This window comes from Lolium perenne, chromosome 7 (genome assembly GCF_019359855.2).
Source record: "Lolium perenne isolate Kyuss_39 chromosome 7, Kyuss_2.0, whole genome shotgun sequence".
Lineage (NCBI taxonomy): Eukaryota > Viridiplantae > Streptophyta > Magnoliopsida > Poales > Poaceae > Lolium > Lolium perenne.
The window spans coordinates 144,978,562-145,122,740 of record NC_067250.2 but is presented as its reverse complement, the minus strand read 5'-3'; the positions used below and the strand labels follow the sequence as shown (position 1 = coordinate 145,122,740).

The 144,179-nt window shown below is 42.8% G+C and overlaps 3 long non-coding RNA genes across 3 annotated transcripts; 1 reads left to right on the top strand and 2 right to left on the bottom strand.

Annotated features, from left to right (window-relative positions):
• Nucleotides 1-50,872: 50,872 nt before the first annotated feature.
• LOC139834205 (uncharacterized) lies at nucleotides 50,873-120,804 on the top strand. Its single transcript, XR_011749730.1, has 3 exons — nucleotides 50,873-51,021; nucleotides 51,107-51,278; nucleotides 120,722-120,804. It is a non-coding gene; the product is annotated as an uncharacterized lncRNA (long non-coding RNA).
• On the bottom strand, nucleotides 74,425-75,914 carry LOC127318683 (uncharacterized). The gene is made up of 3 exons (XR_011748651.1): nucleotides 75,686-75,914; nucleotides 75,399-75,584; nucleotides 74,425-74,734 (listed from the first exon to the last, which is right to left on the bottom strand). It is a non-coding gene; the product is annotated as an uncharacterized lncRNA (long non-coding RNA).
• LOC139834152 (uncharacterized) lies at nucleotides 86,386-88,612 on the bottom strand. The gene is made up of 3 exons (XR_011749572.1): nucleotides 88,384-88,612; nucleotides 88,097-88,282; nucleotides 86,386-87,433 (listed from the first exon to the last, which is right to left on the bottom strand). It is a non-coding gene; the product is annotated as an uncharacterized lncRNA (long non-coding RNA).
• Nucleotides 120,805-144,179: the final 23,375 nt, after the last annotated feature.

Below are 144,179 nucleotides of genomic sequence, written 5' to 3'. Positions count from 1 at the left end.
TAGAGTACCGGAGCAAAGCATTAACACTCCGTGAACACATGTGATCCTCACATCACTACCATCCCCTCCGGTTGTCCCGATTTCTGTCACTTCGGGGCCATTGGTTCCGGACAGCGACAAGTGTATACAACTTGCAGGTAAGATCATAAAACAATGAATATCATGATGAAACAATAACATGTTCAGATCTGAGATCATGGCACTTGGGCCCTAGTGACAAGCATTAAGCATAACAAGTTGCAACAATATCATCAAAGTACCAATTACGGACACTAGGCACTATGCCCTAACAATCTTATGTTATTACATGACCAATCTCATCCAATCCCTACCATCCCCTTCAGCCTACACCGGGGGAATTACTCACATATGGATGGGGGAAACATTGCTGGTCGATGGAGAGGCGTCGGTGGTGATGATGGCGATGATCTCCTCCAATTCCCCGTCCCGGCGGAGTGCCAGAACAGAGACTTCTGGCCCCCGCGACGGAGTTTCGCGATGTGGCGGCGTTCTGGAGGGTTTCTGGCGACTTCGACTTCTTGGTCGCGATTTTTAGATCGAACCCCTTTAAGTAGTCCAGAGAAGGGCGTCGGAGGCCGGCCGAGGGGGCCACACGCTAGGGCTGTGCGCCCCCCTCCTGGGCCGCGCCGCCCTAGGGTGTGGGGCCCTCGGGCCTCCACCTGGCTTGCCCTTCTGGCTCCGTAAGTCTTCTGGAAAAATAGGACCTTTCGCATAAATTCCAAGGATTTTCCTGAAAGTTAGATTTCTGCACAAAAACGAGACACCAGAACAGTTCTGCTGAAAACAGCGTTAGTCCGTGTTAGTTGCATCCAAAATACACAAATTAGAGGCAAAACAATAGCAAAAGTGTTCGGGAAAGTAGATACGTTTTGGACGTATCAACTCCCCCAAGCTTAGCTTATTGCTTGTCCTCAAGCAATTCAGTTAACAACTGACGCGATAAAAGAACTTTCACGAACACATTTGTTCATATGATGTAAATATTCTCATGCTATGGCTAACACTTAGGCAGTTCATAATAAGGTACATGCAAATAAGATCATCTAACAGCTATGTCAATCATGGAAAGGTACCAACAATTAATAATAAGCATCATGAATCATGTCTATAAGCAGGATTGCAATGTTCATAAAAGAGTATGATAAAGTGGTATCTCGCTTGCCCATATTTGATCAGCAAAACATAAATGCTCAGGCACCTCTGAAGTTCACAGAAAGACTAGAAATAGTGATTGTCAAAGATAAAAGCATCAAAGTTATACCACAATCAATCTTATTTTGAGACAAGCATATTATACTAAGAATGACAGTTGTGCTCTCAAGATAGTGCTCAAAGAAAGGATGGAGACACAACATAAAAGTAAAAGATTGACCCTTCGCGGAGGGAAGCAGGGATTAACATGCGCTAGAGCTTTTCATTTTTAAAACAGGAGTAAAATTATTTTGAGAGGTGTTTGTTGTTGTCAATGAATGGTAATGGGTACACCAACTACCTCGCCAACCGGACTTTCAAGAGCGGCTCCCATGAAGGACGTTATCTCTACCAGCAAGGTAGATCACCCCTCTTCTCTTTTGTTTACACACGTATTTTAGTTTTATTATGAGTGACACTCCCCCCAACCTTTGCTTACACAAGCCATGGCTAACCGAATCCTCGGGTGCCTTCCATCAATCACATACCATGGAGGAGTGTCTATTTGCAAAATTAAGTTGCTTACTGACGAATCAGAGCAAAACATGTGAAGAGAATTATTAATGAAGTTTGATTAATCGGGGCTGGGAACCCCATTGCCAGCTCTTTTTGCAAAATTATTGGATAAGCGGATGTGCCACTAGTCCATAATGAAAGTCCGTCAAGAGTAAATGACAAGGTTGAAAGTTAAACACCACATACTTCCTCATGAGCTATGAAACATTAACACAAATTGAGAAGCATTTTGAAGGTTTAAAGGTAGCGCATGAGAATTTACTTGGAATGGTTTGAAATGCCATGCATAGGTATTTATGGTGGACACTTTGGAACAACTTGGTTTTCAGGAATTTGGAAGCACGAGCAGCGTTCCCGCTCAATACAAGTGAAGGCTAGCAATAGACTAGGGAGCGACAAATCAAGAGAGCAGTAACTGTCATAATCATGCTTGCGGCAAAATAAATTAACTGAGGCATAAAAGTGATACAAGAACTCTGAAGCAATGTAAATCATCGAGGCTTAATTGACTTTTGTTCAGTCATATGCATGCGTGAGCATGTGCCAAGTTAATTCAAATGAATTATTCAGAGGAGGATACCACAATGTCATACCTACTTATGAATAAAACAATGCAAGCAAACATCCATGACATGCTACTCATATTAATAAATTGGAGCAAAACATGAGAGATCATGAACTACTAGACTTTCTTAAATGACATATACCTCACATGAACCAACTAAGCATGCTCACATGGATGAGTATATGTAAAAAAATGAAAACAAATAGAGTTCATACCAGCCTCTCACCACAATCCAATTGTCGTAGATCATCATTATTGCCTTTCACTTGTGTAGCTTGGATAATATGAAATGAAAACCACGCTTCAGCCACCGAAGACCATTGAACTCATAATGAACTTTACAAACCAAAGAAGAACAGCAAATATTTTTGGTGTTTTCGAATTGGAGACGAGAACAAAGGAAAACAAACAAACAAAGCAAAATCTTTTTGGGTTTTCTTATAACGAACCAACAATAGCAAATAAAGCAAAATAAATGCAAGAAACCAAAATAAGCAAATGATGAAGAGAAACAACAGAAATATTTTTGGTCTTTTTGTGTTTTAGGAAAGAAACAAAGCAAAAACAAGAAATGGCAAACTAGAAAAGTCACATAAACACAAAGCAGCAGAAATTCGTCAAACTTGACAGCAGTACAGTACTTGATTTTTAAGAAATTCTTCCACTGCTCAAATCGAAAAGTGTTCAACTAATGAAAGTTAGATAACAACCTGGGGAACATGCACAAACATTGGCTCCGCAAAATATCTTTCTGGCTATTTTTGAGAATTTTTTCGGTAACAGTCCAGAATCTATTTTCAGGCAGCACTTCCCCAAATATCATCTCCCTCTCATTAGAAAAACACTCAAAGAAACTAAACAAGTATATACAAGTATCCAGCAACCATAATATGCAAAGAATGAGTGATGCTGGTATACCTCCCCCCAAGCTTAGGCTTTTGGCCTAAGTGGAGTTCAACCCCAGTGAGGGCCGCTGTTCCACGCCGGTGGATCATGCATGGCGTAGTCATAGTGAGGTCCCTGTGCAGAAGAAAAGCGTGGAGGCTCCACATGTCCAAAATGTTGATGCGAAGAACTTGCTGCATCGGATGACGAGTCAAGGTGTTCCTCGGCCTCCGTGTTGTCTCTTGCATGATGGCCTCCTCCCTCTATGTGTGCATTCAGTGCACCTTCTGTGACTGACCAATCCTCCCTGGAATCAAGGTTAAATAGAACAGGCGCAGGCAATCTTACTAGTTTTTCAGTTTTCTTAGTTGTTCTCCAAGTCTTCTTGTAAAATGTTATCTTATAAGATAGGTTTCCAAATTAGATGAATCAGAAACAAATTCATGTTTAATCATGGAGACTATGTCAAGTTTTTCTATGGAAAGTTGAATATCAAGATGGTGAGGTTCTACACCATGCAAAGCTAGTAAACAAGAGGCGATGAGACCTCCACAAATTCCGCCCTTCTCACGGTTAGTAGAAAGTCTATAAGCTATCAATGCCCCCAAATTATAAGCCCTATTGCTTTGCAGTGCAGCAGCTAGGAAAGCTAAATCCTGGATAGATAATTTACTACCATTCTTCCTAGCGAGAACACATTTAGTAATGAAATAAGCAAAGTAGCGGATAGCTGGGAGTTGAATGCTAGTGATTTTACCACCATCCTCAGAGAAACTCCTTCCATGACAAATCATCTCGAAGAGGCTTAGGAGCTCTCGCGGCGATCCCCTTATCTTCTCGCATGATCCCCATTGCGGTACTCTAATTGCTGTACAAAAATCATTGAATGGCAAGTTGACAGTTTTATTATAAATCTTGTACTGAACCATGGGGTTAGATTGTGACCAATTGAACTTAAAATCCTGCACAACAGACATAGTCAATTTTGCATATTGGCATGGTTCTCCGTCAACAAAATCATTCAACCCTGCACGAGAAATTAGATTCTGAACATCTTCCAAGATTCCTGCACTTCTCATGAAATCTGTGCACGGGTAGTAAGAGGAGTACACTCCCTCTTCGCGGTTCACTTTCATGACTTGTTGCACCTCCAATTCTTGTTGGTTTAGTTGATGTCTATTCCACTCCATTTTCTGAAATTTTCAACAAACAATATAAAATTTGATTTGGTGACATATAATTGAGGGAAACTACTATAGGAACTTGCTAGAGTACTAATCATGCATCAAAACTAGTTTATACATCTTAGAACAAGCATGCAAGCTCACTAAACATGTTACCTACAGCAGCAAAATATTCAAGATATACTCAACCAAACAAAATTCTACTTGGATAATCGGAGGAGTCACATACCGGAGAGCAAATGTGCCAAATTTCAGACAGAGATCTGGGCTGAGCAAAGAGATCGAGAAATCCTGAGCTCTTGAGCAAAAACGCGAATGAGAGAAAGCTGGTGTCAATTTTTTCAGGAGAGGGAAGAGTGTGGGAGGAAGAGATGTTGAAGTGGGGCAAAGGGGGACCCACACACCAGGGTGGCACGCCCCCCTTGCTGGCCGCGCCGGCCTGTGGGGTGCCACCCTGGGGTGCCCCACTGGTCATCCCCAGGTGCTCCCAGGTGCATTTTCGAAAAATAGGACCAACGATGTAATTTTTATGAATTTTTGAAAACTTTGAAAAATGCACATTTCTGGGCATTAAGTTTATTATTACTGGACAGGAAATTTTTTGAAATCTCTAATTAACTAAGGAACTTTGCAAATCAAAAGTGCTACAGCAAGTAAAGCAAGTGGAGGAAGAAAGAGATGTTGTTTACCTCCTCTATGCATATAAAAAGTATTTGTTAACAAGGTTGATCAAGTCTTGCCACCAAATAAATTTTACATAGCATAAGAAGAAATAAACCTCAAATCAATCATGTTACCTTGAATTGTATTGATATGGATCCAATCATAAGACTTTGATATCCTTCTTTAGGTTCATATATAGGACAATCAATAGTCCCCACTTTGACAGTTCTCACATTAGAAATAGTATTGACTCCACATACTTTATCAATCCTCTTGGGGAAATAGACGGTATGCTCCTTATCATCAACATTAAAAGTAACCTTTCCTTTATTGTAATCAATAACAGCCCCTGCGGTGTTAAGAAAATGTCTCCCAAGAATAATAGACATATTATCATCTTCCGGCATTTCCAACACAACAAAATCAGTTAATATCAAGCAGTTATTAGTAACTTGAACAGGAACATCCTCACATATACCAACAGGAATAGCAGTAGATTTATCAGCCATTTGCAAAGATATATCAGTAGGTATCAACTTATCTAAATAAAGTCTCTTATAAAGAGAAAAAGGCATGACACTAACACCGGCTCCCAAGTCACATAGAGCAGTTTTAACATAATTATTCTTAATAGAACAAGGAATAGTAGGTATACCTGGGTCGCCCAACTTCTTTGGAACTTTTCCATTGAAAGAGTAATTAGCAAGCATAGTGGAAATTTCCTCATTGGGGATTTTCCTTTTGTTAGTAACAATATCTTTCATATACTTTGAATAAGGAGGCAATTTAATAGCATCAGTCAAAGGGATTTGTAAGAATAAAGGTTTTATCCAATCACAAAATTTATTATAGTGTTCTTCTTCCTTTGATTTTAGTTTCTTAGCAGGAAAAGGCATTTGCTTTTGCACCCAAGGTTCCCTTTCATTACCATGTTTCTTAGCTATAAAATCTTCTTTTGTATACTTTTTATTTTTAGCATGCTTTTCAGGTTCATCTTCAACTTCTTCTTTATCAGAAGCATCTTTCTTATCATTATCATTATCATTATCATGTTCATTACCACTTTCGGTTTCAGCATCAGAAATAGAAATACTATTAGGATCATTAACGGGTTCAGAGGATTCTACAACATTTTTATGTTTCTTCTTCTTTTTCTTAGAAGGAGCACTAGGTTCAATGCGTTGAGAATCTTGTTCAATTCTTTTGGGATGCCCTTCAGGATATAGAGGATCCTGGGTAGAGACACCACCTCTAGTTGTTACTTCGTAAGCATGTTTCACTTTAGTATTATTTTTTTAATAAGTCATTTTGCACTTTAGTGAGTTGATCAATTTGAGTTTGAACCATTTGAAAATGTTTAACAAGCATCTTAACATCATTGGAGGTTCTCTCCACTATATCATGCAAATTGCTAATAGCTTGAGAATTTTCCATTAGATGATTCTCTACTCTCATATTAAAATTTTCTTGCTTAACAATATAATTATCAAACTCATCTAAGCATTGAGCAGGAGGTTTTGAATACGGAATATCTTCCCTAGTAAAGCGTTGAAGGGAGTTTACCTCGATCATGGATGAAGTGGGAATTATCTCACATATATCTTCTATGGGAGGTAGATTCTTCACATCTTCGGATTTAATACCTTTCTCCTTGAGAGACTTCTTGGCTTCCCTCATATCTTCATCATTCAATTTAATTAAACCCCTCTTCTTCAATATTGGCGTTGGAGTTGGTTCAGGTGTAGTCCAATCATCATGATTCCGGCCTATTTTAGCCAATAATTCTTCAGCTTCGTCTGGAGTTCTTTTCCTGAAAACACAACCAGCACAACTATCCAAATATGCTCTAGACTCAATGGTTAGTCCACTATAAAATATATCAAGTAGATCATTCTTTTCTAAATCATGTCCAGGTCGAGCTCTGATAAGAGAACAAAATCTTGCCCAAGCCTCAGGCAATTTCTCTTCATCTCCCTGGTCAAATCTATAAATTTTCTGTAAAGCAATATGTTGAGCACTAGCAGGAAAGTATTTTCGAAAGAAAACATCACGTAAATCAGTTGGACTTTTAATAGAACCAGGAGGAAAATTATTATACCAAGTTTTAGCATCATCCTTTAATGAGAAAGGAAAAAATTTAGCGACAAAGTAAGTACGCATCTTGACATCATCAGAAAACAAGCTACTCATAGAAGAAAGTTCAATCATGTGTTCTACAGCACTTTCTTTTTCAGTACCACAAAAGGGTGTTTTCTCTACAATAGCTATATGAGATAGATCAAGAGAAAAATCATAATCTTTATCCTTAATGCATATAGGAGATGTGGCAAATTTAGGATCAGGAGATAGCTTATGTCTAACAGTATATTGTGCGAGAAACTTTTTAATTTTTCTTGCATCGGCAGTAGCATTGCATCTATTAATAAAATCATCATTAAGCTCCACATAATCTTCATCAGGATCATCACTAGAATAATCAAGTTCAGGTGAATTAACAGGTGTAGTAGCATTAGGAGTTTCAGTATTTTCAATTTGTCTAGACCTAGCAATTGTAGCATCTAGAAAAGATCCCAATGAACCACTATCATCAAGCACAGCAGAAACATTATCAATATTATGAGAGTTTTCAGATTCAGCAGAAGTACCAGCAAGTGAAGCTTGCGGCGGTGAAACAAGTTGACTTATCACAGATGGTGAATCAAGAGTAGCGAGAGGTACTCGTAGTTGTACCTTTTCTTGTAGTGGATGGTAATATGGCGACTTTAGGATCGCGAGGTTTACCCATGATGGAGAATTTGCAGCGAACAATATCAATCCAAGTGAACTTCCAAATAAAGCTATGCTCCCCGGCAACGGCGCCAGAAAACGGTCTTGATAACCCACAAGTATAGGGGATCGCAGCAGTCTTCGCGGGTAGTAAAACCCAATTTATTGATTCGACACAAGGGGAGACAAAGAGTACTTGAAAGCCTTAACAGCGGAGTTGTCAATTCAGCTGCACCTGGAAACAAACTTGCTCGCAAGAGTTTATCAGTAGTAACAGTTTTATAGCAGTAGCAGTAGTGAAATAACAGCAGCAGGGTAACAGAGACAGCAGTAGTAATTATAGTAAACAGCAGGATTAAAATACTGTAGGCACGGGGACAGATAACGGGCGTTGCATGGATGAGAGAAACTCATGTAACAATCAAAGCAGGGCATTTGCAGATAATAATAAAACGGTGTCCAAGTACAAAGCAATCAATAGGCATGAGTTCCATATATAGTCGTACGTGCTCACAATGAGAAACTTGCACAACATCTTTTGTCCTACCAGCCGATGGCAGCCGGGCCTCAAGGGAATCTACTGGATATTAAGGTACTCCTTTTAATAGAGTACCGGAGCAAAGCATTAACACTCCGTGAACACATGTGATCCTCATATCACTACCATCCCCTCCGGTTGTCCCGATTTCTGTCACTTCGGGGCCATTGGTTCCGGACAGCGACATGTGTATACAACTTGCAGGTAAGATCATAAAACAATGAATATCATGATGAAACAATAACATGTTCAGATCTGAGATCATGGCACTCGGGCCCTAGTGACAAGCATTAAGCATAACAAGTTGCAACAATATCATCAAAGTACCAATTACGGACACTAGGCACTATGCCCTAACAATCTTATGCTATTACATGACCAATCTCATCCAATCCCTACCATCCCCTTCAGCCTACAGCGGGGGAATTACTCACACATGGATGGGGGAAACATTGCTGGTCGATGGAGAGGCGTCGGTGGTGATGATGGCGATGATCTCCTCCAATTCCCCGTCCCGGCGGAGTGCCAGAACAGAGACTTCTGGCCCCCGCGACGGAGTTTCGCGATGTGGCGGCGTTCTGGAGGGTTTCTGGCGACTTCGACTTCTTGGTCGCGATTTTTAGATCGAACCCCTTTAAGTAGTCCAGAGGAGGGCGTTGGAGGCCGGCCGAGGGGGCCACACGCTAGGGCCGCGCGCCCCCCTCCTGGGCCGCGCCGCCCTAGGGTGTGGGGCCCTCGGGCCTCCACATGGCTTGCCCTTCTGGCTCCGTAAGTCTTCTGGAAAATAGGACCTTTCGCATAAATTCCAAGGATTTTCCTGAAAGTTGGATTTCTGCACAAAAAACGAGACACCAGAACAGTTCTGCTGAAAATAGCGTTAGTCCGTGTTAGTTGCATCCAAAATACACAAATTAGAGGCAAAACAATAGCAAAAGTGTTCGGGAAAGTAGATACGTTTTGGACGTATCAACCACAAATGCGCTCTGGACACCAACATGGCGTCCAGGAGCATCAGCACGGCGAACATCACCGCGGATCCCGTAACCCTAGCCGTAGAAGGTGGGGTCGGGGATGAACGGTGGCGATGCAAGCTCCAGATCGAAGCGGATGGAAACGAGCGGCAACGAGAGACGGTCCGATTTCCACCCATCTCGCCGCTAGGGATCGACGGAGACGGCCAGGAGACGCCGGTGACGGCGGCGGCGACATAGAGTCGCGGGAGCGATAAGGGAATTAGGGTTAGGACACGGTGAGGACGACGCGAGCGTGTGAGTCGGTTGGGCCGAGCCCAACGGGCTGGTCCAACCTAACCGACTCGGTCGGTATGACCAGTGGGCCCAGGAGGGGCAAAATGGTCTTTTGACCACGGGATTTTATAAAAAAAATGAAATTAAAATCTGAAAACCTTAAATTAACTCTAAAAAAATAAATAAAAATATGTAGCCCCTTTAAAATTTTGAGGGCTATTCAAAATAAATACTTTCATCACAAATTAAACAAATGTTAAAAATGAATGTGATGAAATCTATACCTAATAATAAAGAAAATAAGGCTCTTGTTCGTCCGTCTATTTCTATCCTTAAAATTAAAAATATTTACCCACACTGCCACCGGTAAGTTACTTACCGATTCGTTTGTCGGTTTCGGAAAAAAAAAATCCCCGACTCATCCTCTACATCCGCTAGATTAGATAAGCCACTACGGTCGCTTGATGCCCGGCTTGGTGGCTGCTCTGCCCCGTCCCTGCTGAAAACTAGGTCGCCGCCGTCCGGCTAGGCTTCTCCCCACGCAGTCTCCCAGGCTTCGCCAGGCGGGCCGCCACTGCCACTGCGTTCCTCTGCGCGGCCGCCGGCGCTACATTCCCATCTGCAGATCAGGCCGGCGGCGCCCCTCCGTTCGGTATGGCATTTTGAATCACTTTGGTCGACGGCGCTCCGTTCCCCTGCACAGACTAGGCCGGCGGCGCCCGGAATTTCTGATGGTCAACGAGTTATTTTCCCATGCCCCCTCCCGGCTGATCCGACCTCCATTCACCTTGCGCGGCGCCAAGCAGAACCACATACACCTTTCGTTTTGGGAGGCCCCCGGCCTGCTGAGGGAGGTTGTCTCCATGGCCAGATGATTTCCGCTTATCACCCTGCGGTTCTATTTCGAGGCCACGTGAATAGGCTATTCTGAAGAACGCTATTGCTTCTGGTCTGCCAAATTCTGAAAAAAGCACCGCCTCCAAGTTCAACCACATGTGAAAAATTGTGATGCAGACCCTGCAAACTTCTACGTTCGTTTAAACACCCTACTAATACATTCATAAAAAATAAAACCGTACTACTAGAATCAGACGAAGTGGCTTACAACCGCGGAAACATTTCATTTGGCTGTCATGATTGCTCACGGCGAAAATTGTTTACCTCATTGTGTGTTTTATTTTCTTAGTTGGTGGATGTGATATGTTGATTGTAAGCCTGAGTTTTCTATTATTCAGAATTCCATGGTCTAAGAACTACAGCTCATGGTATTGACAAGCCTGAGTTTTTCAGTTAACATGAAGAAATATAGTAAGTCAGAAGTTTACTGCTAATCTATACCTAATAATAAAGAAAATAAGATTTCCGTGGTTTGGTCCGTTTTGGTCCGGTTGATTTCGTCCGTTTTTGTCCGCCACTAATTCTCGTTTCGTCCGTCGAGTTAGAATCCGTTTAAGATACGACCGATCTCATCTGCCACGTACGATCCGTATACCATACGGTAGCCTCAACGCGTACCCGTCTTGCATGGCCCAATTTAGCAACCCACGCCACCCGATCACAAGCGCACCGAGAGCCCGGCCAAGGCACGTGTGCCGTAACCATCGTCAACACAAATTGGTCTTAGCCATCTCTCCTTTATATACCCACCCGGCTGTAGATCTATCTCCTTTGTTCTACTTCTTCCTTCCTTTGTCAGGATTGTGATCGGAATTCGTCCTGGGTGATTTGATCGGAATTCGATCGTCCTGCGCGATATGATCGAAATCGAAATTTGTCCTCAGCAAGACGGGCCGGCTGGACCTGCTGAGGGACCCACCCATCTCCATCACATAGATCCTACACGGACGGGCGGCGCCCAGGGATTCAGCTCGGAGGCGTACACGAGCGGCGACGTGGAGGTACCATCGTATTCAACTTCCGAGCCAGTTTCCACCGTATTCAACTTCGAGCCAGTTCAGAGACGCGGTGCTGATGTTCCTGATCGACGGCACGCTAATCTGCATGATCGCCAGCGCACTTAGGACCGCACTGGCTGGGTATAGCATCCGGCGAGCGTTGATTTAGGCGACTATTTTTCGGGCAATTGATGGATCCGTGCGGGTGGGTGCAGCTATGACGCAAAGACAGATGGGAAGCCACGGGTTTATGAGGAACACGCCACTGAAGATTCTGAACACCATGTCGGCTCCGATTGATGTAGCACTATAGCCTACCTTGGCATATGTAGATTCGTTTGCATATCAGCATTGGCCATGCGCCCCAGTAAATCTATCCTCAATTTCAAGTAATCATATCGTCTAATGAAGTGGGCCTTATCTCTTCAAATTAAGAGTTAGTCATATATATCAGAAGGGTGCCAACATCCGCGAGACTCCAAATTCTTCTCGCTGGACACAACTCGAGCCTTGAATTAGTTTTCTCTACATATTGCTCTAAGATCTCCAGGGTTGTTCAGCCCAGCAGGACCCCAAAGCTCAACGATACTTTGTACGGCGGTCATGGCTAAGTCGGAGAAGCAGCCGGAAAAGCAGACAGAGGAACACATCAGTGAAATAGTGAGAGCAGTCTGACCTTGAAATCCTGTTTGAATTTAATTCAACCCAAATTCCTCCTCAGGATTTTTATTTTTGTTGGTGCCATATATATATTTGTTGGTTTATTTTTGATGTATAATTGACCCCATATTTTTTCTTTTTCAATTAGCCATCGAGTACAGTGTCTTAGAGGTAATATGGAGTACAGATTCAGTTACTTATTTAGCCATGCAGTTTTCATAACAACAGTATGCTGCTGGAGAGTTTCGATGGCCAGCACTGCTGACGGGTTTCGATGAGCTAGCGCGGAAACGGAAGAGATAGGACAAGAAAATGCTGATTCCCGTTTTGAAAAGAAGGCGGATTCAATGTAGAATATTGCATTGATGATGGCAGAGGCATGATGACCCATACAAGGCAATGAAAATACCAACAATATGAGCAATTTCTCGGAGCATGGTTAATGTAAGAGTTCAGATAAAATGATAGTAGCTAGCACATTGATGTTAGTGAGCTCATCTTGGATAAAGTGGTTGAATTCGTCAAGTTGGTAGTGACAAGTTTGACAAACTATGCAAAAACATTAATATGAAACAAATTATAGAGGGGCCCCAATACAAGTGGAAGAACCTCCCCATCTAGAAGCTCGGTGTAAATCAGTATACAAATCAAGAGGCGATCTCCGACAAAACAACACAACAAAAGAACAGCGTAACCTAGAATGTTTTGAGAAGGTAAAATTAGGCATAATCATTTCATGTTTTCTTATTTGCATCTTTTTGAAAATATTTTTAAAACGTATCCCGGTGCAACGCACGGGCAATTTTCCTAGTTTGAATAAAATTGAAAAGAAATTTCTTCATGAGAAAAATGCAAAATGGATTTGAAGAGAAATGTTGTTATCTTGAACAAAACCAGTCCATTCACCCCACGTCTCAAACCTTTTTCGCTTCGTATGTCAACCCAATCAAAAGAAAAGAAAAAGAAATTGGCCGGGAAGAAACGTGAATAACATGGGCTTTTGGCACAATTCTACCTTTTTATCACTTGTGTTTATTCATATGTTTTTGTCTTTACGATGTAAATATTTATTTACCGTTGCAACGCACGGGTATATTTCCTAGTCTATACCTAATAATAAAGAAAATAAGATTTCCGTGGTTTGGTCCGTTTTGGTCCGGTTGATTTCGTCCGTTTTTGTCCGCCACTAATTCTCGTTTCGTCCGTCGAGTTAGAATCCGTTTAAGATACGACCGATCTCATCTGCCACGTACGATCCGTATACCATACGGTAGCCTCAACGCGTACCCGTCTTGCATGGCCCAATTTAGCAACCCACGCCACCCGATCACAAGCGCACCGAGAGCCCGGCCAAGGCACGTGTGCCGTAACCATCGTCAACACAAATTGGTCTTAGCCATCTCTCCTTTATATACCCACCCGGCTGTAGATCTATCTCCTTTGTTCTACTTCTTCCTTCCTTTGTCAGGTTTGTGATCGGAATTCGTCCTGGGTGATTTGATCGGAATTCGATCGTCCTGCGCGATATGATCGAAATCGAAATTTGTCCTCAGCAAGACGGGCCGGCTGGACCCGCTGAGGGACCCACCCATCTCCATCACATAGATCCTACACGGACGGGCGGCGCCCAGGGATTCAGCTCGGAGGCGTACACGAGCGGCGACGTGGAGGTACCATCGTATTCAACTTCCGAGCCAGTTTCCACCGTATTCAACTTCGAGCCAGTTCAGAGACGCGGTGCTGATGTTCCTGATCGACGGCACGCTAATCTGCATGATCGCCAGCGCACTTAGGACCGCACTCGCTGGGTATAGCATCCGGCGAGCGTTGATTTAGGCGACTATTTTTCGGGCAATTGATGGATCCGTGCGGGTAGGTGCAGCTATGACGCAAAGACAGATGGGAAGCCACGGGTTTATGAGGAACACGCCACTGAAGATTCTGAACACCATGTCGGCTCCGATTGATGTAGCACTATAGCCTACCTTGGCATATGTAGATTCGTTTGCATATCAGCATTGGCCATGCGCCCCAGTAAATCTATCCTCAATTTCAAGTAATCATATCGTCTAATGAAGTGGGCCTTATCTCTTCAAATTAAGAGTTAGTCATATATATCAGAAGGGTGCCAACATCCGCGAGACTCCAAATTCTTCTCGCTGGACACAACTCGAGCCTTGAATTAGTTTTCTCTACATATTGCTCTAAGATCTCCAGGGTTGTTCAGCCCAGCAGGACCCCAAAGCTCAACGATACTTTGTACGGCGGTCATGGCTAAGTCGGAGAAGCAGCCGGAAAAGCAGACAGAGGAACACATCAGTGAAATAGTGAGAGCAGTCTGACCTTGAAATCCTGTTTGAATTTAATTCAACCCAAATTCCTCCTCAGGATTTTTATTTTTGTTGGTGCCATATATATATTTGTTGGTTTATTTTTGATGTATAATTGACCCCATATTTTTTCTTTTTCAATTAGCCATCGAGTACAGTGTCTTAGAGGTAATATGGAGTACAGATTCAGTTACTTATTTAGCCATGCAGTTTTCATAACAACAGTATGCTGCTGGAGAGTTTCGATGGCCAGCACTGCTGACGGGTTTCGATGAGCTAGCGCGGAAACGGAAGAGATAGGACAAGAAAATGCTGATTCCCGTTTTGAAAAGAAGGCGGATTCAATGTAGAATATTGCATTGATGATGGCAGAGGCATGATGACCCATACAAGGCAATGAAAATACCAACAATATGAGCAATTTCTCGGAGCATGGTTAATGTAAGAGTTCAGATAAAATGATAGTAGCTAGCACATTGATGTTAGTGAGCTCATCTTGGATAAAGTGGTTGAATTCGTCAAGTTGGTAGTGACAAGTTTGACAAACTATGCAAAAACATTAATATGAAACAAATTATAGAGGGGCCCCAATACAAGTGGAAGAACCTCCCCATCTAGAAGCTCGGTGTAAATCAGTATACAAATCAAGAGGCGATCTCCGACAAAACAACACAACAAAAGAACAGCGTAACCTAGAATGTTTTGAGAAGGTAAAATTAGGCATAATCATTTCATGTTTTCTTATTTGCATCTTTTTGAAAATATTTTTAAAACGTATCCCGGTGCAACGCACGGGCAATTTTCCTAGTCTATATCTATACCTAATAATAAAGAAAATAAGGCTTCTTGTTCGTCCGTCCTCACTTTTACCGTTTTACCCTTCCACCAAACCACATAATACCACCAAATTGACACCATACCGGTTCACTTTTTTTTTCTTCTATTCACACAGAAAAATCCCCTCACTCAAGCTCCCACCGGCCTGTCATGGCGACAGCGGTTGCGGCTCCCGGCATCCAGCCCCCGGTCGTCCTACCGCCGCCCCGGTGCTCCTGCTTGTGGTCGGGCAGGGTCTGGCCTTCCGTCTCCCGTCGCTTCCGCCACCTTGGACAGTCGTCAAGCTGCCTGGTTGCTTGTCCATGCCCCACGCCGACGTCCTGGAGACGCTCTAGGACCGGAGCTCCAGCCATGTTCGTGCTTCCCAGTAATCTGCTGCGTGCGGCCCATTCTCGTCGCCCATCGCCCAACTGCTGAAGGAACTCGAGATGTCATTTTCTTCCGGTCACCAAACTCTCACGAGTCATTTCTTATGGGATTTGCTTCTTATTTTCCTAGATCCAGATCCTTTTCCTTTCTGTGTTAGATAGCCAACGCCTCAATCCCAGGATGCTTGAAGAAATCCTACTATGAGGTGAAGAAAAGCAGTAACGTCCTGGCTGGATTTTACTCACCACCGTCTGGAATTGACGGGAATTGCTACGAGATAGAAGATCCGGTCCGGCCAAAAATTGGAGACGCAGGGACGAGACCGAGCTGGGCGTCTGCAGCCATGCACTACTACCTATATTCAGCACCAGCGCTGAGATTTTGAATGAGTGTCTGCTTCCGTTCTTTTGCATAGTTAATCAAAAAAAAAGTTCGATGACAGCCTGCAGTGAAATACCTATACGCTGCAAGGAAGCTTCAGAGTTTAGTGTCGAGGACAGCTGACACATCAAAAGCTAATAGATCTATCTTTCAGACTTGAGTATCAATAATGTGTATTTATTCGTAGTTATGTGCCCACAGTCTACAGAGACATGTTTATTCTGAATCGTCCATATGTGCTAAACCAGAGGCATGTAGTTCATATGTCAAGCAAAAGTTCTATTTCTGATGCTGAGTAGATTATAATCTACACTCTCAAACTTTTTATTGGGTTGGGTTACCAGACGAGTGAGAACACATTTGTTTTTATATTTCAATGAAAAATATTAATGAAAGTGAGGTGGTGCTATATAAAAGATGCAAATAAGAGTCAGCGACACTTGTATTTGAAGTCAGTTCTGAACTTCCGATGTTTGCAGCTACAACAAGATTATTAAGTTTATGCATTGCTTCATTATTTTCTCGTACGTTATGTCGGGAGTGCATTTTTTCGGTTTTCCAAGGTGATGCGGCGCATTGAGGATTCGAAATAGGCGATACAAGATGAAAGCCACCTGAATCTCGATCTAGGATGACGAGCGGCATCGCAACCCTCTGGTCCACAGCAAGGACGCAACGTTGTGCATGCGGATGGGTCCTCAAGCTAGGTAGCGCGAGGTGTACACCGACAGGTCCTCAAGCAGGACAGCGTGTGGGGGAATTTGAGGAAGGGAAGGGCACCACGTTGTCGGTGAGATGGGTAAGGGGCATAACCACAAGTGAGATGCCTCGAAGCTGAAGAAGGTCTCGTGGCATGCATGTCTGCAAGAGGCAGACGGAGAATCCATAGCAAGGCACATGCAATTTTCCTATATCTTCTCATATATCTATGCATTCTTTGTTCTTTTTATGTACCATCATCTTATAATTATTTTATTTATGTAGAAACGTTATAATTTAGTATATTTTTCTCTTCCGCAGCAACGCGCGGGCATTGTCCTAGTCTATACCTAATAATAAAGGGAGAAGCGTTTCCGTGGTTCGGTCCGTAGTATGGTCCGTTTTATCCTTCGTCCGTCGTGTTTGCCGCGCTCGTTTCGTCCTTCGTTTCCTTCCTTTGACGGATCGCTTGTGCCGTGTCTAAGCTGGTCAGCGATCGGATCCCTGGGTGCCCTGTCCTAAGCCTAATCACGTGACAGTGTTTTTTTTTTTCTGGATAGGTGGTGTTTGAATAGAGTACGTATATCTGGCCTAGCCCAATAGCAGTTCTATATAAGTATGCCAAGGCGATCGATGACTCCATCTAGGTCGTTTCCGCCGCAAACCAGGCGGTGCTGCACCTCCGTTCCCTGCCGCAAACCAAGTCGGCACCGCCCGACTAGGCTCCTTCCCTGTGCGATTCCCTAGGCTTCACCGGACAGGGCCGCCTTTGCCGATGTGGTCCCAGCGCGGCCGGCGCCCCTCCGTTCACCAGGTCATTGGCGCCCGGAATTGCACACAAGGAAGCGGCGGCAGGACCTACTGCCCATGCGCTTCCCTGCAAATCCATCGGAGTCTACATCACAGGAAGATTAATGAGAATAAGCATATTCGATCAGACATCAAAGCTCGAAGGCGATCAAAAGCTTGCATAATTAAGGAAGTCATACTCGATTTGGCACCTGATAAATGCTAGCCAACCACGGATTCCAACAGCTCTGCAAACACGACAATGGTAGTCACTTCAAGCAACATAATCAAGTATCCACATGCTTTCGGGCAGCCGGCGCGGTAGCCGGTAGAGCTGGCAAGTGCTCCGTCCTTCTGCTGAAGTTTGGATTAAGTCAGAGCTTCAGCTGCTATTTCCATCCCGTATGCAGAAAATTAGCAAGCAGCGTGAGCAGTCCATGCAGGAACAGCTTAACTCGATCGATCACATATCTCTAGGATTATAATAGATCAATCCATTAGCTAGCTAACCAGCAATAGCTGCCAGGGACCGGCATGAGTTATCAATGATTGTTATGGCCAATGGGAGGGATTCAAGAAGATGCAAATATTGCCAACCAAGCACCAAATGAATAATACTAGATTTGTATGCTAAACATTCTGTTGTTCCATGTTTAGTGTAGTACTGTAGTTATGACTTGACTTGGACCGTTATAAATCATAACTGATCCATGTTTATTGAGTACCACTTTTTTGCACTATGCTGTTTTTTTAGGCTAAATCTTTGTAAGTTTTTGCATCCTAATACAAGTGGCTATATTTATATGTCATCGATATAAGACTTGGTTGTCGCTTATAAGCTCCTAAGACGCACCTCCTTTAATCTGATCGATTATTTGATGTCTTAATTTTTACAAACAAGTGCTTTAGCTCAAATGTGACACTATTTTAAAGGAATTTTGGTAGATATACATTTTATGGTTTGCACCTAGCTCTTCGGGTGTTTGATTTCCGTTTGGCTGGTTAAAAACTCTTAAATAGGAACGTTTAGGATTACAAAAATTACAGTAGCATATTTGCATGTTTTGTCCTTCTTTTATGATATTACTTAGTACCAGTCCATGGAGCCTGCCAGCCACAATCTCGGAATACTTTTCATGGTGCAAAATTTCCAGCGACCCGAAACATAATGTGTCAGGCCACGGAGGTATTGTATGGTCGAATGGTGGCATTGCGACGTAATCAATTTCCATGTATGCCCAAGTTTGATCTATGGCGGAACTACGTCGTCGCCGAGTTTGGTTTATGCCACCGGTTTTACTTTGTGCACCTTCTTGAAGCAGATTTTTTATGCCCCGGTGCAACGCACAGGCTTTTTTGCTATAAGACCAATAAAAATTGAATAAGAAAATATTGAGTTTTTAAATAATTAAAAGAAGAAGGAAAATTCATAAATATTCTAAATGAATTGGAAATCATCTCAATACAAATAACCAAGAATTATTTAATAGCTCTTAAGGAGTATTGTAAATTGTGCTTATTCGCCACCTCTGACATTAAATACTCAAGCATCGGGAAGGGGGGAACAACCCTAAAAATCAAAAGCATGCATATTTGAATCTTTAACCATTGCCCTTATCGGACAATGATGCTATCTTTCAGACACAGAGGAACAGGGTCAGTCCAAGCAATCCAACTGCACTACCTTGCAGTCACCATGCAAGTTCATCGCTTTCTCATGTCACTTTGAGTATGTTTATCAAATTACTTGCAAAGTACTATACTTCTCACTCTTGCATGAAAAGCAAAAGTACTATTTTCATAGCTATGAATATGACTATGTGGTGGGCCATGGAACCATGGTATGAGTATGGTGGAGGTTCCATTGCAATGGGTTTATATCCATCTATCGTCCAGTGATTTTTGTGTCGTAAGACCCGTGTTAACCATAAGATCTGGAGTGGGACGGAATAGTCAGTTGTGTTTCTTCCTCTCGTACATCAACGGATGCGCTTACCATAGCAGTTGTCTCTTGCGAGAACAACCGCAGGGTGGGGAACCTTTAAGTCCCCACGGTAATGCGGTCTATGATGGGTTGCAGTAGACCGGCGAAGGTATCGAGGTCGTGATACCTGATATTAGTCGAGGTCGGATGGTATCCAATGGATACTGATACGTCTCCGACGTATCGATAATTTCTTATGTTCCATGCCACATTATTGATGATATCTACATGTTTTATGCATACTTTATGTCATATTTATGCATTTTTCGGCACTAACCTATTAACGAGATGCCGAAGAGCCAGTTGCTGTTTTCTGCTGTTTTTGGTTTCAGAAATCCTAGTAAGGAAATATTCTCGGAATTGGACGAAATCAACGCCCAGGATCTTATTTTTCCACGAAGCTTCCAGAAGACCGGGGATGATACGAAGTGGGGCGACGAGGCGGCCAGATGCTAGGGCGGCGCGGCCCAAGCCCTGGCCGCGCCGGCCTAGTGTGTGGACCCCTCGCGTCGCCCCTAAACCTACCTCTCCGACTATAAGAAGCCTTCGTCGATAATAGTTCCAGTACCGAGAGCCACGATACGGAAAACCTTCCAGAGACGCCACCGCCGCCAATCCCATCTCGGGGGATTCAGGAGATCGCCTCCGGCACCCTGCCGGAGAGGGGAATCATCTCCCGGAGGACTCTTCACCGCCATGGTCGCCTCCGGAGTGATGAGTGAGTAGTTCACCCCTGGACTATGGGTCCATAGCAGTAGCTAGATGGTCGTCTTCTCCTAATTGTGCTTCATTGTTGGATCTTGTGAGCGGCCTAACATGATCAAGATCATCTATCTGTAATGCTATATGTTGTGTTTGTTGGGATCCGATGGATAGAGAATGCTATGTTATGTTGATTATAAAGTATTACCTATGTGTTTTTTATGATCTTGCATGCTCTCCGTTATTAGTAGAGGCTCTGGCCAAGTTTTTGCTAGTAACTCCAAGAGGGAGTATTTATGCTCGATAGTGGGTTCATGCCTCCATTAAATCTGGGATAGTGACAGAAAGTTCTAAGGTTGTGGATGTGATGTTGCCACTAGGGATAAAACATCGATGCTATGTCTAAGGATGTAGTTGTTGATTACATTACGCACCATACTTAATGCAATTGTCTGTTGTTTGCAACTTAATACTGGAAGGGGTTCGGATGATAACCTGAAGGTGGACTTTTTAGGCATAGATGCATGCAGGATAGCGGTCTATGTACTTTGTCGTAATGCCCAATTAAATCTCACTATACTCATCATATCATGTATGTGCATGGTCATGCCCTCTTTATTTGTCAATTGCCCAACTGTAATTTGTTCACCCAACATGCTTATTCTTATCGGAGAGACGCCTCTAGTGAACTGTGGACCCCGGTCCATTCTTTTACATCGAATACAATCTACTGCAATACTTGTTCTCTTGTTTTTACGCAAACAATCATCATCCACACTATACATCTAATCCTTTGTTACAGCAAGCCGGTGAGATTGACAACCTCACTGTCACGTTGGGGCAAAGTAATTTGGTTGTGTTGTGCATGTTCCACGTTGGCGCCGGAATCCCTGGTGTTGCGCCGCACTACACTTCGCCGCCATCAACCTTCAACGTGCTTCTTGGCTCCTACTGGTTCGATAAACCTTGGTTTCTTACTGAGGGAAAACTTGCCGCTGTACGCATCACACCTTCCTCTTGGGGTTCCCAACGGACGCGTGTTGTATGCGTATCAAGCTCTTTTTCTGACGCCGTTGCCGGGGACGTGAAGGAAAATTACACCACAGAGATTTCTAACTCCCACGTCAACTGCACGCCAGCAAATCTTTTTCTGGCGCCGTTGCCGGGGAGATCAAGACACGCTGCAAGGGGAGTCTCCACTTCCAATCTCTTTACTTTGTTTTTGTCTTGCTTTATTTTATTTACTTTCTTGTTTGCTGCACTAAATCGAAATACAAAAAAATTAGTTGCTAGCTTTACTTTATTTACTGTCTTGTTTGCAATCTCCATATTAAAAACACAAAAAAATTAGTTACTTGCATTTACTTTATCTAGTTTGTTTTATTTACTATTGCTAAAATGAGTAATCCTGAAGTTGAAGTTGGTTCGTTTAAGCAACAAGGGGGAGAATGTTTAAAAGATGCTTGGTATAGAATTAGTGATGCCCATAATAGGTGCACTAAGAAACACTCCACCACTATCCTACTCAGGAATTTTTATGTTGGTATCTCTAGCTGGAATAGGTATGTTCTTGATTGTCTCGCGGGAGGTAACTTCCTAGGTACTCCTGCCTTAGAAGCTAGTTGCATTATTGAGAGTTTATTTGGAATACCGCCTGTTAATGAAGTTAAAATTGAAATCTCTCTTGAAGATGTCATGAAAAAGTTGGAAACCATAGAACAAAACCTTCCAAGTATTGAGACTAATTTGGGAGCATTACTTGATAGCACTGATAAACTTGATAAATCTCTAGGTGGAATTAATGAGAGAATTGCCATCTTAGAAGCTTGTGCTATTCATGATAATCAAACCCAAAGGATTAGTGAACTTGAAGAGGCTATGGGAACATTGGGTTCAACCTTTTCATCTATAAAGTTTAGAGAGAAAGCTTATGTGGGTAAGGAGCAAAAGTTCATGTATGTCTCTAAGGTGCCTAAAGCAAAAAGCTATTATAGGCCTAAAATTGATAAAGCTCTTAAAACCACTATAGATAAGGGAGCATCTAAGATACCCAATGGGACAAATTGTGAAAATTATGATGTAGATGCATCATCTCTTGATAATACTTGATATACACTTTCTGCGCCTAGCTGAAAGGCGTTAAAGAAAAGCGCTTATGGGAGACAACCCATGATTTTACTACTGTACTTTTATTTTATATTTGAGTCTTGGAAGTTGTTACTACTGTAGCAACCTCTCCTTATCTTATTTTGTTGCATTGTTGTGCCAAGTAAAGTCTTTGATAGTAAGGTTCATACTAGATTTGGATTACTGCGCAGAAACAGATTTCTTTGCTGTCACGAATCTGGGCCTAATTCTCTGTAGGTAATTCAAAAAATTATGCCAATTTACGTGAGTGATCCTCAGATACGTACGCAACTTTCATTCAATTTGAGAATTTTCATTTGAGCAAGTCTGGTGCCTCTTAGAAATTCATCTTTACGGACTGTTCTGTTTTGACAGATTCTGCCTTTTATTTCGCATTGCCTGTTTTGCTATGCTTGATGGATTTTTCGATTCCATTAACTTTCAGTAGCTTTGTGCAATGTCCAGAAGTGTTAAGAATGATTATGTCACCTCTAAACATGTGAATTTTAATTGTGCACTAACCCTCTAATGAGTTGTTTTGAGTTTGGTGTGGAGGAAGTTTTCAAGGATCAAGAGAGGAGGATGATACAATATGATCAAGGAGAGTGAAAGCTCTAAGCTTGGGGATGCCCAGGTGGTTCACCCCTGCATATTTTAAGAAGACTCAAGCGTCTAAGCTTGGGGATGCCCAAGGCATCCCCTTCTTCATCGACAACATTATCAGGTTCCTCTAGTGAAACTATATTTTTATTTCATCACATCTTATGTACTTTGCTTGGAGCGTCAGTTTGTTTTTGTTTTTGTTTTGTTTGAATAAAATGGATCCTAGCATTCTTTGTGTGGGAGAGAGACACACTCCGCTGTTGCATATGGACAAATATGTCCTTAGGCTTTACTCATAATATTCATGGCGAAGGATGAATCTTCTTCGTTAAATTGTTATATGGTTGGAAACGGGAAATGCTACATGTAGTAATTGGTAAAATAACTTGGATAATGTGATACTTGGCAATTTTTGTGCTCATGTTTAAGCTCTTGCATCATATACTTTGTACCTATTAATGAAGAAATACATAGAGCTTGCTAAAATTTGGTTTGCATAATTGGTCTCTCTAAGGTCTAGATAATTTCTAGTAAGAGTTTGAACAACAAGAAAGACGGTGTAGAGTCTTATAATGTTTACAATATGTATTTTATGTGAGTTTTGCTGCACCACTTCATACTTGTGTTTGTTGCAAATAGCCTTGCTAGCCTAAACCTTGTATCGAGAGGGAATACTTCTCATGCATCCAAAATCCTTGAGCCAACCACTATGCCATTTGTGTCCACCATACCTACCTACTACATGGTATTTCTCCGCCATTCCAAAGTAAATTGCTTGAGTGCTATCTTTAAATTTCCATTCGTTACCTTTGCAATATATAGCTCATGGGACAAATAGCCTAAAAATTATTGTGGCATTGAATATGTACTTATGCACTTTATCTCTTATTAAGTTGCTTGTTGTGCGATAACCATGTTCCTGGGGACGCCATCAACTACTCTTTGTTGAATATCATGTGCGTTGCTATGCATGTCCGTCTTGTCTGAAGTAAGGGAGATTTACCATGAGTTGAATGGTTTGAGCATGCATACTGTTAGAGAAGAACATTGGGCCGCTAACTAAAGCCATGATCCATGGTGGAAGTTTCAGTTTTGGACAAATATCCTCAATCTCATATGAGAAAAATTAATTGTTGTTGAATGCTTAAGCATTAAAGAGGAGTCCATTATCTGTTGTCTATGTTGTCCCGGTATGGATGTCTAAGCTGAGAATAATCAAAAGCGAGAAATCCAATGCGAGCTTTTTCCTTAGACCTTTGTACAGGCGGCATAGAGGTACCCCTTTGTGACACTTGGTTAAAACATATGTATTGCGATGATAATCCAGGTACTCCAAGCTAATTAGGACAAGGTGCGGGCACTATTAGTATACTATGCATGAGGCTTGCAACTTGTAGGATATAATTTACATGATACATATGCTTTATTACTACCGTTGACAAAATTGTTTCTTGTTTTCAAAACCAAAGCTCTAGCACAAATATAGCAATCAATGCTTCCCTCTGCGAAGGGCCTTTCTTCTACTTTTTATGTTGAGTCAGTTCACCTATTTCTCTCCACCTCAAGAAGCAAACACTTGTGTGAACTGTGCATTGATTCCTACATACTTGCATATTGCACTTGTTATATTACTTTGCATTGACAACTATCCATGAGATATACATGTTATAAGTTGAAAGCAACCGCTGAAACTTAATCTTCCTTTGTGTTGCTTCGATACCTCTACTTTGAATTATTGCTTTATGAGTTAACTCTTATGCATTTATTGATGCTTGTCTTGAAAGTACTATTCATGAAAAGTCTTTGATATATGATTCATTTGTTTACTCATGTCATTTACTCTCCGACGTATCGATAATTTCTTATGTTCCATGCCACATTATTGATGATATCTACATGTTTTATGCATACTTTATGTCATATTTATGCATTTTCCAGCACTAACCTATTAACGAGATGCCGAAGAGCCAGTTGCTGTTTTCTGCTGTTTTTGGTTTCAGAAATCCTAGTAAGGAAATATTCTCGGAATTGGACGAAATCAACGCCCAGGATCTTATTTTTCCACGAAGCTTCCAGAAGACCGGGGATGATACGAAGTGGGGCAACGAGGCGGCCAGACGCTAGGGCGGCGCGGCCCAAGCCCTGGCCGCGCCGGCCTAGTGTGTGGGCCCCTCGCGTCGCCCCTAAACCTACCTCTCCGACTATAAGAAGCCTTCGTCGATAATAGTTCCAGTACCGAGAGCCACGATACGGAAAACCTTCCAGAGACGCCGCCGCCGCCAATCCCATCTCGAGGGATTCAGGAGATCGCCTCCGGCACCCTGCCGGAGAGGGGAATCATCTCCCGGAGGACTCTTCACCGCCATGGTCACCTCCGGAGTAATGAGTGAGTAGTTCACCCTTGGACTATGGGTCCATAGCAGTAGCTAGATGGTCGTCTTCTCCTAATTGTGCTTCATTGTTGGATCTTGTGAGCTGCCTAACATGATCAAGATCATCTATCTGTAATGCTATATGTTGTGTTTGTTGGGATCCGATGGATAGAGAATGCTATGTTATGTTGATTATCAATTATTACCTATGTGTTGTTTATGATCTTGCATGCTCTCCGTTATTAGTAGAGGCTCTGGCCAAGTTTTTGCTAGTAACTCCAAGAGGGAGTATTTATGCTCGATAGTGGGTTCATGCCTCCATTAAATGCAGGACGATGTGAGAAAGTTCTAAGGTTGTGGATGTGCTGTTGCCACTAGGGATAAAACATCGATGCTATGTCTAAGGATGTAGTTGTTGATTACATTACGCACCATACTTAATGCAATTGTCTGTTGTTTGCAACTTAATACTGGAAGGGGTTCGGATGATAACCTGAAGGTGGACTTTTTAGGCATAGATGCATGCTGGATAGCGGTCTATGTACTTTGTCGTAATGCCCAATTAAATCTCACTATACTCATCATATCATGTATGTGCATGGTCATGCCCTCTTTATTTGTCAATTGCCCAACTGTAATTTGTTCACCCAACATGCTTATTCTTATCGGAGAGACGCCTCTAGTGAACTGTGGACCCCGGTCCATTTTTTTACATCGAATACAATCTACTGCAATACTTGTTCTACTGTTTTCTGCAAACAATCATCATCCACACTATACATCTAATCCTTTGTTACAGCAAGCCGGCGAGATTGACAACCTCACTGTCACGTTGGGGCAAAGTAATTTGGTTGTGTTGTGCAGGTTCCACGTTGGTGCCGGAATCCCTGGTGTTGCGCCGCACTACACTTCGCCGCCATCAACCTTCAACGTGCTTCTTGGCTCCTACTGGTTTGATAAACCTTGGTTTCTTACTGAGGGAAAACTTGCCGGTGTAAGCATCACACCTTCCTCTTGGGGTTCCCAACGGACGCGTGATGTACGCATATCAGATACGCTGACCGACGAGGACCCAAGGTCGGAACTGCATCAAAGGGTGGGTGTGCGGGGTCGCGGAGAAACACAATGATTGGCTAGGACCTTATATCGGGCCTCACACCACGGAAGTGTGGACGGGAAAGCTGCCCGGTTGGCACCTGCTGGCGTGAAGTTGGCGTGGGAGATACAAATCTTTGTGGTGTAACTTTTCTTCAGGTCCCCGGCAACGGCGCCAGAAATTTGCTTGATGCGTGTGGTTGACACGTCCGTTGGGAACCCCAAGAGGAAGGTGTGATGCGCACAGCGGCAAGTTTCCCTCAGTAAGAAACCAAGGTTTAATCGAACCAGTAGGAGTCAAGAAGCACGTTGAAGATTGATGGCGGCGGGATGTAGTGCGGCGCAACACCAGAGATTCCGGCGCCAACGTTAAACCTGCACAACACAACCAAAGTACTTTGCCCCAACGAAACAGTGAGGTTGTCAATCTCACCGGCTTGCTGTAACAAAGGATTAGATGTATAGTGTGGATGATGATTGTTTGCAGAAAACAGTAAAACAGTATTGCAGTAGATTGTATTTCAGTATAGAGAATTGGACCGGGGTCTGATACGTCCAATTTGCATCACTATTTTATATCATAATTTGCTGTTATTCAATGATATATTTCATATTGGGACACAATACTTATGTTATTTCATCTATTTTGCATGTTTCATCATTATTGGAGGACCAAGCACCGGAGCCAGGATTCTGCTGGAAAAAGCACCGTCAGAACGCAATATTTCGGAAGATCAACTGTGGGAGAAAATTATACCAAAAATCCTATTTTTCAAGATGACGAAGGAAGCCAGAAGGAGGGGCCAGGAGGACCCAGGGTGGGCCCACACCCTAGGGCGGCGCGGCCCATGCCCTGGCCGCGCCGCCATGTGGTCTGGGGGGCCCACGACCCCTTTCGCCTCCTTTTCTTCGCGAAATCCTTCGTCCCGAAAACCTAAGCCACAGAGGGTACCTCACGAAGAGTTACAGCCGCCTCTGCGGGGCGGAGAACACCAGAGAGAAAAGAGCTCTCCGGCGGGCAGGAATCCGCCGGGGAAATTCCCTCCGGGAGGGGGAAATCGACGCCATCGTCACCGTCATCGAGCTGAACATCATCGCCATCACCATCACCATCATCTCCATCATCATCACCGCCGTCATCACCGCTGGACACCGTCACCGCCGTAGCAATTTGGGTTTGATCTTGATTGTTTGATAGGGGAAACTCTCCCGGTATCGATCTCTACTTGTTGTTGATGCTATTGAGTGAAACCATTGAACCAAGTTTATGTTCAGATTGTTATTCATCATCATATCACCTCTGATCATGTTCCATATGATGTCTCGTGAGTAGTTCGTTTAGTTCTTGAGGACATGGGTGAAGTCTAAATGTTAGTAGTGAACTATGGTTGAGTAATATTCAATGGTGTGATATTTAAGTTGTGGTGTTATTCTTCTAGTGGTGTCATGTGAACGTCGACTACATGACACTTCACCATTTATGGGCCTAGGGGAATGCATCTTGTATTCGTTTGCTAATTGCGGGGTTGCCGGAGTGACAGAAACCTAAACCCCCGTTGGTATATCGATGCGGGGAGGGATCGCAGGATCTCAGAGTTTAAGGCTGTGGTTAGATTTATTCTTAATTACTTTCTTGTAGTTGCGGATGCTTGCAAGGGGTATAATCACAAGTATGTATTAGTCCTAGGAAGGGCGGTACATTAGCATAGGTTCACCCACACAACACTTATCATAACAATGAAGATTATTTAGCCGTATGTAGTGAAAGCACTAGACTAAAATCCCGTGTGTCCACGAGAACGTTTGGTCATTATAAGTAAACAAACCGGCTTGTCCTTTGTGCTAAAAAGGATTGGGCCACTCGCTGCAATTGTTACTCTCGCACTTTACATACTCGTACTTTATTCAACTGTTACATCAAAACCCCCTGAATACTTGTCTGTGAGCATTTACAGTGAATCCTTCATCGAAACTGCTTGTCAACACCTTCTGCTCCTCGTTGGGATCGACATTCTTACTTATCGAAGATACTACGATACACCCCCTATACTTGTGGGTCATCAAGACTATTTTCTGGCGCCGTTGCCGGGGAGTGAAGCGCTATTGGTAAGTGGAATTGGTAAGGAAAACCTTTACTGTTTGTGCTGATTTTATTTCTGCCTGCTGCTATAAGTCATTATGGAGAGATCTTCTCTTCAATTTCTATTTGGGAAATCTACTACTACTGCAACGGTAGTGGATGAGGCGCCAGGTGAGGAAGTAATACCATATAAAATACCTATGAAAATTATTGAACGTGTTATGGATAACCGCTATGAAGGGGATGGAACTGTCCACCCCGGTGATCATTTACTGTTTTTGCATGAATTATGCGGGTTATTCAAATGTGCAGGTATTGCTATGGATGAAGTGAGGAAGAAACTATTCTCTTTATCGCTGTCTGGTAAAGCGGCGCATTGGTATAAATTACTGGATAATGGGGATTCTCTTGAATGGAATGATATTGTGCCCCGGTTTTATTCTAAGTTCTATCCTCCAAGTGAAATTCACAAGGATCGGAATCGCATATATAATTTTTGGCCTCATGATGGAGAGAGTATTGCCCAAGCTTGGGGGAGATTGAAGTCTTTAATGCTCAAATGCCCCATTCATGAGCTTCCTGGTAATGTTATTATTGATAATTTCTATGCAAGACTTTCTTTTCAAGACAAGACCTTGCTGGATACTTCTTGTTCTGGATCATTTACACGCAACAAAGAAGAGTTTAAAAGGGACCTTCTTGATCGGATCCAAGAAAATACTGAAGGTTGGGAGAACGACAAGGATAGAGAATCAGGTATAATTTATGATTACAAGGATAGAGAATCGGATCCCTCTACCCCGGTGATGAAGATCTAGTTGACGACGAGTTAGCGGCGAAGGGGCCACCGGTGAACACCGAGCCTTGACTTCGTTCTTGGCGGATGATGGCGGCGGCTATTGGCGTCGTTCCCTTGCGAAGGCATCATCTTTGTTGGCCTCTACATTCGCTCTCGCCGAGTAGGGGACTTGCGGCTGTCGGTGAAAACCGTGCCATGATTGGCGGGCGATGGCGGCGTTAAGCGTCGCTTTCCTTCTTGAAGGCATCGTCGTCGCAGTCTGCGGTCTCTCACTCGTGCTGCTCCGGGGGAAACCCTAGGTCCGGGTCTCCCGGATCGGACGATGGCGGCGCGCCCTGCGTCGTTCTACCACTTGGGGCATCGTTTTTGGAGCAGCTGCTAGATGTTGGCGGTTTTTGGTGGAGTGGTGTTCATCTACCACATTGTTGGTGCTGAGTCTCAGTGGCATGGTGCTGCAGGGTATTGACGACAGATGCGGGATGATGTATACGTACAAGATGGTGGAGCCGTCTGGTGTCATGGTGACATCGACAGTGGGTCTTGCAAGGTTAATGCGATGATCTCTCTTGAAGATGGAGTGGAGGAAGACGGCGGGAGCAACTTCTGTGGCGTGTGCGTTGGCGTGCGCTGAGAGTCTGCTTGACTGAATGTGCTTCTCACCTGCTATTGGGCGGTTTGGGTAGGCATTTAGTTTTTTTGATGATGTGAGTTGGTGTATTGTCACCCTCTTCATCCCACTCTAGGTCTAGTGAGGTGGCTTCGAGGTTGATTTTTTGTATTGCTTCTTGTAAGGTTTGCGAATAATTTAATAAAAAGCCGTGTGCATCCTTTGGATGCAGAAGCTGGGGCGATTTTTCCCCCTTTTCGAAAAAAAAAATGCATTGAAGCTTTTATGGATACTGATAAATTTCGTAATATGAGTGCTACATATGGTCTTGATTCTCAAGTTGCTGCAAATCTTTATAAAGCTTTTGCCTCTCATTATGAATTGCCAAAGAAGAATTTTGATAAGTATCATGAACCGTATAAAGATAAAATTGATTCATCTATTAATAAATGCGTTGTAGTTGAAACTGCTGATCATGTTATTCCTGAAGCTTATATTGAAAAAACTCCTTTTCCTGCTAAAATGAAGGAGTACTCTGTTATAAATAGTGCGGTTCATAAAAGTGAAAAGAAACCTGTAGAACCTGTAGAACAAATAAAAGTTGAACCTGCTGTTGCAATAGTTAAAGATCTTGTGACTGAAAATGTGGAGGATGGTCATATTATTTTCTGTGAAGATGCTTCTAATATTGTTTCACATCCTAATAAACCCAAACAAGCTAGTGTTCCTATGCTATCTGTTAGAATTGGTGATCATTGCTATTATGGATTATGTGATATTGGTGCAAGTGTTAGTGCTATTCCGTATGAGCTTTACACGGAGATTATGCACGAAATTGATTCTTGTGAACTTGAAGATATTGATGTGGTTATTCAGCTGGCTAATAGAGAAACTATTTCTCCAATTGGTATTGTTCGAGATGTGGAAGTTTTATGCGGTAAGATTAAATATCCTGCTGACTTTTTGGTACTTGGTTCTGCTGCTAGTGATTATTGTCCTATTATTTTTGGTAGACCTTTTCTAAATACTTGTGGAGCTATTATAGATTGCAAGAAAGAGAAAATTTTGACTAAATTTGCTGGTGAATCTTATGAGTTTAACTTCTCTAAATTTACTAAAACTCCTTATAAAGTTGATTTGCCTAGTAATGATTTTAAAATGGAGCAGTGTGCATCTATTGTTCTTGTTCCTAATAATCCTTTGCAGCAACATTTGGAGGATAGCGAGAGTGAAGTTTTTAGGAAAGAAAGAGATGAGCTTGAGGAAATTTTTCTTCGCCAACCCATTCTCAAGCATGATTTACCGGTGGAAGATTTGGGTACAACACCGCCACCAAAGGAAGATCCTGTTTTTGATTTAAAGCCTTTGCCTGATAATCTTAAATATGCTCATATTGATGATAAGAAAATATATCCTGTTATTATTAGTTCTAAGCTTTCAGAGATTGAGGAAGAAAGGTTATTGGAAATATTGAAGAAGCACCGAGGAGCCATTGGCTATACTCTTGATGATTTGAAAGGGATTTCTCCATCTATTTGCCAACATGCTATTAATATGGAAGATGATGCAAAGCCTGTTGTTGAACATCAGCGTCGTCTAATTCCGAAGATGAAGGAAGTGGTAAGGAATGAGGTATTACGACTTCTTGAAGCTGGTATTATATATCCTATTGCTGATAGTAGATGGGTTAGTCCTGTGCATTGCGTTCCCAAGAAAGGAGGAATGACTGTTGTGCCTAATGATAATGATGAGCTCATCCCTCAAAGAGTAGTTGTAGGGTATAGAATGTGCATTGATTTTCGAAAAGTTAACAAAGTTACTAAGAAAGATCATTACCCTTTACCATTTATTGATCAAATGCTAGAAAGATTGTCTAAAAATACTCATTTTTGCTTTCTTGATGGTTATTCTGGGTTTTCACAAATTGCTGTTAAAGCTAAAGATCAAGAGAAAACCACCTTTACCTGTCCCTATGGAACTTATGCTTATAGACGCATGCCTTTTGGTTTATGCAATGCTCCTGCTACTTTTCAAAGATGCATGTCTGCTATTTTTCATGGTTTTTGTGAAAGTATTGTAGAGGTATTCATGGATGATTTTTCCGTCTATGGGAATTCTTTTGATAGTTGCTTGCGAAACCTTGATAAAGTTTTGCAGAGATGTGAAGAAACTAACCTTGTTCTTAATTGGGAGAAATGCCACTTTATGGTTAATGAAGGAATTGTATTGGGACATAAAATTTCTGAGAGAGGTATTGAAGTTGATAGAGCTAAAGTTGAAGCAATTGAGAAGATGCCCTATCCGAGGGACGTTAAAGGTATTCGTAGTGTTCTTGGTCATGCTGGGTTTTATAGGAGATTTATTAAAGATTTCTCCAAGATTTCAAAGCCTCTTACTAATCTTCTTCAAAAAGATGTACCATTTGTTTTTGATGATGATTGTAAGGAAGCTTTTGAAACTCTTAAGAAAGCCTTAACAACTGCTCCTATTGTTGAACCTCCTGATTGGAATTTACCATTTGAAATTATGTGTGATGCTAGTGATTTATTTGTAAGTATTGTTCTTGGACAGCGAGTAGATAAAAAACTGAATGTTATTCATTATGCTAGTAAAACTCTTGATGCTGCTCAAAGAAATTATGCTACAACTGAAAAAGAATTATTAGCTGTAGTCTTTGCTTGTGATAAATTTAGATCTTATATTGTTGATTCAAAAGTTACTATTCATACTGATCATGCTGCAATTAGATACCTAATGACAAAGAAAGATGCTAAGCCGAGGCTTATTAGATGGGTACTTCTTTTGCAAGAATTTGATTTACATATTGTAGATAGGAAAGGTGCTGATAATCCTGTTGCTGATAATTTGTCTAGATTGGAAAATATTGCTTATGATCCTATTCCTGTTAATGATAGTTTTCCAAATGAACAATTGGCTGTAATAAAGGTGAACTCGCGAGACAGTCCTTGGTATGCTGATTATGCTAACTTTATTGTTTCCAAGTACTTGCCTCCGACCTTTTCAGCTCAGCAAAGGAGGAAATTCTTTTATGATTTGAGGCATTATTTCTGGGATGACCCACACTTATATAAAGAAGGAGTGGATGGTATTATGCGAAGATGTGTTCCCGAATATGAACAACAGGAGATATTGAGTAAATGTCATGGTAGTGCTTATGGAGGACATCACGCCGGAGAAAGAACCGCGCAAAAGGTTCTACAATCAGGTTTTTATTGGCCAACTCTCTTCAAGGATGCGAGAAAGTTTATTTTATCTTGTGATGAATGCCAAAGGGTTGGTAATATCTCCAGACGCAATGAAATGCCTATGAATTATACTCTTGTTATTGAACCATTTGATTGTTGGGGATTTGACTTCATGGGACCTTTTCCGTCTTCGGAAGGTAACACTCATATACTTGTTGCTGTTGATTATGTTACTAAATGGGTGGAAGCTATACCTACAAAAAGTGCTGATGGTGAGACCTCTTTAAGAATGCTTTTAGATATTATTTTTCCTAGATTTGGAGTACCTAGATATATTATGACTGATGGAGGTTCTCATTTTATTCATGGAGGTTTTAGAAAAACTCTTGCTAAGTATGGTATTAATCATAGGATTGCTTCCGCTTATCATCCTCAAACTAGTGGTCAAGTAGAATTATCAAATAGAGAGATTAAATCTATTTTGGGAAAGACTGTTAATAAAACTAGAAAGAATTGGGCTAGTAAATTGAAGGATGCACTTTGGGCTTATAGAACTGCTTATAAAAATCCCATGGGAATGTCACCTTATAAAATGGTTTATGGGAAAGCTTGTCAATTACCTTTAGAACTAGAGCACAAAGCTTATTGGGCTGTTAGAGAATTAAATAAAGATCCTAAACTTGCCGGTGATAAGAGGTTGTTGCAATTAAGTTCTCTAGATGAATGGAGAAGTGAAGCTTATGAAAATGCTAAACTCTTTAAAGAGAAAGTTAAAAAATGGCATGATAGGAGGATTATCAAAAGAGAATTTAATATTGGGGATAAAGTCCTATTGTATCGGTCTCGTCTCAGATTCTTTGCAGGGAAATTACTCTCGAAATGGGAAGGACCATATGTTGTCGAGGAGGTGTATCGTTCAGGAGCAATTAAAATTAGCTCTCTCCAAGGCAATGCTACGCAAGTGGTGAATGGACAAAGACTCAAGCATTATATCTCAGGTGATTCCTATAATGTTGATGTTGATATTATTCAAGTGGAAACACCGGAAGCTATCATCAAAGGGCAAATTGACAGTCCGCCAGAACTCGACTTTGAATAGGTAACAGTACTGGTAATGAAAAGTACGCAATTTACTTTCCGAACAATATTTTTGCTGTTTTTAGAAAATATGAAAAATTACGAGTTCGAAACGGAGTGGAAAGGACGCACGAGGGGGTGCCACCATAGGGCGGCGCGGCCTGACCAGGGCCCGCGCCGACCTATGGTCTGGCCGCCCCGTCGCCCCTTTCCGACTCTGGTTCGATCTGGTACTTTCCGTTTGTCACGAAAATTTTTGCTATATAATCCCCCGGACCCCTGGAGGTCTGTATATCGTTTTCTCGACGTGTTTTGTTGCGAGCTGTTTCTGCCAGGATCTGTTTTCGGTCTAGAAGCACTATGGCCTCCAACAATAAGGGCAAGGGGCTTTCGGAGGAAGAAGTGAAGGAGGTGCCACCAAGACAAGAGCAGCAAGCCGGAGGGAGCAAGCAAATCTTGGTGGGATCTGTTGACACTCGACGTTCTTTTTCTCATAACCTGCAGGGACCTTTACCACCCGCTCTTAGCCTCGACTCCTTCCCCATGATGGAAGAAGTTCTACGGATTACCGATGAGTTTTGTGATCAATATCGGGCTCTAAGAAGAGAAGTGGAGATACTCCAAGAGGAGAATTGCCGTCTCCGAAGAATGATTGAATACCACTCGATTCACATCACAAGGTCGTCATCGCCAACTTCAGATAACAATGAATCTCTTCGAATCTTAGTGCAGAATTGTCAAGCTGAGAAACTGAAGACGAAGGAGCTTATTAAGAAGCTCGGGAGGAGTTCATCACCACCATCTCCGCAGGAGTAATTCATCATCGGTATTGGCATCCCCTTGGTTTGTTCCAAGCTTGGGGGAGTGCCGCGGTATCACATTATCACTACCTTTTACTTTTATTGTCGAGTAGTGTCATATCATGAGTAGGGAAATTATCATATAAAATGGGTTGCGTTTGGAAGTATCTCTCCTTTAGTTGGTTATCTATGTATCCCTTGGTGTGAGTTATCGTTATGGAATATTAATGAGAAGTCTTATCATTTACATATTGCGCATCTTATTCTAGTTTGCAATATCTATCATATGATTTACCTTGTTGTTAGTATTGGTATCACTTTGGGAGCATTGAATAAATCTATTTGGTTTTGGCAAACTTAGCATCGGTCAATAGCAACAACACTTTGAGGTTTAAGTAGAAAAGAGAAATACATGTAGATGTTTCATTGTCTTTCTTGTTAGCTCGTAGCTTATTATTCTGAAGTTAAGATTGTTTGTGCTTACAAGGAAGATGCATGATTGTTTCTATCATATATATATATTTGTTTGTTTCCCTCGACTCTTATGCTTGCTAATTAACCTTGCTAGCCAAAGACCTGTACTGAGAGGGAATACTTCTCGTGCATCCAAACCTTAACCGAAACCTATGCCATTTGTGTCCACTATACCTACCTACTACATGGTATTTTCTGCCATTTCCAAGTAAATACTTCATGTGCTACCTTTAAACAATTCAAAACTTAGTATATCTTATTTGTGTCAATGTTTCATAGCTCATGAGGAAGTATGTGGTGTTTTATCTTTCAATCTTGTTGGGCAACTTCCACCAATGGACTAGTGGCTTCATCCGCTTATCCAATAATTTTGCAAAAAGAGCTGGCAATGGGATTCCCAGTCCCAAATTAATTAAACTAAATAGACACTCCTCCATGGTATGTGATTGATGGACGGCACCCGAAGGATTCGGTTAGCCATGGCTTGTGTAAGCAAAGGTTGGGGGGAGTGTCATCATCATAATAAAGCTAAAATAAAAAGGCACTCCTTCATGGTATGAGATTGTTGGCAGGCACCCGAGGATTCGGTTAGCCATGGTTTGTGAAAGAAAGGTTGGAAGGAGTGCCACACAAAATGAAAATAATATGGGAGCCGCTCTTAGGAGGTTGTCTGGCAAGGAGGTTAGAGTACCCGCTACCAGTCGTTGACAACAACAAACACCTCTCAAAATGTTACTTTTATTCTCTTTATATGATTGCAAAACTGAAAAAGCTCTAGCACATGATTTAATCCCTGCTTCCCTCTGCGAAGGGCCTGTCTTTTACTTTATGTTGAGTCAGTAAACCTATTTCCCTCCATCTCAAGCAAGCATTTGAGTAGTTGTGATCAAACCATTATATTGTGATTTGCTTCATCATGTATTTTATTCTTCCTTGTTTAGTACAAGTTTTATCTGAATGAATATAGTTTTGCAAGTTATCAATGATCATGAGAAGACCATTATGATTGAGTATGCAAGTTGTGCCTTATAAACTTTAACATGAGAGCGCTGCTCAATGAGATAAATATAATCTGTTAATTGTTCTCTGACCAAGAACGAAGTTTGCCATCGCCAATTATGATTTCTTATGCACCTTTACTTGTGATTACCTTATACTTGTTTCAAGATGAGTTATAAGAGGTTGTTTACTATAATGTCCTGTGTGAATGAATATAATGCTTCTTGTCCGTATTTTATTTATCGACTCTTCACTCCATAAACATGTGGTCCTGTCTATCGAGTTCAGTTTCGCTTGGGGACAAGCGAAGTCTAAGCTTGGGGGGAGTTGATACGTCCAATTTGCATCACTATTTTATATCATAATTTGCTGTTATTCATTGATATATTTCATATTGGGACACAATACTTATGTTATTTCATCTATTTTGCATGTTTCATCATTATTGGAGGATCAAGCACCGGAGCCAGGATTCTGCTGGAAAAAGCACCGTCAGAACGCAATATTTCGGAAGATCAACTGTGGGAGAAAATTATACCAAAAATCCTATTTTTCAAGATGACGAAGGAAGCCAGAAGGAGGGGCCAGGAGGACCCAGGGTGGGCCCACACCCTAGGGCGGCGCGGCCCATGCCCTGGCCGCGCCGCCATGTGGTCTGGGGGGCCCACGACCCCTTTCGCCTCCTTTTCTTCGCGAAATCCTTCGTCCCGAAAACCTAAGCCACAGAGGGTACCTCACGAAGAGTTACAGCCGCCTCTGCAGGGCGGAGAACACCAGAGAGAAAAGAGCTCTCCGGCGGGCAGGAATCCGCCGGGGAAATTCCCTCCGGGAGGGGGAAATCGACGCCATCGTCACCGTCATCGAGCTGAACATCATCGCCATCACCATCACCATCATCTCCATCATCATCACCGCCGTCATCACCGCTGGACACCGTCACCGCCGTAGCAATTTGGGTTTGATCTTGATTGTTTGATAGGGGAAACTCTCCCGGTATCGATCTCTACTTGTTGTTGATGCTATTGAGTGAAACCATTGAACCAAGTTTATGTTCAGATTGTTATTCATCATCATATCACCTCTGATCATGTTCCATATGATGTCTCGTGAGTAGTTCGTTTAGTTCTTGAGGACATGGGTGAAGTCTAAATGTTAGTAGTGAACTATGGTTGAGTAATATTCAATGGTGTGATATTTAAGTTGTGGTGTTATTCTTCTAGTGGTGTCATGTGAACGTCGACTACATGACACTTCACCATTTATGGGCCTAGGGGAATGCATCTTGTATTCGTTTGCTAATTGCGGGGTTGCCGGAGTGACAGAAACCTAAACCCCCGTTGGTATATCGATGCAGGAGGGATCGCAGGATCTCAGAGTTTAAGGCTGTGGTTAGATTTATTCTTAATTACTTTCTTGTAGTTGCGGATGCTTGCAAGGGGTATAATCACAAGTATGTATTAGTCCTAGGAAGGGCGGTACATTAGCATAGGTTCACCCACACAACACTTATCATAACAATGAAGATTATTTAGCCGTATGTAACGAAAGCACTAGACTAAAATCCCGTGTGTCCTCGAGAACGTTTGGTCATTATAAGTAAACAAACCGGCTTGTCCTTTGTGCTAAAAAGGATTGGGCCACTCGCTGCGATTGTTACTCTCGCACTTTACATACTCGTACTTTATTCAACTGTTACATCAAAACCCCCTGAATACTTGTCTGTGAGCATTTACAGTGAATCCTTCATCGAAACTGCTTGTCAACACCTTCTGCTCCTCGTTGGGATCGACATTCTTACTTATCGAAGATACTACGATACACCCCCTATACTTGTGGGTCATCAGGGTCCACAGTTCACTAGAGGTGTCTCTCCCATAAGATAAACAGCATGTTGGGTGAACAAATTACAGTTGGGCAATTGACAAATAAAGAGGGCATGACCATGCACATACATATTATGATGAGTATTGTGAGATTTAATTGGGCATTACGACAAAGTACATAGACCGCTATCCAGCATGCATCTATGCCTAAAAAGTCCACCTTCAGGTTATCATCCGAACCCCCTCCAGTATTAAGTTGCTAACAACAGACAATTGCATTAAGTATTGCGCGTAATGTAATCAGTAACTACATCCTTGAACATAGCACCAATGTTTTATCCCTAGTGGCAACAGCACATCCATAATCTTAGAGATTTCTGTCACTTCCCCAGATTCACGGAGACATGAACCCACTATTGAGCATAAATACTCCCTCTTGGAGTTACAAGCATCTACTAGTAACGGAGAGCATGCAAGATCATAAACAACACATAGACATAACTTTCATAATCAACATAACAAGTATTCTCTATTCATCGGATCCCAACAAACGCAACATATAGAATTACAGATAGATGATCTTGATCATGTTAGGCAGCTCACAAGATCCAACAATGAAGCACAATGGGGAGAAGACAACCATCTAGCTACTGCTATGGACCCATAGTCCAGGGGTAGACTACTCACTCATCACTCCGGAGGCGACCATGGCGGCGTAGAGTCCTCCGGGAGATGATTCCCCTCTCCGGCAGGGTGCCGGAGGCGATCTCCTGAATCCCCCGAGATGGGATTGGCGGCGGCGGCGTCTCTGGAAGGTTTTCCGTATCGTGGCTCTCGGTACTGGGGGTTTCGCGACGGAGGCTTTAAGTAGGCGGAAGGACAGGTCAGGGGGCCACACGAGGGGCCCACACTATAGGTCGGCGCGGCCAAGGGCCAGGCCGCGCCGCCCTAGGGTGTGGCCACCTCGTGGCCCCACTTCGTCTCCTCTTCGGTCTTCTGGAAGCTTCGTGGCAAAATAGGACCCTGGGCGTTGATTTCGTCCAATTCCGAGAATATTTCGTTACTAGGATTTCTGAAACCAAAAACAGCAGTAAAACAAAGAATCGGCACTTCGGCATCTTGTTAATAGGTTAGTTCCAGAAAATGCACGAATATGACATAAAGTGTGCATAAAACATGTGGATATCATCAATAATGTGGCATGGAACACAAGAAATTATCGATACGTCAGAGACGTATCAGCACCAAAGGTTAAGATCTATTATGGGTAAAGCAACACACCTCTGCAGAGTGTGACAAATCGTGACCTGTCACTCCCTGTTCCGGGTTATGGAACTGCGAACGCGGCCGGAAAGGAACTCCATGAAATTCTAGACACCCGGTGAAGGCTGACAGACATAGCTCTTCTAAATAAAAGCAACCTTTTGAAGAAATGCTTATAAAAACCTGCATTGTCATTTGACTTTCTGGTCTAATGTCGTAGCTAGTGCATAAAACACCTCTTTCCTATAATGAACTTGTTGAGTACGCTCGTACTCATACCTCTTATAATCTCATGCTTAGATTGTCTGAACCACCTGGAGGAGGCCAATGAAGGACCAGAAGGAGCAGATGAGATCTGCTATGAAGAACCAGACCTCTCTGGAGGAGTAGAGGGGGTAGATTACCTTATCGTGTACGAAACTGGGGAGGTTCCAGAAGAAGACAACACTTGAGTAATGCGAGTAGTAGTAGTCGAGTAGCACAAACTCTATAGTATTTAGCTGCTCGAGTAGAATGGTACTAATCCTTCTTAGACCTATATTGTATAAGATAAGTAGGGTTCACCTAGAACCTTTGAGTTATCCTCTATGGACCCAGGAGGAGCTCCAATGTAATGTACATATATGGCTTGTAATCTTAAGTGAGTTAAATAAAGACCAACTATTCTTCTGTTGTACTACTCTGAGGGATATAATATTAGTGGATTGGTACTTCGCACATGTTATGTCAACGACTGTCATACTACAACATGTAGTGGTATGTAGGGTCACCACAGCTATAAAGCATGGTGTGAGGAAAAGTATCGACCTTTTTGGGCATGGAGTTAGTTGTACTTCTGGATACGATTATGGATATTTTAAAGGTGAAATTTATGAAATAGTGTGGTTTGTGTTGAACAACTGTGATGAAGTTGAGCAATACAGAGAGTATGGTATTCACAACTATTACTTGTGTACCTTTGAACATGCTTATCTACCTATTGACTTATTTTTAAATTTTGGCAGAATGTTCAAACACGAGTTGGAGCAAGGAGGGGTGCCAAACATTCAAAAAATGATGGCTATAGGGTTTGCATCATGGTTCAGATGCTATGTTAGTTTTCATTCTCAAGTTGTAAGAACTCTTGGAACAGAGGTTTTATCAGCAGATGGTGACATATTTCTTTGCTTGTGTTTTGGCAGATACCGAAGATTAAGAATGGCAATCTGGTAGATGATGATCTCTTCGCGTTGGCATGTGGTCTTGATCATAGAATTACGAAATACTCAGCATGTATAGTGAATGGGGTTCGATTTTGCACGGCTGTAAGGCGTGCGAATAAGAAGCGAGAGAACCGTGGAATCATGATAGCAAACACATATGGTGAAGATGAAGACCCGATTACTTTCCATGGAACCCTGAAAGAGATTATCACTACTAGGGAATAGCTTATAGCCGCACTCCTTACCGCCGGCAAATACGAGTTGAAGATGCCAGCGGTAATAGCTTCCAGGGGGGCCTAACACTACCGCCGGCGCAGGAGGTAGGATGGCGCCGGGGGTGCCACCAATACCACCGGCGAAATGGGCACGCAGGCGCCGGCGATACAATGGGCCGCGGTATAACAATTGGGCCTGGCGTTACCGCCGGCGAATTGGCCCCGAGGGCGCCGGGGTTAATTGGCTCTACCGTCGGCGACGTGGGCTGTTGACACCGGGGGTAATGGGGCCTGCCGCCGCGCCAGGGTGGGCCACGCTGCCTTCACTTACCTCCTGCGAATTGGCCCCGAGGGCACCGGGGGTAATTGGCTCTACCGCCAGCGATGTGGGCTGTTGACGCCGGGGGTAATGGGCCCTGCCGCCGCGCCAGGGTGGGCCACGCAGCCTTCATTTACCACCGGCGTTTCGGGCGCGCAGACGCCGGCGGTAACGGCCTGTACCGCTGGCATTTTAGTATGTAAGCGCCGGCGGTAACCTGGGGCTGGCCATTATTAAGACGACCAGCCACCTACTACCACCCACACACACTCATATGTGATGGCAAATCAACCCAAGCACTAGTTAGCTCATTCCCCCACCTATTTTAGCGATTTCAACCAACAAAATATGATGTATTTGAGCAAATCATGCACTACCTAGCCCCTCTAGCATGATTTGCATGATCTAGATCTAGATCCCACCACCTTTTCCACTAGATCTAGCTAGATCTCTCTATTTCTAGATCTCTAGATCTCTCGAGCATAAAAGTCAACGTGTGGCGTCTCTCCGGTGCTTTTGGACGTCGCGTCAACTAATAGGTATATAACTAATGAGTGGAATGTTCATGAGTTGGTGAAAAGTCACGGTTATGTCACTAGTGATGGCAAAAGACGTGGTTCCATATATATAAATGCATTGTTTTGCATTTGTTGACGTGTGCAGGAACATTGAGTTGCCAATGTTTTGCCGGAATGTTGATTAACTTCCGTTCCGGCGAATTTTTGGAACTCCAGCATGACAATATTTAGCAAATGTCATGCCAAATTTTTTCGTGAAAACCGAGGCGGCGGTTGTAATCAATTATCTTGTCCTGTAGGCGATGATGGTCATCAAGATGAGGGAAAGCGTCGTGGATAGATACGTGGAACGCGCGACGGCCGACATGTATCAAAAAAAGCGAAAGGATATAATGTGTCCTTGTCGAAGATGCAAGCTAGGGTCGTTGTTCGACCCCTTTTCAGGCATAGTGAATGAGCACCTGCTCAGGTATAGTTTCATGGAGGGGCATACTCAGTGGATGAGTGATGATGGAGATGATGATATCGAAGGTGATGATGCGGAGATGATGATGGTGGAGATGATAATAACGAAGGTGATGAAGAGGATGCCCCATACGGCAATGGAGACGAGGTTGAAGAGGATGGCGCACACATTGATGGTGATCAAGAAGGCCGGGAAGAACATGCAGCCGACGAGGACATGAGTAGAATTACCCCGCTAACCGCGGCCGTGCAGGACCGTCATGTTCAAGAACTTCTTCCCAGCAACACATCGACCGACCCCAAAATCGCTGGTAGACGGAAGGCTAAGCTGGATCAACTCGAGGTAGACTCGAGAACTCCGTTGTACGACGCAGCTCGTGGGATGGAGGAGAGCCGTCTGAGATACGCTCTCGATATTATGGAGATGAAGGCAAAGCACAAATGGACGGACACAAGCGTGGACGAACTCTTCGGATACTTGAAGATCCACTTTCCTAAAGATAACACGTGTGCCGGTAGCCTACAGGAGGCCAAGAAAATTGTGTGCCCTCTCGATTTACCGCACCAGAAATACCACGCATGCATCAGTGACTGCGTAATATATCGGAACGAGCATGCCAATCTCGATACATGCCCACAGTGTGGCGAATCTCGATACAAGAGAGGGACAAGAAAATCTCCTCGAAAAGTTGTGTGGTACTTCCCGCTCACGCCCCGTCTGCAGCGGTACTTCGTGGACCCTAAGGAAGCAAAGTTCATGCGCTGGCACGCGGAAAGAAAGGAGGCGGTGATGCGTGATGTAGAACGGGTTGAAAACCCAGTGCTAACACACCCTTCGGATGCAAGCCAGTGGAAAACATTAGACGATGAGTATTACGAAGAATTCAGGAAAGAACCAAGGAACATCAGGTTGGGTGCGAGCACCGACGGACTCAATCCGTTTGGGAACCAAAGCAGCGAGCACAGCACCTGGCCCGTGTTTGTATGGATGTACAACCTCCCTCCATGGCTATGCCTGAAGAAGAAGTACATACACATGAGTATGCTAATCCAAGGGCCGACGCAGCCAGGGAGCGATATCAACCTGTATCTGGAGCTATTGAAGGAGGAGCTAGTCACTCTGTGGGAGGAAGGAATAGAAACTTGGGACGCCTACGGACAAGAAACTTTCCGTATGAAAGCCGCACTGTTGATGACGGTGCAGGACTATCTTGGATACGGATATATCACGTGCCAGGTGTGCCACGGACACAAGGCATGTGTGAGGTGCATGGAAAAGACGTCGTTTTTACAGCTGGGTAAGGATCCCGGGTCTTCAAAAACCGTCTACATGAGGCATCGAATGCGGCTTCCCAAGAATGACCCGTGGAGGAAGCGTGGAGACCTGTTCAATGGGAAGGATGAGGTCGAGGGACCTCCACCTAGGCGAAGCGGCGAAGAGATAGATACTCTGTTGAAAAACTGGAAAGACTGCCCTCCGGCAGGTAAGATAAAGATCTAGAAGCGGAAGAAAGGAGACAAGAGAAAGAAAAAGGAACCTGGGCCGCTCTTGGGGGTATGGAAAAGGAGGTCCGTGTTTTGGGACTTGCCGTACTGGAAGATCCTCGGTACGCCTCATAGCCTTGATGTCATGCATATCACGAAGAACGTGTGAGAGAGCTTGCTTGGCACTGTGCTCAACATGCCGGAGAGGACCAAAGACGGGTCGAAAGCAAGACACGACCTGATGGCCCTTGATATCTAAAAAGAGCTTCATTTCGCGCAGCTTGACCAGGAAACTGAGGAGGAGGAGATGGATGGTCGCAAACGCAAAAGGGTGGCCAAGCAGCGCGAAACTCCTCGCCCCTCCTGCTTCACTCTAAATCCCTATGAGCTCGAACAATTCTTCAAGTGCCTCCTAGAAGTCAAATTTCCCATAGGCTACGCGGGGCTGATACGCAGATGGCTGGACCCGACGAAAAAAATCTTCAGCGGGATGAAGTCTCATGACTGTCATGTCATGATGACGCAGATAATTCCGGTTGCTATCCGAGGGATAATGGAACCACACGTTCGTGCGATGCTGACTGACCTGTGTAACGTTGTCACATCCCGAAATTTTCTAAATTTTGGAATGTGAAATAAAAATAAATTTAATGCTTGATTGTTTGAACTTGATTGAAAATTCACAAAGAAATAAAACTTTTTATGGTTATTTACAAGTTAATCCCAAAACTAGTATTTTTAAAGACTATTGATTTTAAAGTATTTTCAAAATCAAACATATCCTTGCTTCCAAAGTTTTCAAATCCTTAATGCATTTTTTATTTGAGAAAACAAAATGCGAGAAAATTCTATTTGCAAAATAATGCCCAAGTTTCCAATTTGACCAAGTGCATATAATTATTATTTAGTTTTCACAAATGGATTTTTAAAACAGGTTCCTTGTTGTCCTAAAACACTATTTTGATTTTTACAAATTTTTATAAACTTGTTTGGTATGTGTATGTTGAAACTATTCACATATAGGCATAATGGCATAGTAGTAATAAAATGATATAAAATAAAAATTTATAAAATTTAAATCCTTTTATTATCCTATACTGAGCAATATAATTTTACAAACTCGTAGAATTTCGTTTCACTCAAATCGGAATTATGAAACTCATTTTATAAAAGAAACAAGTAATAGAGAAAAGGAAAAGAAAAAGAAAAAAAAAACGGGCCGGCCAGCCGGACCGACCGGCCCAGGCAGCCAGGCCCAGCCGAACCGACCAGCAGCCACGATCGATCGGATCAGGGATCGACCCGTAATGTGTCAAACTTATCTTCACTTAAATCAACTTTTCGGTGTTGGTCTATGGTTTGTTATCTATCTTTGGCTTCCTTCAGAAAAGTACAAGATTATGTCTTGGAAGAAGAAAGAGTTTGAAGACCTCGAAGATTTGCTAGTATCTTTTAGACTTTATTTTGTAATCGCTGGAGACAGCTCGTGTAGTACTATTTGTTATTATGAATATATGTGGTATTGATTGTCAAAAAAAAACTTTTCTTGAGCTACACAACTCCGATTTCAGATCCGTTTGTTTCTACGCGTTCCTAATTTCGAGATCCACCTTTTTCACCGACCTATGGCCTATATAAAGCCACCACCACGTCGCAGTTTCGTTTTCCTTTTCCTCCTCTCGAAATCCTAGATCAATGAATCTTAACTCGTTATTTTGACCCCCTAAACTACCTCAAATCGCTTCGGGCTCTACACGAAAGTTGTAGATCTCGTCGAGATCTTTCAATCCCGACCAATCTCATCTCTTTTCGTCCACCATACACGGATAATTTCGCATCGCAAGGCGTCAGGTCTGACAAAGGGAATCTTCAATTAGTTCGTGCTCGTTCCACGAAATCCAAATTCCTTTGGTGAGTATGTAGATCTGATCATCCTCTACAACTTTCATGTTGGAAGTTTTTCGATTTGAAGTACCAATTGGTCGCTCATCTACAGATCTATTTCTAGTCAACCGGAGCCAAATCGAGTTTCAAAACGATCTCGAATCGTCATGACTTCAACACGGAAGTTGTTCCTCTCGTCAAGATCTTTCAATTGCCGCAAGTTTCACCTTGTTTCGTTCACCGAGTAAGGAGAAAATGATGTTACAAAATTCAGATCTTATAAGGTATAACTCAGATCTTGTCAAACTCATTATTTCGTTGTAAAAAGTAATTTATGCTTTAGATAGATCTATTAATTCTACACAACTTTGATGTACAAAGTTTTTCCATCTGAGCAACTTTTTCTGTCAACATTTATGACATCATCATGACATCAGCATAGTCAACTCAGTCTGGTCAAAGTCAAACTATAGTCAGCAGTACAGTCAGCGGTACAGTCAGCAGTCAACTGTACAGTCAGCAGTCAACTATACAGTCATCAGTACAGTCAGCGTCTCAGTCAAACTCGGTCAAACTCGTTTTAAATTTAAATATTAAATGTCAGATTATGTGTCCAACTTAGAAATTTATTATAAAATCATCCAGAGGTCCAAAATTTACAAACTTTATATCGTTGGAAAGCTTATAATATGTAGAATCCAAATATGCAAGAATACTGTATATGTTATGTATTAGTTTTCGAGTGATAATTCAAATGATTTAATTAATCCTTTTTCACTATAAAAATCATATCAAATAATCTACTGGGCCAAATCTTATGTTTTTGTACTTTCTGGAATCCTCAGATCATGTACTTCAACATGATATAGGAGTTGTACAACTTTGACACGTGCACAAACTTGCTTTAGTAAAATCTATACAAATCAGTAATTTAACGATAATTCAAATTCTATAAATTATTTTCGAATAATTCCAATTGCTCTACCCTTGTGTTACTGTAACCTATCCAGGGAAGTCAAGTTTAAATTTTTAATACACTTAATGCTTGTGGTAGCTAATTAATAAGGTTGTATATGTTAAGTAGTTACTCAATTAATGTTTTCTAAACCAAATTAAATACCCAGGAAGCTTTATTATTATTGCACATATCAGAGAACACACAATACAACACATACACACTACCTCTCTTGTGAAATAAATTGGTGCATATCATGCATGCATGCATGTCTATGATTGTTCATATCGAATGTTTGTTTATTTTTGTTGTTGTTGTTGAATGGTATGTTTATGTTGTGCTATATTCTATGTTATAGTTTGTACAGAGAGTAACGTATTTTGATTAAGAGAAGTGAACGCGCTTCGACTACCAAAAAGGCAAGTGACACTCAATTTCCTACCTATTTTGTTAAGCATTAGTGTTTTTCTTAAATTAGAATGCATGGTAGGAATTTTGTTTTCCAAAATTATGCTATGTCTATCAATCCTAGTAGTGTGTAGCCACCCTTGAACCATTGCTAGTACTATTAGTATGCCTAGCAATAACAAAATGCCACTGCTGTTTTGATTATTTTGGATTGTGAGAATTGAGAATTGAGAATTAAAGTTAACAACCTTAATGAATCACCTGGGTGGATTGGTTGTGTGGTGGGCGGCTGCTCAGGGCTCCGATCCCTGGGGATGGACCAGTGGACGGGTGGGTGCCTGAGAGCGCGCAGTTGAATAGTGGTTGCCCTAGACTGCACCTCTGGTTTTCACCAGGGGATCGTGCGGGGGTTTATTATCTGTAATGGTTTTAAGCCTGTGGGTTTCACTTGTGGATGGCCACCCAGGATTAAAGAGATTATTATGTCGTCCATGTCTTAGTTAGCTTCCAGTGCAGCCTTATGGTATTATGGGCTCTGCCGGGATTAAGTAAGTTGTGAGGTCCAACTTGTTTGATAGACAGGAAGATGTGGCTGCGGCCAAATGGGTACGAGTCTATGCTAGTATGGTTGAAACCTTCTTCTGAAAGATCTTGTCTCATTCTTCTCTTGGGAAGGGTGGGTCGTAAGGTGAAAGTGCACAACCTCTCGAGAGTTAAATCTAAGATCTTAGCCGTGTCCCCGGTTATGGACAATTTGAGCTTCTAGGCAAGGAATGTACGGAAGAATCTCATCATTGTTTTCTGAATGTATTTAAAATTTTGTATCAACCTTTGAAAACTCATGGGAGATGTAACCATGTGATTATTCTAAAAACCATGGAGGATTTAACCATGGTGTGATTTCATAATGACATTCAAAGATTTTCAAAATGTTTTGTTTTAAATAAAATATAGGATAAAATTGGCTTTATGCAAATTTGCCTAAACTCCACTAGCCAAATATCATGTAGATAGTCATGCCTGAAAACTGCCACCATATAAGTGTCATTTGCCAGTACGTCATTGTACTGACCTCCATTCGTGGGGCTGCATATTCAAACGTGCAGGATTTACCGATGAGAAGTACGTGGTAGGATCTCGAGTCTACATTCCAACATGACGGCCTGTGGCACATGAAGATGATGAAGGCTCATTGCTGATTTACTTTCCGCTGTGTTTATTCTGAGCTAGTCCATGTGACTATGCAATTTGTAAGGTTTTGTTGTGCCCTCTGGATCAACGATGTAGTAATTTGATACTATTGCAATGATTACTATATTTTGTAATGTGTGTGCTATCAGTGATCCCGGGAATAGCGCTATACACATGTATCTTGCCTTTATTAAAAGGTAGGGTGCTACAAAATGGTATCAGAGCATAGTGTTGCCTGTAGGATCGAGACCCTAGGTTTGGATTAGAAATAGGAATACCCTAGGATGAAAATTTTGTCTAATCCTATTTCAATTAAAAATATGTTTGGATTTTGAACCTCTTGTATTCTCATCTACTTCATCTTCAAAATTGTTTTCCTCTCACCTTAGATGACCCACTTTATGAAAACCATCAATGAAGTAGAGAGGATGACTTTGTGCCTGAACTGAGGGACTGATGCTTCATATGAAAATTTTCAATTCCATAAGAAGTGTTTCATGGAAGACCAATGAAGACACCTGAAGAAAGACTTCGATGCAGACAACACAATACACGAAGATACACCGAAGGAGTAGAATATTGATGCATCCAATATAGAAGTAGACTAGACCACCATTAGTTCTCTTTTATTGAACCAACGATATCGTAAGAAAGCATTGATCATACCAAATTGAGGTATGACCATACTAGTTATTTGGTGTTTGAAACATATTGCTTGATTCTTGTTAGATGTTGTTTGTAAGATGATTTGCTTTGATTTGTTATGTTTGGGTAGGAATCTTCTATAGAATCCTTCTATCTATTCTCCTCTATACCCAACCCAGAAGATGTTTTCTCGGCAACTCGCCATGAAGACAACAGTAGTGAAACCAACCTTGATATTTCCTATCAAGATGAATAAGCGTAGAGTGAGCGATACACAAAACTCTAGTTAAGGATCGATAGAGGTGTTTTCAAAACAATTCAATAATGGGGATTGAAACATTGATTCAGTTCTCGATGAATTTTTTTTTATCAAACTTGTGAGGTTGACCAAGTGCTAGTATATCAGATTCAATAAATCAAATACGTAGTAATGATTTGGGTGCAGGATGGATTGATCACCATTCCTACTACTCTTGTTATTCGCTTTCGTAATGTTGACTTTGCGAATCTTGAGAGACATACCTACAAAATAGATGTCGACGAATAAGCCTAAATCATAGGGTGGAGAAATATTATACCCTTATAGTAGGCAAGTGCTGCCAAGCGTAGGACTACGTCTAGTTTGAAGATCTAGCCACTAGATGAAGAGTGGTGGAAAGTTGTCAGAGACACCAACATACAAAGGATGAAGGATGTCATGAAGTTTACGCATCTTGGTCTCCTGATTGACCTAAAGAGTGATCGTTAGTATCAAAATTAGTTCAACAACCAACCATTAGATTAGAAAGCCCTACTATGAAGAAAACCTATTCAAATCACCTTGGAGAGATATGTGGTTCACTATATGTGAATAGATATTCGCCTATTGGATATTAACTCAGAAGCCTAAGCCATAGATGTTTTCCAAATATGACCTATTGTCAAGTCTTATCCTCGGATGAGCCAACTTATACCGAATGATCTTAGCCTCAACCCAAGACTTAAGACTACCTACAAAAGTTTCTTTTAAGGGTGGTAGCACCCATGCCCATCTGAAACCCCAAAACTTTCTAGCCTTTCACAAAAGGGTGGTAGTCTGTCACATCCCGAAATTTTCTAAATTTTGGAATGTGAAATAAAAAATAAATTTAATGCTTGATTGTTTGAACTTGATTGAAAATTCATAAAGAAATAAAACTTTTTATGGTTATTTACAAGTTAATCCCAAAACTAGTATTTTTAAAGACTATTGATTTTAAAGTATTTTCAAAATCAAACATATCCTTACTTCCAAAGTTTTCAAATCCTTAATGCATTTTTTATTTGAGAAAACAAAATGCGAGAAAATTCTATTTGCAAAATAATGCCCAAGTTTCCAATTTGACCAAGTGCATATAATTATTATTTAGTTTTCACAAATGGATTTTTAAAACAGGTTCCTTGTTGTCCTAAAACACTATTTTGATTTTTACAAATTTTTATAAACTTGTTTGGTATGTGTATGTTGAAACTATTCACATATAGGCATAATGGCATAGTAGTAATAAAATGATATAAAATAAAAATTTATAAAATTTAAATCCTTTTATTATCCTATACTGAGCAATATAATTTTACAAACTCGTAGAATTTCGTTTCACTCAAATCAAAATTATGAAACTCATTTTATAAAAGAAACAAGTAATAGAGAAAAAGAAAAGAAAAAGAAAAAAAAACGGGCCGGCCAGCCGGACCGACCGGCCCAGGCAGCCAGGCCCAGCCGAACCGACCAGCAGCCACGATCGATCGGATCAGGGATCGACCCGTAATGTGTCAAACTTATCTTCACTTAAATCAACTTTTCTTGAGCCACATAACTCCGATTTCAGATCCGTTTGTTTCTACGCGTTTCTAACTTCGAGATCCACCTTTTTCACCGACCTATGACCTATATAAAGTCACCACCACGTCGCAGTTTTGTTTTCCTTTTCCTTCTCTCGAAATCCTAGATCAACGAATCTTAACTCGTTGTTTTGACCCCATAAACTACCTCAAATCGCTTCGGGCTCTACACGAAAGTTGTAGATCTCGTCGAGATCTTTCAATCCCGATCAATCTCATCTCTTTTCGTCCACCATACCCGGATAATTTTGCATCGCAAGGCGTCAGGTCTGACAAAGGGAATCTTCAATTAGTTCGTGCGTGTTCCACGAAATCCAAATTCCTTTGGTGAGTATGTAGATCTGATCATCCTCAACAACTTTCATGTTGGAAGTTTTTCGATTTGAAGTACCAATTGGTCGCTCATCTACAGATCTATTTCTAGTCAACCGGAGCCAAATCGAGTTTCAAAACGATCTCGAATCATCATGACTTCAACACGGAAGTTGTTCCTCTCGTCAAGATCTTTCAATTGCCGCAAGTTTCACCTTGTTTCGTTCACCGAGTAAGGAGAAAATGATGTTACAAAATTCAGATCTTATAAGGTATAACCCAGATCTTGTCAAACTCATTATTTCGTTGTAAAAAGTAATTTATGCGTTAGATAGATCTATTAATTCTACACAACTTTGATGTACAAAGTTTTTCCATCTGAGCAACTTTTTCTGTCAACATTTATGACATCATCATGACATCTGCATAGTCAACTCAGTCTGGTCAAAGTCAAACTATAGTCAGCAGTACAGTCAGCGATACAGTCAGCAGTCAACTGTACAGTCAGCAGTCAACTATACAGTCATCAGTACAGTCAGCGTCTCAGTCAAACTCGGTCAAACTCGTTTTAAATTTAAATCTTAAATGTCAGATTATGTGTCCAACTTAGAAATTCATTATAAAATCATCCAGAGGTCCAAAATTTACAAACTTTATATCGTTGGAAAGCTTATAATATGTAGAATCCAAATATGCAAGAATACTGTATATGTTATGTATTAGTTTTCGAGTCATATTTCAAATGATTTAATTAATCCTTTTTCACTATAAAAATCATATCAAATAATCTACTGGGCCAAATCTTATGTTTTTGTACTTTCTGGAATCCTCAGATCATGTACTTCAACATGATATAGGAGTTGTACAACTTTGACACGTGCACAAACTTGCTTTAGTAAAATCTATACAAATCAGTAATTTGACGATAATTCAAATTCTATAAATTATTTTCGAATAATTCCAATTGCTCTACCCTTGTGTTACTGTAACCTATCCAGGGAAGTCAAGTTTAAATTTTTAATACACTTAATGCTTGCGGTAGCTAATTAATAAGGTTGTATGTGTTACGTAGTTACTCAATTAATGTTTTGTAAACCAAATTAAATACCCAGGAAGCTTTATTATTATTGCACATATTAGAGAACACACAATACAACACATACACACTACCTCTCTTGTGAAATAAATTGGTGCATATCATGCATGCATGCATGTCTATGATTGTTCATATCGAATGTTTGTTTATTTTTGTTGTTATTGTTGAATGGTATGTTTATGTTGTGCTATATTCTATGTTATAGTTTGTACGGAGAGTAACGTATTTTGATTAAGAGAAGTGAACGCGCTTCGACTACCAAAAAGGCAAGTGACACTCAATTTCCTACCTATTTTGTTAAGCATTAGTGTTTTTCTTAAATTAGAATGCATGGTAGGAATTTTGTTTTCCAAAATTATGCTATGCCTATCAATCCTAGTAGTGTGTAGCCACCCTTAAACCATTGCTAGTACTCTTAGTATGCCTAGCAATAACAAAATGCCACTGCTGTTTTGATTATTTTGGATTGTGAGAATTGAGAATTAAAGTTAACAACCTTAATGAATCACCTGGGTGGATTGGTTGTGTGGTGGGCGGCTGCTTAGGGCTCCGATCCCTGGGGATGGACCAGTGGACGGGTGGGTGCCTGAGAGCGCGCAGTTAAATAGTGGTTGCCCTAGACTGCACCTCTGGTTTTCACCAGGGGATCGTGCGGGGGTTTATTATCTGTAATGGTTTTAAGCCTGTGGGTTTCACTTGTGGATGGCCACCCAGGATTAAAGAGATTATTATGTCGTCCATGTCTTAGTTAGCTTCCAGTGCAGCCTTATGGTATTATGGGCTCTGCCGGGATTAAGTAAGTTGTGAGGTCCAACTTGTTTGATAGACAGGAAGATGTGGCTGCGGCCAAATGGGTACGAGTCTATGCTAGTATGGTTGAAACCTTCTTCTGAAAGATCTTGTCTCATTCTTCTCTTGGGAAGGGTGGGTCGTAAGGTGAAAGTGCACAACCTCTCGAGAGTTAAATCTAAGATCTTAGCCGTGTCCCCGGTTATGGACAATTTGAGCTTCTAGGCAAGGAATGTACGGAAGAATCTCATCATTGTTTTCTGAATGTATTTAAAATTTTGTATCAACCTTTGAAAACTCATGGGAGATGTAACCATGTGATTATTCTAAAACCCATGGAGGATTTAACCATGGTGTGATTTCATAATGACATTCAAAGATTTTCAAAATGTTTTGTTTTAAATAAAATATAGGATAAAATTAGCTTTATGTAAATTTGCCTAAACTCCACTAGCCAAATATCATGTAGATAGTCATGCCTGAAAACTGCCACCATATAAGTGTCATTTGCCAGTACGTCATTGTACTGACCTCCATTCGTGGGGCTGCATATTCAAACGTGTAGGATTTACCGAGGAGAAGTACGTGGTAGGATCTCGAGTCTACATTCCAACATGACTGCGTGTGGCACATGAAGATGATGAAGGCTCATTGCTGATTTACTTTCCGCTGTGTTTATTCTGAGCTAGTCCATGTGACTATGCAATTTGTAAGGTTTTGTTGTGCCCTCTGGATCAACGATGTAGTAATTTGATACTATTGCAATGATTACTATATTTTGTAATGTGTGTGCTATCAGTGATCCCGGGAATAGCGCTATACACATGTATCTTGCCTTTATTAAAAGGTAGGGTGCTACAAACGTCTTTGACGTCATCACTCAAAAGTCGATAACCGTCAAGAAACTCGGGAGGCTGCAGGAAGAGATCGTCACCATCCTATGCGAGATGGAGATGTACTTCCCGCCCGCATTCTTTGACATCATGGTCCATCTGCTGGTGCATATAGTGGACGATATCGAGGATCTCGGGCCCGCGTTCCTTCACAACATGATGGCGATAGAAAGAATGAACGGCTTCATCAAAGGATACGTTCGTAACAGGGCACATCCGGATGGAAGCATCGTCCAGGGCTTTCTCACCGAGGAGTGCATCTCTTTCTGCAAGAATTATTTAAACGAGGACGACCCACGTCCGGTTGGATTGCCCGCCAACAAGCACCTCGGCAGATTCGAGGGAGTAGGCCACAACGCTGGCAAGAGGGAACTCGACGTGGATCAATATGATAGGAGAACAGACTTCAACAGGGCCCACTTAGTAGCACTACAGCACATGAACGAGGTAGAGCCTTGGGTGGATCAGCACATAAACATGATGTAACGGCCCAGGGTAGGACCCCTACTAGATTTGTTTGTTCTTTTCTTTTTTGTGCATCAACATGCATCATGCATCATATCATCCACAAGATTTTATCAAATAAAAATTATTTCTAAATAAAAACTATTTTCTTTTCCTTCTTATATGGTTTAATAAAATCTCTTCTTTTCCTTTCATCTAAGAAAACCTTTAACCTTGGGCCACCCTCTCTCTGGTCCATCTCCTCTCCCCTGCCCGCGTGGCCACCTTCCCTCCTCTTCCCTTTGGCCCAGCCCAGCCCACGGTCAGGTACCGTTTCGGCCTCCTTTCTCCCTTTCACCTTTTTCATCCTCTCGCCATCGACAGCCAAGGTGGACAACGACAACATCGCAGTGGTCCTCCTTCCCACCTCCACGCCGGGCGCGTGAGTCTACCCCTCTCTCTGTTTTATCTGTGGACGCGGAGGCTGCTCCTCCACGCAACCCCAATCTCACCTGCTCCTCCTTTCCTCCTCCCCACGCAAAGGAACGAAGGAGAAAACCTCACAGTAGCCACCTACCTCGTCGCCATCCGCCGCTGCAGAGCGCCCCGCTCCTATCTGAGACCACCGGCGGCTTCGCCTCGCTCCCTTCGTTCCCCACGTGTAAGAAATCGGGCCGGGGGCGCTTCCAATCGTCGCCACCGACCTCCTTCCCTAACTCCGGCCGCGCCATGTTGACGACGATGGCGACGCCGTCCGGCCTCCTCCGGACTCCCTGACCCCTTCTACAGCATCTTGGTGAGCCGGCGCACCTCCCAGGCCTTTTCTCGTTCTCCCTCTCACTCTCAAGTGCTCCACCGGCGTTGAACCTTGCTTTCCGCCGTAGGTACTCGTCGCCGGCGGCTGTCCGGTCAGCCCCTGGACCCGGCAGCACCACCATCAGGTTCCCCACGGCGAGGCGCATCCCCGAAGCCAGGTCCCGCGTCCTGGTTCGTCTGGAATAGAGAGATCGACGCTCACCTGCGAGCTCCACCATGGCCGTCCATGGTTGATCTCCGCCACTGTTTGGATCAAGTTGCTTCGCCTCCTTCAGCTGACACGATAGGTACAACAGCTCAGATGGTTCTTTTCGTCCCTTCCTACTCTGTGATCATGAGATCAATTCCCCACAGCCTCATCTAAACCCAAGTTTTTATTTCCTTTTTGGTTCAGATCCGGCGGCACAGATGGTTCTCTTTGCGTGGAGACTCTCCAAAGCCAGCAACGGCATGTAGCCTAGTTGGTTCGTTCCTTTGCCAGCTTGTGTAGATTCTGAGTTCAATTTCCATCGGTGGCAAATTAAGCCCACTTTTTTTTGCTTTGTGTTGCCCAGATCATCAGCAGATGGGCCTCGTCCCCGCGCATCCAGCAACTTCCCATCGCCTACCCGGTCCCGGCCCAGGACAGCGCAGGTCCATCCCCTGCTTGGTTCTTTTTCTTTTGCAAAACTTGCTAAATTCATATCTTTAAATATGTAACTCGAAATAAAATACTTTATATATGAAAATTGATTAGAAAACTGTGCTGAATATGAATATGCCATGCATACATCTGTTTACATCTTGCATCATGTCGTCCGATGATAGTTATGCATTATCACCTAACATATATGCGGAATATTTCGGATACCGACTAGGGTTTTTCCCGCTCCGTTTAATATTGAAGTAGCGCACCTTTGCCATGCTGTACCATGCTAATCCACCCTTAGATTTGACGATAGAAAATGCAACTCCAACCTAAATTGTGTGTCCGGGGTTCCGACTCCGATTAAATTGGATAAGATGCATTGCACCATCTATGCCATGTCATGCATATCATCATGAACACGCTAGATCTTCTTTATCCGAAGTTGTAAGACTGGCATACGTTGTTTGTTCCAGCATTTGCTTCTTCCCGGATAGGATCACGAAGTGTTGATGTGAGATACAAAAAGTTCTTTGGATGTTCCTCGGCAAGCTATAACAGGCAAGCATTTCCCTATACTCCTGTCCCTGCAGGAGTCGCTCACCTTTTTATTTTGCCTTCTCCCTCATGCTAGACTTAAGTTGCGTTCTTGTCACGTGTCCCTTCCACTTGTTACCTCAAGCAGCCTATATTGCCTCCACCAACCACCTACAACTATTGTTTGGTTATCGAGTCTGCCCTTGCGAGTCGTAGTGCTTGCTAGTGCTGTTTTATCTTGTTACCGTTGTTGTTATCTTATCGGGTTATATATTGGGAAGAATCATTGTTACTTTAGTTGTTGATATTTGTTTAGCGGAGGCATCGGTGGGTCAGCTGCTCGTTTTGTGACGGCTCACTTGTGTTTCCTAAATAATTTAGGACCCGAGTTCTTGTTATCTGTTCCGAGACTGAGCGCTCTAACCACACGTGGGTATGCTTACCGGGTCTCCCCTCGACCACTGCCGTAATCTACAGCTTTGTCCAGTGGCCACAACTAGTTTGGATGTTTGTTTTGTTTCTCCCGGGCGTGCAAGCTTGTTTCTTTGTGGTCAGATGATATGATGTTACTCTTGGGGAAGCTATGTGCCTTGTAACCCCGTTGTCTCTTGCACGCTCGTAGGATGCGGTGCCACTGCGAAGTGGTCATCCCGCTGGGCACTGTCCACCTAGCACGCAGTCGCAATAGCTGAGTCCGCTTCGGAGCACGGCCGGACTCTGATACGGGTTTAACTTAGTTAGGTGGCTTCCTGGACATTGTTGTAGTGAAGGAGAGTGCGTGTCGTGATATCCACCTATCGTAAGTGGGTTGATCGTGCGTGTGGGCACATTTGGGCACCCCTGCAGGGTTACAATCTTATCGATAAGCCGCGTCCGCGGTTATGGACGACTTGGAGCTGTATGACTCGACCATAGACAACTTACACCTGTTGTTTCAATCATAATTACTTGTGTAGTAAGTTAGCACAACTTCAATAATAAATGGTTAAAACTTGACAACAATGTGAGTGCCTTTGCTAGTACTTCTTTGCGAAGGGGGAACACATCGGCTGTGTTATGTTTGCAGAGTATAGAACTGCTAGTTATGCGCTCTCTCACCTTCTCTGATTAGACGAATGTTGTTGAGTGTCTCTATAAGTTTTTAGTGCTTGCGCGTTGCCGCTTAACCCCACCATATTTCCTATGACGTTTCTCTTGCGTCCTCTAAGTCCCCTGCGTGCCTCAAGTACAAAGGACGACTGGTTGACGAATGCTTATATGTCTTGAAGTCTTGTTAAGTACGAACCCATACTTATTGCTGCTTCTACGGGACATAACCGGGCAGGTATGAAGATATATTCGATGAAGACGACGTTAGCGAGGTTACCCTTCCGGCTTGGCCTGGGCAGGGTTATGGACGCCGCTGGTTATCTTCAGGACTCTTAGTCCAATTTGTATCTTGTCCATACTCGGACGTATTCGATCTTCTGTATGATTTGGATCTTTGTATTGTATATTTGTATCTTGACTCGTTGGAGTCGTTGTTGTAATATATGTTTCTTGTGGGCTCTATTATAACCCTGTTGTAATGTTACCGCTCGTGTTAATTCCTCTGGCATCACGTGTGTGATTTGTCGCGCACGTCGTGTCGGAGGGCGTCTCTGGATCGATATCGTGCGGATTTCGGCGGGTTCGCTGGAATCCTCAGGATACCGGTTCCGGGGCGTCACACATGATCAAGAGCAGGGCTGACAAGCCGATGACGGAAGAAGAGGTATTTAGAGCGCACAACTCCTCTTTCGCGAGCTGGTTCAAAGACCAGATTGATGCCAATCCCCCACCAATGGCAAGCGACGTAGACAAAATGATATTGGCCTTGTCTTATGGGCCCGCCCCCAACCTCATGACTTATCAGAAATACGACATCAACGGTTACACATTCTCCACAGAGGAGATAGACAAAAGAAGCGACTATCAGAACTCGGGTGTGACGATGGAATCGTACACGGTTGAAGAGAAGAAAAGGTACTACGGAAGGATCGAAGAAATCTGGGAGCTCGACTACGTCGGGGAGAAGCGACCGATGTTTCGTGTCAGATGGGCTACGGACGTCACAAAATAAGATGCTTATGTCACCACCATGCGACTGCCCCCCAAATCCAAGACCAAGAACCCCACCGCGCAAAATGAGCCTTGGGTATTGGCTAAGCACGTCGAGCAATGCTTCTTCATAACTGACCCGTCAAGGCCCGGCCGTGTTGTCGTAAGGAGAGGGAAAAGGGCCCTCGTCGGAATGGATGGAGTTGCCAATGAGCAAGACTTCGACGGCCTCGTCGGAGACCCAATGATGGAAGAACCCGATGAAGACGATAGAACCTACACACTAAGAAGAAGAAGGACGACGCTACCTAGGTCAAGTGTTCCTCTGTACACAAGGAGTCGCGACAATACCGGTGGGGTCACAAGGACCAAGCGGAAGGGACTTTGAAGTCATTTGTGTATTTATAATAATTATCTCTCGAACAACCATTTGTCCTTCTCATGTGTATCCTAAATTTATGTCTTGGTTTTTTATCGGATCTCGCCGAAAGGACTTTGAAGTCATTCAAGAATTAAAATCCTAAATTTATGTCTTGCAATTTATCCTTCATTAATTTTTTATCAGATGTCGCCAAAAGCACTTTGCAATTTAAGAATTAAGTCTTAGCTAGAAAAGGGAAGGAAAAAAAAGGTTGGCCTTTTTGCATCCACAGGGATTCGAACCCTGGGTGCTTCAGCATAAGATCGAGAGTGGCACCACTGTGTTAAGGACTCGATTTTGATTAATTAACATGCTTATACAACTAAAGGCGTCTCGCCAGCTGGGAACGAAAAAAATACCCCCGGCGAATTAGGCCCTTTCCGCCGGTGGAAACTAACTATGGCCCACATGTTAGTGAGTGCGAAGTTACCGCCGGCGTTTACGCCAAAACGCCGGGGGTAGTAGTTCCATGACTTAGCCGTGTGCGCGTCGCTCCCCTCCACGGCCAAATCGACGAGAAAATCCCCCACCGCAGCCGTCGCTCCCCAGCCGCCGTCGTCGATCCACCACCGTCGCTGCCCCCTGCCGTCGTCGATCCCTCCACCGCAGGTGCGCCCCTCTCCCCTGCCTCCCTCTCTCCCTTACCGTCATTCCCCTCTCCTCCTTCCTCACCGTCACCGCCTCCCCCAGACCTTCGCCGCCGTGCCACCAGTTCGTCGGCCACCAGCAGGAGGAAGGAGGCCGCCATCAGCAGGAGGAAGGAGGCCGCCATCGTCGTCCACTAGCAGGAGGAAGGAGGCTGCCGTCGCAGAAGCTCGTCCCGTCGCCCTCCGTTGACCCCGAGGATCCCTGCCGCTGTCGATCCGCCTTCGATCCGCCACCTGCTGTCATCGCTGCCATCGCACTCCACCACAGGTGCGCCCCTCTCCCCTACCTCCCTCTCTCCCTTGTCGTTCCTCTTGCCCCCCGCCCCACAGGTTTTCAGTATCTACTGTGCAGGGTACATTTTCAAGTTCTGTGTTGCAAGCGATTGATATTGCAGTGTGCTTGGAATTCATGGGCTGTTGCATTTTGGTCGACCGAGCACTTCTGTTATCTCTTATTAGTACTGCATAAGATGTGTTCATGTTCTTTGCTCTTTGATGCTAATTGACCGCACGCGCAAGCTATTTCGATTCAGTATATCTTGTGATTTGTGAAAGCAATGGTTTAGACTTAGCTGGTGGAGTCCTTGTGTTAATGCTACCTCAAGAATTTTAACAAAACAGGGTATTCTGTACTGGAAACATAACTCACTGCTTGGAAATGCAGTTTGCAACCAAGACAGAACTCAAAGCTACGACACTTGGTGGTCTATTCTGTACTTTTTTTTTCAACAAAACAGGGTACATTTTAACTGAATATTGAGCAGCTGATCTACAGCAGAATTTCTGAATGTTGAGCTTACTTCAGTACTTCTTCTGAACTGCCTATGGTACTGAATCAACAAACTATGATAAGTACATGGCCAGTCCTCTGGCAACACCTAGTTTCGCCGGTGAAATGTGTCTGCAGGTACATTGAGTGTCAATGTTTCGCCGGAATGTCGATTAACTTCCGTTCCGGTGAATTTCTGGCACTCCGGCATGACCATTTTTAGCAAAGGTCATGCCAAATTTTCGCCGTGGATTTACACCTAGTAGTGTTAAGAGAATCTGTGTCTAAGAAAATCTGTTCGTTATTAGCAAAGGATGTAGATTTTGTAATTGAATTGACCAATGTAGATTTAGGTTGTCGATTTTTTGCGACTGTCAGGTGTGGTCCTTGTGCCGTCTCTGTTAATGTGTTCTGTTATGTTCTCGGTATACATTTTAGTAAATGACTTAGGAAGCACTGTATAGAGTTCGAAACACGCTGCACACGACTTAGAAAGCAGTGTATATGACTTAGGAAGCAGTGTATATGCATATTCCTCTGCAAACAGATGCTGGATCAGTTCAGGCTAGCAGGCTACTAAAGATCACTTTGGTGCTAATGATTACTACCTGCCAGCCTCTCTTGACATTGACTTGGTAGTTGTAAACATAAGGAGTGACTTGAGTTACTAAAATTGAAATGTACTGAAAATCCTAATAATATCCAGCAATCTCTAAACATCCTTTGATCAACGACAAATATACAATGGATATGGTACTGTTTTATCTCTTCTTAGTTTAAACTAAAACCTTTGTCTGTATTTTTCTTTTACATTATGGGTGCTGGTTGTAGCAGTGTTGGCCTCAACATATGCATCCAATGTTGATTTTAAGTGGTGATTCTCCTAAACTTGATAGTCTACATGGATGTGCAATTCACTTCACTGTGCTTTGCACTGCGGAGCCTGCTGGCCTGTTACTTTTGCATTATCAAGCCTCAGATGCTGAAAAAATTGGCGGTCTCTAGGATTGTAGGTTAGATGATTGAAAAACTGGCTCTAGGCTTCTAGCTGTCGAAATTCAGAAATGTATAGACTGGGTGCTGATTGTAGAAATGTATAGATTGCAAAATGAAACCTGATTTCTTTCTTCGACTAATAGTGGTTCCAAATACATTGCAGAAGCACATACCTAGCGATGTCGTCTTCTGCAGACCCCAACGAAGACGTTGGCGGGTCTTCTCAGCGGAAGTTGGATGAGCACTACAGGCTCATGGTCTCGGATCAGCTGGAGGAACTTCCTGGCAGCGATGACGGGTCCTCGGAGGAGGGGGATGATGAGATGGACAACGATGGCGAGGATGAGAGGGCCGCTGCCGACGAGACCACCGACAGTGGCATTGCCGGGGGTAGCTCGGATACTACTACCGAGGCCAAGAGGAAACGGAAGCAGCGGCGCCCAAACAGGGTCGGCACCACTCGCGACATAATCACCGCGGTGGACGCCAAGACCGGTCTTCCTACTGAGCCCAAGCATGTGGTGAAGGGGTACGGCCTCCAACTGGGAGCAATCCTTCGGGACGTCGTCGACGTCAACGAGACGAAACTCCGAACCAAGAAGAAGCAGCATCTGCAGGCCCAACTCCTTGCGCGGCTGCACGCACGGTATGAGTTCCCTGTGGAATACAGGAACGAGGATCCCAAGGATAACATCGTGAATAGACGAGACCTCTCTAAGTTCACCAAGAACCTCAGCGGTTATAAAACCATGCTGAGGGGGATGCTTGGTGACAATGAGACTTGGACAGAGATCCAGCGCCACTTCCCGCGGATGACGCTGGATCAGTATAATAAATTCTTGGAAAACGAGGAGCTCGAGTACACCAAACAACAATCGGCCTGGGGGAAGGAGCTGGCGGATAAGAACATCGGTCACCACCATCTCGGTTGCCATGGCTTCGAAGGCAAGCAGCCGGTATGGGACAAGGAGGACCAGGCCTACATAAACGCTGGCCTCGAGCCCCCTTTTTCCAAGTACAAAGACCCACTCTTCAGGGCATATCTCAGGTCCCGATACCATAGAGAAATGGGTGGGAAACGTGTCACGAAACCTGATGTGGTGGTGGGAGTTGAGTTGGTCGCCGACGCGAAGGTGAAGGCACTTGAGAATGCAGTGGTAAGAAATTTACCAGCCTATTAATTTGATACTACTCTCCAAGTCCATTACATTCTAAAATTGTTCATGTTACTTATGGCAGTTGAAGGAACAAGCAGCCGCCGAATCAGCTGGCTCCTCGACCCAGACGTTGATGGGCAAAGTCCCGTGGGACACGCCTATTATCAGGGGTCTGAACACCGTGAAGGAACGGCCGCTGTTGGACAAGCCCCACCGTGTCCCCGGTGCCGGAAGAGGTCGCAAGCTTGTCGACTATGGCTTGGACATGCCCGCAAGCACTAAGGAGTCGCGGCAGGCGCAGAAGGACCGGGAGCACGAGGCTCTTCTGAAAAAGGTGGCCGACTTGGAAACAACCATGGAGCAACGCGTCAGTGCCGCGGTTGCTAGCAAGGTTGATGACGCGGTGGCCACCAGGGTCAATGAAATCATCCCTGATCTTGTGCTGTCGATGAAGAATTACTTCGCCGGCGGCCAAAAGGGACCGATGCCGGTGATCAGCCTAGGCGACAGCAACTCCGACAACCGGCCTCCAACTATACACGCTCAATGCACACCTAACTTGGTATGCGCTAGAGAGGATTCGGCGGCCATGGGGGGCGCCACTAGCCCCTCAGTCACGTGCACGCCTGGCCTCGGTCCTTCGACGCGAGCCGAGCTCGACGCCCTCACGGTAATTAATTTAGGCTCTCAAGCCTCTACAAATTAGATACTTTGTCATCGCCCCTCTCTGACCTACGTACACATGTTTTCACAGGAGGACGTGACTCCTTGCACCTTCCTACTGAATGTGGATAACAAGTTGAAGGATGTAGCGAGCGGCAGTGTCCTCCTGCCAAAAAATCGGACGTTCCACTGCGCCAGGATGGATGATAGCATGAGCCGGGTTCGCATGAACTGGTCGTTACCAGGATGCCAAGACCTCCATCCTCCTTATTAACCCCCGGAAACGGAAACCCCGCTCACTCTCGGGGACCTCAAGAATCACATCCTTCTATGGCCGAAAGCCCTAATTCGGCTGAACACCGCCGCCTCAGGTTCGGAGGCAAGCTATGGCATGGTCACTCCTCAGGATGAGACGGCTGCCCCGAGTCCTCCACCGGCTGGTGTTCCTTTTGAGCCCAATAGCAAGCCCGACAGTCAGCCCGAGAGTCAGCACGGCAACGCGTTGGACATCGATCAAGCTCCAATCGATACGTTCATCGCTGAGATGGAGGGCGACGGGGTTTCTCCTTACAAGCCACCCGCCGATCGTACACTAAAGAAGAAGTTGTTCCTTTCACAAGAAACTCCCGAGCAGGAAGATACTACCGCCTTCACCGCTCCACCCCGAGTTGGGCTTACCCCGAGGACACTCCTTGGTGCGACCACGGAGGGTATGAAACAAAACACCACTCCCAGTTGCAGTAAGAAGAAGGTCAGGAAGCGGAAGAAGTCCGGAGATGTTGCCGCAAGCAAGAAAGTGGTTAATGACAAGTTGCCGACCCCGTGGAGGAAGATGCATCACCTAGGCCAGCCTATGCTGCCGGCACACATTGTCCAGCAGGTGATGCCGGATATGAGGAGCTTGCATGATGCCGTTCTAATGAAGGAGGACCTACTCTTCGAGATAGAAATCCCTCGTACCCGGTTTTGACGGCCAAGGTGCCCACTGGCTTTGGCTTTGTCACCACATACCCTGCGGACTTGATGTTCATTCGATATGAAGACATCTTCAGGCTCTTGAACATGCAACAGCTCGACCGAAACTTGGTCCGCCTCCTATCGCTCAGCATGGCGCACGATATCGCCATGGAGAACACAACGCACATCGCTATCATGGACCCCTTCTACATGACTCCAACTGTCGTCCAGAACGAACAAGCGTTTCTAGCAAAGTACATCAAGGATTTCTTGGTGTTAAACAAGGATAAGAAATGCTTTGCCATACCATATTTCCGCGAGTAAGTATTTGGTTACTAGAGTACCCTCTATTACATTCTTTCATGAATTTCCTTCATAGTTGATCGAGTATGATGGTTTATTTCCATTTTGCGCAGATTCAAGTATTGCACCCTCCTCCTCTTTCACCCGTATCATTCACATGTCAGTTACCTCGACTCCGGGCTTGATCCGGACAAGGACTTCACCGACCTTAAGTCTACACTTGATAAAGCCCTCAGCGGCTTCATAGCCGAGGTTGGCATCGACAAAATCAGGCATGAGAAGAAAGTTAAAGGTTGCTATGTGTGCAACCACATAACCAAGTTCCCCTGCCTCAAGCAATCGGTGCATGACAATGGGATGGAGGCCTGGTTTGCCATCCTACAGATGAGGTCGATTGTAAGGTCTCAGAACGATCTCTTGTTGCCATCCAGTCTTCAGCGGATGTTCGTGAACATGGCGGACACCACCGATGAAAACGTGAGAGCCGAGTTCCGTGCCATCCAGCGGACCATTTGCACAATACTCTGGAGGGATGTCTGCGGTAATGGTGGCTTGTTCCACTATGGTCCCGCACTTTCTAAGGCCGAGATAGAAGGCCGATTAGAAGATGGATGTGACGACAGAACATTCACCACGCTCGAGGGCATCCGTCCCTTCCACTTGAAGCCGACTTGACTCAAAAACTTTTGTCCTTTGCAAATGTTAGTCATAAAATTACTTAAGTAATTTCCATGCTTTTTCTTTGCACTAGTACTCTATGTTATATCTCTCTCTACTAATGTACTAACAACTTTCATTTGTTTTTTCTGTGTTTGCATAGATGACGTACTATGTCGTCTACCACGGCAGGGTTCCTGGAGTCTACGAGGACTGGGAAGACTGTAGGAGGTAGGTCCACCGTTTCAGCGGCAACAATTACAAGGGGTACACCACTTTGGAGGAGGCGGAAGCTCGATACGCCAACTTTCGAGCGGGACAGAGGAGGGAGATGTGGAGGACCCCTTTCATCGTGATGATGCTTGCCGCCACCGCCTCTATAGTTTACTATGTCATTGTTGTTTAGCTAGGTCGTCGACTGGACTTGTATGTATTTGTGTAATATGTGCTACTTCGAGTCGTGATGTTTGAACCATATGGTCGACACTTGTGTTATTGATGCATGCATGCATGTTATGGACATTTTGGGACATTTCGGGACTTTCTAATGATGTGTATCATTGCTAGTGATGTGAATCTTTCTAATGATGTATATCTTGCTGTCATTATGGTATTTGCCTGTATATTCTGTGTATATGCTATGAATTCTGGTGTATATGCTGTCTAATTCGAGTTTTTTATTTTTTTTGCTCTTGTTAATATTACCACCGGCGAAATTGTACATGTATTCGGTAAGCGCTAGCAGTAAGACAACTTACCCCTGGCGATTTGAATAAAACGCCGGCGGTAACGGCCCTTACCACCGGCGAAATCAGTAGGCGCCGGTGGAAACACTTACCCCTGGCGATTTGCATAAAACGCCGGAGGTAACGGCCCGTTACCACCGGCGAATTGGAAGGCGCCGGCGATGAGGCATTACCACCGGCAAGGTGATCGCCGGCGAATGCAAAGGCACCGGCGGTAAGCCCATCCAGGTCGCCGGCGGTAAGGCTGTTTGTAGTAGTGTATTATGTTACAGTACCATGGTGACAGGTCTGTGTTTTTGTTTAGATGTGCCTGGCTTAAACCGGAGGAGGAAAATGCTGTAAAAATGATAGATCTTCGAAAAGCACACCTGCAAGAAGTCGATGGACCAATGATGATACTTTAGTTCTAGCTATGCATTCTAAAAATGTGTTCCCTTTTTCCGGCACTACCAATGGTGAGTACTACAATGACAAATGTAGTTATGGTGAAATGAATGTAGATAGTGATCAGGAATAGATTCCCACCAAGAAATTATCATCGTGTTGTAATTGCATAACTTGCATTCTGGCCATTTCTCAAACTTATGATAGGTGCATCAATGTTGAATGAGTGTATTTATTTGTTTGTTTAATTACGCAAAGCTGAAAATGTTTCAGCAAATGTACCGCAACACTTTGTAAAAAAGTTGTACTTGAAACTACATACATCCACCTCAATTTATAAATTGGTGTTACAGAGGATTTCGTTCCTACATCCTGGCCATTTGCATCTCGAGCCAAGATAACCTCCTCCGGCCTCAAACTCATTGTCTCGCAAGTGATAAATAACTATTGTATGAAACTGCGCTATATAGAGTGTACAGCCTGATAATCTAATAAAAAGAAGATTATATTGTTGTAGATCAGCATTAATGTTGCATTACAACTTTCCAAAATACAAGGCCCCTCAAAAAAAAGAAAATGCAACCACATACTTGTATTTTACAACCAGAACCCAGCGAGATCTAAAACTAGACCTACAACCTGCCGGAGAAGTATGTAGAGTAGATGGTACTCGGCTCACCCGTCCACTTCGGCCAGTGAGGCCGGCCAATGAAATTGGGAGAGCAGCCGAGTGAGGATGGGGCGACTCTCAAGCGAGAAGGGGGAGAAAGATAGCGGGAAGACACATAGCTAGCCTAGTCAAGGACGAAGACACGCGGCCGAGTTCACCGTGCAGATGTAATCATAACAAGAGACAATGCTAAACCTACTGAAACCAACTACATTAAAATCACTCTCATACAGCTGCCTTTTTTCTTCCCCTCCTGCTGCAGCAGTTCGAGCTCTAAGCATGAAATATTTTCCATCTTACCCAGACATCATCGCGCAGGTCAATGATGAGTTGCTTTGTGAAGGGGCTCAGCACCTCACCTTCCTCGTCATACCACCGGAAAAACTTGCATTTTTTCACCCTAGCACAATGGAACAAGAAGTTGAGAAAATAAACATCGATAAAAGGGGATTTCGAAGATCCTAATATATGGTGATTTACCTTTGGCCTGAAGCAGCTGTCGTACCTCCTTCCGGGATTAGGGTTACTCCATGAGATCTGGCGCGGTGTCTTCCTGCCGCAGAAGGTACATTCACGACTTTGAGTGTAGTCGCTCGGTGCCTCCCTGGTACGAATCGGAGGCCCCAAGCGCCGGCGCCGAGCGGTCTAGTACGGGTCGTTCTCCAAGTATGAGCTTCCCGTGTTCCTTTCCGACATTGGCAGAATGTGTTGTTTCAAACTCCAAGGAGTGATTGGAAGAGAAGAAGGCTTGTGGAGGTTGTGGAGCGTGTGAGAGATGTTGTCACCTCTTCTTCCACCTGGTGATGTTACCCACCTCATTTCCACACACGCAAACAAGAAAATATGCATCATATTATAAGGCTTGAGATGTTGTCACCTCTTCTTGCACGTGGTGATCTTATCCACCTCATTTCCTGTAATATCCCAGGATTGGGGGTTACAAAAAGAGAGGAAACAGATGTGTGCATTGCATTCATGCATAGAAAATCCGGGGAATTTTCGCGCTTTTGTTTAAAACCTCCAAAAGGATCAAGGTTTCTCTTGCATCAGTGGAATTGAGTTAGGTCATCGACATGAGGGCAACAAATTCTCGACAGGACCTTCATAGAATTCATGTCTTGAGGCAAAGTAATTCAAATTCAATTCAAATTTATAAAGACTTGAAATCAAACAAGAACTTGAATTGGTATTTGAATTCTAAACAATCATATAGAGTATACCTGTGTAAAGTAAAGCAAATAGGAAATGAGTATCCAACATTACAATATTTTTATTCCAACAATTAGTGAAGATTACAAGTTACAAAATAAATAGAAAGGAATAGAAGAAGAATACATTTCATTCCAGGAACAATTTAAATCAAATGAGGAATAACTAATACAATAGTAAAGAAAATATTTTACAAGTATTTATTACATAACAAAGAATATTACAAAGTCCTAGATAAAGATTACAAAAGAATGGAAATAAAAACCCTAAAGTAATTCCTAACTATTTCTTCATCTTCTATCTTCTTCTTCTGTTCTTAACTTTTATCCCTGCAAAATAAAATAAAATAAAAGGGGAATTTTGGTTAGTGATTACTCTCAGGTTTTGGCATAGTGTTGCTATGCTAAACTCATCATTGAGTAGAAAATTTAGAGGCCAAATTTGTAGTATTTGTTCTTATAAGCAAATCTTGGCCTCAGGCTCATGCATCATGGGCAGGGTCAAGTTAACACTTGGCAACGTCAAAAATAAAGTACAACTAAGGATAATACCAAGCCAACTGAGCTGATCCATAGATAGAAATATCTTCACATGGAAACTTGAACCAGGATGGTCCCACATGTAAGCAGCTGAAAGCAGCTCACCCACACATGCAATCTGGTGTGCTGTCAACACACAACAACAACAACAACAACAACAACAAGTAGATAAAAGAAGCAAACCAGCCGTAGCTGTGCTGCTAGAAACTCTTCACAGAGTTCTCCACAACAAACCGCACCATATCCACCCAAGAACACCATCAGTTCATCCACAGTTCCTCACCAAAAATTACACAACCATTATGTTTAGATAGATATAGTTCTGGTCAAGACAACAAGGAAGAGGGGGACTTCCAGAAGGGAAGCAAGATCAACTTGAGTAGATCAAGAACTGGGAAGAGGAACATGCCAACAACCACAAGTAACAGCTGATCAAGATTCACCACCAGAATAGCATCACCACCAGCTAGTCCACTCTACTACAGCAGGTTGATCTTTAAGATCATCATCTAGCATATATTATTTTCAGTTCAGTTCAAAGCATTTTGGTACGAGAAACTCTCAGATTTGCATACAAGTGGTATGCTAGTCTCATCATCGAGTTTATTGGGCATAAATTGCACCTTCCCTTATCAAAAACATCCGCCTCAGCCTTTGCATCATTGGCAAGACCACAAGATCAAGCAAGCATCTGTTCTTATCGATAATAGCTCACAGAAAATTGGTAGGAGGGATGATTCTCAGATTAGCATAGAAGTGCTATGCTAGTTCATCATAGAATTAAACAAACCACAAGAAGTAGTATCTGTTCATATCATAGAATGTGCCTCAGCCTTTGCATCACAGGCAGGGCCACATAATCAAGTCATATCTGTTCTTATCAGCTTAATAATAAGCAAGCCATCAACTTAACCACAAGATCTGATCATGTATGCACATGATCCAGTAAGCAGTCCCATCCATCAGAGGCTATAAGCATACAAGCTAATACAACAAGCCATCAAATAAATTGCCAAGTCGAGCATCAAGTAAATATATAATGCATCCTTCAGCAAAAGCAACATAACCAGTCATGCATGCTTGGGTTGGTACAGCAATTCCAAACAGGGGCATCACAAGAATATAACATCCAGTAGAGCAATTACATAAGGTTACATACTGTCCAGAAAATGTTTCTGGCCAACCAAGTAGTACCAAAGTGGCAGGACAGCAATATAAGTATAAATATAAGCTCATGAGCAAGCCACCAAACCGAGCATCAGTCTACAAGCAAATATAAATGCCTCTCACATTTCCAAATTCAATAATAAGGTACACAGGAGTATAGCTGAATTACTTCAGCTGACTGAACTGTCAAGGTTCAGTTTCATCAGAGATAATAGCCCAGCAAGCAAATTATACTTGGATGAGTAAATCACCCAAACAGGGGCTAACACAGGCCAGCAGAAGTATCACAACCAGATCAATGAATCGTTCTAGCTGCAGACTAGCAGTAACCAAATTGTAGTAGCTACGAAGCACAAAGAGAAAAGGAGAGGATTAGCTCACATTACAGTAGGGGTAGTAGTTGATGCAGTCGATGCCGGGGTTGCGTCACAGCACCATCCCGCCGGCGTCGATGTAGGGGGCGGCAGCACGTCCAAGCATCACATCACCACGAACACATCAGCAGTATCCCATCAAACCGCAGCTCACCGCCGTAACATCTACACAGCGCCAGCACCACGAACGGAATCATGACACAAGGCCACAAATCAGAAGGCACCGGGGTTGCACCCCACTGGCCGTCCTGCCGGTGCCGAGAGGGTAGTCGAAGAAGGTCGTCGGAGCCATGCCGACAGCCGGCGTTGCCAGAATCGGCCGGCAGTGGTGGAACCCAAAACAGCAGGGGCTAGGGTGAGCCGAGGGCAGGGCCGCGCATGAGCGCCGGTCGGCGTCGAAGCAGAGGGATCTGGCGGTGGTTAACGTGGCGGCGCCACACCATTGGGAGATGGCGCCGGAATCGGCCGGCGACTGCCGGAATAGGAGGCGGCTAGGGTTAGTCTGAGGGGTGAGAACCTTGGTGTAAGGGGCGTTTCGGCGAGGGGAATTGGTGGAGGAGAAGAACGAGCTGGTGGCGGAGCAGCTCCAGCGAGCGGCGGCGTCGGATGCGGCCAACATCGGCCGGAGCGGCGCCGGGCAGCAGCAGGGCGGCGGGTGCATGTGGATGAGGAACGAGGATGTGCTGTGCGTGTGTGCGTGACTGAGAGACGAGAAGAGAGAGTGGTGGGTTTGGATCGGTTTGGGTTGACCCCAAACTAGGCCAAGCCAGACCAGGCTTCTTGGGCCGATTGGCCCAGCAGCCTCATGGTCCACAGCCCAAATAACATTTTAATGTAATTCTTTTAGGAAATTCTTTTGAATAAAATCAATACTAGAAATCAAATGAAGTAAGAATATTTGGTAACAGAAAATCTTAAATACAAAATAATAAGTATGCAAAGATTACTTCTTAACTATAATCCATTAGCCCACACTTATTTTTGTAAAGTTATATTTAATTATTCAAAATTCCAATTCTAACTTAAAATCACTTAAAATATGATTTATTAATGGAGGAAAATATCAAAGGAATTAATGCTCTTTTTCTTCAACTATATTTGATGTTTATTAAGTACAACAATTATATAGGCTCATCTTCTATTAAATGCTTACAAGTCCTAGATGCAAATTGAATTGTTCATTTCATGTTTTCACCCTAATACTTGTTCTTTTATAACAGTGGAGAATTATATAAAACCCTAACTCCATCATTTTATGTGAAACTCTAAAACCCTAGGAATTGTTAAATGTGATCATATGAACTTAAAATTCGCTCATAGATCTATAATTAGCAACTAAATAAATATTCTTGTTCTCATAAAATAGTAGAAGCCATACTACTAATAAGTTGGTATTTCATATACTCATCCTAATAAAAACCACATGATCAAATAGGATTAATTAAGTGTAAACCCTAGTTCCTATCATCCAAATTATCATCCTTAACTATCTATATTTAGCATCACATCATGGTGATCCACTCTAATAGTAACCATGTCTAGTATTGGACTTAACATGCTCATACCCAATAAACCCTACTAGTATTAGATATTTATTAACCATCCTATATACGAACCAACTATTCCTTACTTAGTGGATCCAATAGCAAAACATAGATAACCTCAGCCTTAATTGAATTACTTCTTATTACCTAAGTAAGATGTTCTTTAAAAGTTACTCTTTTGTAGTAACTAAAGAATAGTCACCAACCTTACCTAATAGGACCTATAGACAATAGCCATCTATCACCAGTAAGGTATAACCAACCCAGATAGCACCCATGTGTAATTAATTGCTTAAGTTGCTTATGCTTAAGTAAAACCAATCAAACCTAGTGCTGATGAATCCAACTATGTTGTGATCCATCTAATACTTACTCCAGAAATTAGTTGAAACCATAGTAAACCATAGAACTCCACAACCCTAATTATCATACTTGTTCTTTAATAAAGAACATGTTCTTCAAAAGTTATTCTTTTGAAGTATATGATAATTAATCATTAACCATGCCATATAGTGCTAAAACCAACCACTATTCATTACATGTTAGGATTATACCAAATGTTATTATTGTGTGCTATTAGTGTTATTATTATGATTTATTACAGCACCTGTTTATGGTACCAAGCAACCAATCATTAATAAGAACCTTGTTTGTGAATCACTCTAAAAGTACAGCACACCCTGAACCAATTATTACAACTCTCTGATCTTAAATCATCAGGGTTAGGTCACGCTTAGAGCGATTGTATCTCATAGTTATGCATTATTGCATCCTTGCCAACCTTTTAAACATCGTCCTTACCAGACGATGATGCTATTTCAGAATTTGGAGTTATTGCGTATCGAAGACCTTGCCCGCATAATCTTGCAGTCAAGAAAGGCAAGTTCATCACTTGCTCATGTCATTTGAGTATCTTTATCAAATTACTTGCAAAGTACTATGATTATCACTATTGCATAAAAACCAAAACCACTATTTTCATAACTATGAATATGACTATGTGGTGGGCAATGGAACCATGGATTGTGTTGATATGGTGGAGGTTCCATTGCAAGGGTTTATATCCATCTAGGATTAAACAACAAATGTCGCCAGTGATTCTTGTGCCGTAATACCCGTGTTAACCATAAGATCTGGAGTGGGACGGAATAGTCAATTGTATTTCCACCTCTTGTACATCAACGGATGCGCTTTACCGTAGACCCTTGATCCAAGAGAGGACAAGTGGTACCCTTGATCCAAGAGAGGACAAGTGGTAGGGTGGGGGTCCCGATGAAGTCCCCACGGTAATTGCGGTTTATGATGGGTTGCAGCTGCCGACGAAGGAGTTCATGGTAGAGACCTGAACTGTTGTCGTGGTCGGGGTCCACCCGTAAGTGGGAATAATGGGACCGGCGAGGACCCAGGGTCGGAGTTTGCAGCAAAGGGTGGGTGTATGAGGTAGCGGAGGAATATGATTGGCTATGACCTTATACCGGGCCTCACACCAAAGGAAGTGTGGACGAGAACTATAGACTCGGTTGGCACCAAGGTTAAGATCTCTTATGGGTAAAGCAACACACCTCTGCAGAGTGTAATGAATCGTGACCTGTCACTCCCTGTTCCGGGATATGGAACTGCGAACGCGGCCGGAAAGGAGCTCCATGAAGTTCTAGTAAACCGGTGAAGGCTGACGGACATAGTTCTTCTGAATAAAAGCAACCTTTTGAAGAAATGGTTATGAAAACCTGCATTGGTATTAGACTTTCTGGTCTAATGCCGTAGCTAGTGCATTAAACACCTCTTTCCTATAATGAACTTGTTGAGTACGCTCGTACTCATCACACTCTTAAATCCCCTGCTTAGATATGGAGGCATCGAAGGAGGATCTACCGTGCAACTCGAAGACCGAGGAGTCTACAAATATGTAGTGACCTCACTTTAAAAAGTGCAAGCCCCTGTGCATTAGTGCTAGTCCCTGGATCGAACTGCTAGCACACACAGTTTAAGATGAAATACCAAGTAGCAAAGGTCTTCATTACAATCTAAGATCCAGCGGAAATAAAATAGTTCGATACAACTTGCATAGCTCAAGGCTAGCATAAACATAAATCAGAGTTCAACATCAAGCGGAAAGCAAATAGCATGGAGTCCTCTTCCTTCACGGATGCCACAGGCAGACATGTTGGGCAAAGACTCGTGATCCTAACAGCTTCTTCATCAGCTAGGGATACCTGCAACATCAAACGTTGCAGCCCGAAGGAATCAATACATTTGGAATTGTATTGGCAAGGACACTTTTGTGGACTCAAAAGGCATCCTACACCTACGTGCACATTTGGCAGGTAGAGCTCAAGTTCATTTTGCATAAAGCCAATTTTTCCCTATCTTTTATCAAAACATTTTCTTTCAATCTAATTAGCAGTAGCATTGGTAAAACCCCAATGTACCAAATTAACAGTAGCATTGGTAAAGCCCCAATGTACCTTCCTACCCTTGTTCACCCATTCAAATTTTATTTAAGAAATTGGGATGAGGAGATCTTCGAACAAAGACTTGTCAGTTCGCTCAAGTTGTCCATAACCGGGGACACGGCTAAGTACTTAGATTTACACTCTCGAGAGGTTGTACACCTTTACCCACATGGCCAGGTCAATCCTTCTACCTCGATGCACATTTTGCTCAAAGGACAGGTGCAGACCGTGGCCGAGACCTTCTGTGTGTAATCGCCCGAACCATTCCCTAAGGGCCACGCCCCCACCTACAGTATCCCTCTACCACCACCTGGCCCCTAGGATCCGGGTTCATACAACATACTTTGTCAAGCCAGAGCCATAGTAGCATGTGGTTGTACGTGAAGCTAATGAGCAAGGTTTGTCTACAATCTCTTTAAGCCTGGGTGACTTTCCGCAAGTGTGCACTAGCACCGGTCTTGCCCACGATACGACCACCCTCTCCATAACTCCACCATTCACCCAGGTAATTCATTAAACTTAGTTGTTTTTCCTTAACCTCTATCAAAACATTTTCCATAGCATAGCAGGTAACAACTAAATTTAATGGCGGCTAAAGGAGTCTAGGAGTGGTGTAGCTAAACTACTAGGATTTATTAGCAGGCATAAAGCATAAACCCTAGACATGTCTACTATAAAAACACTACAGTGCAAGAATCAAAACTGGGACTTTTGGTGTGTGTCACTTGCCTTTTTCAGTGGGAGGAGTTGCAATCTTCGCAGTCACAAAGGTTGCAGCTGTCACAGTCGCAATCTACAAGCATACATACATAGCACCATAAACACAAAGCACAACACAAATGCACAAACATAGACATGAGATGCATATGAGATTCACACAAGAGCACTCCATTTATTGTTCTCTGGTTGTCACTATATGCATGATGCCATGGCAAAATTTTAGTGTTGAATTAATTATTAAAAACATTTCCTATCATTAGAAAAGATCTACAACACTAAACAAATACTACAAGAGAAACGTATAGGTAACATTTTTATTTTCTAATGCTATTGTACAGGGGGTTCGAATCTCTGCTAAAAGCAAAATGAATTACTTAAATATATTTTGTAGAACTATTTATATGGCCAAAATACTCTATTTTGGTTTCTGCAAAAACTGTGTAAAAATATGATGCAAAAGTGCAATATTATGACACTAACGTATTCTACACATTTTTCTGAGTTCAGGGACATCTTGTTTGCTAAATTTCGATAAACGGAACTAAAGATATGATTTTTCAAAGATTGAAGTATGTCCTGTTCTAATATCCGAAATTTAGAATAGATGTGACAAGTGGCCGATTCTAATTGGTCAGTACCCCTTCATCTAAGTGATGTATTACCAGCCTTAGGATCTAGATCCTGTGGTTGCTAGGAAAACTGAACAAAGAAAAGGAAAACAGGGGCAGCTCACATACGGGACGCACACAGCAATGTCGTCTGATGTCGCCGGCCTTGACGTTCCGGTGCTCCTTGGCGATGGTGGGGCAGACGATGGAGCTCGGATTGACAAGGGAAACTCGTTTACGAAGTCGCGGACGTCGATCTGCAGTAGTTCGCCGGAAGTCGCTCGCCGGAGACTAGAGTCGATTATAGCGTCGTCGCTGTGGTGCACGAAAAATTGCGAATCAAAATCTGAGAGATGCGGAATGAAGAAAGAAAGAGTTTTGCGAAAACTAGAAGTCAAAAGATGGACTGTGCTCACCGCAATCGACGATTTACCGCGACGGTACTGCGGACATGCGAGGCAAAATTCGAGCAGCCTGGGGGCTCTCTAGGCGTGCCGTTTGGGGGGAAATGAAGAGGAGGGAATGGAGCTTAAGTAGGAAGAAACGGTGCGTCGAATGGTGCCTTAAAACGCCGGTAATCAATTGAAGAGTAAACACAGAAACTGAAAAACGCAGCAGTCGTTCGTGCGTGTGCGTCGCTTCGTGCCCGGGCTTGAAGACGATGATGTGGCGCTGGGACCCACATAACAGGAAAGGATTAAAAGAAAACGCGACCTGGTCGCTTGGACGTGGGCGTGGGCGTGCGTGTGCAGCGCCGGGCTGCACGCTCTGAGTTGCCTCTGGCTGGGTCGCTCATTTGAGCTTGCCTGGCCATTTGCCCACACGTTGTTCTTTTTTTTTTTTTTTTTTTTTTTACCAAATCTCTTTTCTCTTACCTAATTTTAGTATTTGGAAAAAAATTTGACAAATGGCATTTGATTTAAAAACCAATTTGTTTCAAAAGTAAGTCGAAACTAGTCAGAAAAATACAAATAAAATATCCGCAGATTCCTTATTCAATGAAGAATATTTTGGAACCACTTTTAAAACATTTTGAAAATTTTGAATCTGACACATAGTTCTATAAGGCTTTATTTGCATTACTTCGGGTTTTAGGTTTCTTTAACAAAATTTAAAATTCCATTCAAATTTTTCCTAGGGAATGCAACGATGCCATGATGCTTATGAATGAAATGCATGCATTTTATAATTTGAAAATTTGGGATGTTACAAACCTAACCCCCTTAAGATGAATCTCGTCCCCGAGATTCGGAATGGCTAGCAAATAGGTGTGGGTGGTTTTGTCGAAGATCATCTTCCCGTTCCCAAGTTGCTTCTTCCTCAGTGTGGTGATTCCACTGAACCTTACAGAACTTGATCGTCTTGGTACGAGTAACTCTTTCTGCCGTCTCCAGAATTTTGACCGGTTTCTCTTCATATGTAAGATCACTTTCCAACTGAACTTCCTCAAGTGGCACTGTATCTCTAAGCGGAGTTGCTGCCATATCTGGGTGACATTTCTTCAGTTGGCTCACATGGAACACATTATGAACGGCTGATAGGGCTTCTGGTAGTTCCAACTGATATGCTACTTCTCCTTTGCGAGCTAGGATCTTGAATGGTCCTACAAAGCGGGGTGCTAACTTTCCCTTGACTCCAAATCTCTTCACACCACGTAGTGGTGAGACTCTAAGGTATGCTCTATCACCTATCTCATAGGTCACTTCCCTACGCTTTGAATCAGCATAGCTCTTCTGTCTAGATTGAGCTATCTTCAATCTATCTCTGATCAGTCTGACCTTCTCTTCAGCATCCTTGATCAAATCTGGGCCAAATAGGCTTCTTTCCCCTACGCCACTCCAAAGTAGTGGGGTGGTGCACTTCCTTCCGTATAGTGCCTCAAATGGAGCCATCCCAATGCTAGCCTGGTGGCTATTGTTATATGAAAACTCTGCGTATGGCAAATTTTCATCCCAGCTAGATCCATAGTCCAATGCACAAGCTCTCAGCATATCTTCTAAGATCTGATTTACTCTTTCAGTCTGTCCATCAGTCTGTGGGTGAAACGCTGTGCTGAACTCTAACCTAGTTCCCAAAGATTCATGTAGTTGGCGCCAAAAGTGGGAAGTGAACTGAGTACCTCTATCTGACACAATACTCTTGGGAACGCCATGTAAACAAATAATTCTGCTCATGTAGATCTTGGCTAGCTTGGCACTTGTATAAGTGGTCTTCACAGGTATGAAGTGAGCCACTTTAGTCAAGCGGTCTACCACAACCCAAATAGAATCATACCCTGATCTGGTCTTTGGCAGTCCAGTGATAAAGTCCATGCCTATGTTGTCCCACTTCCACTCGGGTACTGGTAAAGGCTGCAATAGTCCTGCTGGTTTCTGATGTTCTGCCTTGACTCTGCTACAAACATCACACAGTGCAATATACTCGGCAATATCTTCCTTCAAGTTAGTCCACCAAAATCTTTCCTTTACGTCCATGTACATCTTAGTGTTACCGGGATGAATGGAGTATGGTGAATCATGTGCTTCTTGAAGAATCAACCTCCTAAGTTCAGGGTCCTGAGGCACACAAATTCTCTTCTCGAACCATATGGTTCCTTGCTCATCTTCATGAAATCCCTTTGCTTTGCCTTTGCTCATATTGATCTTGATTTCTTCTATTTCCTTGTCTAGCTTCTGAGCTTCTCTGATTTTATCCATTAGTGTTGGTTGAACTTCAAGGGATGCCAAATAGCCTTCTGGCACAATTTCCAATCTAAGATCCTTAAACTGTTCACACAAGTCTTCAGGCAATTCTCCTGCTGTGAGACCGTTCACATAGCTCTTACGGCTCAAGGCATCGGCTACAACATTAGCCTTTCCTGGATGATATTGCAAACTCATATCATAATCTTTTATGAGTTCTAACCATCTTCTTTGTCTCATGTTCAACTCCTTCTGAGTGAATATATACTTAAGACTCTTATGATCAGTGAACACATCACTATGTTTTCCCATTAAATAATGTCTCCACACCTTGAGGGCATGCACAACAGAGGCTAGCTCCAAGTCATGTGTGGGATAATTCCTTTCATGGTTCTTAAGTTGGCGCGAAGCATAACACACCACTTTACCGTCTTGCATTAGAACACTACCAAGTCCTTGACGAGATGCATCACAGTATACTTGGAAATCCTTATTGATATCCGGCAAACATAGAACTGGTGCACTTACTAGACGTTGCTTCAACTCCTGAAAACTAGCTTCACACTCCTCGGTCCAGGTAAATTTCTTCTCCTTCTTCAGTAGTTCAGTCATAGGTTTTGCAATCTTGGAGAAGTTTTCAATAAACCTCCGGTAGTATCCCGCGAGTCCTAAGAAACTCCGAATCTCTCCTGCATTCTTGGGTGACTCCCACTCGGTCACAGCTGCAACTTTGCTTGGGTCTACTGCGACTCCTTCTGCTGAAACTATGTGCCCAAGGAATCCAACTCTGTCTAACCAGAACTCACACTTGCTGAACTTGGCATATAGCTTATGCTCTCTAATCTTCTCCATGATTATACGCAAATGTTTCTCGTGCTCGGCATCATCTTTTGAATATATCAATATATCATCAATGAATACCACCACGAACTTATCCAAATATTCCATGAACACCTTGTTCATCATGGTCATGAAATATGCTGGAGCATTGGTTAGTCCAAAAGGCATATTTGTATACTCATACAGACCGTATCGGGTTGTGAATGCGGTCTTAGGTATATCCTCCTCCCGGATCTTCAATTGAAAATATCCCGATCGAAGATCTATCTTGGAGAAAACCTTTGCTCCCTTCAATTGGTCGAACAAATCATTGATGTTGGGCAATGGGTACTTGTTTTTAATCGTCATCTCATTTAGCGAACGGTAGTCCATCACTAATCTCTTGCTAGAGTCTTTCTTCTCGACAAACAGTACAGGTGCTCCCCAAGATGACGAACTAGGTCGAATAAATCCTTTCTCGATTTGCTCCTTAAGTTGCTTCTTTAGCTCCTTTAGTTCTTCAACATCCATCTTATATGGTCTCTTAGCTATGGGTCCAGTACCGGGCAATAGTTCAATGAGAAACTCAACATCTCTATCCGGTGGCATTCCCGACAACTCTTCCGGAAACACATCCGGGTATTCTTTCACTACTGCTACATCCTCTAGGCTAACCCCCTTAAGAGAGTTGACCTTACTACCTTTAAGCTCAAAGGTTGATTTGAAACGAATCCTCTTCATTTCTGGGGTTGTGAGTGTAATTGATCTCTTTGCACAATCTATTATGCCTCCATAAGTGGTCATCCAATCCATGCCTAGGATTACATCTAGACCTTGGGATGGTAGGACTACTAAGTTGACTGGGAACTTATGTTTTCCAATTTGTAGGGTCAAATTTCTACATCCATCAGTTGCTAACATCTCCCCCCCTGGAGAGCTTACCCTAAGAGGCCATCCCGTTGTTTTAGTGGGCAGATTATTCTTAACCACAAATGCTCTTGATATGAAAGAATGCGATGCACCGGTATCAAATAGAACAAGTGCTGAAAAGCAATTGAGCATGAACGTACCGATCACTGCGTCCGGCTCATCATAGATCTCCTCAACATTGACATGGTTGACATGCCCCTTCTGGAACGGGTTTGGCTTGCCTGCATCCACAATCTTCCTTGCTTCCTCAGCCTTCTTCTCAGGGCAGTTGTTGGCAAAGTGTCCAGTCTTCCTGCACTTGAAGCACTCTACCTGGCTGATGTCCTTCTTCACAAAGCGATGACCATTGTTGTTGTCGTGGCCATTTCCGTTGTTGTGGCCATTGCCATTTCCATGATGGCTGCCATTACTCTTCCCAGAGTTGTTGTGGTGGTGATTCTTGTGACCATTGTGGTGATGGTGCTTGCTTCCACCATCATTTCTACCATACTTGTGATGGCCAGAGTTTCCACTACCTTCTCCATATGACCTCATCTTGTGAGCTGGTCCTGATCCATACTTGTCATATCCGTGCTTCCTCTTCCGGTTCTCCATACTGTTGTGCTTGGACTCAACTGCCACTGCGCTGTCATACAACTCCTGGTAATTGGCGTACCTAGAAGCACAAAGCTGGATGGATATCTCATCATTGAGGCCTCTCATGAATTCCTCCTGCCTCTTCCTATCAGTGTTCACATCTTCAGGTGCATAACGAGCCAACTTGTTGAAGAGCTCAGCATAGTCAGACAAGGAGCGAGATCCCTGGCGCAAGTCGCGAAACTCGCGCCTCTTCAGAGCGATGACTCCAGAAGCAACATGAGCAGTGCGGAAGGCATTCTGAAACTGATCCCAAGTGATGGCTGCGATGTCAGGGTAGGTGATCTGGTAGTTGTCCCACCATTCAGCTGCGGGTCCTTCAAGCTGATGTGCGGCGAACCGCACCTTCTCTTCCCCATGTGCTTGAATAGTGTCCAATTTCTTGTTAATTGTACGCAGCCAGTCATCAGCTACGATTGGCTCAGGAGAACTTGAGAATGTGGGAGGGTTCAGCCTCAGGAACCTAGTCAGACGGTCTTGCTGTGGCGGAGGTGGAGGTGGCGGAGGTGGTGGATTGTTGTTGTTGTTCTGCATGTGGTTGTTCAGCTGGGTTATGGTCTGAGTCACTGCTTGCATCAGCTGGGCATGTGCCTCCATCATCTGTTGAACATAGGCTGGCACCTCGGGCTCTCGGCGGGGCGGCATGCTGTGGGGTTTGGGAGGTAAGAATTAGAATTAGACTAGAGCTAAAGAGAAATAAAATTTCCTACCCCCGAACAACACAAGCATATAAACAATCCTCAAATCACGCAAGCAAATGTTTTAAACACTAACAAACTAGTATGGTCATACCGCAATTTGGTATGATCAATGCATGGAGATATCGTTGGTCCGGAAAAAAAAGGAAAGTGGTGGTCTACTCTATTTCCAGCTTGGGTGCTTCTAGCTTCTCTTCCATCTACTTGAGGTCTTCAAAGATTGGACGTCTAAAAGATGAAGATTTGTTTTGAAGATGGAATAGGTGAGAATACAAGAAAACCAATTTGCAAACATTTCTTTTCAATAGAAAATGGATTAGATAGATAAGATGGAATTTCATCCTAAGGTCTTCCTATTTCTAATCAAAACCTAGGGTCACGAACCTATGGGCAACACAGTGCTCTGATACCATCTGTAGTGACCTCACTTTAAAAAGTGCAAGCCCCTGTGCATTAGTGCTAGTCCCTGGATCGAACTGCTAGCACACACAGTTTAAGATGAAATACCAAGTAGCAAAGGTCTTCATTACAATCTAAGATCCAGCGGAAATAAAATAGTTCGATACAACTTGCATAGCTCAAGGCTAGCATAAACATAAATCAGAGTTCAACATCAAGCGGAAAGCAAATAGCATGGTGACGAGGGATCACCTCGCCAATGCCTACGTATTGTAGACTTGGGTTTCGGGAGAGCGACGATGGAGATTCCGGGGACGAGATTAGGCACACGACGTACCCAGCTTCGGGTCCCCTCGGTGGAGGATCCCTACGTGCTGCTAGCAATCCACTATATGAACACAAGTATATTTACAGGGTGTCGCCGTAGGCGGAGCTATGTTGTCTATCTCCTCTCTATCTGTTGGCCTCCTCTCTTTCGGGTACCCTGGCTAGCTTTATATATGCAACCAGCCTAGGGTTTTACAAGAGTCCTAGTCGACTACTTCTTCGGGTTGCCTTGTTGGGCCTTCTTCATATTTGGTCTTCTCCATATTGGGCCGAGCCAGGTATACTAATAATGGTTACCCGAAGGGTATGCCCATGTCAGTAGCCCTCGAGTTTATAGGGAAGTCGAAGACTTGCGTATAAACTCCAAGCATAACCATCTCCGAAGTCGAAGAAATACAAGGCGAGGTCCATATCGTAGATCATGTGTAGCGTAGATGATGTCGACGATTCTCAAAATTATTTTTCTATCGGGTGCGCGGCAGCGCTCCCGATGGGAGTAGCCCCCGAGTCTATGTGCAAGTGCTTGCACTTAGGCATAGACTCAAGTTGTACTACTCGATGATGAACTTAATTATATTTCTGGAAGACTTGATGAAATCCATGTGCTCCCGATGGGAGTAGGCTCCACTCGAATCGTAGAATCGAGTTGAGTCTACAAACCTTGATTGTCACAGATGTTGTCGAAGTTATTTTTCTATCGGGTGCGCGACCAGCGCTCCCGATGGGAGTAGCCCCCGAGGCTACAGCCAAGTGTTTGCACTTGGGTGTAGGCTCAACTTGCATTTAATCGACACCATAATTTTTCCTCTTTCTTGTATATTATCGGGAGGGTGAACAATGCTCTCGATAAGAGTAGCCCCCGAGCCTATGGGCAGGTGCTTGCACCTAGGCATAGGCTCAAGTTGTACTACTCGATAAAGAACTTGGCGTAGCCCCTCTTTTTATCGAATCCAGGCCGTTGCTATTTTTATTTGACATCCATATCTATATTGTACAGGGATAATGGTAATTGGGGCTAGTTCATCTGACGGATCAGGTACTAGTTAACTGCTCTAGTGGCAATCCGCAAAAACCTACTTCAAGATCACGTCCCTGGACATGATCTCGGGATACTGGTGCAAACTCGACAGGTGCCGCTTAAGGTCTTACCATTCTGTCGAGTCCCAGTCATGTTTATCGGGTACCTAACGCGTCCGTTAGGATTTTTCTTCGTATCTGTTGATACGGATAAAAGTAGCAGAGCGCAGTCTTTGGCGATGCCACGCCCAGCAGAACGGATCTGGGGTCTTACCTTCGCAAATTCGCGGCATTCAGAAATTGATCGCAACTTTGGCGTTCTGAGAATATATTGTCGAGTGCCTTGTTCAGCTGATGCAATGACCCATTTTGCGGGTTCTTCTATATTTTTCTCTCGGGCTTTATGAGACAGCCGAATATATTGGTTCTTCTATATTGTCGTCAGGCACATCGCCGATACTCTTGCTCAGAACAAATGACGAGTCAATGGACCCGAAGATTTGTCCGTCCTCTTTTTTTTTCTCTCTTTTTTTTTTTTTGGTTTCTCCTTGATGAAAATTTCGTCGAGTTCTTCTCTCAGGAAAATTTCTTCGGGTCCTCCTTGAGGACAATTCTTCGGGTCCTCCCTGAGGACAATTCTTCGGGTCCTCCTTCAGGAAAAATTTCTTCGGGTCCTATGTGAGGACAATTTTTCGGGTTCTCTTTGAAGATAATTCTTCGGGACCTCCTTGAAGATATTTTTTCGGCACCCCCTTGAAGATAATTCTTCGGGACCTCCTTGAATAAGATTTCGTCGGGTTCTCTTTTGAAGATAATTCTTCGGGTCCTTCTTAAGGATAATTCTTCGGGTCCTGTTCTTTCTTGAAGACAATTTCGTCGAGTTCTCCATGTAGATAATTTCTTCGGGTTCTCTCTTATATACTTTGAATTTTGCTTTCTCCTGCACAAATAAATAAACTTTTTCTATCTTTCCCTTGACTCTCTTTTTTGCATGCGGTGTCAGATGCTTAGATTCGATTATATGTAAACTGAATATATGCCACGCAGCCCCCGAGTGCGGCGAAATTAAATGATAATCAACTTTATATGAAATAAAGGAACACTTAGCTTATTGGGCACGACGGAGTCGATGCGCGATGAGATCTTCGAGTGCAGCGAAAAAGTTGAGCCGAAATAGAAACCACCAAATAGCGAAAATAGATACCACCAAATTGTTGATGAAGAGATAGCTGAGCCCCCGAGCACTACTGGGGTGATGTCATGATTGTTGCTTAGACGCGGTGTCACAGTTGTTACTCACGGCGAAGTCGTTGTCGAGCCCCCGAGTATTATCCGTATCGCCGAAAGAAGGCCATTAAGGATGAAATACTGAAGATGAAGTCCGAGATGAAGTACTTGAGATGTATCCATACACCATCAAATATGAATCATATATTAAAGATGAATCCGCCGATATCATAGAGGATGAATCCATTGACTCGAAGAATCCATTAATAACCATAGAAGATGAATTCGTTGATATCATAGAGGATGAATCCAGTGAGCCGAAGAATCCATTAATAACCATAGAAGATGAATCCATTGATATCATAGAGGATGAATCCAGTGAGCCGAACAAAATAATTCCAGTAATAACCATAGAAAATGAATCCATTGACCAGGAAACGCATCGGGTAATATTGTATAAGAGTGAACCAATAATAACCCGAAGAGAACCGATCCAGTAATCCGAAGAAATTAAATCCACTGAGCCGAAGAAGATAAAGCCACTAAGTCGAAGAAAATAATTCCACTGAGCCGAAGAAAATAATTTCACTGAGCCGAAGAAGATAATTCCATTGAACCGGAGAAGATATTTCCACTAAGCCGAAGAAAAGAAATTCACCAAGTAACCGAATATATTTGTGATAACGAAGTAATGACGCAATCCCGGATGTCGGGTGTATTTTATTGTAAAGATGTAATAACGCAGCCCCCGAGTATTTGGGTGTGACGAAAGTAAATGATAGTGAACTTTTGAAAGAGGAACACTTAGCTTTATTATCAGGTGCGGCGGAGCCTGACATGTAATGATGTCATGCGGTGGACATAGTCGATTGTAGTCGCGCGGCGCCTGGTCGGAAGTAATTGATGAAGATGACGCTGTCGATGTAGAGGATCCACGACAGGTGAACCCCCAAGTGGCGAGTGCGCGACGGCGGGTGCGGTCGTCCGAGCGGAGTAGTCGAAGGTTTGTTTCAATCTGCAGTTATATTGCGGCGCAAAAAATTGCACGCAAATAATAGTACAAAAAATATTTGGCTAAATAAATTTGCAAGCACTGATTAATTGGAAATATAGCACCTGTTATTTTTGCATCGAATATTCGTCGCTGATAAACTTGTTTGGCTTGATCCTGCTGGTTCATCTGTCGGATGACAAGTTCGCCATAACGGGTGTGCGCAATAATATCGGCTTCGCTGAGTTTCCGGACGTGTAGACTTGGACATGCGAGAGACAAGAGACGAAAGACAGCGGATGTCAAATCATCCACCGATCCGTGAGCTAGTTGTTGGCTAGACTAGAAAGCTCATCCATGCACTGCTTATTTATTTTATCTCCATTGTTGAATTGATCAGCCAAGACAAGGCGACGTGGTAGTCTTCAATAATTGATTAATGCCGGTCACTTCTGGCCAGGACCCAGACATCGGGACTTGATGTGCGTCTCTGTATTGGAATTGAACTTGTACAAACTGGGATCAAAACCTGTCGCGTTCGGGCCGGCCTCATAGATGGATACGCGCGTGGCGCAAGCAGTCAATCGAAACACGGCATCATCCCGTGCTCGGCGAAATCAGTGTGGAGCCTGTGGAGCTCCAGTCGAAATCTTTATTTCTGCTCTTTGAATAATAACTGTTGTGATCCCGACGATACGCATCTTCTCTCTTTTTTTATCGCGTTGTATGGCACCCCTGCTTTCGGTAACCCAGCAAGATCGCAATTCGACGGTGCAGAATCGAGCGACCGCTCCGGTCGGGAATTTCTTCTGGTTGCATCAGATGCGTTCCTATTGTTGTTGATGACGAAGGATCCCGCCCGGATGACAAAATCCAGTCGTCGCGATTCCCACAGACGGCGCCAATTGACGAGGGATCACCTCGCCAATGCCTACGTATTGTAGACTTGGGTTTCGGGAGAGCGACGATGGAGATTCCGGGGACGAGATTAGGCACACGACGTACCCAGCTTCGGGTCCCCTCGGTGGAGGATCCCTACGTGCTGCTAGCAATCCACTATATGAACACAAGTATATTTACAGGGTGTCGCCGTAGGCGGAGCTATGTTGTCTATCTCCTCTCTATCTGTTGGCCTCCTCTCTTTCGGGTACCCTGGCTAGCTTTATATATGCAACCAGCCTAGGGTTTTACAAGAGTCCTAGTCGACTACTTCTTCGGGTTGCCTTGTTGGGCCTTCTTCATATTTGGTCTTCTCCATATTGGGCCGAGCCAGGTATACTAATAATGGTTACCCGAAGGGTATGCCCATGTCACATGGAGTCCTCTTCCTTCACGGATGCCACAGGCAGACATGTTGGGCAAAGACTCGTGATCCTAACAGCTTCTTCATCAGCTAGGGATACCTGCAACATCAAACGTTGCAGCCCGAAGGAATCAATACATTTGGAATTGTATTGGCAAGGACACTTTTGTGGACTCAAAAGGCATCCTACACCTACGTGCACATTTGGCAGGTAGAGCTCAAGTTCATTTTGCATAAAGCCAATTTTTCCCTATCTTTTATCAAAACATTTTCTTTCAATCTAATTAGCAGTAGCATTGGTAAAACCCCAATGTACCAAATTAACAGTAGCATTGGTAAAGCCCCAATGTACCTTCCTACCCTTGTTCACCCATTCAAATTTTATTTAAGAAATTGGGATGAGGAGATCTTCGAACAAAGACTTGTCAGTTCGCTCAAGTTGTCCATAACCGGGGACACGGCTAAGTACTTAGATTTACACTCTCGAGAGGTTGTACACCTTTACCCACATGGCCAGGTCAATCCTTCTACCTCGATGCACATTTTGCTCAAAGGACAGGTGCAGACCGTGGCCGAGACCTTCTGTGTGTAATCGCCCGAACCATTCCCTAAGGGCCACGCCCCCACCTACAGTATCCCTCTACCACCACCTGGCCCCTAGGATCCGGGTTCATACAACATACTTTGTCAAGCCAGAGCCATAGTAGCATGTGGTTGTACGTGAAGCTAATGAGCAAGGTTTGTCTACAATCTCTTTAAGCCTGGGTGACTTTCCGCAAGTGTGCACTAGCACCAGGGTCTTGCCCCCTGATACAGCCACCCTCTCCATAACTCCACCATTCACCCAGGTAATTCATTAAACTTAGTTGTTTTTCCTTAACCTCTATCAAAACATTTTCCATAGCATAGCAGGTAACAACTAAATTTAATGGCGGCTAAAGGAGTCTAGGAGTGGTGTAGCTAAACTACTAGGATTTATTAGCAGGCATAAAGCATAAACCCTAGACATGTCTACTATAAAAACACTACAGTGCAAGAATCAAAACTGGGACTTTTGGTGTGTGTCACTTGCCTTTTTCAGTGGGAGGAGTTGCAATCTTCGCAGTCACAAAGGTTGCAGCTGTCACAGTCGCAATCTACAAGCATACATACATAGCACCATAAACACAAAGCACAACACAAATGCACAAACATAGACATGAGATGCATATGAGATTCACACAAGAGCACTCCATTTATTGTTCTCTGGTTGTCACTATATGCATGATGCCATGGCAAAATTTTAGTGTTGAATTAATTATTAAAAACATTTCCTATCATTAGAAAAGATCTACAACACTAAACAAATACTACAAGAGAAACGTATAGGTAACATTTTTATTTTCTAATGCTATTGTACAGGGGGTTCGAATCTCTGCTAAAAGCAAAATGAATTACTTAAATATATTTTGTAGAACTATTTATATGGCCAAAATACTCTATTTTGGTTTCTGCAAAAACTGTGTAAAAATATGATGCAAAAGTGCAATATTATGACACTAACGTATTCTACACATTTTTCTGAGTTCAGGGACATCTTGTTTGCTAAATTTCGATAAACGGAACTAAAGATATGATTTTTCAAAGATTGAAGTATGTCCTGTTCTAATATCCGAAATTTAGAATAGATGTGACAAGTGGCGATTCTAATTGGTCAGTACCCCTTCATCTAAGTGATGTATTACCAGCCTTAGGATCTAGATCCTGTGGTTGCTAGGAAAACTGAACAAAGAAAAGGAAAACAGGGGCAGCTCACATACGGGACGCACACAGCAATGTCGTCTGATGTCGCCGGCCTTGACGTTCCGGTGCTCCTTGGCGATGGTGGGGCAGACGATGGAGCTCGGATTGACAAGGGAAACTCGTTTACGAAGTCGCGGACGTCGATCTGCAGTAGTTCGCCGGAAGTCGCTCGCCGGAGACTAGAGTCGATTATAGCGTCGTCGCTGTGGTGCACGAAAAATTGCGAATCAAAATCTGAGAGATGCGGAATGAAGAAAGAAAGAGTTTTGCGAAAACTAGAAGTCAAAAGATGGACTGTGCTCACCGCAATCGACGATTTACCGCGACGGTACTGCGGACATGCGAGGCAAAATTCGAGCAGCCTGGGGGCTCTCTAGGCGTGCCGTTTGGGGGGAAATGAAGAGGAGGGAATGGAGCTTAAGTAGGAAGAAACGGTGCGTCGAATGGTGCCTTAAAACGCCGGTAATCAATTGAAGAGTAAACACAGAAACTGAAAAACGCAGCAGTCGTTCGTGCGTGTGCGTCGCTTCGTGCCCGGGCTTGAAGACGATGATGTGGCGCTGGGACCCACATAACAGGAAAGGATTAAAAGAAAACGCGACCTGGTCGCTTGGACGTGGGCGTGGGCGTGCGTGTGCAGCGCCGGGCTGCACGCTACGAGTTGCCTCTGTCTGTGTCGCTCATTTGAGCTTGCCTGGCCATTTGCCCACACGTTTTTCTTTTTTTTTTTTTTTTTTTTTTTACCAAATCTCTTTTCTCTTACCTAATTTTAGTATTTGGAAAAAAATTTGACAAATGGCATTTGATTTAAAAACCAATTTGTTTCAAAAGTAAGTCGAAACTAGTCAGAAAAATACAAATAAAATATCCATGATTCCTTATTCAATGAAGAATATTTTGGAACCACTTTTAAAACATTTTGAAAATTTTGAATCTGACACATAGTTCTATAAGGCTTTATTTGCATTACTTCGGGTTTTAGGTTTCTTTAACAAAATTTAAAATTCCATTAAAATTTTTCCTAGGGAATGCAACGATGCCATGATGCTTATGAATGAAATGCATGCATTTTATAATTTGAAAATTTGGGATGTTACAAAATACTTCAAGGGGACAGGAACCTGCCGGAAGAGTCAAACACCACAACTACCATGGAGAAAACCTAGATTAAGTAGAAGAAGGGAACTAGCTTCCTAAACCTAGCTCCTATTTAGGTAGAATCTAGTCATAGCCTCTTTAGCTAGTCAAATACTCTATAAATAGAGTCTGTGATAAGATTAGATCACGAGTCGTTCTTCTGGAGTTTATTTGCAGTTTTACCTCATTGTAAAGTAGGAGGCTGTGTGGATCTTTTGTAAAGAGTTTGTGTTGTAATTCTATAGACATGCCTTGGACCCGCATATGTTTCTGTTGTACCACTCTGAGCGATATAATACGAGTGGAACGGTGTTTCATTGGTGTTATATCAGACTTGCATACTACACCATGCAGTGGTATGCCGGGTCACCACAGTTGGTATTAGAGCAAATGCTTTGACCCTAGGATTAAAACCCTTTAAAGGAGACCTATAGGATTGGTAGTGTCTATAGGAAGTGTCCTAGGTAAACCAAATACTTTTTATGACTTGAGATGGATATTCACTTGAGAATAATCCTGACACACTTAAGTCAATATTTCTTCCCTAAGTTAGTTAGCTAAACATAGAGCACACCATTAAGTCCCTAAAACAATATATGAGTAGATCACAGTTGGTATACAATACATGGTAGTCCAAAGAGAGGATACAACCATAAGGAAGATATCCTATTGGAAGAAGTGTACCAACACAGGTTATGGTTAAGTAAGAGTTATCCAGAACTGTAATAGGAGTTATATCAAGTGATGAAGTTAATTAAGATATCCTAATAGAAGATGTAGACCCAAATAAGTAATGAGTAAGTAAAATTATCTAGACATGTGAAACCACTGATAGTAAGTGATAAAAACAACTGATATGAGGTAGTATAGACCATGATGAGTCAATCATGGGAGATAAGGAAGAGTGATAGGAATAATATATGTCTACCTACATGGTAGAGTTGCTAATCATATATGATTCACTTGAGAGTCATTATGTGATGAAGTAGACCATCTAAAGTATTTAGGAGGAGTACAATAAGAAGCTAAGTGCTAAACAAATAGTGCAAGAATTGTGTTCCAAAACAATAAGAAGTGTGCCAAGCACATCATGACCATAGTTTTACAATAGAAACACTTGGAAGTATAGGAGTTATAGTCCAATAGTTATGTGTTTAGAATAACTATGCTAGAATCTAGATATACCATTTGAAGTAGTCCTCAACATAATGAAAGCTAAGTTAGTAATTCCAAAGAAAATTAGGTTAACCTTAACTATCCTAGACCACCTTGTTTCAAGTTTATCTTATTGCAATTGTGCAATTAAGGTAAAGGTTGAGACAAATAGTAGACTTCCATATATTCGTGCTAAGTATCACGATACAAACCTATCTTATGTGGTGTTATATACTACACATCTCAGCCTGATGTTTAGAGATGTCTTACTCAACTATCATTATTCAGGCTTATGATGGTGTGTATTATAAGCACAAAGCTGAATCTTCTTGGATTTTTATTGGATTTTCATTGATTGACTAGATCTGTGCATGAAGTTTGACCTTGGTGTGCAAATGCATGTTGCATCATTGAGTTCTTTCTTGATGTTACAGGTCTATGATGACCCACAAGTATAGGGGATCGCAACAGTCTTCGAGGGAAGTAAAACCCAATTTATTGATTCGACACAAGGGGAGACAAAGAACACTTGGAAGCCTTAACAGCGGAGTTGTCAATTCAGCTGCACCTGGAAACAGACTTGCTCGCAAGAGTTTTATCGATAATGTAACAGTTTTATAACGATAGCGATGGTGAAATTACGACGATGAGTAACGAGACAGTAGTGATTATAGTAAACAGCAGGATTAAAATACTGTAGGCACGGGGACGGATGACGGGCGTTGCATGGATGAGAGAAACTCATGTAACAATCATAGCAGGGCATTTGCAGATAATAATAAAACGGTGTCCAAGTACAAAGCAATCAATAGGCATGTGTTCCATATATAGTCGTGCGTGCTCGCAATGAGAAACTTGCACAACATCTTTTGTCCTACCAGCCGGTGGCAGCCGGGCCTCGAGGAAACTCTTTTGGATATTAAGGTACTCCTTTTAATAGAGTACCGGAGCAAAGCATTAACACTCTGTGAACACATGTGATCCTCACATCACTACCATTCCCTCCGGTTGTCCCGATTTCTGTCACTTCGGGGCCATCGGTTCCGGACAGCGACATGTGTATACAACTTATAGGTAAGACCATAAACAATGATTATCTTGATGAAACAATAACATGTTCAGATCTGAGATCATGGCACTCGGGCCCTAGTGACAAGCATTAAGCATAACAAGTTGCAACAATATCATCAAAGTACCGATTACGGACACTAGGCACTATGCCCTAACAATCTTATGCTATTACATGACCAATCTCATCCAATCCCTACCATCCCCTTCGGCCTACAGCGGGGGAATTACTCACACATGGATGGGGGAAACATTGCTGGTTGATGTAGAGGCGTTGGCGGTGATGGCGGCGATGATCTCCTCCAATTCCCCGTCCCGGCGGAGTGCCAGAACGGAGACTTCTGGCTCCCGCGACGGAGTTTCGCGATGTGGCGGCGTTCTGGAGGGTTTCTGGCGACTTCGACTTCTCTTCGTGCGTTTTTAGGTCGAGGCCGATAAATAGTCCGAAGGAGGGCGTCGGAGGCCGGCCGAGGGGGCCACACCACAGGGCCGCGCGGGCCCCCCCTGGGCCGCGCCGCCCTATGGTGTGGGGCCCTCGGGCCTCCACCTCAATTGTCCTTCTGGCTCCGTTAGTTTCCTGAGAAAATAGGGCCTTCTGCATAAATTCCGAGGATTTTCCCGAAAGTTGGATTTCTGCACAAAAACGAGACACCAGAGCAGTTCTGCTGAAAACAGCGTTAGTCCGTGTTAGTTGCATCCAAAATACACAAATTAGAGGCAAAACAATAGCAAAAGTGTTCGGGAAAGTAGATACGTTTTGGACGTATCAACTCCCCCCAAGCTTAGCTTATTGCTTGTCCTCAAGCAATTCAGTTAACAACTGAGCGATAAAAGAACTTTCACGAACACATTTGCTCATATGATGTATATATTCTCATGCCATGGCTAATACTCAAACAGTTCATAATGAGATGCATGCAAATAAGATCATCTAACAGCTACATCAATCATGGAGAGGTACCAACAATTAATAATAAGCATCATGAATCATGTATATAAGCAGAATTGCGATGTTCATAAGAGAGCATGATAAAGTGGTATCTCGCTTGCCTGTATTTGATTGGCAAAACATAAATGCCCGGGCACCTCTGGAGTTCATAGAAAGACTAGAAGTAGTGATTGTCAAAAGATAAATGCATCAAAGTTATACCACAATCAATCATATTTTGAGACAAGCATATTATACTAAGAATGACAGTTGTGCTCTCAAGATAGTGCTCAAAGAAATAATGGAGACACAACATAAAAGTAAAAGATTGACCCTTCGCAGAGGGAAGCAGGGATTAACATGCGCTAGAGCTTTTCATTTTTATAAAGACAGGAGTAAAATTATTTTGAGAGGTGTTTGTTGTTGTCAACGAATGGTAATGGGTACACTAACTACCTCGCCATCCGGACTTTCAAGAGCGGCTCCCATGAATTATTGCATATTTATTTGGCACTCCTTCCAACTTTTCTTTCACAAACCATGGCTAACCGAATCCTCGGGTGCCTGCCAACAATCTCATACCATGAAGGAGTGCCTTTTTATTTTAGTTTTATTATGATGATGACACTCCCCCCAACCTTTGCTTACACAAGCCATGGCTAACCAAATCCTTCGGGTGCCGTCCAACAATCACAAACCATGGAGGAGTGTCTATTTAAGTTAATTAATTCGGGACTGGGAATCCCATTGCCAGCTCTTTTTGCAAAATTATTGGATAAGCGGATGTGCCACTAGTCCATATGAGAGTCCGTCAAAAGTAAATGGCAAGGTTGAAAGCTAAACACCACATACTTCCTCATGAGCTATGAAACATAAACACAAATTGAGAAGCATTTTGAAAGTTTTAAAGGTAGCGCATGAGAATTTACTTGGAATGGTTTGAAATGCCATGCATAGGTATTTATGGTGGACACTTTGGAATACTTGGTTTTCATGTGTTTGGAAGCACGAGCAGCGTTCCCGCTCAGTACGAGTGAAGGCTAGCAATAGACTAGGGAGCGACAAATCAAGAGAGCAGTAACTGTCATAATCATGCTTGCGGCAAAATAAATTAACGGAGGCATAAAAGTGATACAAGAACTCTGAAGCAATATAAATCATCGAGGCTTAATTGACTTTTTGTTCAGTCATATGCATACGTGAGCATGTGCCAAGTTGATATAAATGAATTATTCAGAGGAGGATACCACAATGCCATACTTACTTATGAATAAAACAATGCAAACAAACATACATGACATGCTACTCATATTAATAAATTGGAGCTAAACATGAGAGATCATGAACTACTAGACTTTCTCAAATAACATATACCTCACATGAACCAACTAAGCATGCTCATATGGATGAGTATATGTACAAAAATGAAAACAAATAGAGTTCATACCAGCCTCTCACCACAATCAGATTGTCGTAGATCGTCATTATTGCCTTTTCACTTGTGTAGCTTGGATAATATGAAATGAAAACCACGCTCCAGCCACCGAAGACCATTGAACTCATAAAGAACTTTACAAACCAAAGAAGAACAGCAAATATTTTTGGTGTTTTCGAATTTGAGAACAAGAACAAAAGGAAACAAACAAACAAAGCAAAATCTTTTTGGGTTTTCTTATAGCAGACTAGCAATAGCAAATAAAGTGAAACAAATGCAAGAAACCAAAGCAAACAAATGGTGAAGAGAAACAACAGAAATATTTTTTTGGTCTTTTTGTGTTTTGGGAAGGAAACAAAGCGAAATCAAGAAATAGCAAACTAAAAGAAACACAGAAAAGCGAGATGGCAGAAATCTGCCAAAACCTGACAGCAGTACAGAAATCGATTTTTACAAAAATCTTACGTTGCTCAGATCGAAAAGTGTTCAACTAATGAAAGTTAGATAACAACCTGGGGAACCTGCACAAAAATTTGCAGCTCAAAACGACGCACTGGCTATTTTTGACAATTTTTACGGTAACGTTCCAGAATCTGTTTTCAGGCAGCATTTCCCCAAATATCATCTTCCTCTCATTAGAAAACCACTCAAACGAACAAAGCAAGTATGTGCAAGTATCCAGCAACTATAATATGCAAAGAATGAGTGATGCCGGTATACCTCCCCCCAAGCTTAGGCTTTTGGCCTAAGTGGAGTTCAATCCCATCGATCCCATGAGGTAGTGTCTTCGTAATATGAAGATGGGTCGTATTCCAGGTATGTGCTAGAAGAAGCACCCGGATATGTGATGGTGTGGTCGTAGGAGGTCCCGACGTCCTCAGAGTCATGTTGCTGGTGGAAGTCTCTTATCTTCAAATGTTCATCCACCTCCTCCTTAGTGCACGACCATGACTGCCTGTCAATACTCAACAAACCAGGTTGGGGAAGAGGGATTTCCTTCTCCTCCCCGTCAGAAAACAACATTCTATACACCATACTATCTAAAGTAGAGTCAGTAGTAACAAAATGATGACTCTTCATAGCAGTAATATCGAGTCTCCTAGGGGCCAATGGCACATCATTAGGATCAATAGGAAGATTAAGAAAAGTTAAAACACGCAGCGCAATAGTTCCTCCAAAAATAGGCCCCCTGGTAGTCAGGCGGCGAGCAATAAGAGCACCAAGGTGATAGGAGGTTTGACCAGTAAGTGCAATATTCAGGAAAGCAAGATGGTAGCTAGAGATATTACTAGTGTTCTCCCTACCAAGAATGCTAGTAGCAATGTAGTATGCAAAATATTTAATGGCAGGGAGTTGAATGATCCTTATCTTGCCCCGCTGAATGGTGCGACAATCATCGTCGGTAATCCCGCGGTAGAGCTCCAGCAAGTCCCGGGGGTTGTCATCAATCCTACTTGCTGTACCTACAGGGGCAATATCCAAGGCACGACAAAAATCCTTCAATGGCATAGTAACAAGATTACCATAGATCCTGAATGCAACCGTTGGCTCATAATGTTTGTTGTTGAACTGGAAACTCTCGACGAAGATTTTGGTGAGCAAGTAGTATTGCTCCCTTTCATCGCCCATATAGGTGGTTAACCCTGCCCTGTTGACAAGGGTTAAGAAATCCTCCAGTATCCCTGCATTCCTTAGAAAATCATAACATGGAAAAGTAGAAGCATTAGGAGGACCGTTGTCCTCTTCAGGCGCGAAGCTAGGCGCGAGAATGTCTTCATTGTATGATTGCCTAATCCGGGTGGCGGCCCTAGAAGGCCTCCCGGTGCTGGTTGTCCCCTTCTTGAACAACTCTCCAAAGCTAAACTTCTTCATAGCTTCTCTGAAATTTTCAACAAATGACATAAAAATTTGGTTTGGCGACATATAATTGAGGGAAACTACCATAGGAACTTGCTAGAGTACTAATCATGCATCAAAACTAGTTTCTACCACTTAGAACAAGCATGCAAGCTCACTAAACATGTTACCTACAGCAGCAAAATATTCAAGATATACTCAACCAAACGAAATTCTACTTGGATGGGTGGAGGAGTCACATACTGAAGAGCAAATGTGCCAAATTTCAGACAGAAATCTGGGCTGAGCAAAGAGATCGAAAAATCTGGAGCTCTGGAGCAAAAACGCGAGTGAGAGGAACTTGATACGAGTTTTTTCGGGAGAGAGAAGAGTCTGGGAGGAAGAGATGGCAAAGTGGGGCAGAGGGGGACCCACACCACATGGTGGCGCGGCCACCTCCTTGGCCGCGCCGGCCTGTGGTTTGGCGCCCTCTGGTGCCCCACAGGTCATCCTCTGGTGCTCCCAGGTGCCTCGTCGAAAAATAGGACCAACGGTATAATTTTTGTGAATTTTTGAAAACTTTGAAAAACGCACATTTCTGGGTATTTAGTTTATTATTACTGGCCAGGAAAAATTTTGAAATCTTCAAATAACTAAAGAACTTTGCAAATTAAAAGTGCTACAGCAACTAGAGCAAGTGGAGGAAGAAAAATATGTTGTTTACCTCCTCTATGCATATAAAAAGTATCCGTTAACAAGGTTGATCAAGTCTTGTCACCAAATAACTTTTTCATAGCATGAGAAGAAATAAACCTCAAATCAATCATGTTACCTTGAATTGTATTGATATGGATCCAATCACGAGAGTTTGATATTCTTCCTTAGGCTCATATATAGGACAATCAATAGTTCCCACTTTGATAGTTCTCACATTCGAAATAGTATTAACTCCACACGCTTTCTCAATCCTCTTGGGAAAATAAATGGTATGCTCTCTATCATCAACATTGAAAGTAACCTTTCCTTTGTTGCAATCAATAACAGCCCCTGCGGTGTTAAGAAAAGGTCTCCCAAGAATAATAGACATATTATCATCTTCAGGCATTTCCAACACAACAAAATCAGTTAATATCAAACAGTTAGTAGTAACTTGAACAGGAACATTCTCACATATACCAACAGGAATAGCAGTAGATTTATTAGCCATTTGCAAAGATATATCAGTAGGTATCAACTTATCTAAATAAAGTCTCTTATAAAGAGAAAAAGGCATAACACTAACACCGGCCCCCAAGTCACATTGAGCAGTTTTAACATAATTATTCTTAATAGAACAAGGAATAGTAGGTATACCTGGGTCGCCCAACTTCTTTGGAATTTTGCCATTGAAAGAGTAATTAGCAAGCATAGTGGAAATTTCCTCATTGGGGATTTTCCTTTTGTTAGTAACAATATCTTTCATATACTTTGAATAAGGAGGCAATTTAATAGCATCAGTCAAAGGGATTTGCAAGAATAAAGGTTTCATCCAATCGCAAAATTTATTATAGTGTTCTTCTTCCTTTGATTTTAGTTTCTTAGCAGGAAAAGGCATTTGCTTTTGCACCCAAGGTTCTCTTTCATTACCATGTTTCTCAGCAATAAAATCTTCTTTAGTATACTTTTTATTTTTAGCATGCTTTTCAGGTTCTTCTTCAACCTCTTCTTTATCAGGAATATCATTCTTATCATTATCATTATCATTATCATGTTCATTATCACTTTCAGTTTCAGCATCAGAAATAGAAATACTATTAGGATCATTAACAGGTTCAGAGGATTCTACAACATTTTTATGTTTCTTCTTCTTTTTCTTCCTAGAATGAGCACTAGGTTCAATGCGTTGAGAATCTTGTTCAATTCTTTTGGGATGCCCTTCAGGATATAGAGGATCCTGGGTAGAGACACCACCTCTAGTTGTTACTTCATAAGCATGTTTCTCTTTAGAATTATTCCCTAACAAGTCATTTTGCACTTTAGTGAGTTGATCAATTTGAGTTTGAATCATTTGAAAATGTTTAACAAGCATCTTAACATCATTGGAGGTTCTCTCCACAATATCATGCAATTCACTAATAGCTCGAGAATTTTCCATTAAATGATTCTCTACTCTCATATTAAAATTTTCTTGCTTAACAATATAATTATCAAACTCATCTAAGCATTGTGCAGGAGGTTTCGAATACGGAATATCTTCCCTAGTAAAGCGTTGAAGGGAGTTTACCTCAATCATGGATGAAGGGGGAATTATCTCACATATATCTTCTATAGGAGGTAGATTCTTCACATCTTCAGATTTAATACCTTTCTCCTTGAGAGACTTCTTGGCTTCCCTCATATCTTCATCATTCAATTTAATCATACCCCTCTTCTTCAATATTGGCGTTGGAGTTGGTTCAGGCGTAGTCCAATCATCATGATTCTGGCTTATTTTAGCCAATAATTCTTCAGCGTCGTCTGGAGTTCTTTTCCTGAAAACACAACCGGCACAACTATCCAGGTATGCCCTAGACTCAATGGTTAGTCCGCTATAAAATATATCAAGTAAATCATGCTTTTCCAAATCATGCTCAGGCCGAGCTCTAATAAGAGAGCAAAATCTCGACCAAGCCTCAGGCAATTTCTCTTCATCTTCCTGATTAAAATTATAAATTCTCTGCTAAGCAATATGTTGAGCACTAGCAGGAAAGTATTTGCGGAAGAAAACATCAAGCAATTCTTTCGGACTTTTAATAGAATTAGGTGGCAAATTATTATACCAAGTTTTAGCGTCATCCTTTAATGAGAATGGAAATATTTTAGCAACAAAATAAGTACGCATCTTGACATCATCAGAAAACAAGCTACTAAGAGTAGATAGCTCAGTCATGTGTTCAACAACACTTTCTTTTTCAGTACCACAAAAGGGTGTTTTCTCAACAATAGTTATATGAGATAAATCAAGAGAAAAATCATAATCTTTGTCCCTAATGTTTATAGGAGATGTGGCAAACTTAGGATCAGGAGACAGTTTATATCTAACAGCATGTTCTGCAAGCAACTTTTTAATTTTTCTTGCATCAGTAGTAGCATTGCATTTTTCAATAAAATCATCATTAAGCTCCACATAATCTTCCTCAGGATCATCACTAAAATAACCAAGTTCAGGTGAACTAACAGGTGTAGTAGCATTAGGAGTTTCAGTATTTTCAATTTGTCTAGACCTAGCAATTGTAGCATCTAGAAAAGATCCCAATGAACCACTATCATCAAGCACAGCAGAAACATTATCAATATTATGAGAGTGTTCAGATTCAGCAGAAGTACCCGCATGCGAAGCATGTGGCGGTGAAACAAGTTTATCAATCACAGATGGTGAATCAAGAGTAGCGGAGGTACTCAGAATTGTACCTTTTCTTGTAGTGGATGGTAATATGGCGATCTTAGTATCGCGAGGTTTACCCATGATGGAGAATTTGCAGCGAACAATATTAATCCAAGTGAACTTCCAAATAAAGCTATGCTCCCCGGCAACGGCGCCAGAAAATAGTCTTGATGACCCACAAGTATAGGGGATCGCAACAGTCTTCGAGGGAAGTAAAACCCAATTTATTGATTCGACACAAGGGGAGACAAAGAACACTTGGAAGCCTTAACAGCGGAGTTGTCAATTCAGCTGCACCTGGAAACAGACTTGCTCGCAAGAGTTTATCAGTAGTAACAGTTTTATAGCGATAGCGATGGTGAAATTACAGCGACGAGTAACGAGAGACAGCAGTAGTGATTATAGTAAACAGCAGGATTAAAATCTTTGTAGGCACGGGGACGGATGACGGGCGTTGCATGGATGAGAGAAACTCATGTAACAATCATAGCAGGGCATTTGCAGATAATAATAAAACGGTGTCCAAGTACAAAGCAATCAATAGGCATGTGTTCCATATATAGTCGTGCGTGCTCGCAATGAGAAACTTGCACAACATCTTTTGTCCTACCAGCCGGTGGCAGCCGGGCCTCAAGGGAAACTACTGGATATTAAGGTACTCCTTTTAATAGAGTACCGGAGCAAAGCATTAACACTCCGTGAACACATGTGATCCTCACATCACTACCATTCCCTCCGGTTGTCCCGATTTCTGTCACTTCGGGGCCATCGGTTCCGGACAGCGACATGTGTATACAACTTATAGGTAAGACCATAAACAATGATTATCTTGATGAAACAATAACATGTTCAGATCTGAGATCATGGCACTCGGGCCCTAGTGACAAGCATTAAGCATAACAAGTTGCAACAATATCATCAAAGTACCGATTACGGATACTAGGCACTATGCCCTAACAATCTTATGCTATTACATGACCAATCTCATCCAATCCCTACCATCCCCTTCGGCCTACAGCGGGGGAATTACTCACACATGGATGGGGGAAACATTGCTGGTTGATGTAGAGGCGTTGGCGGTGATGGCGGCGATGATCTCCTCCAATTCCCCGTCCGGCGGAGTGCCGGAAACGGAGACCCGGCTCCCGCGACGGAGTTTCGCGATGTGGCGGCGTTACGGAGGGTTTACGGCGACTTCGACTTCTCTTCGTGCGTTTTTAGGTCGAGGCCGATAAATAGTCCGAAGGAGGGCGTCGGAGGCCGGCCGAGGGGGCCACACCACGGGGCCGCGCGGGCCCCACGGGCCGCGCCGCCTATGGTGTGGGGCCCTCGGGCCTCCACCTCAATTGTCCTTCTGGCTCCGTTAGTTTCCTGAGAAAATAGGGCCTTCTGCATAAATTCCGAGGATTTTCCCGAAAGTTGGATTTCTGCACAAAAACGAGACACCAGAGCAGTTCTGCTGAAAACAGCGTTAGTCCGTGTTAGTTGCATCCAAAATACACAAATTAGAGGCAAAACAATAGCAAAAGTGTTCGGGAAAGTAGATACGTTTTGGACGTATCAGTCTAGAGGGTAAATGGGATCGCGTGAGGGAGAGACGAGTTACCAACCAACTGAGGAAATAGTAACGACTCATGAAGAGAGGGAGGCAAAAGAAGGTCAGGAAAGAGAAGCTAAGCGGATGGAAGAGGCATTCTCCGCCACTAGATCGTCAACATCAACCCCCGTCCTACTTGGGCAAGAATTCTTTGAGCACATGGAAAGGATGGCTGAGGATAGAGCAGCAAACTTAGCACAACAAAATGAGTTTTTCAGTCGTTTGATACGTGAGAATAATGGAGGTATCAGAAATGGAGGGCCAAAAGGAGTGAGTCTTACAGAATTCCTACAAACCAATCCAATGACTTTTACCACCGCACCAGAACCTATGGATGCGGATGATTGGTTGAGGGACACTGAGCGGAAATTAAAGACAGTTCGGTGTAATGATGAAGAGAAGGTTAGATATGCCACCTATCTACTATCAGGACTAGCAGCGTTATGGTGGGATAACATGATTCTAATTCAACCTCCGGGACATGTTTTCACGTGGGACGAGTTTAAGAAGAAGTTCCGAGAAGCCCAGGTTCCTGAAAGTATCATGGAACTAAAGAGAAGAGAGTTCGAGACCTTGAAGCAGAATGACTTGTCGGTATGGAAATATCTAGTAGAGTTTGATCGTTTATCACGTTATGCAGCAGAGGATGTGAACACAGAGGAGAAAAGGATAAAAGGGTTCTTAAAAGGGATGAATCCATTCCTGAAAATGCAGTTGAATCTAACCAAATGCACAAGGTTCCACGAGCTAGTGGATACTGCAATTACTTTGGAGAATGATTATGAAGAAGTGCAGAATGAAAGAAAACGGAAGGCAAGGTTGGAACCACAACCAATTCAGATACAACAAACTCAGTCAGAGATGAATTTCCAAACTAGAGATGAGACAATCACACCGTTTTATAGTCAAGTTCGATGCCATAACTGTGCAAAAAAGGTCACTATGCCAAGGATTGCACGCAACAGGATATTACCTATTTTGGATGTGGACAACTAGGTCATATGAAATCAGAATGCTCGGATCCATATCTGGTACGAAGATCAAATGAATCAATGAACCAATTTTCAAATCATCGGGGGAGCTCATCATCTAAGAAGTTCGAACAAGGAAGTGGATGGAGCACAAGGACGGATGCATAGGACTTTGACCATACTTGTTCTGACCCAATAAGTATGTTGAACACAGCTTCTTCATTTAGCACAATATTAGTTGAAGAGTAATATCTTTAAATTGCTCAAGCTTTCATGGGCAACACACTTGTCCTGCGTAAAGTTGGAATAAACATAGTTGCATAACCAACTAACTTATCATACTGGTATTCACAGCCATGTGGGTACACAATCAATCCAAATAGGATACCCTAGAAAAGTACAATAGAAAGCCAAGGAAAAGACATATAGCCTAACCAAGGAGCGAGTTGGTTGGGGAAGATGAGCTTATCAACCATTAGGACATCCCTAAGGGGGAGAGCGAGGGATCAATTGGATCCAATATGAATCAATACTTTGAGCAAGATTGTTGATGAAGGTCTGAACTGAGAGAAAGTTCGATCTTATTTTCATAAGATTGTCGAACACTACTTTCAGAAGGAGCCGAGGTTTATACCTCGAGGAAGTAAGAAGATGACTATAACTTGAGAAAGTGAGTAATATTTACTCAGAAGTATGAAAGCTCAAGTAAGACAAAACCTAATGGATTCCAGGAAGAATCTGGACAAGGGATATATTCAATTATATCTAGTGAGATCACCACGGAGTTCGAGAGAAGTCGTAGTCTTCATAAGTCAGATCCACACTCCGGAAACGTGAGAGAGTTCAAACTTCGAGGACGAAGTTTAGTTTAAGGGGGAGAGACTGTAATATCCCAGGATTGGGGGTTACAAAAAGAGAGGAAACAGATGTGTGCATTGCATTCATGCATAGAAAATCCGGGGAATTTTCGCGCTTTTGTTTAAAACCTCCAAAGGGATCGAGGTTTCTCTTGCATCAGTGGAATTGAGTTAGGTCATCGACATGAGGGCAACAAATTCTCGACAGGACCTTCATAGAATTCATGTCTTGAGGCAAAGTAATTCAAATTCAATTCAAATTTATAAAGACTTGAAATCAAACAAGAACTTGAATTGGTATTTGAATTTTAAACAATCATATAGAGTATAACTGTGTAAAGTAAAGCAAATAGGAAATGAGTATCCAACATTACAATATTTTTATTCCAACAATTAGTGAAGATTACAAGTTACAAAATAAATAGAAAGGAATAGAAGAAGAATACATTTCATTCCAGGAACAATTTAAATCAAATGAGGAATAACTAATACAATAGTAAAGAAAATATTTTACAAGTATTTATTACATAACAAAGAATATTACAAAGTCCTAGATAAAGATTACAAAAGAATGGAAATAAAAACCCTAAAGTAATTCCTAACTATTTCTTCGTCTTCTATCTTCTTCTTCTGTTCTTAACTTTTATCCCTGCAAAATAAAATAAAATAAAAGGGGAATTTTGGTTAGTGATTACTCTCAGGTTTGGCATAGTGTTGCTATGCTAAACTCATCATTGAGTAGAAAATTTAGAGGCCAAATTTGTAGTATTTGTTCTTATCAGCAAATCTTGGCCTCGGGCTCATGCATCATGGGCAGGGTCAAGTTAACACTTGGCAACGTCAAAAATAAAGTACAACTAAGGATAATACCAAGCCAACTGAGCTGATCCATAGATAGAAATATCTTCACATGGAAACTTGAACCAGGAGGGTGATGCGTGTGGTTGGCACGTCCGTTGGGAACCCCAAGAGGAAGGTGTGATGCGCACAGCGGCAAGTTTCCCTCAGTAAGAAACCAAGGTTTAATCGGACCAGTAGGAGTCAAGAAGCACGTTGAAGGTTGATGGCGGCGAGATGTAGTGCGGCGCAACACCAGGGATTCCGGCGCCAACGTGGAACCTGCACAACACAACCAAAGTACTTTGCCCCAACGAAACAGTGAGGTTGTCAATCTCACCGGCTTGCTGTAACAAAGGATTAACCGTATTGTGTGGAAGATGATTGTTTGCAGAAAACAGTAGAACAAGTATTGCAGTAGGTTGTATTTCAGTAAAGAGAATTGGACCGGGGTCCACAGTTCACTAGAGGTGTCTCTCCCATAAGACGAATAGCATGTTGGGTGAACAAATTACAGTTGGGCAATTGACAAATAAAGAGAGCATGACCATGCACATACATATCATGATGAGTATAGTGAGATTTAATTGGGCATTACGACAAAGTACATAGACCGCCATCCAACTGCATCTATGCCTAAAAAGTCCACCTTCAGGTTATCATCCGAACCCCCTCTAGTATTAAGTTGCTAACAACAGACAATTGCATTAAGTATTGCGCGTAATGTAACTAGTGACTACATCCTTGAACATAGCACTAATGTTTTATCCCTAGTGGCAACAGCACATCCATAACCTTAGAGGTTCTTGTCACCCCTCCAGATTCACGGAGACATGAACCCACTATCGAGCATAAATACTCCCTCTTGGAGTTACTAGCATCAACTTGGCCAGAGCATCTACTAATAACGGAGAGCATGCAAGATCATAAACAACACATAGATATAACTTTGATAATCAACATAACAAGTATCAGATGAAGCTCGGTGATCACATGGGTACGTGAGCACGCATCCGCGAAGCGACACGTGTCTAACGACGTTAGTTGTCCCGTGAGGTTGATAGTTCTATTAGAAAAGCAAAATTTCACCCACTCGTTCCTTTGATCCCTATCCTCACCCCGTCCTACACATGGTATTCCTCTACACATCTTCAACAATGGAATTGAGAGGAGGTGCCCTCAGCCGAGCAAATGGCGACCATTTTCTGCGACTCCGGCGCTTTGAGCGCGACCTTCTTCTGCGAGTTCGGGCGCGTCGAGGGCGGCCGTCTTCTCCGATGCCTCCTGCCTTGGACGCCGCCCTCCCAATCTCGATATCCACCCTCCTCAAACTCGACCGCCGCACCTCTGGCCGGCCACACCCGTGCACGTTGCAGCCCCTGCCGCACGCGCGCCCGCGAGCTCCGACCCTGCGCAACCTCGAGCCTCCCATCTTCCTGGCTACTCCGCCGTCGACAACCGCACGAGGCCGCCCAACAACTTCCGGCGTTCCCTCGTTCCTTGGCCCTCTCCATCCTTGGCCGCGACGGGATCAAATCGGGTCAGCGGAGCTGCGGGTTGTGGTTTGTTCGGGAGGTGCGGCCGCGCTCACCGCCTTGGGCGCGACCATGATGGGGAGAGGGTCGTGGGATTGACGGTCATCAGGTCGCAGCAACCTCTCCTTCCTCGTCGTGCAAGTGGCTTTCCCCTTCCGTCTCGCGAGTTCGCTCTGTTCTACAACTGGAGTAGACGATGCGGTGTGGGGAATTATTTGGAAGCGGGGTGCAGTTCAGCCCGGAGCTCGCCGTGCAGCACCAGCTCGACGGGGGGCGCCTGGATTCCACGCCACGGCCGGCACCGCCGCACCTCAAGACGGCCGTGGTTGTGGCCTGTCGCTGGCGTCGCCATTATTTGAGGGTTGACCTCCGTCATGGTCGGCGGAGCGAGGTCGACGAAGAGCAAGGAGATGCGTCGACCGGTTGAGCTGGACGAAGAGCAAGGAGGGATTGTGGGCGTGCGGCGCGCCTGCGCCTGAGCTGGACGGAGACCAAGGCGCCTTGTTGTTGCCGGCCGGATACAGCCTCTGGTCGGAGGAGGATGATGTTATCCTTTCCTTTGAAGCAATAAAAAAGTCACCTTGACAGCTCATTGTTCAACGATCCAAGCCAGAGCATGTTGCAAATGCAAAGATGATTTGGAGGAGGATAATGTTATCCTTTCCTTTGAAGCAATAAAAAAGTCACCTTGACAGCTCACTGTTCAACGATCCAAGCCAGAGCATGTTGCAAATGCAAAGATGATTTGGATCTGATGAATGGAGATTTCCCCTTCTCGCTATTTTCAATTTTCGCTGTCCTCTTTTGACCCAAGATTGGGTGTGGCAATTTGTGATTCATGGAGTTCCATTCGTGATTGGGTAGATGAAGAAGAACTAATGCGCGTAATTATGGTGGGTGGGGGAATAGATGCAAAACCAATTGTTAGCGTTTATCCAAAGAAAACGCTCGCGGAAGAGTACTAAAACGACAACAGGCAAAGGGACAAGGATGTAGAAATCAGCCGATTTTTCTATTCTCTCTTTAGGAATAGGTCCCACGCACGCATGCATCCCGATGCAGAAAACTGTACCAGCCATGGGAGTGGCCGTGTAGTGGCCGTTAGTCACAGAATGAATCCCAACCGTTATTGGCAATATCCGACGATGATGCATGCATGCTCACCTACTCACCTGGTTACTAAATTCACTCTCAGACAAGTATTCTCTATTCATCGGATACGAACAAACGCAACATATAGAATTACAGATAGATGATCTTGATCATGTTAGGCAGCTCACAAGATCCGACAATGAAGCACAATGGGGAGAAGACAACCATCTAGCTACTGCTATGGACCCATAGTCCAGGGGTAGACTACTCACACATCACACCGGAGGCGACCATGGCGGCGTAGAGTCCTCCGGGAGATGATTCCCCTCTCCGGCAGGGTGCCGGAGGCGATCTCCTGGATCCCCCGAGATGGGATCGGCGTTGGCGGCGTCTCTGGAAGGTTTTCCGTATCGTGGCTCTCGGTACTGGGGGTTTCGTCACGGAGGCTATTTGTAGGCGGAAGGGCAGGTCAAGAGGCGGCACGGGGGCCCCACACCACAGGGCCGCGCGGCCAAGGGGGGCCGCGCCGCCCTAGGGTGTGGCCCCCTCGTGGCCCCTCTTCGTCTCTCCTTCGGACTTCTGGAAGCTTCGTGGAAAAATAGGCCCCTGGGCTTTGATTTCGTCCAATTCCGAGAATATTTCCTTACTAGGATTTCTGAAACCAAAAACAGCAGAAAACAGCAACTGGCACTTCGGCATCTTGTTAATAGGTTAGTTCCAGAAAATGCACGAATATGACATAAAGTGTGCATAAAACATGTAGATAACATCAATAATGTGGCATGGAACATAAGAAATTATCGATACGTCGGAGACGTATCAGCATCCCCAAGCTTAGTTCTGCTCGTCCCGAGCAGGTAAAACGATAACACAGATAATTTCTGGAGTGACATGCCATCATAATCTTGATCATACTATTTGTAAAGCATATGTAGTGAATGCAGCGATCAAAACAATGTATATGACATGAGTAAACAAGTGAACCATAAAGCAAAGACTTTTCATGAATAGCACTTCAAGACAAGCATCAATTAAGTCTTGCATAAGAGTTAACTCATAAAGCAATAATTCAAAGTAAAGGTATTGAAGCAACACAAAAGAAGATTAAGTTTCAGCGGTTGCTTTCAACTTGTAACATGTATATCTCATGGATATTGTCAACATAGAGTAATATAATAAGTGCAATAAGCAAGTATGTAGGAATCAATGCACAGTTCACGCAAGTGTTTGCTTCTTGAGGTGGAGAGAAATAGGTGAACTGACTCAACATTGAAAGTAAAAGAATGGTCCTCCATAGAGGAAAAGCATCGATTGCTATATTTGTGCTAGAGCTTTGATTTTGAAAACATGAAACAATTTTGTCAACGGTAGTAATAAAGCATATGCATCATGTAAATTATATCTTATAAGTTGCAAGCCTCATGCATAGTGTACTAATAGTGCCCGCACCTTGTCCTAATTAGCTTGGACTACCGGATCATCACAATGCATTGTTTTTACCAAGTGTCACAAAGGGGTACCTCTATGCCGCTTTGTACAAAGGTCTAAGGAGAAAGCTCGCATTGGATTTCTCGCTATTGATTATTCTTCAACTTAGACATCCATACGGGACAACATAGACAACAGATAATGGACTCCTCTTTTATGCATAAGCATATAACAACAATTAATAAATTTCTCATTTGAGATTTGAGGATTGTTGTCCAAAACTGAAACTTCCACCATGGATCATGGCTTTAGTTAGCGGCCCAATGTTCTTCTCTAACATATGCATGCTTAACCATATGGTGGTAGATCTCTCTTACTCCAGACAAGACGGACATGCATAGCAACTCACATGAAATTCAACAATGAATAGTTGATGGCGTCCCCAGTGAACATGGTTATCGCACAACAAGCAACTTAATAAGAGATAAAGTGCATAATTACATATTCAATACCACAATAGTTTTTAAGCTATTTGTCCCATGAGCTATATATTGCAAAGGTGAATGATGGAATTTTAAAGGTAGCACTCAAGCAATTTACTTTGGAATGGCGGAAAATACCATGTAGTAGGTAGGTATGGTGGACACAAATGGCATAGTGGTTGGCTCAAGTATTTTGGATGCATGAGAAGTATTCCCTCTCGATACAAGGTTTAGGCTAGCAAGGCTTATTTGAAACAAACACAAGGATGAACCGGTGCAGCAAAACTCACATAAAAGTCATATTGAAAACATTATAAGACTCTACACCATCTTCCTTGTTGTTCAAACTCAATACTAGAAATTATCTAGACCTTAGAGAAACCAAATATGCAAACCAAATTTTAGCATGCTCTATGTATTTCTTCATTAATGGGTGCAAAGCATATGATGCAAGAGCTTAAACATGAGCACAACAATTGCCAAGTATCACATTACCCAAGACATTTATAGCAATTACTACATGTATCATTTTCCAATTCCAACCATATAACAATTTAACGAAGAAGAAACTTCGCCATGAATAGTATGAGTAGAAACCAAGGACATACTTGTCCATATGCTACAGCGGAGCGTGTCTCTCTCCCATAAAGTGAATGCTAGGATCCATTTTATTCAAACAAAACAAAAACAAAAACAAACCGACGCTCCAAGAAAAAGCACATAAGATGTGATGGAATAAAAATATAGTTTCAGGGGAGGAACCTGATAATGTTGTCGATGAAGAAGGGGATGCCTTGGGCATCCCCAAGCTTAGACGCTTGAGTCTTCTTAATATATGCAGGGGTGAACCACCGGGGCATCCCCAAGCTTAGAGCTTTCACTCTCCTTGATCATGTTGCATCATACTCCTCTCTTGATCCTTGAAAACTTCCTCCACACCAAACTCGAAACAACTCATTAGAGGGTTAGTGCACAATATAAATTGACATATTCAGAGGTGACACAATCATTCTTAACACTTCTGGACATTGCATAATGCTAATGGACATTAGTGGATCAAAGAAATTCATCCAACATAGCAAAAGAGGCAATGCGAAATAAAAGGCAGAATCTGTCAAAACAGAACAGTTCGTATTGACGAATTTTAAAATGGCACCAGACTTGCTCAGATGAAAATGCTCAAATTTAATGAAAGTTGCGTACATATCTGAGGATCATGCACGTAAATTGGCTTAATTTTCTGAGCTACCTACAGGGAGGTGGACCCAGATTCGTGACAGCAAAGAAATCTGGAACTGTGCAGTAATCCAAATCTAGTACTTACTTTTCTATCAACGGCTTAACTTGGCACAACAAAACACAAAACTAAGATAAGGAGAGGTTGCTACAGTAGTAAACAACTTCCAAGACACAAAATAAAAACAAAGTACTGTAGGTAAAAACATGGGTTGTCTCCCATAAGCGCTTTTCTTTAACGCCTTTCAGCTAGGCGCAGAAGTGTGTATCAAGTATTATCAAGAGACGAAGTGTCAACATCATAATTTGTTCTCATAATAGAATCAAAAGGTACCTTCATTCTCTTTCTAGGGAAGTGTTCCATACCTTTCTTGAGAGGAAATTGATATTTTATATTACCTTCCTTCATATCAATAATAGCACCAACAGTTCGAAGAAAAGGTCTTCCCAATATAATGGGACAAGATGCATTGCATTCAATATCCAAGACAACAAAATCAACGGGGACAAGGTTATTGTTAACGGTAATGCGAACATTATCAACTTTCCCCAAAGGTTTCTTTGTAGAATGATCAGCAAGATTAACATCCAAATAACAATTTTTCAGTGGTGGCAAGTCAAGCATATTATAAATTTTCTTAGGCATAACAGAAATACTTGCACCAAGATCACATAAAGCATTACAATCAAAATCTTTAACCTTCATCTTAATGATGGGCTCCCAACCATCCTCTAGCTTTTTAGGAATAGAGGCTTCGCGCTCTAGTTTCTCTTCTCTAGCTTTTATGAGAGCATTTGTAATATGATGCGTGAAAGCCAAATTTATAGCACTAGCATTAGGACTTTTAGCAAGTTTTTGCAAGAACTTTATAACTTCAGAGATGTGGCAATCATCAAAATTCAAACCATTATAATCTAAAGCAATGGGATCATCATCCCCAATGTTGGAAAAAATTTCAGCAGCTTTATCACGGGCAGTTTAAGTTTTAGCAGTTTCAGGCAGTTTTTCGCGCTTTGCATTAGAAGTGGAAACATTGCTAACACCAATTCTTTTATTAGTATTAGTAGGGGGTGCATCAACATGTGTAGCATTAGCATTACTAGTGGTGGTAATAGTCCAAACTTTAGCTACATTCTTTTCTTTAGCTAGTTTTTAATTTTCTTCTCTATCCCACCTAGCACGCAGTTCAGCCATTAATCTTATATTCTCATTAATTCTAACTTGAATGGCATTTGCTGTAGTAACAATTTTATTATGATGATTCTCATTAGGCAAAACTTTTGATTTCAAAAGATCAACATCAATGACAAGACTATCAACTTTAGAAGCAAGTATATCAATTTTCCCAAGCTTTTCTTCAACAGATTTGTTAAAAGCAGTTTGTGTACTAATAAATTCTTTAAGCATGGCTTCAAGTCCAGGGGGTGAATTCCTATTATTGTTGTAAGAATTCCCATAAGAATTACCATAGCCGTTGCTATTATTATAAGGATATGGCCTATAGTTGTTACTAGAATTGTTCCGGTAAGCATTGTTGTTGAAATTATTATTTTTAATGAAGTTTACATCAACATGTTCTTCTTGTGCAACCAATGAAGCTAACGGAACATTATTAGGATCAATATTAGTCCTATCATTCACAAGCATAGACATAATAGCATCAATCTTATCACTCAAGGAAGAGGTTTCTTCGACAGAATTTACCTTCTTACCTTGTGGAGCTCTTTCCGTGTGCCATTCAGAGTAGTTGATCATCATATTATCAAGAAGCTTTGTTGCTTCACCAAGAGTGATGGACATAAAGGTACCTCCAGCAGCTGAATCCAATAAATTCCGTGAAGAAAAATTTAGTCCTGCATAGAAGGTTTGGATGATCATCCAAGTAGTCAGTCCATGGGTTGGGCAATTTTTAACCAGAGATTTCATTCTTTCCCAAGCTTGAGCAACATGTTCAGTATCTAATTGTTTAAAATTCATTATGCTACTCCTCAAAGATATAATTTCAGCAGGGGGATAATATCTACCAATAAAAGCATCCTTGCATTTAGTCCATGAATCAATACTATTCTTAGGCAGAGATAGCAACCAATCTTTAGCTCTTCCTCTTAATGAGAAAGGGAACAATTTTAGTTTAATAATATCACCATCTACATCTTTATATTTTTGCATTTCACATAATTCAACAAAATTATTAAGATGGGCAGCAGCATCATCAGAACTAACACCAGAAAATTGCTCTCGCATAACAAGATTCAGTAAAGCAGGTTTAATTTCAAAGAATTCTGCTGTAGTAGCAGGTGGAGCAATAGGTGTGCATAAGAAATCATTATTATTTGTGGTTGTGAAGTCACACAACTTAGTATTTTCAGCGTTGGCCATTTTAGCAACAGTAAATAAAGCAAACTAGATAAAATAAATGCAAGTAACTAATTTTTTTGTGTTTTTGATATAGCAAACAAGATAGCAAGTAAAGTAAAACTAGCAACTAATTTTTTTGTATTTTGATTTAGTGCAGCAAACAAAGTAGTAAATAAAACTAAGCAAGACAAAAACAAAGTAAAGAGATTGAGAAGTGGAGACTCCCCTTGCGGCGTGTCTTGATCTCCCCGGCAACGGCGCAGAAATTTGCTTGATGCGTGTGGTTGGCACGTCCGTTGGGAACCCCAAGAGGAAGGTGTGATGCGCACAGCGGCAAGTTTCCCTCAGTAAGAAACCAAGGTTTAATCGGACCAGTAGGAGTCAAGAAGCACGTTGAAGGTTGATGGCGGCGAGATGTAGTGCGGCGCAACACCAGGGATTCCGGCGCCAACGTGGAACCTGCACAACACAACCAAAGTACTTTGCCCCAACGAAACAGTGAGGTTGTCAATCTCACCGGCTTGCTGTAACAAAGGATTAACCGTATTGTGTGGAAGATGATTGTTTGCAGAAAACAGTAGAACAAGTATTGCAGTAGGTTGTATTTCAGTAAAGAGAATTGGACCGGGGTCCACAGTTCACTAGAGGTGTCTCTCCCATAAGACGAACAGCATGTTGGGTGAACAAATTACAGTTGGGCAATTGACAAATAAAGAGAGCATGACCATGCACATACATATCATGATGAGTATAGTGAGATTTAATTGGGCATTACGACAAAGTACATAGACCGCCATCCAACCGCATCTATGCCTAAAAAGTCCACCTTCGGGTTATCATCCGAACCCCTCCAGTATTAAGTTGCTAACAACAGACAATTGCATTAAGTATTGCGCGTAATGTAACTAGTGACTACATCCTTGAACATAGCACTAATGTTTTATCCCTAGTGGCAACAGCACATCCATAACCTTAGAGGTTCTTGTCACCCCTCAGTTCACGGAGACATGAACCCACTATCGAGCATAAATACTCCCTCTTGGAGTTACTAGCATCAACTTGGCCAGAGCATCTACTAATAACGGAGAGCATGCAAGATCATAAACAACACATAGATATAACTTTGATAATCAACATAACAAGTATTCTCTATTCATCGGATCCCAACAAACGCAACATATAGAATTACGGATAGATGATCTTGATCATGTTAGGCAGCTCACAAGATCCGATAATGATAGCACAATGGGGAGAAGACAACCATCTAGCTACTGCTATGGACCCATAGTCCAGGGGTAGACTACTCACACATCACACCGGAGGCGACCATGGCGGCGTAGAGTCCTCCGGGAGATGATTCCCCTCTCGGCGGTGCCGGAGGCGATCTCCTGGATCCCCCGAGATGGGATCGGCGTTGGCGGCGTCTCTGGAAGGTTTTCCGTATCGTGGCTCTCGGTACTGGGGGTTTCGTCACGGAGGCTATTTGTAGGCGGAAGGGCAGGTCAAGAGGCGGCACGGGGGCCCCACACCACAGGGCCGCGCGGCCAAGGGGGGGCCGCGCCGCCCTAGGGTGTGGCCCCCTCGTGGCCCCTCTTCGTCTGTCCTTCGGACTTCTGGAAGCTTCGTGGAAAAATAGGCCCCTGGGCTTTGATTTCGTCCAATTCCGAGAATATTTCCTTACTAGGATTTCTGAAACCAAAAACAGCAGAAAACAGACAAGCGGCACTTCGGCATCTTGTTAATAGGTTAGTTCCAGAAAATGCACGAATATGACATAAAGTGTGCATAAAACATGTAGATAACATCAATAATGTGGCATGGAACATAAGAAATTATCGATACGTCGGAGACGTATCAGAGGGTCCCACATGTAAGCAGCTGCAAGTAGCTCACCCACACATGCAATCTGGTGTGCTGTCAACACACAACAACAACAACAAGTAGATAAAAGAAGCAAACCAGCCGTAGCTGTGCTGCTAGAAACTCTTCACAGAGTTCTCCACAACAAACCGCACCATATCCACCCAAGAACACCATCAGTTCTCCACAGTTCCTCACCAAAAATTACACAACCATTATGTTTAGATAGATATAGTTCTGGTCAAGACAACAAGGAAGAGGGGGACTTCCAGAAGGGAAGCAAGATCAACTTGAGTAGATCAAGAACTGGGAAGAGGAACATGCCAACAACCACAAGTAACAACTGATCAAGATTCACCACCAGAATAGCATCACCACCAGCTAGTCCACTCTGCTACAGCAGGTTGATCTTTAAGATCATCATCTAGCATATATTATTTTCAGTTCAAAGCATTTTGGTACGAGAAACTCTCAGATTTGCATACAAGTGGTATGCTAGTCTCATCATCGAGTTTATTGGGCATAAATTGCACCTTCCCTTATCAAAAACATCCGCCTCAGCCTTTGCATCATTGGCAAGACCACAAGATCAAGCAAGCATCTGTTCTTATCGATAATAGCTCACAGAAAATTGGTAGGAGGGATGATTCTCAGATTAGCATAGAAGTGCTATGCTAGTTCATCATAGAATTAAACAAACCACAAGAAGTAGTATCTGTTCATATCATAGAATGTGCCTCAGCCTTTGCATCACAGGTAGGGCCACATAATCAAGTCATATCTGTTCTTATCAGCTTAATAATAAGCAAGCCATCAACTTAACCACAAGATCTGATCATGTATGCACATGATCTAGTAAGCAGTCCCATCCATCAGAGGCTATAAGCATACAAGCTAATACAGCAAGCCATCAAATAAATTGCCAAGTCGAGCATCAAGTAAATATATAATGCATCCTTCAGCAAAAGCAACATAACCAGTCATGCATGCTTGGGTTGGTACAGCAATTCCAAACAGGGGCATCACAAGAATATAACATCCAGTAGAGCAATTACATAAGGTTACATACTGTCCAGAAAATGTTTCTGGCCAACCAAGTAGTACCAAAGTGGCAGGACAGCAATATAAGTATAAATATAAGCTCATGAGCAAGCCACCAAACCGAGCATCAATCTACAAGCAAATATAAATGCCTCTCACATTTCCAAATTCAATAATAAGGTACACAGGAGTATAGCTGAATTACTTCAGCTGACTGAACTGTCAAGGTTCAGTTTCATCAGAGATAATAGCCCAGCAAGCAAATTATACTTGGATGAGTAAATCACCCAAACAGGGGCTAACACAGGCCAGCAGAAGTATCACAACCAGATCAATGAATCGTTCTAGCTGCAGACTAGCAGTAACCAAATTGTAGTAGCTATGAACCACAAAGAGAAAAGGAGAGGATTAGCTCACATTGCAGTAGGGGTAGTAGTTGATGCAGTCGATGCCGGGGTTGCGTCACAGCACCATCCCGCCGGCGTCGATGTAGGGGGCGGCAGCACGTCCAAGCATCACATCACCACGAACACATCAGCAGTATCCCATCAAACCGTAGCTCACCGCCGTAACATCTACACAGCGCCAGCACCACGAACGGAATCATGACACAAGGCCACAAATCGGAAGGCACCGGGGTTGCACCCCACTGGCCGTCCTGCCGATGCCGAGAGGGTAGTCGAAGAAGGTCGTCAGAGCCATGCCGACAGCCGGCGTTGCCAGAATCGGCCGGCAGTGGTGGAACCCAAAACAGCAGGGGCTAGGGTGAGCCGAGGGCAGGGCCGCGCATGAGCGCCGGTCGGCGTCGAAGCAGAGGGATCTGGCGGTGGTTAACGTGGCGGCGCCACGCCATTGGGAGATGGCGCCGGAATCGGCTGGCGACTGCCGGAATAGGAGGCGGCTAGGGTTAGTCTGAGGGGTGAGAACCTTGGTGTAAGGGGCGTTTCGGCGAGGGGAATTGGTGGAGGAGAAGAACGAGCTGGTGGCGGAGCAGCTCCAGCGAGCGGCGGCGTCGGATGCGGCCAACATCGGCCGGAGCGGCGCCGGGCAGCAGCAGGGCGGCGGGTGCGTGTGGATGAGGAACGAGGATGTGCTGTGCGTGTGTGCGTGACTGAGAGACGAGAAGAGAGAGTGGTGGGTTTGGATCGGTTTGGGTTGACCCCAAACTAGGCCAAGCCAGACCAAGCTTCTTGGGCCGATTGGCCCAGCAGCCTCATGGTCCACAGCCCAAATAACATTTTAATGTAATTCTTTTAGGAAATTCTTTTGAATAAAATCAATACTAGAAATCAAATGAAGTAAGAATATTTGGTAACAGAAAATCTTAAATACAAAATAATAAGTATGCAAAGATTACTTCTTAACTATAATCCATTAGCCCACACTTATTTTTGTAAAGTTATATTTAATTATTCAAAATTCCAATTCTAACTTAAAATCACTTAAAATGCAATTTATTAATGGAGGAAAATATCAAAGGAATTAATGCTCTTTTTCTTCAACTATATTTGATGTTTATTAAGTACAACAATTATATAGGCTCATCTTCTATTAAATGCTTACAAGTCCTAGATGCAAATTGAATTGTTCATTTCATGTTTTCACCCTAATACTTGTTCTTTTATAACAGTGGAGAATTATATAAAACCCTAACTCCATCATTTTATGTGAAACTCTAAAACCCTAGGAATTGTTAAATGTGATCATATGAACTTAAAATTCGCTCATAGATCTATAATTAGCAACTAAATAAATATTCTTGTTCTCATAAAATAGTAGAAGCCATACTACTAATAAGTTGGTATTTCATATACTCATCCTAATAAAAACCACATGATCAAATAGGATTAATTAAGTGTAAACCCTAGTTCCTATCATCCAAATTATCATCCTTAACTATCTATATTTAGCATCACATCATGGTGATCCACTCTAATAGTAACCATGTCTAGTATTGGACTTAACATGCTCATACCCAATAAACCCTACTAGTATTAGATATTTATTAACCATCCTATATACGAACCAACTATTCCTTACTTAGTGGATCCAATAGCAAAACATAGATAACCTCAGCCTTAATTGAATTACTTCTTATTACCTAAGTAAGATGTTCTTTAAAAGTTACTCTTTTGTAGTAACTAAAGAATAGTCACCAACCTTACCTAATAGGACCTATAGACAATAGCCATCTATCACCAGTAAGGTATAACCAACCCAGATAGCACCCATGTGTAATTAATTGCTTAAGTTGCTTATGCTTAAGTAAAACCAATCAAACCTAGTGCTGATGAATCCAACTATGTTGTGATCCATCTAATACTTACTCCAGAAATTAGTTGAAACCATAGTAAACCATAGAACTCCACAACCCTAATTATCATACTTGTTCTTTAATAAAGAACATGTTCTTCAAAAGTTATTCTTTTGAAGTATATGATAATTAATCATTAACCATGCCATATAGTGCTAAAACCAACCACTATTCATTACATGTTAGGATTATACCAAATGTTATTGTTGTGTGCTATTAGTGTTATTATTATGATTTATTACAGCACCTGTTTATGGTACCAAGCAACCAATCATTAATAAGAACCTTGTTTGTGAATCACTCTAAAAGTATAACACACCCTGAACCAATTATTACAACTCTCTGATCTTAAATCATCGGGGTTAGGTCACGCTTAGAGCGATTGCATCTCATACTTATGCATTATTGCATCCTTGCCAACCTTTTAAACATCGTCCTTACCGGACGATGATGCTATTTCAGAATTTGGAGTTATTGCGTATCAAAGACCTTGCCTGCATAATCTTGCAGTCAAGAAAGGCAAGTTCATCACTTGCTCATGTCATTTGAGTATCTTTATCAAATTACTTGCAAAGTACTATGATTATCACTATTGCATAAAAACCAAAACCACTATTTTCATAACTATGAATATGACTATGTGGTGGGCAATGGAACCATGGATTGTGTTGATATGGTGGAGGTTCCATTGCAAGGGTTTATATCCATCTAGGATTAAACAACAAATGTCGCCAGTGATTCTTGTGCCGTAATACCCATGTTAACCATAAGATCTGGAGTGGGACGGAATAGTCAATTGTATTTCCACCTCTTGTACATCAACGGATGCGCTTTACCGTAGACCCTTGATCCAAGAGAGGACAAGTGGTACCCTTGATCCAAGAGAGGACAAGTGGTAGGGTGGGGGTCCCGATGAAGTCCCCACGGTAATTGCGGTCTATGATGGGTTGCAGCTGCCGGCGAAGGAGTAACTGTTGTCGTGGTCGGGGTCCACCCGTAAGTGGGAATAATGGGACCGGCGAGGACCCAGGGTCGGAGTTTGCAGCAAAGGGTGGGTGTATGAGGTAGCGGAGGAATATGATTGGCTATGACCTTATACCTGGCCTCACACCAAAGGAAGTGTGGACGAGAACTATAGACTCGGTTGGCACCAAGGTTAAGATCTCTTATGGGTAAAGCAACACACCTCTGCAGAGTGTAATGAATCGTGACCTGTCACTCCCTGTTCCGGGATATGGAACTGCGAACGCGGCCGGAAAGGAGCTCCATGAAGTTCTAGTAAACCGGTGAAGGCTGACGGACATAGTTCTTCTGAATAAAAGCAACCTTTTGAAGAAATGGTTATGAAAACCTGCATTGGTATTAGACTTTCTGGTCTAATGCCGTAGCTAGTGCATTAAACACCTCTTTCCTATAATGAACTTGTTGAGTACGCTCGTACTCATCCCACTCTTAAATCCCCTGCTTAGATATGGAGGCATCGAAGGAGGATCTACCGTGCAACTCGAAGACCGAGGAGTCTACAAATACTTCAAGGGGACAGGAACCTGCCGGAAGAGTCAAACACCACAACTACCATGGAGAAAACCTAGATTAAGTAGAAGAAGGGAACTAGCTTCCTAAACCTAGCTCCTATTTAGGTAGAATCTAGTCATAGCCTCTTTAGCTAGTCAAATACTCTATAAATAGAGTCCGTGATAAGATTAGATCACGAGTCGTTCTTCTGGAGTTTATTTGTAGTTTTACCTCATTGTAAAGTAGGAGGCTGTGTGGATCTTTTGTAAAGAGTTTGTGTTGTAATTCTATAGACATGCCTTGGACCCGCATATGTTTCTGTTGTACCACTCTGAGCGATATAGTACGAGTGGAACGGTGTTTCATTGGTGTTATATCAGACTTGCATACTACACCATGCAGTGGTATGCCGGGTCACCACATTTGCACAGACGCACACAAGAAAATATATAGAGCTAACGTAAAAAAGCAGAGCTTAGCCTGACACTGCATCATATTATAAGGCGTTTTTACTTACATCATCAGCAATGGCTACAAAAGGCAGAGCAACAGTTCAGCACACATCACATAGCTAGCACAGAGCTACTATTCCACACCTGTCAAACGTCACCGAAAGTTCAAAAAAGGCCGACCGACGAGAAAAGGCTAAATTAAAACTGTTGGGTAATTAGGGGTGATCATTGCAGGAGACCTCTCTCTCACATGCGGTGATGCGGTCGTACATTGTCATCTTGAACCCGTTTGGATGACCTTGAACAACACGGAGTCACCCACCTTCAAGCCAAGGAAAAAGCAAGGCTATACCACCCATTGTCAAAGACAACTGGTTGGATGGGGTTGTCTCTGGCCTTCACTGTAACATCCCTATTTTTTCAAAATACAAAAACCTGCATGCATTCATGGCATCATTGCATTTGTTCATTTACACATAAAATGTTAAGCACAAATATGACACAACCATAGCTACATGTCCTATTTGAAAAGAGCTTTATTTTCCTACCATGCTAATTTGAGTCAAAACTTTGTTAACCATTGTTTAAATCAAAGCCCCAATTTTTACAAAAATTTAGCAACTGGTTTGACCCTATTTGGATTCCTAAATCAAAAGTTGTGAAGAAAACAGTAAAAAGGAAATAGAAAAATGAAAAGAACAAAAAAAAAAGAAAAACGGTTCGGACTGGCAAAGATGGGCCAGCCCGAACACACCGGCCCACTACGGCGGGAGAAGCGGCCCGCTGCGCCGCCGAACCACCTCTGCCCCTCTTCTCTCGCTGACGGGTGGGACCGCCTGACAGCGGGGCCCACGTCTTCAACCCGCGTCCGGAGCGGACTCTGCCGCCGTCGCCCCAACCCTAAACGGGAGCGGACAAATCCGCACCGTCCAAGGCCTCCTTGACGTCCATGCCTCCCCCTATATATAGCGCCGTGACCCCGCGTTCTTTTCCCTCAAGCCGCCACGCTCCTCGAGCCGCCAAACGCCGCGGATTCCTCGCCGAAGATCGCGCAGTGCTGCCGCCTCCAGCCGCTGTTCGCCACCGCCCTCGGCCTCCATTGGCCGCGCCGCCACCACCAACCTCTCCGCCGCGTCGCGCCGCACTCCGTAGCCACCACCGCCGCCGCCAGAGACCGCCGCAGCCACCGCTCCCATCGCATACCGAGCCGCCCCGCCACCCCATCGACGCCGGCCAGGTAAATCCCGGCCTTTTCTTTATTTCTTCTTTTTGTTTTCGCCCAGCCGTTAGATCTAGATCTAGTGGTTTAGATTAGACGCCCGTACCGAACCGGTATCGGCCAACCGCGTCGCGCCGCGTGGCGATCTGAGTCAGCGTGCCCGGTCAGATTGGTCAAATCGTTTTTAAATTCGAATTTAGAAGTCAGATTACGTGTATAACTTGTAAAATCGATATAAAATCGTACACTGGGCCAAATTTTGCAAATTTTATAGTTTTGGAAAGCTCTTAACCTGTACAACAACTTTAGGCAATAATATGGTATATGTACTATGTTAGATTTCGCGTCAAAATTCAAATAGAGAAATAGACCAGATTACACTATAAAAATTGTATAAAATAATCTACTGGGCCAAATTTTATGATTTTGTACTTTCTGGAATCCTCAGAACATGTACTTCAACTTGGTATAGGAGTTGTACAACTTTGATACGTGCACAAACTTGCTTTAGTGAAATCTATCCAAATCAGTAATTCGAAGATAATTCAAATTCTATAAATCGTTTTCGAATAATTCCAATTGCACTACTCTTGTGTTACTGTAGCCTATCCAGGGAGGTCAAGTTAATATTTTTACAACACATAATGCTTGCTGTAGCTAATTTTTAAGGTTGTATATGTAAGGTAGATACTCGATTAATGGTTTTTTAAATCAAATTAAATGTCCAGAATACTTTATTAACATTGCACATATCAGAGAGCACATAATGCAACACTTACACACCACCTCTCTTGTGATGTTTAAATAGTTGCATAGCATGCATGCATACATGTCTATGATTGTTCATATCGAATGTTTGTTTATTTGTTGTGATTGTTTGAATAGATTGTGGAGGAGATCAAGGAGGTGCTTGTGATTGCTGTGATTGTGCGGGTTGCTTTGATCAAGGCAAGTGACACTCAATTACCTACTTATTTTGTTAAGCATTAGTGTTTTATAAATTAGTATGCATGGTAGGAATTTGTTTTCGAAAGTTTATGCTATGCTTATCAATCCTAGTAGTGTGTAGCCACCATGAACCCTTGCTAGGATTCTCAGTTGCGTAGCAATAACAAAGTGCCACTGCTGTTTTGATCTAATTGGATTGTGAGTATCGGGAATTAAAATTAACAACTTTAAAGAATCACCTGGGTGGATTGATTGTGTGGTGGGTGGCTGCTCAGGGCTCCGACCCTGGAGTAACCAGTGGCAGGTGGGTACCTGAGAGTGCGCAGTTGAATAGTGGTTGCTCCGGACTGCACCTCTGGTTTTCATCAGAGGATCGTGCGGGGGTTTACTACCTGTAATGGGTTTTAAGCCTGCGAGTTTCACTTGTGGATAGCCACCCAGGATTAAAGAGATTAATATGTCGTCCATGTTTTAGTTAGCTTCCAGTGCAGCCTTATGGTATTATGGGCTCTGCCGGGATTAAGTAAGTTGTGAGGTCAAACTTGTTGCTAGACATGATGATGTGGCTGGCTACCAAACGGGAACGGGTCTAGTTGGTTATGGTTGAAGCCTCCTTCTGAAAGATCTTGTCTCATTTCTTCTCTTGGGAAGGGTGGGTCGTAAGGTGAAAGTGCACAACCTCTCGAGAGTAAACCTAAGATCTTAGCCGTGTCCCCGGTTACGGACAATTTGAGCTTTCTAGGCAGGGAATGTACGGAGGAATCTCATCACATTTTCTAAATAAAATTTAAAATTTGAGTAGCAACTGTCGGATAGTACATGGGAGATGTAACCATGATACTGTTTATGACATCATTATGAGTTTTGTAAAATGTTTTGTTTTAAATAAAATGTAGGATAAAATTGGCTTTATGCAAATTTGCCTTAACTCCACTTGCCAAATATCATGTAGATAGTTATGCCCAAAACAGCCACCATATAAGTATCATTTGCCAGTACATCATTGTACTAATCTCCATTCATGGGGCTGCATATTCAAACGTGCAGGTTCGTCTGAGGAGGATTACTAGGTAGGATCTCGAGTCTACATTCCAACATGTCTGCCTGTGGCGCATGAAGGCAATGGAGGCTCATTGCAGTTATTTTTCCGTTGTGTTTGCTTGACCATTTATATTTGAGCTAGTCTATTTTGACTATGAAATTTGTAAGACTTTATTTTTATCTCCTGAGGATCTGCGTTGTAATAAATTTGATACTATTGCTATGATTACTACATTTGAAATGTGTGTGCTATCAGTGATCCCGGGAATAGCACTATACACAGGTATCTTGCCTTTATTTAAAAGGTAGGGTGCTACAAAATGGTATCAGAGCATAGTGTTGCCTGTAGGATCGAGACCCTAGGATTTGGAAAACCATTGGATACAAACTTGTTTAAAATGATAATTATGAAAATTTAATTCTGCACTTATCTATTCTTTTGGATTCCTTTCTAATCTTGCCTTCTCTTATAAATTTTAGATGGCCGACTACGACGAGACATTTGTTGCTAGAGACGAATCTTTCTATCTCAGCGACATATTGTTTGATATGTCATCACTAGTTGGGATAGCACCTCCGGTCATCCAGGGCAGGCAGCTGTACAAGGAGCATGGCACAGAAGCTTGGTTGATCAAGACCTTTATTCCGGGAAGTGATGATGACCTTGATGACCCGGGCATGACATATTCTGACGTCTACCCTGATTGGATGAACTCTGTGGAGATCGCCATCCAGGGCGCCATCACCCGCATCCGCCATAAGTTCCATCGTAAGATTCCCCCGACGTCACCTTACTATCACTTCGGTGAGCGTTCAGAAGATGGTACCCCACTCCGCCGCATCAGTACTCGGAATAACTCGGTATGTCGCAATTATATGACCGAGAGGGAGTTTGTGTCCGCTAGCTCCGAGATGCTGCTGAAGAGGCAAACCGCCTTGGTGGGTGAAGCCAGGGAGGTGCTCCAATATGCCAACGCTAGAAATATGCAGATGGAACCAGCTCTATTGGCCATAGATGACAAGAGACTGGCGCTAGAAGAGCGCATCGCCCTTCTGGAGGATCCAGTGAAGCTGGAAGAGAAGATAATCATTAGCGACAACTGGGCGAGGACAGTCCTGAAGACACTAGCGCTGATGCTGGAGAACAGGGCCATTGAAACTAAGGAAAAGGATGAGCTGAAGAAGGAGAATGAAGCTCTGAAGATGGAGAACAAGCTTCTGAAAGAAACGATTGAAGAGCTTTCAGCCGGGAAGGAGGAAGAAGATCCTCAAGAGAGGCTCATGTTTAACTCTGATGGTGAAGTAGAGCCAGATGCGGAAGAGAAGAAGAAGAAGAAGAAGAAGAAGAAGAAGAAGAAGAAGAAGAAGAAGAAGAAGAAGAAGAAGAAGAAGAAGAAGAAGAGGAAGACCAGTCAGGAGTCTTACCCCTTAGCATGCTATGGAGCGATCAAGAGACGTTAGAAGATCCCTTTAGATTTTAGGTTCATTACGTTTTCCCCTGTATTGTCCTACTATCTGATGTAAGGCAGTACTAGCTATCTTAGTCGTATTTTCGAACCTCGATAAGTTTTAAGTAAAAGTTTGAATTTCTGGTTTTTCATTGTTTCTGTTTGGTTGTGTGACTTGCTTGTGCATGGGTAGGAAATTTTACTCCCTAGATCTGTCTATCTTGTTTCTTATCTGTGCTAAAACTGTATCAGATGCCGCCAAGATGTGACCCAACTCAGGATGCTCTGAATCAGATGATGACAGCTCAGGCACAGCTCATGCAGATGATGACCCAGTTCGTCCAAACCGCCCAGAACAACAACAACAATCCACCACCACCACCACCTGCACCACCGCCGCCACCTCCACCACCACCCCCACCCCCAGTGGATAGACTCGCCAAATTTTTTATACTCCAACCAGCTAAGTTCTCGAGTGCCACTGAACCTATTGTAGCTGATGACTGGCTGCGCTCTGTCAACAAGGACTTAGTCACCTGTGAGTGCACGGAGGCTGAGAAGATTAGGTTCACCGCTCACTTGCTGGAAGGACCTGCTGCGATGTGGTGGGAGACTTATCAACTCACCCATCTGTAAGAGCAAAATTCACACCCCAAGTTTTGTGTGTTTGATGACAACACTTGAGTAATCTCACCGTGTGCCTTGAGTATCATTGTTAGATTTGCAAGAGCACGGTGACCTCGCCGGACGCGTCAAGATCGGAAGACTGAAGCGTAGGATAGGTTTTCTGGTTTTGTGTGTGCTTAGCGAGGTAACAAAGTTGGAGAGAAAAAGGGAAGAAAACCAGATTTAGCCAGGCCGGTACTACCGGTACCTGTAGCGGTAGTACCGCTACCCCTACTGGTACCGCCGTCGGTACCGCTCTGAGTCTGCACTGATCCGTCCCCAGAAACACGCTGCGGTACCCCTGCAGTACCTAGGGAGGTAGTACCGCTCACGAGCGGTAGTACCGCTCCAGGTACCGCTTAGGTACCATAACCGCGTTACAGTCATACCGCTTTGGTACCGCCCTGGTACCGCTTCGAGTCCAGTAAGGTTGGGACCCTGTTGCGGTACCACGAGCGGTACCTCGTGCGGTAGTACCGCTCTGTGTCCTTTGACCAGATCTGGATCGAATTCAAACTCAGAGCGGTAGTACCGCTTACCCCAAAGCGGTAGTACCGCTTAGGCCAAATCTGGACATAACGGTTGGATTTGGAGGAGCCTATTTAAGGGCTCCTTCTTCCCCAACACAATTTTATCTCTTCCCCTTCTCTCTCCTCCATTGTTGCTGAGCTTAATCCTTGAGGATCTCCTTCCCCCTCCAACCAATCTTGCCGTAGCGCCATTCACCCCCCCTCTTGTTCGCTACGATCCATTCACCATCCCCTATATGGCCTGGACTGGGAAACCTTCAAGGAGGGATTCCGTACTGCCCACATCTCCTCGGGCATTATGAATCTCAAGAGAGGTGAATTTCGCAGTCTGAGACAGGGAGGGAGAACCCTGAAGGAATACATGGATGACTTCTGTACCTTGGCGAGGTATGCCCCTGAGGACATTGACACAGATGCTAAGAGGAAGGAGAAGTTCCTCAATGGACTTAAGGGTGAACTGAAGATTCCATTGTCGGTAGCTTACGCACCCAGTTACCAGTCCCTACTTGATCAAGCCATCACCCTGGACAACAATATCAAGAAGGTGGAGAACCGCAAGAGGAAGTTTAGCAATAAGAGTCACACTGAGCCATTCCACAAGAAGCACCATTCTTCTGATGGGAATGGAAGTCATAGCTCACACAGGCATAACAGTCATTTCAACAAGGGGAATGGCAACAATTTTAGTGGTCACAAGTTCAATGGAGGATCCAGGGGAAATCATTCCAATGGGAATCACAGTGGAAAAATGGCCGTCACAATGGGGGTAATGGACACCCCAATGGGAATAATGGCCAACACCGACACAATTCAAGAGACTTGTCCCATATTACCTGCTACAAGTGTAAGAAGACTGGACACTTTGCCACTGAATGCCCGGAGAATAAGTCCGCCGAAGCTACCAAATCAAATTCATTCCAGAAGGGACATGCGAATCATATCAATGTGGAGGAAGTGATGAATGAACCTGAAGCTGTGATGGGTATGTTTCCACTCAACACATTTACGGCATTAGTTCTATTTGATACTGGTGCATCACATTCATTCATATCAAGAGCTTTTGTGAATAAAAATGGATTACCCACCGAAACAATAGGAAAAACAATTAAAGTAAGTTCTCCTGGTGGAGAGATGATAGTTAACTCGGGATGCCGAGATTTGGTTTTAGAGATTGGTCCCTATAAATTCTCCGCTCACTTAGTAATCCTAGAATCACAAGGTTTGGATGTTATTTTGGGAATGGACTGGATGACAACCTATAGAGGAGTCCTAGATTGTGTGAGTAAATCAATCACTCTCACAACCCCCGAGGGAAAAAGAATTAGGTTCAGATCCCAATTGGACTTTGGAGAAATAAGGCTAGAAAATCTTAAGGGGGTTAGCCTAGACCAAGTACGCATAGTCAAGGAATACCCTGATGTTTTTCCTGAGGAGCTACCAGAAATGCCTCCTGATAGAGATGTGGAATTCCTTATGGAACTGCTTCCGGGCACAGGCCCTATAGCAAAGAGACCTTATCCCATGTCTACTGATGAGTTGAAGGAGCTCAAGAAACAGCTGAAGGAGCAGTTAGGAAAAGGTTTCATTAGGGAGAGTTCGTCTCCGTGGGGAGCGCCAGTTCTGTTTGTTGAGAAGAAGGACAAGAGCCAGCGCTTGGTTATGGATTACCGTTCGCTAAATGAAGTTACCATCAAGAACAAATACCCCCTACCCAGAATCAATGATCTTTTCGATCAGTTGGTTGGAGCTAGTGTGTTTTCCAAGATCGACCTTCGGTCTGGATATTTTCAGCTCAAGATTAGAGAGCATGACATCCCCAAGACAGCCTTTGTCACTAGATATGGTTCGTATGAGTATACGGTGATGCCTTTCGGCTTAACCAATGCTCCCTCATACTTCATGAATATGATGAACAAGGTGTTCATGGAATTCCTCGACAAGTTTGTTGTAGTCTTCATTGACGACATACTTATCTATTCCAAGAGCGAAGAGGAACATGAGAAACACCTTCGCCTAATATTGGAGAAACTCCGAGAACATCAGCTATATGCCAAGTTTAGTAAATGCGAATTTTGGCTCAGTGAAGTAGGATTTCTTGGACACATCATATCCAAGGAAGGGATTGCCGTTGATCCATCCAAGGTAGCAGCTGTGACAGAATGGGAACCACCCAAGAACGTTAGAGAAATTCGTAGCTTCCTGGGATTGGCAGGATACTATAGGAGATTCATTGATAATTTCTCCAAGATAGCAAAACCGATGACTGAGTTGCTGAAGAAAGAGAAGAAGTTTACTTGGACTGAGGCATGTGAAGCCAGTTTTCAGGAATTGAAGAAGAGATTGGTGTCTGCACCAATTCTGTGTTTACCAGATCTGGAGAAAGAGTTCCAAGTGTACTGTGACGCTTCTCATCAAGGGCTTGGAAGTGTGTTGATGCAGGAAGGCAAGGTAGCAGCTTATGCATCTAGACAACTCAAGAAACATGAAATCAATTACCCCACACATGATATAGAGTTAGCTTCAGTGGTCCATGCACTAAAGACCTGGAGACACTATTTGATGGGGAAACGATGTGAAGTATTCACCGACCACAAGAGTTTGAAGTACATTTTCACCCAGAAGGAATTAAACATGAGGCAAAGAAGATGGTTGGAACTCATCAAGGATTACGATTTGAGTTTGCAATACCACCCTGGTAAAGCTAACGTCGTGGCAGATGCCTTAAGCCGTAAGTCTTATGTAAACTGTCTGTCGACGGAAGAATTTCCTGAAGATATGTGCAAGGGATTGAAGGATCTTAGTTTGGAAGTAGTACCGGAAGGCTTTGTAGCATCCTTGATAATACAGCCAACGCTGATGGATAGGATAAAGAAAACCCAGAAGGGAGACGAAGATATAGAGAAGATAAAGGAAAACTTGAAGGAGGATAAAGCGAAAGGTTTTAGTGAAGATGAGCAGGGTATTGTTTGGTTTGGAAAGCGTATTTGTGTAGCCAATGATCCTGAACTTAGGAAGCTGATATTCCAAGAAGCTCATGAGACACCATATTCCATTCACCCTGGCAATACCAAGATGTACATGGATCTGAAGGAGAGATTCTGGTGGAATAATATGAAGCGAGACATCACCGAATATATAGCCAAGTGTGATGTATGTAGCAGAGTGAAGGCTGAACATCAGAAGCCAGCAGGATTATTGCAACCACTGAAGGTTCCAGAATGGAAGTGGGACCAAATCGGTATGGACTTTATCACTGGATTACCCTGAACAAAATCTGGTTATGATTCGATTTGGGTTATTGTAGATCGTTTGACAAAGGTAGCTCACTTCGTGCCTGTGAAGACCACTTACACCAGCGCTAAGTTAGCAGATATCTATAAGAAGAGGATAGTATGTCTTCACGGAGTTCCTAAGCGTATTGTGTCTGATAGAGGTACCCAATTTACCTCGCATTTCTGGAAGCAGTTACATGAGTCCTTAGGAACTAGATTGGAGTTTAGTACAACATTTCACCCTCAGACAGATGGACAGACTGAGAGAGTGAATCAGATCCTAGAGGATATGTTGAGAGCCTGTGTTATAGATTATGGAACTAGTTGGGATGACAATTTACTGTATGCGGAGTTCTCCTACAACAATAGCTACCAAGCCAGCATAGAGATGTCCCCATTTGAAGCCCTGTATGGGAGAAAGTGTACCACGCCCCTGCTGTGGAGTGGAGTAGGAGAAAGGAGTTTCTTTGGACCAGATATTATCCAGGAAGCCGAAGAAAAGGTTAGGCTGATCAAGGATAGATTGAAGGTAGCACAGTCTAGATAGAAGAGCTATGCCGACAATAAGCGTAGAGATGTCTCATATGAAATAGGCGATAGAGTTTATCTCAGAGTATCACCTCTTCGAGGAGTCAAGAGATTTGGGATCAAGGGAAAGTTAGCCCCAAGATTCATCGGACCGTTCAAGATCTTATCTCGCAAAGGAGAAGTAGCTTATGAGATTGAATTGCCAGAGATTCTTTCAGCAGTTCATAATGTGTTCCATGTCAGTCAGTTGAAGAAATGTCACCCTGAGATGTCAGAAACGCCATTGAAGGATACAATACCGCTCGAGGAAGTTCAACTGGAAAGTGACTTGACATATGAGGAGAAACCCATCAAGATCTTGGAGAGAGCTGAATGAAATACTCGCACCAAAACTATCAAGTTCTGCAAGGTTCAATGGAGTCATCATACCGAGGAAGAAGCAACTTGGGAACGCGAAGATAGTCTTCGAGAAGATTACCCGCACCTATTTGCTAGCCTTTCCGAAGCCCGAGGACATGCTTCATCTTAAGGGGGTTAGTCTGTAACATCCATATTTTTTCAAAATACAAAAACCTGCATGCATTCATGGCATCATTGCATTTGTTCATTTACACATAAAATGTTAAGCACAAATATGACACAACCATAGCTACATGTCCTATTTGAAAAGAGCTTTATTTTCCTACCAAGCTAATTTGAGTCAAAACTTTGTTCACCATTGTTTAAATCAAAGCCCCAATTTTTACAAAAATTTAGCAACTGGTTTGACCCTATTTGGATTCCTAAATCAAAAGTTGTGAAGAAAACAGTAAAAAGGAAAAAAGAAAAATGAAAAGAACAAAAAAAAAAAAAAAACGGTTCGGACTGGCCAAGATGTCAGGCCTTGGGTTGGCTCCGACGAGATCGGCCGGGAGAAGCATGGGAAGGAGAAGGCGAGCGACGCCCAGAACCGCCGTGAGCTCGACAGGATACGAAATTTGGCAGAAAATAATTTTGTTTTTTTATTTGCTGATCCTCCCAACCACCCCACCTGTCCCTTATATCATAGGACAGGCTCAGCTTTTTTACATTGTAGTCCTTGAATTAAAAAGGTGTTACAGTTTAACATTTGCTACTTAATATCTAGTCCCTCTCCTTGGTTTGTTTGATGGAGGCAACACATAGGCCTGACACAAGATGGGCCAGCCCGACCGCACCGGCCCACTACGGCGGGAGAAGCGGCCCGCTGCACCGCCAAACCGCCTCTGCCCCTCTTCTCTGGTTGACGGGCGGGAGAAGCTTCGTCAGGTGTCATTCCCTCCCAATGAATCAACCATTGTTGGGCTGCGACGTCGGGATCTCCAGTTGAATGAGGGATAGTCCTGCGTTGTAATACTGCCACAGGTGCTACCTTCAGTTTGCCATCGTCAGTTACCAATGGTAGTGTCGGATTTGGTACAGCAGTGAGCCCTTGGTGCTTTTTAAGGTGACTGACATGGAAAACATCATGTAATTTGCAGTTGTCTGGGAGTTGTATCTGATATGCCACTGTGCCCACTTGCTTGAGTATCCGAAAAGGTCCATACCATCTAGGGCTGAATTTAGGAGGATTGTGCATACCTAGAGCTGTTTCTCTGTAAGATTTTGACTTGAGGTAGACAAAGTCTCCTACTGCAAATGTTCTATCCGTCCTTTTTGCATCTGCATACTTCTTCATGCGAGTTTGAGCTTTAAGGAGGTTTTGCTGTAGGAGAGTCACCATGTTGTCCTTCTCAGCTGTGGCTGCTGTTTGTTCCTGACTGTCTTTCAAGGGAATTGGAATGTTCTGGAGCATAGGAGGAGGGTATTCATACAGGGCTTGGAATGGAGACATCTGAATTGCTGAATGGTAGGAACAATTATACCACCACTTGGCTGCTGCTAACCAATCACACCACTTTTTGGGTTGTTGGAATGCCATGCAGCGCAAGTATTGCTCCAAACACTGATTTACTCGTTCAGTTTGGCCGTCTGATTCAGGATGGTAAGCAGTGCTGTAATTGAGTTGTGTCTTGAATTTGGAGAAGAGTTGCTTCCACATGTGGCTGGTGAATATAGAATCTCTGTCACTTACTATACTTGCTGGAGGCCCATGGAGCTTGACTATGGTGTTCATGAAAGCATCAGCAACTGTCTGTACTGAATAAGGGTGTGCCAAAGGAATAAAATGGGCATATTTGGTCAAACGGTCAACTACCACCAGGATCACCTCCTTGCCTCTTGATTTTGGTAGTCCTTGAATGAAATCCATGCTTACATCTGCCCATTTTCTTGTTGGTATAGGAAGAGGGTGCAGTAATCCTGGGTATGGCACATGCTCAGACTTTGAAATTTGGCAGATGGGGCAGGTTGCTATTTTCTCAGTGATGAACTGTGATAGCTTGGGCCAGTAGAATGATTGCTGAATTTTCTTGAGAGTCACTTTTGCTCCAGAGTGTCCACCAAACAGTGAAGAGTGGAATGTGTCAAATATTTTGCTCCTTAGGTCAGTGGTGTTGCCAATATATATTTTTCCTTTGTAGTGCAAAATGCCTTGCTGCAAGGTGTAATTGTGGTGACTGTTTTGAGCAATTGCCAGTTCCTGCATTAGTTTCAGGCAATGTTCATCTTCTGCATAAGAATATTGGACCTCTTGCAACCAGGCTGGTATGGATACTAGTGTTTGTTGGTTGCAGGATTGAATCTTCTCCTTGTCCTCTTCTTGGGTATCCTCTTGGAATTTCCTGGATAAAGCATCTGCCACTCTATTTTCTTTTCCTTTTTTGTACTCAATCTCATATGTGAATTCCAATAGTTTCAACATCAGTTTATGTTGGATGCCTTCCAGTAGCCTTTGATTTGCCACATACTTGAGTGCTTGCTGATCTGTTTTGATGATCACCTTGTTGGACAAGAAGTAGTGTCGCCATTTCTTCAGTGCATGCAAAATGGCCAGTGCATCCTTTTCATAGACTGATAGAGCTAGTGATCTTGGACCCAAGCATTGGCTATAATATGCTATTGGCCTACCTTCCTGCATGAGCACTGCTCCCAGTCCAGAATTGCATGCGTCTGTTTCCAAAATAAATGGAATATTGAAATTTGGCAGTCGTAACAGGGGAGGAGATGTCATAATCTGTTTCAGTTTGTTGAATGCTTCCTCTTGGGCTTGTTCCCAGTGGAAGTTATCCTTCTTGAGTGCCTGGTATAAGGGCTAGCATATCATTGCATATCCTTGGATAAATCTCCTGTAATACCCTGTGAGCCCCAAGAAGCCCCTTAGTTTCTTGAGAGATTTTGGTGTTTCCCACTCCAGTATATCCCTGATTTTTGCTGGGTCTGTGGAAACTCCCTTCTCTGAAATTATATGTCCTAGGTATTCCACTGAAGATTGGTGATACGTCCAATTTGCATCACTATTTTATATCATAATTTGCTGTTATTCATTGATATATTTCATATTGGGACACATTACTTATGTTATTTCATCTATTTTGCATGTTTCATCATTATTGGAGGATCGAACACCGGAGCCAGGATTCTGCTGGAAAAAGCACCGTCAGGACACAATATTTCGGAAGATCAACTCTGGAAGGAAATTATACCAAAAATCCTATTTTTCAAGATGACGGAGGAAGCCAGAAGGAGGAGCCAGGAGGAGCCAGGGTGGGCCCACACCCTAGGGCGGCGCGGCCCAGGCCCTGGCCGCGCCGCCATGTGGTGTGGAGGGCCCACGGCCCCTTTCGCCTCCTTTTCTTCGTCAAACCCTTCGTCCCGAAGACCTAAGCCACAGAGGGTACCTCGCGGAGAGTTACAGCCGCCTCTGCGGGGCGGAGAACACCAGAGAGAAAAGAGCTCTCCGGCGGGCAGGAATCCGCCGGGGAAATTCCCTCCGGGAGGGGGAAATCGACGCCATCGTCACCGTCATCGAGCTGGACATCATCGCCATCACCATCATCATCATCTCCACCATCATCACCGCCGTCATCACCGCTGGACACCGTCACCGCCATAGCAATTTGGGTTTGATCTTGATTGTTTGATAGGGGAAACTCTCCCGGTATCGATTTCTACTTGTTGTTGATGCTATTGAGTGAAACCATTGAACCAAGTTTATGTTCAGATTGTTATTCATCATCATATCACCTCTGATCATGTTCCGTATGATGTCTCGTGAGTAGTTCGTTTAGTTCTTGAGGACATGGGTGAAGTCTAAATGTTAGTAGTGAACTATGGATGAGTAATATTCAATGGTGTGATATTTAAGTTGTGGTGTTATTCTTCTAGTGGTGTCATGTGAACGTCGACTACATGACACTTCACCATTTATGGGCCTAGGGGAATGCATCTTGTATTCGTTTGCCAATTGCGGGGTTGCCGGAGTGACAGAAACCTAAACCCCCGTTGGTATATCGATGCAGGAGGGATCGCAGGATCTCAGAGTTTAAGGCTGTGGTTAGATTTATTTCTTAATTACTTTCTTGTAGTTGCGGATGCTTGCAAGGGGTATAATCACAAGTATGTATTAGTCCTAGGAAGGGCGGTACATTAGCATAGGTTCACCCACACAACACTTATCACAACAATGAAGATTATTTAGCCGTATGTAGCGAAAGCACTAGACTAAAATCCCGTGTGTCCTCGAGAACGTTTGGTCATTATAAGTAAACAAACCGGCTTGTCCTTTGTGCTAAAAAGGATTGGGCCACTCGCTGCAATTATTACTCTCGCACTTTACATACTCGTACTTTATTCAACTGTTACATCAAACCCCCCTGAATACTTGTCTGTGAGCATTTACAGTGAATCCTTCATCGAAACTGCTTGTCAACACCTTCTGCTCCTCGTTGGGATCGACATTCTTACTTATCGAAGATACTACGATACACCCCCTATACTTGTGGGTCATCAAGACTATTTTCTGGCGCCGTTGCCGGGGAGTGAAGCGCTATTGGTAAGTGGAATTGGTAACGAAAACCCTTCCTGTTGCGCTGATTTTATTACTGCCTGCTGCTATAAGTCATTATGGAGAGATCTTCTCTTCAATTTTTATTTGGAAAATCTACTACTACTGCAACGGTAGTGGATGAGGCGCCAGGTGAGGAAGTAATACCATATAAAATACCTATGAAAATTATTGAACATGTTATGGATAACCGCTATGAAGGGGATGGAACTGTCCACCCCGGTGATCATTTACTGTTTTTGCATGAATTATGTGGGTTATTCAAATGTGCAGGTATTGCTATGGATGAAGTGAGGAAGAAATTATTCTCTTTATCGCTGTCTGGTAAGGCAGCGCATTGGTATAAATTACTGGATAATGGGGATTCTCTTGAATGGAATGATATTGTGCCCCGGTTTTATTCTAAGTTCTATCCTCCAAGTGAAATTCATAAGGATCGGAATCGCATATATAATTTTTGGCCTCATGATGGAGAGAGTATTGCCCAAGCTTGGGGGAGATTGAAGTCTTTAATGCTCAAATGCCCCATTCATGAGCTTCCTGGTAATGTTATTATTGATAATTTCTATGCAAGACTTTCTTTTCAAGACAAGACCTTGCTGGATACTTCTTGTTCTGGATCATTTACACGCAACAAAGAAGAGTTTAAAAGGGACCTTCTTGATCGGATCCAAGAAAATACTGAAGGATGGGAGAACGACAAGGATAGAGAATCAGGTATAATTTATGATTATAAATGCATTGAAGCTTTTATGGATACTGATAAATTTCGTAATATGAGTGCTACATATGGTCTTGATTCTCAAGTTGCTGTAAATCTTTATAAAGCTTTTGCCTCTCATTATGAATTGCCAAAGAAGAACTTTGATAAGTATCATGAACCATATAAAGATAAAATTGATTCATCTATTAATAAATGTGTTGTAGTTGAAACTGCTGATCATGTTATTCCTGAAGCTTATATTGAAAAAACTCCTTTCCCTGCTAAAATGAAGGAGTACTCTATTATAAATAGTGCGGTTCATAAAAGTGAAAAGAAACCTGTAGAACCTGAAGAACAAATAAAAGTTGAACCTGCTGTTGCAATAATTAAAGATCTTGTGACTGAAAATGTGGAGGATGGTCATATTATTTTCTGTGAAGATGCTTCACATATTGTTTCACATCCTAATAAACCCAAACAAGCTAGTGTTCCTATGCTATCTGTTAGAATTGGTGATCATTGCTATTATGGATTATGTGATATTGGTGCAAGTGTTAGTGCTATTCCGTATGAGCTTTACACGGAGATTATGCACGAAATTGATTCTTGTGAACTTGAAGATATTGATGTGGTTATTCAGCTGGCTAATAGAGAAACTATTTCTCCAATTGGTATTGTTCGAGATGTGGAAGTTTTATGCGGTAAGATTAAATATCCTGCTGACTTTTTGGTACTTGGTTCTGCTGCTAGTGATTATTGTCCTATTATCTTTGGTAGACCTTTTCTAAATACTTGTGGAGCTATTATAGATTGCAAGAAAGAGAAAATTTTGACTAAATTTGCTGGTGAATCTTATGAGTTTAACTTCTCTAAATTTACTAAAACTCCTTATAAAGCTGATTTGCCTAGTAATGATATTAAAATGGAGCAATGTGCATCTATTGTTCTTGTTCCTAATAATCCTTTGCAGCAACATTTGGAGGATAGCGAGAGTGAAATTTTTAGGAAAGAAAGAGATGAGCTTGAGGAAATTTTTCTTCGCCAACCTATTCTCAAGCATGATTTACCGGTGGAAGATTTGGGTACAACACCGCCACCAAAGGAAGATCCTGTTTTTGATTTAAAGCCTTTACCTGATAATCTTAAATATGCTCATATTGATGATAAGAAAATATATCCTGTTATTATTAGTTCTAAGCTTTCAGAGATTGAGGAAGAAAGGTTATTGGAAATATTGAAGAAGCATCGAGGCGCTATTGGCTACACTCTTGATGATTTGAAGGGGATTTCTCCTTCTATTTGCCAACATGCTATTAATATGGAAGACGATGCAAAGCCTGTTGTTGAACCTCAGCGTCGTCTAATTCCGAAGATGAAGGAAGTGGTAAGGAATGAGGTATTACGACTCCTTGAAGCTGGTATTATATATCCTATTGCTGATAGTAGATGGGTTAGTCTTGTGCACTGCGTTCCCAAGAAAGGAGGTATGATTGTTGTGCCTAATGATAATGATGAGCTCATTCCTCAAAGAGTAGTTGTAGGGTATAGAATGTGCATTGATTTTCGAAAAGTTAATAAAGTTACTAAGAAAGATCATTACCCTTTACCATTTATTGATCAAATGCTAGAAAGATTGTCTAAAAATACTCATTTTTGCTTTCTTGATGGTTATTCTGGGTTTTCACAAATTGCTGTTAAAGCTAAAGATCAAGAGAAAACCACCTTTACTTGTCCTTATGGAACTTATGCTTATAGACGCATGCCTTTTGGTTTATGTAATGCTCCTGCTACTTTTCAAAGATGCATGTCTGCTATTTTTCATGGTTTTTGTGAAAGTATTGTAGAGGTATTCATGGATGATTTTTCCGTCTATGGGAATTCTTTTGATAGTTGCTTGCGAAACCTTGATAAAGTTTTGCAGAGATGTGAAGAAACTAACCTTGTTCTTAATTGGGAGAAATGCCACTTTATGGTTAATGAAGGAATTGTATTGGGACATAAAATTTCTGAGAGAGGTATTGAAGTTGATAGAGCTAAAGTTGAAGCAATTGAGAAGATGCCCTATCCGAGGGACGTTAAAGGTATTCGTAGTGTTCTTGGTCATGCTGGGTTTTATAGGAGATTTATTAAAGATTTCTCTAAGATTTCAAAGCCTCTTACTAATCTTCTTCAAAAAGATGTACCATTTGTTTTTGATGATGATTGTAAGGAAGCTTTTGAAACTCTTAAGAAAGCCTTAACGACTGCTCCTATAGTTGAACCCCCTGATTGGAATTTACCCTTTGAAATTATGTGTGATGCTAGTGATTTTATTTGTAGGCGCTGTTCTTGGACAGCGGTAGATAAAAAACTGAATGTTATTCATTATGCTAGTAAAACTCTTGATGCTGCTCAAAGAAATTATGCTACAACTGAAAAGGAATTATTAGGCTGTAGTCTTTGCTTGTGATAAATTTAGATCTTATATTGTTGATTCAAAAGTTACTATTCATCTTTTGATCATGCTGCAATTAGATACCTAATGACAAAGAAAGATGCTAAGCCGAGGCTTATTAGATGGGTACTTCTTTTGCAAGAATTTGATTTACATATTGTAGATAGGAAAGGTGCTGATAATCCTGTTCTTGATAATTTGTCTAGATTGGAAAATATTGCTTATGATCCTGTTCTCGTTAATGATAGTTTTCCAAATGAACAATTGGCTGTAATAAAGGTGAGCTCGCGAGACAGTCCTTGGTATGCTGATTATGCTAACTTTATTGTTTCCAAGTACTTGCCTCCAACCTTTTCAGCTCAGCAAAGGAGGAAATTCTTTTATGATTTGAGGCATTATTTCTGGGATGACCCACACTTATATAAAGAAGGAGTGGATGGTATTATGCGAAGATGTGTTCCCGAATATGAACAACAGGAGATATTGAGTAAATGTCATGGTAGTGCTTATGGAGGACATCACGCCGGAGAAAGAACCGCGCAAAAGGTTCTACAATCAGGTTTTTATTGGCCAACTCTCTTCAAGGATGCGAGAAAGTTTATTTTATCTTGTGATGAATGCCAAAGGGTTGGTAATATCTCCAGACGTAATGAAATGCCTATGAATTATACTCTTGTTATTGAACCGTTTGATTGTTGGGGATTTGACTTCATGGGACCTTTTCCGTCTTCGGAAGGTAACACTCATATACTTGTTGCTGTTGATTATGTTACTAAATGGGTGGAAGCTATACCTACAAAAAGTGCTGATGGTGAGACCTCTTTAAGAATGCTCTTAGATATTATTTTTCCTAGATTTGGAGTACCTAGATACATTATGACTGATGGAGGTTCTCATTTTATTCATGGAGGTTTTAGAAAAACTCTTGCTAGGTATGGTATTAATCATAGAATTGCTTCTGCTTATCATCCTCAAACTAGTGGTCAAGTAGAATTATCAAATAGAGAGATTAAATCTATTTTGGGAAAGACTGTTAATAAAACTAGAAAGAATTGGGCTAGTAAATTGAAGGATGCACTTTGGGCTTATAGAACTGCTTATAAAAATCCCATGGGAATGTCACCTTATAAAATGGTTTATGGGAAAGCTTGTCATTTACCTTTAGAACTAGAGCACAAAGCTTATTGGGCTGTTAGAGAATTAAATAAAGATCCTAAACTTGCCGGTGATAAGAGGTTGTTGCAATTAAGTTCTCTAGATGAATGGAGAAGTGAAGCTTATGAAAATGCTAAACTCTTTAAAGAGAAAGTTAAAAAATGGCATGATAGGAGGATTATCAAAAGAGAATTTAATATTGGGGATAAAGTCCTATTGTATCGGTCTCGTCTCAGATTCTTTGCAGGGAAATTACTCTCGAAATGGGAAGGACCATATGTTGTCGAGGAGGTGTATCGTTCAGGAGCAATCAAAATTAGCTCTCTCCAAGGCAATGCTACGCAAGTGGTGAATGGACAAAGACTCAAGCATTATATCTCGGGTGATTCTTATAATGTTGATGTTGATATTATTCAAGTGGAAACACCGGAGGCCTACATCAAAGGGCAAACTGACAGTCCGCCAGAACTCGACTTTGAATAGGTAACAGTACTGGTAATGAAAAGTACGCAATTTACTTTCCGAACTATATTTTTGCTGTTTTTGGAAAATATGAGAAATTACAAGTTCGAAACGGAGTGGAAAGGACGCACGAGGGGGTGCCACCATAGGGCGGCGCGGCCTGACCTGGGCCCGCGCCGGCCTATGGTTTGGCCGCCCCGTCGCCCCTTTCCGACTCTGGTTCGATCTGGTACTTTCCGTATGTCGTGAAAAATTTTGCTATATAATCCCCCGGACCCCTGGAGGTCCGTATATCGTGTTTTCGACGTGTTTTGTTTCGAGCTGTTTCTGCCAGGATCTGCTTTCGGTTTAGAAGCACCATGGCCTCCAACGACAAGGGCAAGGGGCTTTCGGAGGAAGAAGTGAAGGAGGTGCAATCAAGACAAGATCAGCAAGCTGGAGGGAGCAAGAAAATCTTGGTGGGATCTGTTGACACTCGACGTTCTTTTTCTCATAACCTGCAGGGACCTTTACCACCCGCTCTTAGCCTCGACTCCTTCCCCATGATGGAAGAAGTTCTACGGGTTACCGATGAGTTTTGTGATCAATATCGGGCTCTGAGAAGAGAAGTGGAGATACTCCAGGAGGAGAACTGCCGTCTCCGAAGATTGATTGAATACCACTCGATTCGCGTCACAAGGTCGTCATCGCCAACTTCGGATAACAATGAATCTCTTCGAATCTTAGTGCAGAATTATCAAGCTGAGAAACTGAAGACGAAGGAGCTTATTAAGAAGCTCGGGAGGAATTCATCACCACCATCACCGCAGGAGTAATTCATCATCGGTATTGGCATCCCCTTGGTTTGTTCCAAGCTTGGGGGAGTGCCGCGGTATCACATTATCACTACCTTTTACTTTTATTGTCAAGTAGTGTCATATCATGAGTAGGGAAGTTATCGTATAAGATGGGTTGCGTTTGGAAGTATCTCTCCTTTAGTTGGTTATCTATGTATCCCTTGGTGTGAGTTATCGTTATGGAATATTAATGAGAAGTCTTATCATTTACATATTGCACATCTTATTCTAGTTTGCAATCTCTATTATATGATTCACCTTGTTGTTAGTATTGGTATCACTTTGGGAGCATTGAATAAATCTATTTGGTTTTGGCAAACTTAGCATTGGTCAATAGCAACAACACTTTAAGGTTTAAATAGAAAAGAGAAATACCTGTAGATGTTTCATTGTCTTTCTTGTTAGCTCATAGCTTACTATTCTGAAGTAAAATTGTTTGTGCTTACAAGGAAGATGCATGATTGTTTCTATCACATGTATATTAGTTTGTTTCCCTCGACTCTTATGCTTGCTAATTAACCTTGCTAGCCAAAGACCTGTACTGAGAGGGAATACTTCTCGTGCATCCAAACCTTAATCCAAACCTATGTCATTGGTGTCCACCATACCTACCTACTACATGGTGTTTTCTGCCATTCCAAGTAAATACTTCATGTGCTACCTTTAAACAATTCAAAACTTAGTATCTCTTATTTGTGTTAATGTTTCATAGCTCATGAGGAAGTATGTGGTGTTTTATCTTTCAATCTTGTTGGGCAACTTTCACCAATGGACTAGTGGCTTCATCCGCTTATCCAATAATTTTGCAAAAAGAGCTGGCAATGGGATTCCCAGTCCCAAATTAATTAAATTAAATAGACACTCCTCCATGGTATGTGATTGATGGACGGCACCCGAAGGATTCGGTTAGCCATGGCTTGTGTAAGCAAAGGTTGGGGGGAGTGTCATCATCATAATAAAACTAAAATAAAAAGGCACTCCTTCATGGTATGAGATTGTTGGCAGGCACCCGAGGATTCGGTTAGCCATGGTTTGTGAAAGAAAGGTTGGAAGGAGTGCCACGTAAAATGAAAACAATATGGGAGCCGCTCTTAGGAGGTTGTCTGGCAAGGGGGTTAGAGTACCCGCTACCAGTCGTTGACAACAACAAACACCTCTCAAAATGTTACTTTTATTACCTCTATAATGATTGCAAAACTGAAAAAGCTCTAGCACATGATCTAATCCCTGCTTCCCTCTGCGAAGGGCCTGTCTTTTACTTTATGTTGAGTCAGTAAACCTATTTCCCTCCATCTCAAGCAAGCATTTGAGTAGTTGTGATCAAACCATTATATTGTGATTTGCTACATCATGTCTTTTATTCTTCCTTGTTTAGTACAAGTTTTATCTGAATGAATATAGCTTTGCAAGTTATCAATGATCATGAGAAGACCATTATGATTGAGTATGCAAGTTGTGCCTTATAAACTCTAACATGAGAGCGCTGCTCAATAAGATAAATATAATCTGTTAGTTGTTCTCTGACCAAGAACGAAGTTTGCCATCACCAATCATGATTTCTCATGCACCTTTACTTGTGATTACCCTATACTTGTTTCAATATGAGTTATAAGAGGTTGTCTACTATAATGTCCTGTGTGAATGAATATGATGCTTCTTGTCCGTATTTTATTTATCGACTCTTCACTCCATAAACATGTGGTCATGTCTATCGAGCTCAGTTTCGCTTGGGGACAAGCGAAGTCTAAGCTTGGGGGGAGTTGATACGTCCAATTTGCATCACTATTTTATATCATAATTTGCTGTTATTCATTGATATATTTCATATTGGGACACATTACTTATGTTATTTCATCTATTTTGCATGTTTCATCATTATTGGAGGATCGAACACCGGAGCCAGGATTCTGCTGGAAAAAGCACCGTCAGGACACAATATTTCGGAAGATCAACTCTGGAAGGAAATTATACCAAAAATCCTATTTTTCAAGATGACGGAGGAAGCCAGAAGGAGGAGCCAGGAGGAGCCAGGGTGGGCCCACACCCTAGGGCGGCGCGGCCCAGGCTCTGGCCGCGCCGCCATGTGGTGTGGAGGGCCCACGGCCCCTTTCGCCTCCTTTTCTTCGTCAAACCCTTCGTCCCGAAGACCTAAGCCACAGAGGGTATCTCGCGGAGAGTTACAGCCGCCTCTGCGGGGCGGAGAACACCAGAGAGAAAAGAGCTCTCCGGCGGGCAGGAATCCGCCGGGGAAATTCCCTCCGGGAGGGGGAAATCGACGCCATCATCACCGTCATCGAGCTGGACATCATCGCCATCACCATCATCATCATCTCCACCATCATCACCGCCGTCATCACCGCTGGACACCGTCACCGCCATAGCAATTTGGGTTTGATCTTGATTGTTTGATAGGGGAAACTCTCCCGGTATCGATTTCTACTTGTTGTTGATGCTATTGAGTGAAACCATTGAACCAAGTTTATGTTCAGATTGTTATTCATCATCATATCACCTCTGATCATGTTCCGTATGATGTCTCGTGAGTAGTTCGTTTAGTTCTTGAGGACATGGGTGAAGTCTAAATGTTAGTAGTGAACTATGGATGAGTAATATTCAATGGTGTGATATTTAAGTTGTGGTGTTATTCTTCTAGTGGTGTCATGTGAACGTCGACTACATGACACTTCACCATTTATGGGCCTAGGGGAATGCATCTTGTATTCGTTTGCCAATTGCGGGGTTGCCGGAGTGACAGAAACCTAAACCCCCGTTGGTATATCGATGCAGGAGGGATCGCAGGATCTCAGAGTTTAAGGCTGTGGTTAGATTTATTTCTTAATTACTTTCTTGTAGTTGCGGATGCTTGCAAGGGGTATAATCACAAGTATGTATTAGTCCTAGGAAGGGCGGTACATTAGCATAGGTTCACCCACACAACACTTATCACAACAATGAAGATTATTTAGCCGTATGTAGCGAAAGCACTAGACTAAAATCCCGTGTGTCCTCGAGAACGTTTGGTCATTATAAGTAAACAAACCGGCTTGTCCTTTGTGCTAAAAAGGATTGGGCCACTCGCTGCAATTATTACTCTCGCACTTTACATACTCGTACTTTATTCAACTGTTACATCAAACCCCCCTGAATACTTGTCTGTGAGCATTTACAGTGAATCCTTCATCGAAACTGCTTGTCAACACCTTCTGCTCCTCGTTGGGATCGACATTCTTACTTATCGAAGATACTACGATACACCCCCTATACTTGTGGGTCATCAATTGGCCAAATACACATTTTGGAAGCTTTGCCTTCAACTGATTTGCCCTTAAGATTTCCAGTACCACTGACAGGTGGAACTAGTGCTGCTCAATGTTCTGGCTGTAAATCAATATGTCATCAAAGAATACGAGGACAAATTTCCTGAGTTGCTTGGAGAATAGAGAATTCATCAAGCTCTGAAATGTTGCTGGTGCATTGCTAAGCCCAAATGGCATTACTCTGTACTCATAATGTCCCAGGTGAGTGGAAAATGCTGTCTTGTGAATGTCTTCAGGTTTCATTCGAATTTGGTGATACCCTGATCTTAGATCGAGCTTAGAAAAGACTGTTGCTCCATGCAATTCATCCAGCAAATCTTCAATGACAGGAATAGGGAAACGATTCTTTACTGTTTGTTCATTTAGTCCACGGAAATCCACACATAACCTCCAGCTCTTGTCTTTCTTGCGAACCAAAATCACTGGTGATGAGAATGGACTGTTGCTGGGTTGGATCTCCTTGTTTTTCAGCATCTGTGCAATGATTGTTTCGATGGTATTCTTCTGATTGTGTGACATTCTGTATGGGCGAAAATTGGGAGGCTTTGATCCAGGAATCAGAGGAATCGCATGGTCATGCGATCTGTGAGGTGGCAATCCTTCAGGTTCTTGAAACACATCAGCAAAGGCTTGCAGAATTTCTTGAAATTCAGTAGGTGGTGTCGTCTGTTCCAATTCAGTAAGTGTGGTTCTGACATCTTCCATGTTGTAAAGCATATAACCAGTAGCATCATCTTTGAGCAGTTGTTCACATTCAGCTGCAGAAACCATTAAGTCTTCCACGGGAACAAGATGATCACTGAATGTATAGGCATTTGCACCAGATCCCACTGTCAGTGTTCTTTCAATGAAGTTGAAGGTGAGTGGGTTGTGTATTTTGAACCAATTGACTCCTAATATTGCATCTGACCCGTTGAGTTCTAGTATGCGGAAGTCTGCAGAAAAGGTTGTTCCCTGCACCATGAATTGTTGATTATATGCTATGGAATTGGAGATTAGTATTCCTCCCCCTGCCACTTTCACTCATCTGGGTGCTGCTGGTGTGAGAACTATGTCGTGGTCCATAGCAAATTGGAGGTCGAGGAACGTGTTTGTGCTTCCTGTATCTGCTAGTGCTATTGCTAGAACTCCATGAAGCTTGATGAGCAAGGAAATAGTGGCCTCATCTGCTGCTCCAGTGTAGGCTGCTGCTGATATCTGCATCATATTCACTTCATCATCAACTGCATGTGCAACCATTGCTGCCTGTGGTGGTGCATTTACTGGTTCCTCAGCTATAGGATCTACTTCCCTTATTGGATCATCCACCTCCTCTGCCACTTCTTCTTGATATCCTTGCATGAGCATCATATTTATTGCTCTGTTCATGTTTGGACAGCGGTGTCCTGGCACATATATTTCTGGACAATGCCAGCATTGGCGAGGAATTCTGGCATTGAGCCCTTGGTTATCTCGTGGAGGAACATTGCGTATTGGTGCGTTCCTAGGAGCTGCTGGCAGGTTTCTTCTGATTGCTACTGGCTGGCAATTGTTTGTCTTCTCTATCTGCCTGGCAAACCAACAAGCACGTAGTAGAGAAGTTGGGCAATGACATTGGACTGCATGTCTGATGTTTTCATGTAGCCCACTGACAAATCTGTCGATGAAGAAGTCATCTGGCAGATACTGGCGGCCTCTTTTCATTATTTGCATCCAGGACTCATATTCAGTGATGTAACTGTCGACTGTCGTTCTCTGTTTGAGCTGTTGGAGCTGTTGCATTGGATCCATTGTCACAGTATCTGGAAATCGAGCAATTAGGAACTGGCATAACTCTACCCACGTGACGTGCTGCAAATCAATCCCAGAGCTGCTCAACCAAATTTTTGCCGGACCACGGATGTGTGCGATTCCCCACTTCACTCTACTCTCCCCAGTAATGCCTACCAACTTGAAGATGTCCTCGACTTCCAATATCCACGTGCGAACATTGTCACTGTGAAAGCTTGTTAATTCCACGTGTGGTGTTCGTAGCTGAGGTTCGGTTTGAAAGGTGTTGTT